This window comes from Cherax quadricarinatus, chromosome 52 (assembly GCF_038502225.1).
Source record: "Cherax quadricarinatus isolate ZL_2023a chromosome 52, ASM3850222v1, whole genome shotgun sequence".
Lineage (NCBI taxonomy): Eukaryota > Metazoa > Arthropoda > Malacostraca > Decapoda > Parastacidae > Cherax > Cherax quadricarinatus.
In genome coordinates this window covers 1,670,829-1,807,259 of record NC_091343.1, presented here as the reverse complement: position 1 = coordinate 1,807,259, position 136,431 = coordinate 1,670,829, and the positions used below count along the sequence as shown (strand labels likewise).

Here is a 136,431-nt window from a genome sequence, read left to right as displayed (position 1 = left end):
CTGTCTTGCCAGAAGGGTGCTTTACACTACAGTTTTTAAACTGCAACATTAACACCCCTCCTTCAGAGTGCAGGCACTTGTATATATATATATATATATATATATATATATATATATATATACAAGTTTGTGTGTATGTGTGTAAGTGCTCTAAGTAGTTCGCTATGTCTCAAGACTCGACTAGACTTAACCAGTGACTGACTAAAAGTCCTCACATAAATTAACTTCTTGACCAACCTGGCAATCAGAACAGCTTGCTTGAACAATAAAACAACTGATAAGCCGAACAGCAATATAACAAGCAACAGCGACACAGCATCAGGAATAAAGAGATAATATAACGACACTAAGTAGGGACCATCTGCAGATCCTCCACAAAAGTCACAAAACTCCCATACTACTGAATCTAAGTTCAGCATTAAAAAATCCCCGACTATGACAATACACATATACCAGTACAAATTAGGTCAGAAGCTACAGCTCAGAACCTGAGTTTCTCAGAGTGTCTGTGTGACACACAACCTCAGTACAACGTTGAAAATCACTAAGTCTAGGCAATGTTCTGTGAACAAAGTTCCACAGAACCTGCGATGTAGTCCAGCTGGGCTTGTGAGGTCTCGGGGGAAACCTAATTTAACCAATTATATGGTCACACCTTGCCTTGGCAAACGTCTGTAGCCACGCCCACGTCTGAGGTCTTTTGTTCTTGACGCCTCAGACCTAGGCGTCAGGTCGTACACGTGGTTGTGGAGGGTGCTTGGACCACGATATAAGCCCAAGGAACAGCTGAGCAGGGAGATTCGAGGGGAGCGGCTGCTGGGATGCAGAGCTCCTGAGCAGGGAGATTCGAGCAGCGCTGCTGCTGGGGTGCAGGGCTCGGGAGAAGGCTGCTGAAGTCTCTGGAGGAGACTGTTGGAGGCATTGGGCAGAGTACTGGCTTGGCACAGTACTCGTGCTGTGTAGGTCTTGGGACCTGTGGCTTAGTTCCTGTAGTGAACTGTTCTCTGTGCTATATTGTAAGTTACATTCATTTTGGTCAAGTTGATTGTGTTCCCTGTCTCACTGCTTATGAGTACCACCCCATTTGTCTAACCACAATAATGTTCTCCTGTTCCCAAATATATTATTGTACAAGGACTTAATAATAAACTGTGTTTGAGTAGAATAGTAATATTCACTGTCCCTGTCTTTTTTTCCATTTATTTATGTTTAGTTAAAGTAGTGAGAGGGTGAGTAGTGTAGTGTGGCGGGTAGAGTAATGAGAGGTGAAGGTGTAGTCACCAGTGACCTGTCATTACCTACCTACCTCCGCTAATCATCTCACTCCTAACACCGCGCCAGCCTCTCCCCTGCCTACATAATCCCTTACTCCCATATTCCCCACTTATATCCTATTCAATCATTACCCCCCTACATGACATGTAGGGGGGTAATGATTGAATAGGATATAAGTGGGGAATATGGGAGTAAGGGATTATGTAGGCAGGGGAGAGGCTGGCGCGGTGTTAGGAGTGAGATGATTAGCGGAGGTAGGTAGGTAATGACAGGTCACTGGTGACTACACCTTCACCTCTCATTACTCTACCCGCCACACTACACTACTCACCCTCTCACTACTTTAACTAAACATAAATAAATGGAAAAAAAGACAGGGACAGTGAATATTACTATTCTACTCAAACACAGTTTATTATTAAGTCCTTGTACAATAATATATTTGGGAACAGGAGAACATTATTGTGGTTAGACAAATGGGGTGGTACTCATAAGCAGTGAGACAGGGAACACAATCAACTTGACCAAAATGAATGTAACTTACAATATAGCACAGAGGACAGTTCACTACAGGAACTAAGCCACAGGTCCCAAGACCTACACAGCACGAGTACTGCGCCAAGCCAGTACTCTGCCCAATGCCTCCAACAGTCTCCTCCAGAGACTTCAGCAGCCTTCTCCCGAGCCCTGCACCCCAGCAGCAGCGCTGCTCGAATCTCCCTGCTCAGGAGCTCTGCATCCCAGCAGCCGCTCCCCTCGAATCTCCCTGCTCAGCTGTTCCTTGGGCTTATATCGTGGTCCAAGCACCCTCCACAACCACGTGTACGACCTGACGCCTAGGTCTGAGGCGTCAAGAACAAAAGACCTCAGACGTGGGCGTGGCTACAGACGTTTGCCAAGGCAAGGTGTGACCATATAATTGGTTAAATTAGGTCTCCCCCGAGACCTCACAAGCCCAGCTGGACTACATCACAAACCAACAACAAGAAAGCGACAGAGACGATCTTCCAACAAGGGCCCACAAGAGGGAGGAGTGTTGGGCGTCTTGCCAGGAGAACGTCCAACCGACAAGAGAGTGAGCAGCCCAGACTGACTACTCCAGGCGAGGTATGAACACCCCCCCTTTGATCACGTGACTCCATGCTGCTGCTGCCCAGCAACACCGAGAAGCCAGCAATATATTTACGATTTAGCTAATATCGCAAATATAAGCAATATAAAATTATAAGAACAGGTAATATACATTATATACATTGTGACCCATTCAGGGGTCGCAATACAGGAGTATTATGGAAACACGTTCCTAATGTTTACCATCCCCGGACCTGAGTGTGAGAGCTGAGTACGCTAGCGATCCAGCTACGAGACTTGTATTCTTCAGAAAAGAAATAAATTTATTATTATTATTACTATTATTATTATTATTATTATTATTATTATTATTATTATTATTATTATTATTATTATTATTATTATTATTATTATTATTATTTGTGGTTTCCTTCCTGGGCAGTGACAGTCTTCCAATGTGTGTGTGCAGCGATTAGTGGAAGGAGGAAAGAGCCTCTACCATTCTTAACGCTGAATGACCCACACTGGTTTAACCCTTCATGTAAAACAATAATAATTTGGGTGTTTGTGTGAGCAGCGGGGTTCCCTAGCCACCCCAGGGTTCCAGTCACGACTTACACCGCACCTGAAACACCAGGAGGACTGGCTGGGAGAATGTTGGGAAAATCCCTCCCGTATTAGAGGGTTATCCCTGGAACTTCCCTATGTGATAGAGTGGGGGGGGGGCGGGGGTGTTCCAGGCGGCCTCCAGCTGCTGAGACTGTAGTAAACAGTCCTTGAGCTGAGGAACTGGCGCTTCCCACCCCTTCCTCGGCTCAAACCTGGTAGTCTACTATTACTAAGTCACGGCTTCACCATGATATAAAAACTTGCAGCACCTCAGAGGAAGACTACCTAGCTACAGCACCTCAGAGGAAGACCACCTAGCTACAGCACCTCAGAGGAAGACCACCTAGCTACAGCACCTCAGAGGAAGACCACCTAGCTACAGCACCTCAGAGGAAGACCACCTAGCTGCAGCACCTCAGAGGAAGACCACCTAGCTACAGCACCTCAGAGGAAGACCACCTAGCTACAGCACCTCAGAGGAAGACCACCTAGCTGCAGCACCTCAGAGGAAGACCACCTAGCTACAGCACCTCAGAGGAAGAGCACCTAGCTACAGCACCTCAGAGGAAGACCACCTAGCTACAGCACCTCAGAGGAAGACCACCTAACTACAGCACCTCAGAGGAAGAGCACCTAACCACAGCACCTCAGAGGAAGACCACCTAGCTTCAGCACCTCAGAGGAAAACCACCTAGCTACAGCACCTCAGAGGAAGGCCACCTAGCTTCAGCACCTCAGAGGAAGAGCACCTAGCTACAGCACCTCAGAGGAAGACCACCTAGCTACAGCACCTCAGAGGAAGAGCACCTAGCTACAGCACCTCAGAGGAAGACCACCTAGCTACAGCACTTCAGAGGAAGACCACCTAGCTACAGCACCTCAGAGGAAGACCACCTAGCTACAGCACCTCAGAGGAAGACCACCTAGCTACAGCACCTCAGAGGAAGACCACCTAGCTACAGCACCTCAGAGGAAGACCACCTAGCTGCAGCACCTCAGAGGAAGACCACTAGCTACAGCACCTCAGAGGAAGACCACCTAGCTTCAACACCTCAGAGGAAGACCACCTAGCTACAGCACCTCAGAGGAAGACCACCTAGCTTCAGCACCTCAGAGGAAGACCACCTAGCTACAGCACCTCAGAGGAAGAGCACCTAGCTACAGCACCTCAGAGGAAGACTACCTAGCTTCAGCACCTCAGAGGAAGACCAGCTAGCTACAGCACCTCAGAGGAAGAGCACCTAGCCACAGCACCTCAGAGGAAGACCACCTAGCTTCAGCACCTCAGAGGAAGACCACCTAGCTACAGCACCTCAGAGGAAGACCACCTAGCTACAGCACCTCAGAGGAAGACCACCTAGCTGCAGCACCTCAGAGGAAGACCACCTAGCTACAGCACCTCAGAGGAAGACCACCTAGCTACAGCACCTCAGAGGAAGACCACCTAGCTGCAGCACCTCAGAGGAAGACCACCTAGCTACAGCACCTCAGAGGAAGACCACCTAGCTACCGCACCTCAGAGGAAGACCACCTAGCTACAGCACCTCAGAGGAAGACCACCTAACTACAGCACCTCAGAGGAAGAGCACCTAACCACAGCACCTCAGAGGAAGACCACCTAGCTTCAGCACCTCAGAGGAAAACCACCTAGCTACAGCACCTCAGAGGAAGGCCACCTAGCTTCAGCACCTCAGAGGAAGAGCACCTAGCTACAGCACCTCAGAGGAAGACCACCTAGCTACAGCACCTCAGAGGAAGAGCACCTAGCTACAGCACCTCAGAGGAAGACCACCTAGCTACAGCACCTCAGAGGAAGACCACCTAGCTACAGCACCTCAGAGGAAGACCACCTAGCTACAGCACCTCAGAGGAAGACCACCTAGCTACAGCACCTCAGAGGAAGACCACCTAGCTGCAGCACCTCAGAGGAAGACCACTAGCTACAGCACCTCAGAGGAAGACCACCTAGCTTCAACACCTCAGAGGAAGACCACCTAGCTACAGCACCTCAGAGGAAGACCACCTAGCTTCAGCACCTCAGAGGAAGACCACCTAGCTACAGCACCTCAGAGGAAGAGCACCTAGCTACAGCACCTCAGAGGAAGACTACCTAGCTTCAGCACCTCAGAGGAAGACCACCTAGCTACAGCACCTCAGAGGAAGAGCACCTAGCCACAGCACCTCAGAGGAAGACCACCTAGCTTCAGCACCTCAGAGGAAGACCACCTAGCTACAGCACCTCAGAGGAAGGCCACCTAGCTTCAGCACCTCAGAGGAAGAGCACCTAGCTACAGCACCTCAGAGGAAGACCACCTAGCTACAGCACCTCAGAGGAAGAGCACCTAGCTACAGCACCTCAGAGGAAGACCACCTAGCTACAGCACCTCAGAGGAAGACCACCTAGCTTCAGCACCTCAGAGGAAGACCACCTAGCTACAGCACCTCAGAGGAAGGCCACCTAGCTTCAGCACCTCAGAGGAAGAGCACCTAGCTACAGCACCTCAGAGGAAGACCACCTAGCTACAGCACCTCAGAGGAAGAGCACCTAGCTACAGCACCTCAGAGGAAGACCACCTAGCTACAGCACCTCAGAGGAAGACCACCTAGCTACAGCACCTCAGAGGAAGACCACCTAGCTTCAGCACCTCAGAGGAAGACCACCTAGCTTCAGCACCTCAGAGGAAGAGCACCTAGCTACAGCACCTCAGAGGAAGACCACCTAGCTACAGCACCTCAGAGGAAGAGCACCTAGCTACAGCACCTCAGAGGAAGACCACCTAGCTACAGCACCTCAGAGGAAGACCACCTAGCTACAGCACCTCAGAGGAAGACCACCTAGCTTCAGCACCTCAGAGGAAGACCACCTAGCTACAGCACCTCAGAGGAAGACCACCTAGCTACAGCACCTCAGAGGAAGACCACCTAGCTACAGCACCTCAGAGGAAGAGCACCTAGCTACAGCACCTCAGAGGAAGACCACCTAACTACAGCACCTCAGAGGAAGGCCACCTAGCTTCAGCACCTCAGAGGAAGAGCACCTAGCTACAGCACCTCAGAGGAAGACCACCTAGCTACAGCACCTCAGAGGAAGAGCACCTAGCTACAGCACCTCAGAGGAAGACCACCTAGCTACAGCACCTCAGAGGAAGACCACCTAGCTTCAGCACCTCAGAGGACCTAGCTACAGCACCTAGCTTCAGCACCTCAGAGGAAGAGCACCTAGCTACAGCACCTCAGAGGAAGACCACCTAGCTACAGCACCTCAGAGGAAGACCACCTAGCTTCAGCACCTCAGAGGAAGACCACCTACCTACAGCACCTCAGAGGAAGACCACCTAGCTACAGCACCTCAGATGAAGGCCACCTAGCTACAGTGAATGTCTTTACATTTCCTAATCTTTCTCAGTTGTAAGTAATTTTACTTTAACTCAGAATCAAGACACAAGTTATGCATGAATTTCTTTCATTTTCACATCATATATCATTCAAGTTTTCACTGCGATCAGCAACTCCTCTCTGTCGCCCGACTCTGTGATGTAGGTGTCAGCCAGCATCGACACACAAGTATAGTCCCATGCTAAGAGCCTGCCATTCCTCCAAGGATAGATGGTGATCCCATTGGGGTGGTTTGCTGGGTTGAGGGTATTGTTGTCTGCTAGTGATCGGGGTTCTCTCTCTTGACTGGGCACCCAGGCTTCCTTTTATGATGTCGTTGACTTCATTGTGTCTTGCATGCCAGCCCTTGGTTTTGGAACAGATAAGACCATGTAGACCATATTGGTCAGCTTGCACATCGCCTCAAATACACGTATATTCTGTGTGAATTGGTGCAGCAAAGTGGAGAGCCAATGCAATACGGAGGGTCGTAGGGTCGAGGAGTTTTCCCATTGCCGAAATAGGAACTGTTTGGAGGAAGTCCCCTGAGTGATGTCCACTCACGGCTTGTAGGCGGGCAATCTCTCTGTCTGATTTTACCTCCCTAAGCATGATGGCAAGCACCTTTTCTGCAATGGGGCCATCCCAACGTAACTGTTTGTAGGCCAGTGGTGCACTAGGTTTTGGTGCTGGAGCAGCAAAATTCTCCATTTCAGTGATGGCACTGGCATAGTCAGGGTCCTGTATTCCTGCTGAGTTTCTGAGGTTGTCTGGAATAATTTGTTTTATTTACTCGTTTGATACTATGGAAGAGGATAGGAAAGCTGGTAGGGCAATCTGGGAGGATCTGCGTACTCCCAGCCCCCCAAGCCTGACTGGAAGTGAGGCTTGCAACCACTGTCCATCTTCAAAGAAAACATTCAATACACTCTCTAGCATGGTCTTAAGGAGGGAGCCATATTCCTTGAGTTTCGGACTGCCGAAGGCTGGGAAGCATCTCAGGAAGTAGGTAAGTTTTGGGATTGATAGTCACCGGGTGAGTAGGTAGAAGGCATCATGTGTATTGATGTCTTTCATCCTGCCTTCCATCGTCCTGAGGTCTGAGATTTTCTTTTCTACGATCAGATCAATGGCATTGTGCCCAAGAGGAGCACCAAGGAGAGTGTTGTTAGCTGGACTGATGGCTCGTGCTCCTAGTATAACAACATTAATATTCTGGATCATCTGTCGATTGCTAGAAACTATTTCACATTTGGTAGGGTTTAAAGATAGGCCCAGGCTCTCTCAATTGTCTTTAATTTTTCTGATGTCCTCTAGGAGAGATTCTGTAGTGCCAGCTAGAGTACCATCATCCAAGAACCAGATATTGAGCTCACTGAGGAACGCTTCTGTGACTTCCTTGATGACCAGACAGAATAGGAAGGGGGCAAGAGGGTCCTTCTATTCCACACCCTCACACGAGTCAATTTCATGGTCTCCAAACAGTAGTTTAGAAGCCACACTATAACACGATTCTATGAAGGGATAGAAACTGCTTGGAGAGCAGCATCCCTTCTAAGTTGAAAGCGTTGGCAAAGTCCGTCTCCCACCAAGGCACCAAGGCAGGGTGTCCTTAAAAAGAAAAACTTTTATCATCATTCACTCCGTCACTGTCTTGCCAGAGGCGTGCTTACACTAGAATTATAAAACTACAACATTAACACCCTTCCTTCAGAGTGCAGGCACTGTGCTTCCTATCTCCAGGACTCAAGTGTGTCCTGCCGGTTTCCCTAAATCCCTTTGTAAATATTACATTGCTCACACTGCAACAGCACGTCAAGTCCTAAAAACCAATTGTCTCCATTCGCTCCTATCAAACACACTCACGCATGCTTGCTGGAAGTCCAAGCTCCTTTCACACGAAACCTCCTTTATCCCCTCCCTCCAACCTTCCCTAGGCCGACCTCTAACCCGCTTTTCCTCCACTACAGATTTATACACTCTCGAAGTCATTCTATTTCCTTCCACCCTCTCTATGTGTCCAAACCACCTCAACAACCCCTCCTCAGCCTTCTGGATAATAATTTTGGTAATCCAGCACCTCCTCCTAATTTCCAAACTACGAATTCTCTGCATTATATTCACACCACACATTGCCCTCAGACACGACATCTCCACTGTTGCAACATTAACCACCCATATAAGAGCATTGGTATAACTATACTCTCATACATTCTCCTCTTTGCTTCCATGGACAAAGTTCTTTGTCTCCACAGACTCCTCAGTGCACCATTCACCTTTTTCCCTTCATCAATTCTATGATTCACCTCATGTTTCATAGATCCATCTGCTGACACGTCCACTCTTAAATATCTGAATATATTCCCCTCCTCCATACTCTCTCCCTCCAATCTGATATCCAATCTTTTGTCACCTAATTTTTTTGTTATCCTCATCACCTTACTCTTTCGTATATTTACTTTTAATTTACTTCTTTTACATACCCTACCATCTTCACTTCAGAATCTCCCAAAAGCACAGCATCATCAGCAAAGAGCAACTGTGACAACTCCCACTTTGTGTCAGGTTCTTTACATTTTAACCCCACACTTCTTGCCAACACCCGAGCATTCACTTCTCTTACAACCCCATCTATAAATATATTAAACAACCACGGTGACATCACACATCCTTGTCTAAGGCCTACTTTTACTGGGAAATAATCTCCCTCTCTCCTACATCCTCTAACCTGAATCTCACTCTCTTCGTAAAAACTCTTCACTGCTTTCAGTAACCAACCTCCTAATAGAGGACAGTGCAGCAGACAAGTGAAGTAGCAGCAGTAACACACACAGCAAGAGGCATTCTTGAGCTTCCCCAGGGCTTGGGCTTTGGCTCAAAGCTGGGGTGTGACTCTAAAAGGATCTTGTAGTGCTTGCTACCTTTGCACCTCCTAACATCGTCCGCTGCTGTGTAGCTGCCATACCCTTCGAACCCAGTGTAGGCGGGGTTTGTGGCAGCCCAAGGTGCCTATCTTCCACCTCCTAGCATTGTGGGGGCGGAGAATGGGGTTAGGCCGAGGGACAGCTCTTCCCAGAAGACGAGAAGGTACTTGTGCCTCTTCCCGTGGCAGACATTAATCTGGGACACTCCCACGAAAGGGAGCCAAGGCCGGTCCACCTCTTGGAAAAGTCCCGGGCCGGGCGATTATGCCGGCAAATCTGCTACCTATTACCTACCTTCTTCCTATTCCATACATTTGCAACATCTGCCACATTGCCCTCCTATCCACCCTGTCATATGCCTTTTCCAAATCCATAAATACCACAAAAATCTTTTTACCCTTGTCTAAATACTGTTCACTTATATGTTTCACTGTAAACACTTGGTCTACACACCCCCTACCTTTCCTAAAGCCTCCTTGGTCATCTGCTATCCTACTCTCCGTCTTACTCTTAATTCTTTCAATAATAACTCAACCATACACTTTACCAGGTATACTCAACAGACTTATTCCCCTATAATTTTTGCACTCTCTTTTGTCCCCTTTGTCTTTATACAAAGGAACAGCATATGTGCAGAGAAGTAGCTTATATACCGTAGGCAGGTGAGGTGCAGCAGACGTAGGTGGTGTCACATTTGTTCAATGTGGAAGTAGGTCGTGCCCAAGGGTTAGGCAAGCGAAGAATTCCCATATGCTGTATTCTATTGATGGACTGACCACATCGACTCAAGGTTGAGGGACTGATTACCTCATTCTTCTCCTGTTCTTCACGATTCTCCTTTGTATGGACTGATGAAGCCACTGTGTGGCGAAACGTTTCCTCAATAAAGATACCCAAGAGTTGCACATGTGTCTAATTTATCAACGTGTCGGTTCTCTGAACCATTCATCTACAAACCAAAAATATTAATTCAGTCAATTTGACTCTGCTTGTGAGAAACTTTTGATTCTCCCTTTACTCTGTAGTTTCTTCGTATATTAGAAGGTTGCAGCCTGGAGCAACAGTGTACTACGTATAATGTGAAGGAAAGACTCATTATTACAGCAGTTTGTACAATACTAAAGTCTCTGCCAAGAAGATTGAGGAAGTGAGAGAAACCTAGGTAAGTGAAACCTTAAACTTAATCACATTACTTATAACGTTGTCATGAAAGTGAAGTTGACTATTTAAAAGATAAGCAAGATGATGCAAAGAAAAAAATTACTGCGAGAAGTAACATCTGTACGCCGATAATATAATAACGATAATAATAATAATAATAATAAAAATAATAATAATAATAATAATAATAATAATAATAATAATAATAATAATAATAATAATAATAATAATAATAATAATAATAATAATAATAATAATAATCTATCTTTCTACAGGTACATGATACAACTTATACTGACCAAGAGGACATCGTCTATGTTGCTATATTTCTCCAAGTTAGTGAAGTTGAGCAGAAATGATTGGAGACAAATAAAAATAAATCGTTGTTTCATGTTAGCATCTGCCACCAGGTGGCTCTGGTGGCCTGGTGGTTAACGCTCTCGCTTCACACGGTGAGGGCCTGGGTTCGATTCCCAGCCAGAGTAGAAACATTGGACGTGTTTCTTTCCACCTGTTGTCTATGTTCCCCATCAGTAAAATGGGTACCTGGGTGTTAGTCGACTGGTGTGGGTCGCATCCTGGGACACTGACCTAAGGAGGCCTGGTCACAGACCGGGCCGCGGGGGCGTTGACCCCCGGAACTCTATCCAGGTAAACTCCAGGTGGAGACTTCTACTTTCCAGGATCTTCTTCTAGAAATTTGTTATTCCTACACGTTAGGAATTAGAATCATACTTTCATCCAGCATATGCCAGAGAGATAAAGCCTTCATTGAAAGAAGAATTACAAGATCTCATCTTAGTTTACCTAACATGAGATCTTTGGACCAGTCCCAAGATGATGTCATACCTTGGGGCAACAATTTACTTTACAAACAAGAACTGGAAACTGACGTCAAGACATCAGGATTCTTGCTGGAAGCTAATCTGTAACATATAATAATGTGCTTCTCTTGCCTCGTCTTCCTCTCTGTCTCTCATTCTCTATGTGTATATATATGTATATATATATATATATATATATATATATATATATATGTCGTGCCGAATAGGCAGAACTTGCGATCTTGGCTTAAATAGCAACGTTCATCTTGCCATATAGGACAAGTGAAAATTTGTGTATACAGTAATTTCGCCAAAATCATTCTGAACCTAACGAAAAAATTATATATCACTGTGTTTGTTTAGTATTAAATTACTGTAAACAAATCTAAAATATATTTAGCTGGGTTAGACCACAATAAATTGCTCTTGTTATAATAAGGTTAGGTAAGTTTTTTAAGATTCTTTTGGTGCAAAATTAAAAATTCTTACATTAACATTATTGAAAAAAATATATCTTTAAACGTATAAAAGAAAATTTCTGAAAAGACTTAATTTTAAATGAGTTCTTGCTAACTGACCAGTTTTACATATTCGGCACGACATATATATATATATATATATATATATATATATATATATATATATATATATATATATATATATATATATATATATATTTATATTTATATATATATATATATATATATATATATATATATATATATATATATATATATATATATATATATATATATATATATATATATATATATATATATATATATATATATATATATATATATATATATATATATATATATATATATATATATATATATATATATATATATATATATATATATATATATATATATATATATATATATATATATATATATATATATATATATATATATATATATATATATAGAGTGAGGAAGATGTGAGGGTGCAGGCACGTGAGGTTGTGATTAGAATGAAAGGGGGTAAAGCAAATGGGATTGACGGAGCGGATCTAGTTTTTATTTGGTTGCACTTTTATCTAATAAATGCACGAAAGAGGGGAAGGTACCTAGGGATTGGGACTGTATCTCCCACCACTACACCTCCTTGAGAGTGCAGACTCTGTACTTCCCACCATCACCTGTCCTTGAGAGTGCAGACTCTGTACTTCCCACCACCACCCCTCCTTCCGAGTGCAGGCATTATACCTCTCAGTACCACCCCTCCCTAATTAATCTGATGGATTATATGAGAATTGAAATGTCGATAGGGAACCTCATAGGAATGGTAACCTTAGACTTGCATAAAGCCTTCGATACTGTGAGTCGTTCCGGCACTGGTTCCATAGACTGGTTTAAGTTCTATCTTAGCAATAGAAAACAAATTGTCAAAATCAACAAAACAGAATCACAACCCCTGCCGATAGTATGTGGAGTTCCCCAAGGTAGTATTCTGAGTCCATTATTATTCCTATGTTATGCAAATGACATACCCATCCGTGTCAAGTGCAAATTCCTACTGTATGCGGATGACAGTGCTCTGTTAGTGTCAGGTAAAGATCCACAAGATATAGCTAATGCAATAACACTAGAACTGGAGTCTTGCAGCAAATGGTTAGTAGACAAGAAACTATGTTACACCTCGGGAAAACGGAAGCCATACTCTTTGGCAAGAATCAAAAATTGAAAAGGATAAATAATTTTAATGTCCGGTGTAATGGGGAACCCATCACTTCAGTTTCCTCAGTAAAATATCTGGGAATCCTCTTTGATCCATGCATATCAGGAGAACTGATCGGGAACAGTGTAGTAGGAAAGTGATTGCTAGACTGAAGTTCCTCTAAAGACAAGCACAGTGTCTCGCGGACCTTATGTCTAGCCCTTATACATTGTCATATGTGTCATATGGACTACGCTTGCTCTTCATGGTATTCTGCCTTGACAAAAAAGCTGAAAGATAAACTGCAAATCACACAAAACAAAATGGTAAGATTCATCCAGGACCTGGGTCCAAGACAACATGTAGGCCAGGATGAATTACAACAATTGGCTATGTTGAATATTGAAGACAGAGTAAAACAACTGAAGTTAAATCAAGTTTATAAAATTACTCACAAACATTGTCCAGAATATCTTGCTGCTAATTTTGTCAAGGTTGGGAACCAGAACAATCGTAGTACTAGGGGGAGAGAGCACAACTTTGTAGTACCCACAGTCAGTGGCCAAGCTTCAAACACCTTTTATTGTACAGCAATAAAGGAATGGAACAGACTACCTGCACATATCAAAGTCAGTCATAGCATGAACCAGTTCAAGAAGACTGCCAAAAATTACCTAATGAATGTAGCGACAGAAAGGGAGGAGAATGATTTTTTATTTTTTTAGCTAACACACATGTAAATATAAATAACTCTTTTTACCTTATTCCTAGTATATATCCTTTATAGAATAATAATAAGATATCTCCTACATTGTATAATAATAAGGTATTAAAAGGACCCCAGTTGAAATAAGTCACTCTGACTTTTTTGGGGTTATCCTTGGATTTCTACACATATGCTGCTATGTTTGATAATCTATGTAACTGTATTTGGGTATACCTGAATAAACTTACTCGAGCGCATGTGGCGTCGTAAGTTTTTTCAGGTATACACAAATACAGTTACATAGATTATCATACATAGCAGCATATGTGTAGAGAACCTAGGTTTGGTAGACGCCTATATGCTGCAGCAGTTATTAGTTAGTTGTGAGAGTCAGATGTGCCTGGTGTTGTACTCACACTAAGATCCTTTTCCTTGTGTGAGGTTTGTAGTCTCTGGCCCCTTAGACTGTACTCCACCTGCGGTCAATTTTGCCCTTCCCAAATGTTCATGACTTTGCACTTGGTGGGGTTGAACTCCAGGAGCCAGTTTCTGGCTCAGGCCTGCAGCCTGTCCTGATTCCTTTGTAGTTCTGCCTGGTCCTCGTCTGACTGAATTCTTCTCATCAACTTCACATCATCTGCAAACAGGGACACTTCTGAGTCTATTCCTTCTGTCATGTCGTTCACATATACCAGAAACAGCTCCGGTCCTAGGACTGACCCCTGTGGAAACCCGCTCGTCACAGGCGCCCACTCTGACACCTCGTCAGAGTGGGTGCCTGATCCATTGTAGTGCCTTCCCTGTTATCCCTGCCTGGTCCTTAGAACTCCAGTAGGTTTGTGACACAGGATTTCCCATCCCTGATTCCGTGCTGGTTGTCGTTGATAGGCTTATTCCTTTCTAGGTACCCCACCACTATTTTCCTGATAATCTTATCCATGACTTTGCATACTATACATGTCAGTGACACTGGTCTGTAGTTTAATGCTTCGTGTCCGTCTCCTTTTTTAAAAATTGGGACTACATTTGTTGTCTTCCATGCCTCAGGCAGACGCCCTGTTTCGATAAATGTGTTGAAGATTGTTGTTAGTAGCACACATAACGCCTCTGTTCCCTCTCCCAGGCCAACTGGAGAGATGTTTCGCCTTGAGGTATCTAGCTCGCTTAGCTACCTCTTCACTTCTTCGGTTGCATGTATTGTGTCCAACACTTGATGGTGTACCCCGCCTCTCTGTCTTCTGGAGTCCCTTCTGTCTCCTCCGTGAACACTTCTTTGAATCTCACGTTGAGCTCCTCACACACTTTGCGATCGTTTCTTGTGATCTCTCATCCTTCCTTCCTCAGCTTGATTATATGGTCCTAGATTGTTGTTTTCCTCCTGATGTGGCTGTACAACAGCTTCGGGTCGGATCTGACTTTCGCTGTTAAGTCATTTTCGTATTGTCGTTGGGCCTATCTTCTTACCTGTGCATATTCATTTCTGGTTCTACGACTGCTCTAGTTATTCTCCTGGGTCCCTTGCCTTCTATACTTCTTCCATTCTCTAGCACACTTGACTTTGGCCTCTCTGCACCTCTGAGTGAACCATGGGATCATCCTGGCCGTCTCGTTATTTCTGTTACCCTTGGGTACAAACCTCTACTCAGCATCTTTGCATATTGTTATCACATACTCCATTATTTCATTTACTGACTTCCCTGCCAGTTCTCTGTTCCACTGAACCTCATGCAGGAAATTCTTCCTGCCTGTGTAGTCCCCTCTGTTGTAGTTTGGATTCATTCGTCCTGCCCTTCCTGCTTCCCTCTCCACATGTAACTCTACTATGTATTCCAAACTCAGAATCACGTGTTCACTGGCCCCGAGGACCAATGTGTGTATGTGTGTGTGTGTTATATTATTGCAAAATAATTTCCATAGGATTATTTTTTTTGTCTTTGCAGATACATAGGTGTATAAACTTATACGAGAGTAAACTATGAGGAGCAGTGATGACGAGGAGAGTCATTCATGGTGGCACTGATGACGAGGTGAGTCATTCATAGTGGCACTGATGACGAGGTGAGTCATTCATGGTGGCACTGATGACATGACTCGCAACAGTGATCTCTGACACCTTCACTTCCTCTTACTCCTCTCAAGGGCGATGCCTTCATGTCAGTGAGGGGCTCATGATCCAGTGAAGTGGACGTATCCTTCCCTTCCCTTTCATGGATCGAACCTGAGTGCCTCCCATTATCCAAACGCTAAATAACCCCAACGGGTTTAACGTTTCTCCCTGATTAATACATCATTTTACTGGAAGAAATCTATTGGGCAACACCGGTGTTTTACCAGTTGCTTTGTTACAATATATTATTATTGTGTTACAGCAAGTTTATAGTGTTACAGAACATCTATTGTGTTAGTGCATCATTATAATGTTACAGTGTATCTATTACACTACAATGTATCTTTATTGTATTATAATGTATCTCTATATACACAGCCCAAAATTAATTCAGATCTTGCAATAAGAACCACAATTTAGAAGCTAAACTGACGAGACTTTCTCTTGTTATCTTGATCATAACAAACTTTGTCTTCATTAAATTAAAACAAAAATTAAAATGCTATTTTTTTCATATTTCTTCAGTATACCTGGAGAGGGTTTCGGGGGTCAACGCCCCCGCGGCCTGGTCTGTGAGCAGGCCTCATGGTGGATCAGGGTAAGATCAACTAGGCTGTTATTGTTGGCCGCATTCAACCCGACTGACCAGCCCGGCTGGTCAGTCCTATATTCTCTTTTATTCTTACATTTAAAATTGTCAAGCTGGAACAGACACAGTCCAGAATTTAATACAAAAATTACTTCCAATTAAAATACACCAGCGTTTAGGGTTTCAAGTCGATCAGCAGAGGCATTCTCTAGTTATTACATGGAAAACAATATATTTAACGAAACTGCAAATTAAAATTTACACAGCTCAAAATGAAGGCCAAGCTTTCTTTTATTAATGCCCACCAATGGGGAAAGTTTGAAGCCGATCAGAAGAGGTATTCTCCAGTAATTGATCTGATTCCAACAACGTCAGTGTTTTTAAAAATTTCGGTAAATTTCAGATTCTTGTCTCACTCAAAACCACATTGTCTATGAACCCAACTTGTAATAAATAACTGTCAATGAATAAACAAAAAGATTGACTACTGGTTGGATTATTATTATTATAATCAAAAAGAAGCGCTAAGCCACAAGGACTATACAGACTACTGGTTGGAACCGTGGTAGAGCGTCCCACTGCAATTTACAGACCTCGGTTTGAGTCCCTCGTTCATCTTTCTGTTTATTCATTGACAGTTGTTTATTACATCTTAATTTGAGTTCATATGTACAAATGTATGGAACAAAGCCTACTACTGTCTACCTTGATCATCAGTGTTATGTGTTAGGCACATCATTAGTAATCAAGTGCGATTTAACAAAATAAAATCACACCTCATGATGGTAAGATTGGTGTCACGTGCCGGAGTCTCCAGACGACCAAGTCACACACAGATATCACGGGCCTTCACCAGGTGTCACGTACCAACATCTCCAGACGACCAAGTAACACACACATTACGGGCCTTCACCAGGTGTCACGTACCAACATCTCCAGACGACCAAGTCACACACACATTACGGGCCTTCACCAGGTGTCACGTACCAACATCTCCAGACGACCAAGTAACACACACATTACGGGCCTTCACCAGGTGTCACGTACCAACATCTCCAGACGACCAAGTCACACACACATTACGGGCCTTCACCAGGTGTCACGTACCAACATCTCCAGACGACCAAGTCACACACACATATTACGGGCCTTCACCAGCAGACTCGCGAGTCTCTCCAACTCAGATGCTGTGAGATCCACAACCTTTAATAACCAGCATCATTCACGCTCACATGACTGACATACTTTGGTTTCTTCAAAATCATATCAACATTTTTGAGATCATAAATAATGCAATACAGGAGTGTACGATATAGATGTTGTGATGTAGTTCAGCTGGGCTTGTGAGGTCTCTAGGGAGACCTAATTATATGATCACACCTTGCCTGGCAAATCGGTATTAGCCACGCCTTTTTGGCTTAAGTCTCAGCTCCTTTGTTCGTCACTGGCGTCAGATCTCGGCGTCAGGTCGTAACACGTGGTGCACACCCCATTGTGGAGGGTGCTTGGACCACCATATAAGCCCAATGCACATCATGATCGAGGGACTTCGAGTAGAGCTGCTGCTGTGTGCAGAGCTCTGAGCAGGAGATTCGAGAGGAGCTGCTGCTGGAGTGCAGGGCTCCGGAGAAGGCTGCTGAAGTCTCTGGAGGAGACTGTTGGAGACATTGGGCAGAGTACTGGCTTGGAGCAGTACTCGTGCTGTGCAGGTCTTGGGACCTGTGACTTAGTTCCTGTGGTGAACTGTCCTCTGAACTATATTGTAAGTTATATTCATTTTCGTCAAGTTGATTGTGTTCTCTGTCTCACTGCTTATATGTACCATCCCATTTATCAAAACCCCAATAATGTTCTCCTGTTCCCAAATATATTATTGTACAAGGACTTAATAATAAACTGTGTTTGAGTAGAACAGTAATATTCACTGTCTCCGTTATTTACTCGTTCATTATTTTATTTCAAGTAGTGAGAGTGTGAGTAGTGTGGTGGGTAGAGTAACGAGAGGTGGTGATGTAGACCTCACATTACCTACCTCCGCTAATCATCTCTCCTACCACCTCCCCTGCCTATCCCCTGCTTACAAAACCCCTTACTCCCATATTCCCCAATTATCCTTTACGTTCCATTACCCTCCCCCCCCTACATGACAATGTAGGTGAAGCTAAACCGATTTAGTCGTTTTCCTGCAACGAGAATCCAGAGATATTAACGAGAAATTAACTTCCTTCTACACATTGGCCTCAAAGAAAAGTCGTTTGGTTTGTGGGATTCACCTTGCATATTCGTGAAGAAACCACACACTGGAGTGAATTTGTTCCCTGACTACAGAAAATTAAGTAAAGTTACCATTCTGATGCATAGACACTGTTTCACATGACTATGACACTGTTACTCAGGGCAAAGTATGTCTCTAAGCTGGACTTGTTGAAAGGTTACTATCAAGACCTCTTAAGTGATAGAGGGAAAGATATGTCAGCTTTCATTATTCCAAGTGGATATTATTAATATAGTTACCCACTGTTGTATGTACAGTGAGCCTACCAAGAGAGCCACCCTATTGCACTCATCATACACTCAGTATGTACTCATCATGCACTCAGTATGCACTCACCATGCACTCAGTATGTACTCATCATGTAACAGGTGGTGTTCTTGGCAGGTGCAGAAATTCCAGTTCTGTATTAGCATTCGTCCCGTGTTTGATGCACGTCTTACAAAGCAGCTTTACTGCATGTTATATTAGTCAGTCAGAAGAACGGTCAGACATTTCCTTCTAGGTACAACGCATTTTTGACGTTTCAGAGGAAGTGTTAGCAGCTTAAGTGGGAAAGTTCATCAGGTACAACTGCACAATCTGCACAATGTGTATATTACCTTGCGTAAGCCAAACTAGTCAACAAAATGACTTACTTCCACTGGGGTCCTTGGACTGTCTGACAATTAAATACAATAAAAGTCAGTAATAACTATTAACATTAATGAATTAAATGCCTGAAAATGAATTTCAGTAAAAATAAAAAACTTAAGTAAATCAAATACCCGAAAATGAAATATAAATGGATCAGAAAGGGAAAAAAATCTGTTGAATTTAACATGCACACGAATGTTAACTATACAAGAAATTACTTTTCTTCCTCTCTGTAGCTTCATTCACTAGGTACTTTTTAACTTTCCAAGCTGATTTATACTAAGACTGATCTTCACACTCAGACAACTAGTCTCATTTCTTCATTGCTGTGTAATAGAAAGTGTTCCAAAACTGGCCACCTGCTGTGGGTACCACAAAACTGTGTTTGCTTCCCCTAGTACCAAGTCTGGGGCAACATAGTCTGAATACTGATCGTCAGCAATTTTGTAAACCTGATTTAGCTTCAACTGTTTTATCCTATATGTGTGAGGTTAATTATCTCAAGCTGAAGCCACTTGAGAAAACTGATTGAACTTCATGGGACTCATTTTAAATTGAAACCTAACAATTCCCCAGGCCTTGATGAACTGTACGCAAGGGTTCTACAGGAATGTAAAGAGGAGCTTAACATACCTCTGGCTAATCTTTTCAATATATCACTACAGACTGGCATGGTGCCAGGTAAGTGGAAAATGGCAAATGTGATACCTGTTTTCAAAGCTTCGAACTATAGACCAATAAGCCTAACCTCCATAGTGGGAAAATTTATGGAATCAATAATTGCCTAGGCAGTTCCTAGCCACCTTGAAAAGCACAAATTAATCAACGAATCTCAGCATGGTTTTACAAAGGGGCGTTCCTGCCTTACGAATTTATTAACTTTTTTCACTGAGGTATTTGAGGAGGTTGATCATGGTAATGAATATGATATTGTGTATATGGACTTCAGTAAGGCTTTTGACAGGGTCCCACATCAGAGACTATTGAGGAAAATTAAGGCACATGGAATAGGAGGAGAAATTTTTTCCTGGATAGAGGCATGGTTGACAAATAGGCAGCAGAGAGTTTGTATAAATGGGGAGAAATCAGAGTGGGGAAGCGTCACGAGCGGTGTTCCACAGGGGTCAGTGTTGGGCCCCCTGTTGTTCACAATCTACATAAACGACATTGATGAGGGCATAAAGAGCGACATAAGCAAGTTTGCCGATGACACCAAAATAGGCCGTCGAATTCATCTGACGAGGACATTAGAGCACTCCAGGAAAATTTGAATAGACTGATAGAGTGGTCGGAGAAGTGGCAGATGCAGTTTAATATAGACAAATGCAAAGTTGTAGATGAATGGTTCAGAGAACCGACATGTTGTTGAATTAGACACATGTGCAACTCTTGGGTATCTTTATTGAGGAAACATTTCGCCATACAGTGGCTTCATCAGTCCATACAAAGGAGAAACTTGAAGAACAGGAGAAGAATGAGGTAATCAGTCCCTCAGCCTTGAGTCGATGTGGTCAGTCCATCAATCTTGAATAGATTGATTGATGGACTGACCACATCGACTCAAGGCTGAGGGACTGATTACCTCATTCTCCTTCTGTTCTTCATGTTTCTCCTTTGTATGGACTGATGAAGCCACTGTGTGGCGAAATGTTTCCTCAATAAAGATACCCAAGAGTTGCACATGTGTCTAATTCAACAAATGCAAAGTTCTAAATGTTGGACAGGAAAATAACTGTGCCACATATAAACTAAATAATGTAGATCTTAATATTACGGATTGTGAAAAAGATTTAGCAGTTCTGGTTAGCAGTAATCTGAAACCAAGACAACAGTGCATAAGTGTTCGCAATGAAACTAACGGAATCCTTGGCTTCATATCAAGAAGCATAAATAATAGGAGTCCTCAGGTTGTTCTTCAACTCTATATATCTTTGGTTAGACCTCATTTAGATTATGCTGCACAGTTTTTGTCACCGTATTACAGAATGGATATAAATGCTCTGGAAAACATACAAAGGAGGATGACAAAGTTGATCCCATGTATCAGAAATCTTCCCTATGAGTAGACTAAGGGCCCTGAATCTGCACTCTCTAGAAAGGCGTAGAATTAGGGGGGATAAGACTGAGGTGTATAAATGAAAGACAGGAATAAATAAAGGGGATGTAAATAACGTGCTGAAAATATCTAGCCTAGACAGGACTCGTAGCAATGGTTTTAAGTTGGAAAAATTCAGATTCAGGAAGGATATAGGAAAGTACTAGTTTGGTAATAGAGTTGTGGATGAGTGGAACAAACTCCCGAGTACAGTTATTGAGGCTAAAACGTTGTGTAGTTCTAAAAATAGGTTAGATAAATGCATGAGTGGGTGTTGGTGGGTGTGAAGTGGACCCGATTAGCTTGTGCTACTAGGTCAGTTGCCGTGCTCCTTCCTTAAGTGAATGTGACCTGACCTGACTAGGTTGGGGCATTGGCTTAAGCCGGTAGGAGACTTGGACCTGCCTCGTATGGACCAGTAGGCCTGCTGCAGTGTCCATTCTTTCTTATGTTCTCAACAATATTTGGATTGATTTGCTTGTTATATATTAGTATACACGAGTGATAAATTTGTTATCACATAAAACAATAGACCTGCTATGTCACTCTACTATATAAGTCACTTACTGAACAATTTGGTCAGACACTGCGACATCATGGGATCTTGGTACAAAGACTTCAACGCTTGCCCAACCTTTGGACGACGACCTACTTACACTAGTGGCAGGTCCCACTGTGATCCCGCCTCCTCCTGCTTCAACTCATCTCACCGCAGTATATAAGCCACCTCTCTGGCCCTATGCTGCACTTCCTACAAGAGTGATGGACTGAACACATCGATTCCAGGTTGAGGGACTGATTACCTCAAACTTATACTCTCCTTACCCACTTCTACTTTTTGTTGGACTGATGAAGCCACTGTGTGTCTCAATTCTCCAATTTGGTGAAAGTTTTTTCTCTCGTATCACGTTTAATAATCTACTGCAGCTCTTCCATTTCACTGTTATAAAGACGGTCAAATGAGACGCTGATGAAGGTGCCGACAACAGTAAAAATCTGCAGCGTTCAGTGTCTGTTTTCTCTTGAAACGGCAGAACTTTTTATCGCCTTAATTAATCTTATATTTATATATTTTTTCGTTGTGATATGTTATTAATCTTATATTTTTTTTCGTTGTGGTATGTTATATCTGATTACTGTTTTCGACTGACCACAACCTAAATTATTCTAACCTAATCGAGAAATTTTCTGCAGTATATAAGTAATCCACATAGATGGTCATTGGAGTTAAAATGATGGGTTGGTTACTGACCGTATGTTGTGCTCTAGCTCAAGTCCCTCTCTCAGCTGGAACCTGCTTTTACGAATTGCTTAAATTCATATTTATTTCTTATTTGTATGACCTTTAATGAGTCTAACTACTTATTAACCAAATTCAAATATATATATATTTTTTACTTTGTCACTTGAGAATAAAATGTATTTTTGAAAAGCAGTTCCCTCGTTCTTTCTGAAAAAAATTACCGAATCTTTAATAAAGTCTTTGATGATCATCTAATTATTAGTTAATTTGTCACCAGTCTGAGACTATGAATATAATTTTTAAGCTCTTAAAGAGAACTGGAGCCGCCATCACCACGTATGTTTATGTTACGTCACCATTGTACTGGGTCAACCTGTATCATACATGATTACTTCCTGTTATACGGCTTAGTTCATCACATATGCAATCATCATATAAGATTAATGGGGAATTATGGAATTGGAGACACCCTCAGGCTCTCTCTATCATATATAATTACTTTAAATTCCTCAGCTGCTGAAGAAAAAGATTTTATTTGGGTTATTATTAATAGTCCGAAATATTATTAATCCAGAGTATTAATAATCTAAAGTAATAATAATCTAGAGTATTAATGATCCAGATTATTAAGGCTCCAGAGTATTAATAATTCAGAATGTTAATAATCCAGAGTATTAATAATCCAAAGAATTAGTAACCCGAACAAAATAAGTCAGGGTTATATTATTCTCACTGTGGTCCTTTAATCTTCTGCCCCAGGATACCACCCAAAACAGTCGGCTAACATCCAGGTACCTGATGGAAATAAATGGTATAAAATACCGACACAATGGAAATATAAACACATATGCAGTATAATGTGATCCTTTATTGACTACCTTTCGCCCACAGTGGGCTTTTTCAAGTCACAAACAGATCTGTTTGTGACTTGAAAAAGCCCACTGTGTGGGCGAAACGTAGTCAATAAAGGATCACATTATACTGCATATGTGTTTATATTTCCATCCAGGTACCTACTTACTGCTACTTGAACAAGGGTAGCACATGTAAGGAAACATACCCAACATTTTAACCAGTGCCGGAGAGCAAATCCCTGTCCCTCAGTGTGTGTCAAGGACGCTAACAACTGATCCATGATCATCCACGAACCCAGCAGTTTCTTGCTGTCTAAACACACATGGAAGTCAGGATGATATCGCAGCATTCCTGAGCGTCACTAAGTTTCCCAGGACTTCCCTGAATTTCCATGAGTTTCCCTGGGATTCCCTGATCTTCCTTGTTTCATTATTGTCTTTCCCAGTGAGTCTAGATCAATGTCAGGCGCTTTATAAATTTTGAGATGCACACGTTGCGTAAGTCAGGGGGTAGTGTACAATTACTCAAGTACCATTTTTATCTCCCCACGGGCGGACAGGGTATCGAGCCTGCAACACACCTTTTGCAGATTAGCCCCTCAGGGGTTGTCTCTGCCCTCTGGAGTTCTAGGTCTCCTTAGAAATATAATTTTCTTCCACTGGTCATTTCAGTCCTCTCTCTCAGGATGCAATCTACCGAGGGAGTTATTTACTGCTGGAGGAACAGAGTCCGAAGCTGCAAGAAAACTTGTCTGTACGTCTTGCCGCCTTACCTCAGACTAGCAGAGTCCATCTCTGCTGGCACAGTTCCTGGTGACCGGTGTCACTGTAACCATGATGGCCACTGCTGCAGTGACCGGTGTCAGTGTAACCATGATGGTCACTGCTGCAGTGACTGGTGTCAGTGTAACCATGATGGTCACTGCTGCAGTGACTGGTGTCAGTATAACCATGATGGTCACTGCTGCAGTGACTGGTGTCAGTGTAGCCATCATGATGATCACTGCTGCAGTGACTGGTGTCAGTGTAGCCATCATGATGGTCACAGCTGCAGTGACTGGTGTCAGTGTAGCCATGATGGTCACTGCTGCAGTGACTGGTGTCAGTGTAACCATGATGGTCACTGCTGCAGTGACTGGTGTCAGTGTAACCATGATGGTCACTGCTGCAGTGACTGGTGTCAGTGTAACCATGATGGTCACTGCTGCAGTGACTGGTGTCAGTGTAACCATGATGGTCACTGCTGCAGTGACTGGTGTCAGTGTAACCATGATGGTCACTGCTGCAGTGACTGGTGTCAGTGTAACCATGATGGTCACTGCTGCAGTGACTGGTGTCAGTGTAACCATGATGGTCACTGCTGCAGTGACTGGTGTCAGTGTAACCATGATGGTCACTGCTGCAGTGACTGGTGTCAGTGTAACCATGATGGTCACTGCTGCAGTGACTGGTGTCAGTGTAACCATGATGGTCACTGCTGCAGTGACTGGTGTCAGTGTAACCATGATGGTCACTGCTGCAGTGACTGTTGTCAGTATAACCATGATGGCCACTGCTGCAGTGACTGGTGTCAGTGTAACCATGATGGCCACTGCTGCAGTGACTGGTGTCAGTGTAACCATGATGGTCACTGCTTCAGTGACTGTTGTCAGTGTAACCATGATGGTCACTGCTGCAGTGACTGTTGTCAGTATAACCATGATGGCCACTGCTGCAGTGACTGGTGTCAGTGTAACCATGATGGTCACTGCTGCAGTGACAGGTGTCAGTGTAACTATGATGGTCACTGCTGCAGTGACTGGTGTCAGTGTAACCATGATGGTCACTGCTGCAGTGACTGGTGTTATTTCTGTTCTGCTGAACAACGGTTTAGTGCCGATGGAGGTAGCGTAGGTAGCAATGATACGGCCGTGGACTAGTTTGGCTTTAATTGGGTAGGAGTGAGTACACAACGGGCAGTGTGAGGGAGTGACCGCAAGCCAGTCCGTGGAGGGGGAGCACTTGTGTCTGTCAAGTCGGTCGGCCTAGGAGTGAGGGAGAGGCATGGGCCGGCAGGCTGGCGTGCCTACCTAGAGGCCTGGCTACAGAGGGCAGCACCTGAGTGGCGCGAAATATGAACTAAGCTGGCAGACAGCATGGGCTGTCTGTGCAGACAGTACAGGCTGTCTACACTGGTGTCAGTGTAACCATGATGGTCACTGCTGCAGTGACTGGTGTCAGTGTAACCATGATGGTCACTGCTGCAGTGACTGGTGTCAGCGTAACCATGATGGTCACTGCTGCAGTGACTGTCAGTATAACCATGATGGTCAATACTGCAGTGACTGGTGTCAGTGTGACTATCATGGTCACTGCTGCAGTGACTGGTGTCAGTGTAAAATTCATGAAGATCACTGCTGCAGTGAGTGGTATCAGTGTAACCACCTTGATCACTGCTGCAGCGACTGGTGTCAGTGTAACCATCACGATGATCACTGCTGCATTGACTGGTTTCAGTGTAGCCATCATAATGGTCACTGCTGCAGTGACTGGTGTCAGTGTAACCATCATGATGGTCACTGCTGTAGTAACTGGTGTCAATGTAATAATCATGATGGTCACTGCTGCAGTGACTGGTGTCAATGTAATAATCATGATGGTCACTGCTGCAGTGACTGGTGTCAGTGTGACCATCATGGTCACTGCTGCAGTGACTGGTATCAGTGTAGCCATCATGATGATCACTGCTGCAGTGACTGGTGTCAATGTAACCATCATGATGATCACTGCTGCAGTGACTGGTGTCAGTGTAGCCATCATGATGGTCACTGCTGCAGTGACTGGTGTCAGTGTAGCCATCATGATGATCACTGCTGCAGTGAGTGGTGTCAGTGTAGCCATCATGATGATCACTGCTGCAGTGACTGGTGTCAGTGTAGCCATCATGATGGTCACTGCTGCAGTGACTGGTGTCAGTGTAACCATCATGATGATCACTGCTGCAGTGAGTGGTGTCAGTGTAACCATCAGGATGATCACTGCTGCAGTGAGTGGTGTCAGTGTAACCATCATGATGATCACTGCTGCAGTGAGTGGTGTCAGTGTAACCATCATGATGATCACTGCTGCAGTGACTGGTGTAAGTGTAGCCATCATGATGGTCACTGCTGCAGTGACTGGTGTAAGTGTAACCATCATAATGGTCACTGCTGCAGTGACTGGTGTCAGTGTGACCATCATGGTCACTGCTGCAGTGACTGATGTCAGTGTAAAATTCATGATGTCCGCTGATGCAGTGACTGCTGTCAGTGTAGCCATCAAGAAGGTCACTGCTGCAGTGACTGGTGTCACTGTAACCATCATGATGGTCACTGCTGCAGTGACTGGTGTCAGTGTAACCATCATGGTCACTGCTACAGTGGTGTCAGTGTAGCCATCATGATGTCACTGCTGCAGTGACTGGTGCCAGTGTAGCCATCATGATGGTCACTGCTGCAGTGACTGGTGTCAGTGTAGTCATCATGATGGTCACTGCTGCAGTGACTGGTGTGTCTAAGCTCCCACAAGAATATCCACTAAAACTGTGTTCGTTTAATGACTGAGACACATGCAACACTTGGCCCACACGACAGGCTCCTTCAAGCCAACAGAAAGTTGATTATAATACTGGAGACAGTGGAAGTGGAGGGGCAGGTTTTGGGTGTTCAATCCCTGTGTACTGGCAGATACTCGCTTCCTTAGCCTTGACTAAAGGTGGTCACTCTTTAAACCATGGTAAGGTACTAACCACCATCAATCAAGACTAAGGTACTAACCACTATCAATCAAGACTGAGGTACTAACCACCATCAACCAAGACTATGGTACTAACCACCGTCAATCAAGATTAAGGTACTAACCAGCATCAATCAAAACTAAGGTACTAGCCACAATCAATCAAGGCTAAGGTACTAACCACCATCAATCAAGACTAAGGTACTAACCACCATCAATCAAGGTTAAAGTACTATTTTTATTTATTTTATTAACACATCAGCCGTCTCCCACTATTACAACCCAGGATTCCAAATGGCCTGTTACCCCGGGTGTAATGGGAGCAAATAAACACAGTAGAAAAAGTTTAGACTTATATTATCCTTCACCAATTTAGAACAGCAATATGTACACTATGTACAGTGATAAGTATAGTGCACTCCACGGTAAGCAAAGCAGAAATAGAAGCCACAAGATAGCAGACCGTGCTTCAACCAGCTCTAGAATGGGAATGACAAGGGCAGACAGGAGAGCGGTACCCACATAACCTCTGCGATTGCCAAAACCATCTTCTTATTGGCTAGAACCTGGTCACTAGTTGAACGACGGGGCCCCATCATCAACTCTTAGCAACCTGGTTCGCTGGTTGGGGGAGATAGCCTGTAAATGAGGGTGTGTACATGCGCCGAATAAAGGTTACGTACTCTTTGCATGCCACACCCCCACCCCGAGAAGGCTCAGGATTAGGCTGCCACCTCCCAGTGGTAACCGTGCCGCCATGGCACAAAATAATGGGACCGCCTTTCCTCTCCACCATCCAACTCTTAGATAGAGCTCAGCTTTTCTCGTGACCAAAAGCCAAACCCTAAACTTAGAGTGAGACAGCAGTCAGACAGGCTAGCATAGGTCCAAGATACAGGCGGACGGTAGCCCGCATCCCCTCACTAAAAAAAAAACCCCACACCAGGGGATAAAAAAAAAAGAGCATGAAAAGGGGTTACCACAAATAACATCCTAACCTAAATAAAATATTATACTCTAGATAAAGAGTCTGCCAACATATTTTCTTTGCCGGCAATATATTTAATGGACATATTATATGGCTGCAGCCTTAGCGTCCAGCGCATAAGCCTTGTGTTGTGGTTCTTCATGGCTTGGAGATATACTAGAGGATTGTGATCACTGTAGACTGTGACCACCTGCGATGTCTGGCCCACATAAACATCGAAATGCTCCAAAGCCAGTACCAGCGCGAGGGCTTCTTTTTCAATGGTAGAATAAGCCCTCTGATGTGGCTGGAACTTGGCTGAAAAGTATGCTACAGGCTGCAACTCTTTGTTCCCGATTTGTAATAGTACTGCCCCAACCCCAGACTCACAAGCATCAACCTGTAATGAAAAAGGTTTGGAGAAGTCTGGAGACAAGAGAATGGGTGCAGTACACAATAATCTTTTTGCTTTATTAAAAGCAGTGTTACAGTCTGAGGTCCAATTAAAGGGAACTTTTTGACTGGTAAGAGAGGTAAGAGGGGCTACAATATCCGAGAAATTCTTACAGAATCTTCTGTAAAATCCTATCATGCCTAGGAAACGTTGAAGAGATTTCCTATCATGAGGAACTGGATAATCTTTAATAGAAAGAACTTTAGCAAGTTTAGGTGCAACTTTACCACTACCTACTTCATGGCCTAGAAAAGTGACAGTGGCCTGGCCAAAGGAAGATTTAGATAAATTAACTGTTAAATGGGAACTCTTAAAGGTCTCAAAAAGAGCCTTAAGTCTAAGTAGGTGTTGATCCCAAGTATCAGACACCACAACAATATCATCTAGGTACGCTGCCGTGCCTTCAAGTCCTTTAATAGCCTGATGGATAAGTTTCTGGAATGAAGAGGGGGAATTTTTCATTCCGAAGGGGGTAACTGTGTATTGATAATGACCTCCTGGAATTACGAAGGCAGAGATTTCCTTCGCCTTATCTGTCAAAGGTACCTGATAGTAGCCTTCAAGGAGATCTAATTTGGACACAAAAGTAGCCTTACCCACAAAGTCAATTACGTCATCCAGACGAGGAAGAGGGTAAGCATCTGTAATTGTGACCTCGTTCACTTTACGGTAGTCTGTACACATACGAAACCCTCCATCAGCCTTCTTCACAAGGATGCACGGTGAAGCCCATGGACTAGATGACTCCTCCACTAAACCATGCTTTAACAAAAATTCTACTTCCTGCTGAAGCAGCCTTTGCTTTTCAGGATTAGCTCTGTAGGGGGAGAGTTTAATTGGTTTAGAGTTTCCCACATCTACATCATGGTAACCTAACTTACATTTTTTCGGCACATCCGAAAAAATATTAGGATATGACTGTAGAAGCTCAGTTAAATTTGTTGCTTGCATTTCAGATAATCCCTCCATTAAAGGGCTAGGATCCTTGAGGAGGACAGAATTTGAAAGTTTAATATTAATTTCAGAGATAGAGTGCAAAGAGTCAGAGTCGTCCTCAGAGGTAGAGGACAGAGTCATTACTGGGACTTTATCTGGTGTATGGAAGTATTTTAATTGATTAATGTGGTAAGTTTTAGTTTTTGAGGTCTTATCAATGGGAGCTACCACATAATTTACATCAGATAATCTACTTACAATCTGCATAGGTCCCGTAAATCTAACTTTCAAGGTGTGGCCAGGTATAGGTTCCTGCACCAACACCTTGTCTCCTGGATGGAAGGAGCGGAATTGTGCACTTCTGTCATACCTCTGTTTCATCTTACTTTGAGCTGTCTTTAGGTTAGCCTTGGCTAACTGACGTGCCACCTGCAACCTTGAAGACGGATTGTAGAGTGTTGAGCTAACGTCTTCTCCCATCCATCCTTCTTTGAGCACTTGAAGAGGACCTCGTACATTGTGCCCAAAGATCAACTCAAACGGACTATACCCTGTAGACTCTTGCACCGTCTCTCGTACTGAGAACAGCAACAAAGGAAGTGATTCATCCCAGTCTGTAGGAAAGTGCATGCAAAAAGTTCTCATCATTGTTTTTAACGTCTGATGGAATCTTTCCAAGGCGCCTTGGGACTGAGGATGATAGGCAGTGGATAAGTTGTGGATTATCCCTAACCTAGTTAATACTTCCCTAAATGCTTTGGCAGTGAAGTTAGTACCTTTATCACTTTGAATAGTTTTAGGAATGCCAAAACAAGAAATGAATTTTGTTAAAGCTTTGAGAATAGCTTTAGTATTAATACTACGCATGGGAATTGCTTCAGGATATCTGGTTACTTTATCCATAATCGTAAATAAATACTGATTTCCAGACTTTGACCTAGGTAGTGGACCTACACAATCTATAATTAAATCTGCAAAAGGTTCTCCATCAGCAGGTATAGGTTGGAGAGGTGCAGGTTTAATGGAATGTCCAGGTTTTCCAACTTGCTGACATTCTCGGCAACACCTAATATGATTCTTCACATCTTTCTTTAATTTTGGCCAATAAAATTCTTTTGCCATTCAATACAAGGTTTTTGTAATTCCTAAGTGACCTCCTAATGACGTATTATGAGCTATATTTAATATTTGAGGTCTATACTTTGTTGGAACCACTAACCTGTCATACAATTGCCGGCCCTCTATCTCCTTACCAGTCTCAGTGCAGATCAAATAATCGTTTTTAACTTCATACTTGACCGGATGACCCAAAGAGGATTTACCCATGGCTGCCTCAAAAGCGAATTTTAAAGAAGGGTCCTTTCGTTGTTCCTCCCGGAAGGACAGTCCCTCGGGCATGGAAACAGACATCTGGCAATCCTGCAACCTGGGAATAGGAAGGCTTGATCGGGGTCTGTTCACTTGATTTAAGAGGCTCCGGCCGGTGTGCCTCATAAAACAACGTGGCTATTCCGAGATCGGAGTCGTCCAAGGATAGGTCAACATTCCCTCCAGACAACCCTTGGGATGTTGCCCGAGTTATGGCCAACACCGGAGAAGAATTAATCATTATAGGTTCAGGACACGAACTAACAGTAGTAATGTTATTACCCAGTAATAACATTGCATCTTTCATGGGGAATCCTTTTGAGACACATACAGTCAAGTACCCAGTGTAATATTTGCACTGTACATAAATTTTATGCAAAGGAACAGAATATATAGCTCCTCCAAATGCTTCCAATAAAACAGAGGAATTCAAAGAAGTATTCTCTGAAAGGGGTAATATTCCCTCTCTTACAAGTGAGCAATATGCTCCAGTATCTCTAAAGGTCTTTACTTTAGTTGTTTCTGAGTTTTCCTGAAGGGAAATAAGACTCTGCAATAATAAGGGGCCATACCTTTTTCTACTTCTCTAGGGGACATGCTACTAGGGATATTAGAGATTTTCCCAATGGGTTGGGGTTTATGGGGGAAGTTGGGACTGATGTGACCTACTTTATTGCACCTGAAGCAGACGACAGGCTTGCCCTTTACTCCCTGTTGACGTTGCAAATGGTGTCGTTCTGGCTGGTGTCTCTCTGGATACTGTTGTCGAGATGCACCATGAGTAGTTTGCCTCTCCGCAGGTGGACCATATGTTGAGAAGCGTGGCTCACCAGGTGACTTGGTTGGCTGACGTAGACGTTCTCCCTCCGGCTGGCACTTCATTCTCCAAGGTTGACGATCTCTGCTCATGCCAGGCTGTTGAAAAGAGAGACGGGACCGCTCGGACAAGGAGCGGTTAGTTTCGAAGGTATCAGCCAACCTGGCTGCCTCCAATGCAGTGGTTAAGTCACGATCCTGCAGAAAGACTCGAACCTCTTGTCCCACAGACTCCAGCAGGTTATCAATCAGAATAAGCTGCACCAGCTCCTCAAAGGTAGAGACACCACTTGCTTTATACCAGCTGGTAAAGGCTTTGGTTTGCTGTCTCACAAAGCCGACTAGGGATTGACCAAGCTGTCGTCTGCCCAATTTAAAACTCTTGCGGTATTTGGCTGGGATACACATATATGCTCCCAACACTGTGGTCTTCACTACTTGATAATCGGAAAATTCAACGTCATTTAATACTGACGTGAATTCTTGTGCCTTACCCAATAATGCTGTATGAACCAACGATGCCCAATGCTGTTCCGGCCACCTCAAGGCTCGAGCCTGATTTTCGAAGCTTTCGAAAAATTGCTCTGGTTCGGCCTCATTGAAGCGGGGAACAAACTGTACTGCTTTCTGTAAACTAAAATTATTTACAGAATGCGAAAACTGCCTCCTTTCTCTTTCCCTATCAAATTCTTCCCTTGCGAATGCTCTCTGTTCCCTAGTTTGCTCAAGATTGATTTTTGCCAGCTCAAGTGCCAACGACGCTGATTCACCCTGAGACAACCCAGCTGCACTATACTGACCATTTTGTTCCGTAGGTGTATCATCTTCCTCCTGCGAGAACATAGTAGTTTTTGCCCTAGCTCCCGTAGAGGGAGGAGTCTGATGTGCCATCTCTTCTTCTATAAGTTTGTCAGCAATCAGTGAACGCAGTTGCGCAGCTGTGAGAGTGCGTTTGTATGTAATGCCAATGGAACGAGCAATTTGCCAACAACGCTGTAGGGACAATTTAGGTAGGTTATGCAAAGTATATACCGACACCAGACGTCTGACTCGTCTAGGTGGCATAAGTTATTCGCTATGCACAGTACGATTGCAGAATACCCCAACGTAACACGTTAATTTGCAGAACACGCTTAGCTATGCACAGTACGATTGCAGAATACGCATACAAGCAAAGCTGACTGCAAAATTCTCCACACCGAACAGGCTAGTAACAACTGACACGCAAAATTTGTAAAGCAATGCCAGACAGCAAGCTGCACAATGTTCCTGCTACGAGCTTCACCATAAGCTCAACCGTTTCTCTAAGTCCAGCTCAACTCTCGGACAGGCTACCCATATTACAACCCAGGATTCCAAATGGCCTGTTACCCCGGGTGTAATGGGATTAGATTTAGATTTTGCCACCGAAGTGGCTAGTTTATTGTGCACCCCATATCCATCCTGTGGACGGTAGCGCGAGAGCATATGGATACACAAAAGGCCTAGGAACTAGGCCCCAAAGGGTTAACAGGAATACATATGGATTTATATCTACATATCTATAGTTCACTTATCTGTTACAAGCAAATTTAGGAAATTTGCTTAGTATATCTGGTATCTTATTTTCATTAATAAGATATCTTGACATGTCACATAGGTTATTATACTGTCTGTCTCTGTATTCCTCAATAAGTGGACAATTAAGCACATAGTGTTCAAGAGAGTGACCATATGCCTGATCACATAATTTACATTTAGTTTGATCATCATCTGTGTGTCTCCCAAACTGCCAGAAGTACTTGTAACCAAGCCTAAGCCTGGCCACTACAACATCAGTCAGTCTGTTCACATTGCAAGTTGCTCCATAAACATACTTATCTACGTTCATGTTATCATAGTGGGTTATAGATCTACTCAGGCTTCTAACTGCATTCCTATAACAATCATTTTCATTATTTACTTCTCTCCTAATATTATTCCTAATGCTAGACACAGTTATACCAAAGTTATATTCTACATTCTCCTTCTCGATACTCTTCTTGGCTAACATATCAACTTTATCATGAAGGAGTAATCCAATGTGTGATGGGATCCATAGCAATTGTACATTAATTCCTTTGTCCCTAATTTTTGAGTATCTGTACCTGGCTTCCCCAATGAGCATGTTGTTGGAGTCATTATATGAGCCAAGAGCCTTCAATGATGACATAGAATCAGTAATGATGATAGAGTCAAGCTCAGTGTCATAGGTTAGCTTTAGCGCCATTAGGATTGCAAACAATTCAGTTTGCAGTGTAGACACCCAGTTGTTAATTCTTATGCCTAACTCAACAAATTTATTATCGTTCTTAACTAGGGAGGTGGCAACAAGAGCAGATGCAGCCCTGCCAGAAGACTCCTGTTTAGATCCATCAGTGTATATAACTTGTGATAACTTGTTACTACCAGCTAGGTGAGAAATTTCTTCTTGAGCAGTTGCTCTAACAAGAGATTTAAGGAAGGGATTACTAGCAATGAGCTTCTTGGGAGGAACTTGTAGGTATGTGATATTAAATGAACACATCTTCCATGGAGGGGTGAAATGCTCTTGTTGCCTACAGTGATACAGTTCATGCAGGTTATAAAACTTAATGCAATTGCACGTTTTCACAATCCATTTAGATCTGTGTGTATTTACCTCTAGACACTTGGTAAGATTCACTGTGACAGTGTCTGGTTCGTTTCTCAACATTCTAATACCGAGTACAGTGTTAATTTCAACAATCCTATCACTGATACTAGAAATACCAAGCTCCTTCCTCATGTTAAGAACTTTTGTAGATCTGGGACAGCCAAGAATAATCCTGAGAGCTTCATTTTGCATTAACTCCAAGGGTCGGAGAGAACTTTCTCTAGCTAATATCAACATGGGAGCAGCATAATCAATTAAGGACCTAACATAGGCTATGTACATCATTCTCACGATTCTCACATTTGCACCATAGTTGGGATTGTAGTCAGCAACAGCTTTGAGAGCATTTAGCCTAGCTTTACATTTCTTGTTTAGTTGTGGTATAGTGGATTTGTTAAAGGGTACATCTACACCAAGATATCTGTAAGTTTTAACGTAGCTAATGATTTCACCCTGCAAATAGATGGGTGGGGGATGTCGTTTGCTTGTGTAATGGGAGCAAATAAACACAGTAGAAAAAGTTTAGACTTATATTATCCTTCACCAATTTATAACAGCAATATGTACACTATGTACAGTGATAAGTATAGTGCACTCCACGGTAAGCAAAGCAGAAATAGAAGCCACAAGATAGCAGACCGTGCTTCAACCAGCTCTAGAATGGGAATGACAAGGGCAGACAGGAGAGCGGTACCCACATAACCTCTGCGATTGAAAAAACCATCTTCTTATTGGCTAGAACCTGGTCACTAGTTGAACGACGGGGCCCCATCATCAACTCTTAGCAACCTGGTTCGCTGGTTGGGGGAGATAGCCTGTAAATGAAGGTGTGTACATGCGCCGAATAAAGGTTACGTACTCTTTGCATGCCACACCCACCAAGGCAGAGTGGCCCAAAAAAGAAAAACTTTCATCATCATTCATTCCATCACTGTCTTGCCAGAGGAATGCTTACACTACAGATATAGATCTGCAGCATTAACACCCTTCCTTCAGAGCGCCGGCACTGTACTTTTCATCTCCAGGATTCAAGTCCAACCTGCCGGTTTCCCTGAATCACTTCATAAATGTTACCTTGCTTACACTCCAACAGCACGTCAAGTCCTAAAAACTATTTGTCCCTATTTGCTCCTATCTAACACGTTCACGTATGCTTGCTGGAAGTCCAAGCCCCTTGCACACTAAACCTCCTTTATCCTCTCCCTCCAACCTTTCCTAGGCCGGCCCCTACCCCGCCTTCCCTCCACTACAAATTTATACACTCGAGGTCATTCTATTTCGTTCCATCCTCTCCACATGTCCAGAAAATCTCAATATTCCCTCCTAGTAAAAGTTTTGGTAATCTCACACCTCCTAATCTCCAAACTTAGGATTCTCTGTATTATATTCACACCACACATTGCCCTCAGACATGACATATCCACTGCCTCCAGCCTTCTCCTTGTTGCAACATTCACCACCCATCCTGCATACCCATACAAGAGCATTGGTATAAATATGCTCTCATACATTCCTCTCTGCTTTCCTGGATAAAGTTCTTTTTCCTCTTGTCAATTCTATGAATCACATCATCTTTCATAGACCCATCTGCTGACACGTCCACTCCCAAATATCTGAAGGGAGTGATTTTCGTGTGGAAGTTTGGTACTAATCCCTCTAGGATTTCCCTGCGTTCCAGGGAATACAGATCAAGGGCCTTCAACCGTTCCTAGTAATTTAGGTGCCTTATCATACTTGTGTGCCATGAAAGTTCTTTGTATACTCTCCAGGTCAGTAATTTCGCCAGCCTTGAAGGGGGTAGTTAGCATACAGCAATATTCCAGCCTAGAGAGCACAAGCGATTTGAAGAGAATCATGGGCTTGGCGTCCTTATTATTGAAAGTTCAATGAAATTTCTCTTCATTGAACTCCACATTGTTTTGAGTGGACCATTCGAAGATTTGGTTGATATCCGCTTGGAGTCTCGCAGTCTCTTCGATGGAGGTCACTGTCATGGCAAACCGGGAGCTATGGCTTACATATCAGTCTATGTCAGATATGAGGATGAGGAATAGAATGGGAGCGAGTACTGTGCCTTGTGGAACAGAGCTTTTCACCGTAGCTGCCGCAGACTTTATTCTGTTTACTATTATTCTTTGTGTTCTGTTTATCAGGAAGTTATAGATCCATCTACCAACTTTTTTTGTTTTTCCTTTATCACGCATTTTGTGCGCTATTTCTCCATGGTCACACTTATCGAAAGCTTTTGCAAAGTCTATGTATTTTACATCTGTATTCAGTTTATCCTCTACAGCATCCAGGACCTTGTCATAGTGATCCAGTAGCTGGGACAGGCAGGAGCGACCTGCTCTAAACCCGTGTTTCCCTGGGTTGTGTAACTGATGAGTATCTAGGTGGATAGCGATCTTGCTTCTTAGAACCCTTTGAATGGTTTTTATGATATGGGATGTTAGTGCTATCGGTCTGTAGTTCTTTGCAAATGCTTTACTGCCACCTTTGTAGAGTGGGGCTATGTCTGTTGATTTTAGTGAGTGTAGGATGACCCCTGTGTTCTTGCTCCGTCTCCCTAGAATGCTGGATTCACGTGGCAGGGGCGTCTTGCAAGTCTTGATGAACACGGAGTACTAACCCCTGGGGCAGAGTGCATGGGCATGTCATTTATTGCCTATTCAAAGTCTTGTGGTGTTAGGATAATATCCGAGATTTTTGAAATGACCAAATTTTGGGCTCGTTCATAGAGATTCATTTAGATTGTCGACCCTTAGTCTGGGCAGCGGCTCGCTGGACACTGAGTCATACTGAGACTTGAGTATCTCACTCATTTCTTGTATGTCATCTGTGTATGTCCCATCTCGCCTAAGCAGGTGCCCAATACTGGATTTTTTTTTTAAGGAGATACATTCAGAACAATTTACTAACTTTGCTTCTCAAGTTTCCCACGAAGGGTTATCACATTTTGGTATTTTCTTTACTTTGTTAGCTGTTTATTTTCCCCAGTCTCAAGGTAATATTGGGAGGGTGCGCCAGACCTTGAGGACGACGATGAAATCCAACTGCGAAAAAATACCCAAAAGCTTGAGACGAGGGGAATACCTTCCTCACCCGTTGCAACACTAAAGAGTAAATAGGAAGCACTGTGTTTCAGCTACTTCGAGTTCATCCATGACCACTCTGTTCTTGTCACAGTGCCAGTACCTCATAAAGCCTGGCTGGGTGAAGTGGCTCTACCGCTACAGCAGTTATTATGGAACCATTTGCTATCATTCACGTCCTGGTAGCACAGAACCTGAGGCACAGAGCAGCAGATGGAACCATGATATTTAAGCTCAGAATCTCAATATTAGCTCTGCTTTTGAATTTCTAAAAAAATGAAATAGATAATCGCTCTTCAAGAGTTGTAAGGAAAAAACCCAGATGTAGAGACAATTTTATTTATACACTATTAAACAACTGTTGTTAATTGTGCAACGTAGTTACAAAAAAAGTTTGTATTCCCAGTGTTCACTCCAAGACCTTACATGATCATTCTGTAGTGAGTGTTGAGTGACTCAGTAATCCAGCAAGTGTACGATGATCACCGACTTTGTAGGGAAAATTTGCGGTTTTGGCTACAAAGCAACAATTGTTTTGATAAATAAGACTTGTATAAAATGTTTGCTACACAAATTCCACAAAAGGTCTGAACATCACGAAATTAATGGTTTTTATTGATATTAAGTAAAATTATATAAATTTAGGAAGCCTAACATGAAGACTGACGAGAATGGTTGGTGGACGAGGCTGCATCCCAGGGTAGTCAGACGCCAGTAGTCACTGCCAGGGTAGTCAGACGCCAGTAGTCACTGCCAGGGTAGTCAGACGCCAGTAGTCACTGCCAAGGTAGTCAGACCGCCAGTAGTCACTGGCAGGGTAGTCAGACGCCAGTAGTCACTGCCAGGGTAGTCAGACGCCAGTAGTCACTGCCAGGGTAGTCAGACGCCAGTAGTCACTGCCAGGGTAGTCAGACGATAGTAGTCACTGCCAGGGTAATCAGACGGTAGTAGTCACTGCCAGGGTAGTCAGACGCTGGTAGTCACTGCCAAGGTAGTCAGACGCCAGTAGTCACTCCCAGAGTAGTCAGACGCCTGTAGTCACTGCCAGGGTAGTCAGACGCCAGTAGTCACTGCCAGGGTAGTCAGACGCTAGTAGTCACTGCCAGGGTAATCAGACGGTAGTAGTCACTGCCAGGGTAGTCAGACGCTGGTAGTCACTGCCAGGGTAATCAGACGTTAGTAGTCACTGCCAGGGTAGTCAGACGCTAGTAGTCACTGCCAGGGTAGTCAGACGCTAGTAGTCACTGCCAGGGTAGTCAGACGCTAGTAGTCACTGCCAGGGTAATCAGACGGTAGTAGTCACTGCCAGGGTATTCAGACGCTGGTAGTCACTGCCAAGGTAGTCAGACGCCAGTAGTCACTGCCAGGGTCGTCACCGCGTTTTAGTCTCTACAAGAGAAAAGTTATGTATATATTATATTTCACTCTCACATTGGTAAAAAAACAGAAGTGAAATTGCCAACACAAGATATTTTGACAACCTCTTCCATGTAGTTAATGTTAGTAATGTTTTTCACGTCTTTCCATACAAACTGCTATTTCACACTACAGCCAAACAAAACTTAGGGCAAGGTAAGTATCTTACCTTACATGTTGACGGATGAAGTTAGCAAAGGCAGGAACACTGACATAGACACCTGGCACCTCACTACTAGCACAGCCGATACCCCAGGCTACCAGACCTACTACTGTCCAGCCTCCACCTTCAGGCCTACACACCAGTGGAGCACCTCCGTCACCCTACAACATCCACACATTAAATAACATTATTAACTAATACAAGAATGATTCAGCATTAAAATAATTCATAAATATTAAATAGCATCATAATACAGCCTTAAGCTATGATGAACTGTGCGAGATGGAAACACCGAGATTATTACATCTAGAAATATTAAAAATTAAAAACTATAAAATAGAAATTAACAATCCACGTGGCAAGAATATTTTATAACATGTTGCTATATGTTGCTATATCATGTTGCTATAACATATGTTGCTATAACATGTCGCTATGACATATGTTGCTATAACATGTTGCTGTAACATATCTTGCTATAATATGTTGCTATAATGTGTGTTGCTATAACATATGTTGCTATAGCATATGTTGCTATAATATGTTGCTATAACTTATGTTATAGAAACATGTTATAGCAACATATGTTATAGCAGCATTTGTTATAGCAACATATGTTATAGCAACATATGTTATAGCAACATATGTTATAGCAACATGTTATAGCAACATAACATATGTTGCTATAACACTGAAACAGGCTGCCTCTATCCAGTCTATATTTGTCTAACCTATTTTTATGTTACCCAAGTAATAACTTTTATATCCTTTTACTCATGTACGAGTTAATTGCTCTACCATATTGTATTACTACTACAACTTATGTGACTACTACTACTACTACTACTACTACTACTACTACCACTAGTATTGCATCTCACTCTGAGCCTATATATACCCTCTGTCCATGTACTGTTTGTAACAGCTTGATAAAGCTCCTTGAGAGCGAAACGTTGCCACAATAAAATGTCACATTAGTTACAATTGTGTCCTTTTACTTTACATATAACATACGTTGCTATAACATGTTGTTATATCAGATGTTGCTATAACACGTGTTGCTATAACACGTGTTGCTATAACACCTGTTGCTATAACACCTGTTGCTATAACACCTGTTGCTATAACACGTGTTGCTATAACACCTGTTGCTATAACACCTGTTGCTATAACACCTGTTGCTATAACACCTGTTGCTATAACACCTGTTGCTATAACACCTGTTGCTATAACACCTGTTGCTATAACACCTGTTGCTATAACACCTGTTGCTATAACATCTGCTGCTATAACATCCGCTGCTATAACATCTGCTGCTATAACATCCGCTGCTATAACATCCGCTGCTATAACATCTGCTGCTATAACATCTGCTGCTATAACATCCGCTGCTATAACATCCGCTGCTATAACATCTGCTGCTATAACATCCGCTGCTATAACATCTGCTGCTATAACATCCGCTGCTATAACATCCGCTGCTATAACATCTGCTGCTATAACATCCGCTGCTATAACATCCGCTGCTATAACATCCGCTGCTATAACATCCGCTGCTATAACATCCGCTGCTATAACATCCGCTGCTATAACATCCGCTGCTATAACATCTGCTGCTATAACATCCGCTGCTATAACATCTGCTGCTATAACAACATCCGCTGCTATAACATCTGCTGCTATAACATCCGCTGCTATAACATCCGCTGCTATAACATCCGCTGCTATAACATCTGCTGCTATAACATCCGCTGCTATAACATCCGCTGCTATAACATCCGCTGCTATAACAGTTGTAACATGTTACTAGCTGTGATCAGCACGAGCACAGTGAAACAGGATGGAACATGTTATAGTGATGAGAATATATCATATAAACAAATAAAACACTTTAACATGAAAATGGAATCAGTCGACTCAATAAAAACAAAATAAAAAAAAAAGAATAATTGAACAGCGAGTTGTGAAAAAAACATAAAAATCTTGGATCATTTATATTACCTTCCTAACCAGCGACTCAGGTGAGCCATGCGGGTATAGCGCTTCTTTTTAATGTAAAACAAATCACAGAAGCCGGAAATGAATGTAATGAAAAAAAAAATAGAAAATATCACAGGAAACTGAGAAGGTCCAAGTGTAGGAACATAACACAGGAGAAAATTTCTAAATTAAATGGGAAAATGTGGAAGATATTGAATGAGAAGTTGCGGAGTGTTGTGACACTAGCAGGGACTCTCAGCAACTTAGGTTGGTAGGGTTAGGTAGGTAAGGTTCGTCAGGAAACAGGACCAAGTGTTTCCTGACGAGGGTCTTAGTCATTTGACCAGCAACTGGAGCTTTTGGTCATCTGACCGAAGCCTTGCTCTGGATTACCCTTCCACCCCTTTAAAAATCATGGTCATACTTATAACTAATAGGTACTACTGTCACCAACATTTAGTAACCATTGGAACTGCGAGCCACTGAAAAAAAAATATAGAATTAAAAATTACTGGTGAATACTGACCCCAAAAAAAGCAGCAGGACTAGACAATATATCACCTTGGGCTTACAAATAATGTGTACACATATAAGCTGATAATTTAAAAGAAATATTTGGAATTTCGTTACTTAAATGTAAACTGGCGGAAGAAATTAGAAATATAGACTAAATTGTAAAAACAGGATTGTAAATAACTCGCAGGTGGGAATCGAAAGCTAATATTCCGGTGGTTAGTTTTACGACTGGCTTGTCAAGGGTTCGAATCTCAGCCGTTCACTGAAGTGAACCCATGTTTAAAACCTTGTGAGAGACGACTAACCAGCCAAGCACCCTGTATGAGTACAACTAGTTGAGTACAACTGAGTGCAACTGAGTTCTACTACGTGAGTGAGAGTACAACCACGTGAGTGAAACTGAGTACAATTACATGAGTGAGACTGAGTACATGTACGTAAGTGTAACTGAGTACAAGTAGGCAAGTGCAAATAGGGATAATAGACGAGAATTAAATGAGTACAACTAAACGATTATACCTTATAAGTGCAAATAAGTACAATCACACGAGTCCAACTGAATACAAAGTGAATACAACTAGGTAAATACAATTGCGAGAACGCAAATAGGTGAGTATAACCGGGTGAGTAGAACTACTTAAGTACAATTTGTTGAGTACAGAGACAGTACATCTAGGTGAGTAGAAATGTTGAGTACAAATGAGTACAAGTACTAAGCTAGTGACACTAAGTGCAAATATGTACATTTGAGTACAACTTTGTATAGTTTAATACAGTTAAGCGAGTACAACAGAGAGAGTACAACTTAGTATAACTTTGTGTAACTAAATGAGTATAACTTAGTGAAAATAGAGAACAACTAAGAAATAAATGAGTACAACTAAGTATAATTAAGCGAGAACTGAGTACAAATACAATTACGAATAACAAAAAGGCACAATACCGTGACTGGAACTATACACAAATAACCCGCACTTAGAGAGGAACTTACGACGACGTTTCGGTCTGAGTCGACCCGAAACGTCGTCGTAAGCTCCTCTTTTCTATCTGCGGGTTATTTGTGTACAATTAAGAACTGAGTACAAATACAATTAAGAGCTGAGTACAAATACAATTAAGAGCTGAGTACAAATACAATTAAGAGCCGAGTACAAATACAATTAAGAGCTGAGTACAAATACAATTAAGAGCTGAGTACAAATACAATTAAGAGCTGAGTACAAATACAATTAAGAGCTGAGTACAAATACAATTAAGAGCTGAGTACAAATACAATTAAGAGCTGAGTACAAATACAATTAAGAGCTGAGTACAAATACAATTAAGTAAGAACCGAGTACAACTTTGTACAACTGAGAAAAATTAATTCGAGGTCAAATTTCATATCGTAGAAAATTTCCTGACGTTAATTTGGGTCTGGGAATAATAGCTATTATTGTTGTAAATACCGAGGACGGTCGGTGTTACTGCGGTGTTACAGGAATACCGAGGAAGGTCGGTGTTACTGCGGTGTTACAGGAATACCGAGGAAGGTCGGTGTTACTGCGGTGTTACAGGAATACCGAGGAAGGTCGGTGTTACTGCGGTGTTACAGGAATACCGAGGAAGGTCGGTGTTACTGCGGTGTAACAGGAATACCGAGGACGGTCGGTGTTACTGCGGTGTTACAGGAATACCGAGGAAGGTCGGTGTTACTGCGGCGTTACAGGAATACCGAGGAAGGTCGGTGTTACTGTGGTGTTACAGGAATACCGAGGAAGGTCGGTGTTACTGTGGTGTTACAGGAATACCGAGGACGGTCGGTGTTACTGTGGTGTTACAGGAATACCGAGGACGGTCGGTGTTACTGTGGTGTTACAGGAATACCGAGGAAGGTCGGTGTTACTGTGGTGTTACAGGAATACCGAGGACGGTCGGTGTTACGTGTGGTGTTACAGGAATACCAAGGACGGTCGGTGTTACGTGCGGTGTTACAGGAATACCGAGGACGGTCGGTGTTACGTGCAGTGTTACAGGAATACCGAGGACGGTCGGTGTTACGTGTGGTGTTACAGGAATACCGAGGACGGTCGGTGTTACGTGCGGTGTTACAGGAATACCGAGGACGGTCGGTGTTACGTGTGGTGTTACAGGAATACCGAGGACGGTCGGTGTTACGTGTGGTGTTACAGGAATACCGAGGACGGTCGGTGTTACGTGCAGTGTTACAGGAATACCGAGGACGGTCGGTGTTACGTGTGGTGTTACAGGAATACCGAGGACGGTCGGTGTTACGTGCGGTGTTACAGGAATACCGAGGACGGTCGGTGTTACGTGTGGTGTTACAGGAATACCGAGGACGGTCGGTGTTACGTGTGGTGTTACAGGAATACCGAGGACGGTCGGTGTAACGTGCAGTGTTACAGGAATACCGAGGACGGTCGGTGTTACGTGCGGTGTTACAGGAATACCGAGGACGGTCGGTGTTACGTGTGGTGTTACAGGAATACCGAGGACGGTCGGTGTTACGTGCGGTGTTACAGGAATACCGAGGACGGTCGGTGTAACGTGCAGTGTTACAGGAATACCGAGGACGGTCGGTGTTACGTGCGGTGTTACAGGAATACCGAGGACGGTCGGTGTTACGTGCAGTGTTACAGGAAGACTACAGCATTATTTACGGTCAATGTAACACTTGTACTTGTATCTGGATAAATATTATGACTTGTAATTTAATTTCGTGTGACAATCCAGCGTCAATATTTCTTTGTTTGCACAATAAAGTGGATTACATCACAAGTAATTGAATCAGTTAGGTTATAAGATGTACCTGGTATATGTTTAAGGGCCTTATTAAAATTTTATATCATATTCAGGAAGTGTATTTTGACAATAATTTCGACAATAGCTTCAAATTTTGGGTCCACTGATTTGCACGGAGCGTTGACTGAAGTTGAGTCAAACGTGTGAAAGTTCACAGACAGTTTTATGATTATATGTTAGAGTTCTTCAGGATCTATTTTACCTCAGGGTTATTATTTGTAGAGAGTGTTCCGGGTAGGAAGCATCCAGGTCAGTGTGTGTGGTTACTCTGTACATCTACGAGGTTCAATTCTTTGAATGTTGAGGTGGGGAGGCTGCTGTCTGGAATACTGAGGTGGGGAGGCTGCTGTCTGGAATACTGAGGTGGGGAGGCTGCTGTCTGGAACACCGAGGTGGGGAGGCTGCTGTCTGGAACACCGAGGTGGGGAGGCTGCTGTCTGGAACACCGAGGTGGGGAGGCTGCTGTCTGGAACACCGAGGTGGGGAGGCTGCTGTCTGGAACACCGAGGTGGGGAGGCTGCTGTCTGGAACACCGAGGTGGGAGGCTGCTGTCTGGAATACTGAGGTGGGGAGGCTGCTGTCTGGAACACCGAGGTGGGGAGGCTGCTGTCTGGAACACCGAGGTGGGGAGGCTGCTGTCTGGAACACCGAGGTGGGGAGGCTGCTGTCTGGAACACCGAGGTGGGGAGGCTGCTGTCTGGAACACCGAGGTGGGGAGGCTGCTGTCTGGAACACCGAGGTGGGAGGCTGCTGGGAACACCGAGCGGGAGCTGCTGTCTGAACACCGAGGTGGGGAGGCTGCTGTCTGGAACCGAGGTGGGGAGGCTGCTGTCTGGAACACCGAGGTGGGGAGGCTGCTGTCTGGAACACCGAGGTGGGGAGGCTGCTGTCTGGAACACCGAGGTGGGGAGGCTGCTGTCTGGAACACCGAGGTGGGGAGGCTGCTGTCTGGAACACCGAGGTGGGGAGGCTGCTGTCTGGAACACCGAGGTGGGGAGGCTGCTGTCTGGAACACCGAGGTGGGGAGGCTGCTGTCTGGAACACCGAGGTGGGGAGGCTGCTGTCTGGAACACCGAGGTGGGGAGGCTGCTGTCTGGAACACCGAGGTGGGGAGGCTGCTGTCTGGAACACCGAGGTGGGGAGGCTGCTGTCTGGAACACCGAGGTGGGGAGGCTGCTGTCTGGAACACCGAGGTGGGGAGGCTGCTGTCTGGAACACCGAGGTGGGGAGGCTGCTGTCTGGAACACCGAGGTGGGGAGGCTGCTGTCTGGAACACCGAGGTGGGGAGGCTGCTGTCTGGAACACCGAGGTGGGGAGGCTGCTGTCTGGAACACCGAGGTGGGGAGGCTGCTGTCTGGAACACCGAGGTGGGGAGGCTGCTGTCTGGAACACCGAGGTGGGGAGGCTGCTGTCTGGAACACCGAGGTGGGGAGGCTGCTGTCTGGAACACCGAGGTGGGGAGGCTGCTGTCTGGAACACCGAGGTGGGGAGGCTGCTGTCTGGAACACCGAGGTGGGGAGGCTGCTGTCTGGAACACCGAGGTGGGGAGGCTGCTGTCTGGAACACCGAGGTGGGGAGGCTGCTGTCTGGAACACCGAGGTGGGGAGGCTGCTGTCACCGAGGTGGGGAGGCTGCTGTCTGGAACACCGAGGTGGGGAGGCTGCTGTCTGGAACACCGAGGTGGGGAGGCTGCTGTCTGGAACACCGAGGTGGGGAGGCTGCTGTCTGGAACACCGAGGTGGGGAGGCTGCTGTCTGGAACACCGAGGTGGGGAGGCTGCTGTCTGGAACACCGAGGTGGGGAGGCTGCTGTCTGGAACACCGAGGTGGGGAGGCTGCTGTCTGGAACACCGAGGTGGGGAGGCTGCTGTCTGGAACACCGAGGTGGGGAGGCTGCTGTCTGGAACACCGAGGTGGGGAGGCTGCTGTCTGGAACACCGAGTGGGGGAGGCTGCTGTCTGGAACACCGAGGTGGGGAGGCTGCTGTCTGGAACACCGAGGTGGGGAGGCTGCTGTCTGGAACACCGAGGTGGGGAGGCTGCTGTCTGGAACACCGAGGTGGGGAGGCTGCTGTCTGGAACACCGAGGTGGGGAGGCTGCTGTCTGGAACACCGAGGTGGGGAGGCTGCTGTCTGGAACACCGAGGTGGGGAGGCTGCTGTCTGGAACACCGAGGTGGGGAGGCTGCTGTCTGGAACACCGAGGCTGGGGAGGCTGCTGTCTGGAACACCGAGGTGGGGAGGCTGCTGTCTGGAACACCGAGGTGGGGAGGCTGCTGTCTGGAACACCGAGGTGGGGAGGCTGCTGTCTGGAACACCGAGGTGGGGGAGGCTGCTGTCTGGAACACCGAGGTGGGGAGGCTGCTGTCTGGAACACCGAGGTGGGGAGGCTGCTGTCTGGAACACCGAGGTGGGGAGGCTGCTGTCTGGAACACCGAGGTGGGGAGGCTGCTGTCTGGAACACCGAGGTGGGGAGGCTGCTGTCTGGAACACCGAGGTGGGGAGGCTGCTGTCTGGAACACCGAGGTGGGGAGGCTGCTGTCTGGAACACCGAGGTGGGGAGGCTGCTGTCTGGAACACCGAGGTGGGAGGCTGCGGTCTGGAACACCGAGGTGGGGAGGCTGCTGTCTGGAACACCGAGGTGGGGAGGCTGCTGTCTGGAACACCGAGGTGGGGAGGCTGCTGTCTGGAACACCGAGGTGGGGAGGCTGCTGTCTGGAACACCGAGGTGGGGAGGCTGCTGTCTGGAACACCGAGGTGGGGAGGCTGCTGTCTGGAACACCGAGGTGGGGAGGCTGCTGTCTGGAACACCGAGGTGGGGAGGCTGCTGTCTGGAACACCGAGGTGGGGAGGCTGCTGTCTGGAACACCGAGGTGGGGAGGCTGCTGTCTGGAACACCGAGGTGGGAGGCGGCCGACTGGAACACCGCGGTGGGGAGGCTGCTGTCTGGAACACCGAGGTGGGGAGGCTGCTGTCTGGAACACCGAGGTGGGGAGGCTGCTGTCTGGAACACCGAGGTGGGGAGGCTGCTGTCTGGAACACCGAGGTGGGGAGGCTGCTGTCTGGAACACCGAGGTGGGGAGGCTGCTGTCTGGAACACCGAGGTGGGGAGGCTGCTGTCTGGAACACCGAGGTGGGAGGCTGCTGTCTGGAACACCGAGGTGGGGAGGCTGCTGTCTGGAACACCGAGGTGGGGAGGCTGCTGTCTGGGGTGGCTGCTGTCTGGAACACCGAGGTGGGGAGGCTGCTGTCTGGAACACCGAGGTGGGGAGGCTGCTGTCTGGAACACCGAGGTGGGGAGGCTGCTGTCTGGAACACCGAGGTGGGGAGGCTGCTGTCTGGAACACCGAGGTGGGGAGGCTGCTGTCTGGAACACCGAGGTGGGAGGCTGCTGTCTGACACCGAGGTGGGGAGGCTGTCTGGAACACCGAGGTGGGGAGGCTGCTGTCTGGAACACCGAGGTGGGGAGGCTGCTGTCTGGAACACCGAGGTGGGGAGGCTGCTGTCTGGAACACCGAGGTGGGGAGGCTGCTGTCTGGAACACCGAGGTGGGGAGCTGCTGTCTGGAACACCGAGGTGGGGAGGCTGCTGTCTGGAACACCGAGGTGGGGAGGCTGCTGTCTGGAACACCGAGGTGGGGAGGCTGCTGTCTGGAACACCGAGGTGGGGAGGCTGCTGTCTGGAACACCGAGGTGGGGAGGCTGCTGTCTGGAACACCGAGGTGGGGAGGCTGCTGTCTGGAACACCGAGGTGGGGAGGCTGCTGTCTGGAACACCGAGGTGGGGAGGCTGCTGTCTGGAACACCGAGGTGGGGAGGCTGCTGTCTGGAACACCGAGGTGGGGAGCTGTCTGCTGTCTGGAACACCGAGGTGGGGAGGCTGCTGTCTGGAACACCGAGGTGGGGGAGGCTGCTGTCTGGAACACCGAGGTGGGGAGGCTGCTGTCTGGAACACCGAGGTGGGGAGGCTGCTGTCTGGAACACCGAGGTGGGGAGGCTGCTGTCTGGAACACCGAGGTGGGGCTGCTGTCTGGAACACCGAGGTGGGGGAGGCTGCTGTCTGGAACACCGAGGTGGGGAGGCTGCTGTCTGGAACACCTGCTGCTTCTGGAACACCGAGGTGGGGAGGGCTGCTGTCTGGAACACCGAGGTGGGGAGGCTGCTGTCTGGAACACCGAGGTGGGGAGGCTGCTGTCTGGAACACCGAGGTGGGGAGGCTGCTGTCTGGAACACCGAGGTGGGGAGGCTGCTGTCTGGAACACCGAGGTGGGGAGGCTGCTGTCTGGAACACCGAGGTGGGGAGGCTGCTGTCTGGAACACCGAGGTGGGGAGGCTGCTGTCTGGAACACCGAGGTGGGGAGGCTGCTGTCTGGAACACCGAGGTGGGGAGGCTGCTGTCTGGAACACCGAGGTGGGGAGGCTGCTGTCTGGCCCACCGAGGTGGGGAGGCTGCTGTCTGGAACACCGAGGTGGGGAGGCTGCTGTCTGGAACACCGAGGTGGGGAGGCTGCTGTCTGGAACACCGAGGTGGGGAGGCTGCTGTCTGGAACACCGAGGTGGGGAGGCTGCTGTCTGGAACACCGAGGTGGGGAGGCTGCTGTCTGGAACACCGAGGTGGGGAGGCTGCTGTCTGGAACACCGAGGTGGGGAGGCTGCTGTCTGGAACACCGAGGTGGGGAGGCTGCTGTCTGGAACACCGAGGTGGGGAGGCTGCTGTCTGGAACACCGAGGTGGGGAGGCTGCTGTCTGGAACACCGAGGTGGGGAGGCTGCTGTCTGGAACACCGAGGTGGGGAGGCTGCTGTCTGTCTGGAACACCGAGGTGGGGAGGCTGCTGTCTGGAACACCGAGGTGGGGAGGCTGCTGTCTGGAACACCGAGGTGGGGAGGCTGCTGTCTGGAACACCGAGGTGGGGAGGCTGCTGTCTGGAACACCGAGGTGGGGAGGCTGCTGTCTGGAACACCGAGGTGGGGAGGCTGCTGTCTGGAACACCGAGGTGGGGAGGCTGCTGTCTGGGGAACACCGAGGTGGGGAGGCTGCTGTCTGGAACACCGAGGTGGGGAGGCTGCTGTCTGGAACACCGAGGTGTCTGGGAGGCTGCTGTCTGGAACACCGAGGTGGGGAGGCTGCTGTCTGGAACACCGAGGTGGGGAGGCTGCTGTCTGGAACACCGAGGTGGGGAGGCTGCTGTCTGGAACACCGAGGTGTCTGGGAGGTGGGGGCTGCTGTCTGGAACACCGAGGTGGGGAGGCTGCTGTCTGTCTGGAACACCGAGGTGGGGAGGCTGCTGTCTGGAACACCGAGGTGGGGAGGCTGCTGTCTGGAACACCGAGGTGGGGAGGCTGCTGTCTGGAACACCGAGGTGGGGAGGCTGCTGTCTGGAACACCGAGGTGGGGAGGCTGCTGTCTGGAACACCGAGGTGGGGAGGCTGCTGTCTGGAACACCGAGGTGGGGAGGCTGCTGTCTGGAACACCGAGGTGGGGAGGCTGCTGTCTGGAACACCGAGGTGGGGAGGCTGCTGTCTGGAACACCGAGGTGGGGAGGCTGCTGTCTGGAACACCGAGGTGGGGAGGCTGCTGTCTGGAACACCGAGGTGGGGAGGCTGCTGTCTGGAACACCGAGGTGGGGAGGCTGCTGTCTGGAACACCGAGGTGGGGAGGCTGCTGTCTGGAACACCGAGGTGGGGAGGCTGCTGTCTGGAACACCGAGGTGGGGAGGCTGCTGTCTGGAACACCGAGGTGGGGAGGCTGCTGTCTGGAACACCGAGGTGGGGAGGCTGCTGTCTGGAACACCGAGGTGGGGAGGCTGCTGTCTGGAACACCGAGGTGGGGAGGCTGCTGTCTGGAACACCGAGGTGGGGAGGCTGCTGTCTGGAACACCGAGGTGGGGAGGCTGCTGTCTGGAACACCGAGGTGGGGAGGCTGCTGTCTGGAACACCGAGGTGGGGAGGCTGCTGTCTGGAACACCGAGGTGGGGAGGCTGCTGTCTGGAACACCGAGGTGGGGAGGCTGCTGTCTGGAACACCGAGGTGGGGAGGCTGCTGTCTGGAACACCGAGGTGGGGAGGCTGCTGTCTGGAACACCGAGGTGGGGAGGCTGCTGTCTGGAACACCGAGCCGAGGGGGAGGCTGCTGTCTGGAACACCGAGGTGGGGAGGCTGCTGTCTGGAACACCGAGGTGGGGAGGCTGCTGTCTGGAACACCGAGGTGGGGAGGCTGCTGTCTGGAACACCGAGGTGGGGAGGCTGCTGTCTGGAACACCGAGGTGGGGAGAGGCTGCTGTCTGGAACACCGAGGTGGGGAGGCTGCTGTCTGGAACTGCTGTCGAACAGAGTGGGGAGGCTGCTGTCTGGAACACCGAGGTGGGGAGGCTGCTGTCTGGAACACCGAGGTGGGGAGGCTGCTGTCTGGAACACCGAGGTGTGGGGAGGCTGCTGTCTGGAACACCGAGGTGGGGAGGCTGCTGCTGCTGTCTGGAACACCGAGGTGGGGAGGCTGCTGTCTGGAACACCGAGGTGGGGAGGCTGCTGTCTGGAACACCGAGTGGGGAGGCTGCTGTCTGAACACCGAGGTGGGGAGGCTGCTGTCTGGAACACCGAGGTGGGGAGGCTGCTGTCTGGAACACCGAGGTCGCGAGGCTGCTGTCTGGAACACCGAGGTGGGGAGGTGGGAGGCTGCTGTCTGGAACACCGAGGTGGGGAGGCTGCTGTCTGGAACACCGAGGTGGGGAGGCTGCTGTCTGGAACACCGAGGTGGGGAGGCTGCTGTCTGAACACCGAGGTGGGGAGGCTGCTGTCTGGAACACCGAGGTGGGGAGGCTGCTGTCTGGAACACCGAGGTGGGGAGGCTGCTGTCTGGAACACCGAGGTGGGGAGGCTGCTGTCTGGAACACCGAGGGGGGGAGGCTGCTGTCTGGAACACCGAGGTGGAACACCGAGGGGAGGCTGCTGTCTGGAACACCGAGGTGGGGAGGCTGCTGTCTGGAACACCGAGGTGGGGAGGCTGCTGTCTGGAACACCGAGGTGGGGAGGCTGCTGTCTGGAACACCGAGGTGGGGAGGCTGCTGTCTGGCTGCTGCTCTGTCTGAACACCGAGGTGGGGAGGCTGCTGTCTGGAACACCGAGGTGGGGAGGCTGCTGTCTGGAACACCGAGGTGGGGAGGCTGCTGTCTGGAACACCGAGGTGGGGAGGCTGCTGTCTGGAACACCGAGGTGGGGAGGCTGCTGTCTGGAACACCGAGGTGGGGAGGCTGCTGTCTGGAACACCGAGGTGGGGAGGCTGCTGTCTGGAACACCGAGGTGGGGAGGCTGCTGTCTGGAACACCGAGGTGGGGAGGCTGCTGTCTGGAACACCGAGGTGGGGAGGCTGCTGTCTGGAACACCGAGGTGGGGAGGCTGCTGTCTGGAACACCGAGGTGGGGAGGCTGCTGTCTGGAACACCGAGGTGGGGAGGCTGCTGTCTGGAACACCGAGGTGGAACACCGAGGTGGGAGGCTGCTGTCTGGAACACCGAGGTGTCTGGGAGGCTGCTGTCTGGAACACCGAGGTGGGGAGGCTGCTGTCTGGAACACCGAGGTGGGGAGGCTGCTGTCTGGAACACCGAGGTGGGGAGGCTGCTGTCTGGAACACCGAGGTGGGGAGGCTGCTGTCTGGAACACCGAGGGGGGGAGGGCTGCTGTCTGGAACACCGAGGTGGGGAGGCTGCTGTCTGGAACACCGAGGTGGGGAGGCTGCTGTCTGGAACACCGAGGTGGAACACCGAGGGGGAGGCTGCTGTCTGGAACACCGAGGTGGGGAGGCTGGTCTGCTGTCTGGAACACCGAGGTGGGGAGGCTGCTGTCTGGAACACCGAGGTGGGGAGGCTGCTGTCTGGAACACCGAGGTGGGGAGGCTGCTGTCTGGAACACCGAGGTGGGGAGGCTGCTGTCTGGAACACCGAGGTGGGGAGGCTGCTGTCTGGAACACCGAGGTGGGGAGGCTGCTGTCTGGAACACCGAGGTGGGGAGGCTGCTGTCTGGAACACCGAGGTGGGGAGGCTGCTGTCTGGAACACCGAGGTGGGGAGGCTGCTGTCTGGAACACCGAGGTGGGGAGGCTGCTGTCTGGAACACCGAGGTGGGGAGGCTGCTGTCTGGAACACCGAGGTGGGGAGGCTGCTGTCTGGAACACCGAGGTGGGGAGGCTGCTGTCTGGAACACCGAGGTGGGGAGGCTGCTGTCTGGAACACCGAGGTGGGAGGCTGCTGTCTGGAACACCGAGGTGGGGAGGCTGCTGTCTGGAACACCGAGGTGGGGAGGCTGCTGTCTGGAACACCGAGGTGGGGAGGCTGCTGTCTGGAACACCGAGGTGGGGAGGCTGCTGTCACACCGAGGTGGGGAGGCTGCTGTCTGGAACACCGAGGTGGGGAGGCTGCTGTCTGGAACACCGAGGTGGGGAGGCTGCTGTCTGGAACACCGAGGTGGGGAGGCTGCTGTCTGGAACACCGAGGTGGGGAGGCTGCTGTCTGGAACACCGAGGTGGGGAGGCTGCTGTCTGGAACACCGAGGTGGGAGGCTGCTGTCTGGAACACCGAGGTGGGGAGGCTGCTGTCTGGAACACCGAGGTGGGGAGGCTGCTGTCTGGAACACCGAGGTGGGGAGGCTGCTGTCTGGAACACCGAGGTGGGGAGGCTGCTGTCTGGAACACCGAGGTGGGGAGGCTGCTGTCTGGAACACCGAGGTGGGGAGGCTGCTGTCTGGAACACCGAGGTGGGGAGGCTGCTGTCTGGAACACCGAGGTGGGGAGGCTGCTGTCTGGAACACCGAGGTGGGGAGGCTGCTGTCTGGAACACCGAGGTGGGAGGCTGCTGTCTGGAACACCGAGGTGGGGAGGCCGCTGTCTGGAACACCGAGGGTGGGAGGCTGCTGTCTGGAACACCGAGGTGGGAGGCTGCTGTCTGGAACACCGAGGTGGGGAGGCTGCTGTCTGGAACACCGAGGTGGGGAGGCTGCTGTCTGGAACACCGAGGTGGGGAGGCTGCTGTCTGGAACACCGAGGTGGGGAGGCTGCTGTCTGGAACACCGAGGTGGGGAGGCTGCTGTCTGGAACACCGAGGTGGGGAGGCTGCTGTCTGGAACACCGAGGTGGGGAGGCTGCTGTCTGGAACACCGAGGTGGGGAGGCTGCTGTCTGGAACACCGAGGTGGGGAGGCTGCTGTCTGGAACACCGAGGTGGGGAGGCTGCTGTCTGGAACACCGAGGTGGGGAGGCTGCTGTCTGGAACACCGAGGTGGGGAGGCTGCTGTCTGGAACACCGAGGTGGGGAGGCTGCTGTCTGGAACACCGAGGTGGGGAGGCTGCTGTCTGGAATACCGAGGTGGGGAGGCTGCTGTCTGGAATACCGAGGTGGGGAGGCTGCTCTGGAACACCGAGGTGGGGAGGCTGCTGTCTGGAACACCGAGGTGGGGAGGCTGCTGTCTGGAATACCGAGGTGGGGAGGCTGCTGTCTGGAATACCGAGGTGGGGAGGCTGCTGTCTGGAATACCGAGGTGGGAGGCTGCTGTCTGGAATACCGAGGTGGGGAGGCTGCTGTCTGGAATACCGAGGTGGGGAGGCTGCTGTCTGGAATACCGAGGTGGGGAGGCTGCTGTCTGGAATACCGAGGTGGGGAGGCTGCTGTCTGGAATACCGAGGTGGGGAGGCTGCTGTCTGGAATACCGAGGTGGGGAGGCTGCTGTCTGGAATACCGAGGTGGGGAGGCTGCTGTCTGGAATACCGAGGTGGGGAGCTGCTGTCTGGAATACCGAGGTGGGGAGGCTGCTGTCTGGAATACCGAGGTGGGGAGGCTGCTGTCTGGAATACCGAGGTGGGGAGGCTGCTGTCTGGAATACCGAGGTGGGGAGGCTGCTGTCTGGAATACCGAGGTGGGAGGCTGCTGTCTGAATACCGAGGTGAGCGGCTGAATACCGAGGTGGGGAGGCTGCTGTCTGGAATACCGAGGTGGGGAGGCTGCTGTCTGGAATACCGAGGTGGGGAGGCTGCTGTCTGGAATACCGAGGTGGGGAGGCTGCTGTCTGGAATACCGAGGTGGGGAGGCTGCTGTCTGGAATACCGAGGTGGGGAGGCTGCTGTCTGGAACACCGAGGTGGGGAGGCTGGCTGCTGGGGAGGCTGTCTGGAATACCGAGGTGGGGAGGCTGCTGTCTGGAATACCGAGGTGGGGAGGCTGCTGTCTGGAATACCGAGGTGGGGAGGCTGCTGTCTGGAATACCGAGGTGGGGAGGCTGCTGTCTGGAATACCGAGGTGGGGAGGCTGCTGTCTGGAATACCGAGGTGGGGAGGCTGCTGTCTGGAATACCGAGGTGGGGAGGCTGCTGTCTGGAATACCGAGGTTGGGAGGCTGCTGTCTGGAATACCGAGGTGGGGAGGCTGCTGTCTGGAATACCGAGGTGGGGAGGCTGCTGTCTGGAATACCGAGGTGGGGAGGCTGCTGTCTGGAATACCGAGGTGGGGAGGCTGCTGTCTGGAATACCGAGGTGGGGAGGCTGCTGAATACGAGGTGGGGAGGCTGCGTCTGGAATACCGAGGTGGGGAGGTGCTGTCTGGAATACCGAGGTGGGAGGCTCCGTCTGGAATACTGAGGTGGGGAGGCTGCTGTCTGGAATACCTGAGGTGGGGAGGCTGTCTGGAATACCGAGGTGGGGAGGCTGTGTCTGGAATACCGAGGTGGGGAGGCTCTGTCTGGAATACCGAGGTGGGGGAGGCTGCTGTCTGAATACCGAGGTGGGGAGCTGTCTGAATACCGAGGTGGGGAGGCTGCTGTCTGGAATACCTGAGGTGGGGAGGCGTGTCTGGAATACCGAGGTGGGGAGGCGCTGTCTGGAATACTGAGGTGGGGAGGCGTGTGCTGGAATCACGAGGTGGGGAGGCTGCTGTCTGAATACCGAGGTGGGGAGGCTGCGTCTGAATACCGAGGTGGCTGTCTGGAATACCGAGGTGGGGAGGCTGCTGTCTGGAATACTGAGGTGGGGAGGCTGCTGTCTGGAATACCGAGGGGAGGCTGCAAGGTCTGGAATACCGAGGTGGGGAGGCTGTCTGGAATACCGAGGTGGGGAGGCTGGAGTCTGGAATACCGAGGTGGGGAGGCTGTGTCTGGAATACCGAGGTGGGGAGGCTGTCTGAATACTGAGGTGGGGAGGCTGCTTCTGGAATACTGAGGTGGGGAGGCTGCGTCTGAATACGAGGTGGGGAGGCTGTCTGGAATACTGAGGTGGGGAGGCTGCTGTCTGGAATACCTGAGGTGGGGAGGCCTGTCTGGAATACGAGGTGGGGAGGCTGTTGTCTGAATACCGAGGTGGGGAGGCTGTGTCTGGAATACCTGAGGTGGGGAGGCTGTCTGGAATACCGAGGTGGGGAGGCGTCCGGAATACCGAGGTGGGGAGGCTGCTGTCTGGAATACCGAGGTGGGGAGGCTGCTGTCTGGAATACCGAGGTGGGGAGGCTTGCTGTCTGAATACCGAGGTGGGGAGGCTGCTGTCTGGAATACCGCCCAGGTGGGGAGGTGCTGTCTGGAATACCGAGGTGGGGAGGCTGCTGTCTGGAATACCGAGGTGGGGAGGTTGTGTCTGAATACTGAGGTGGGGAGGCTGCTGTCTGGGAACACCGAGGTGGGGAGGCTGCTGGGTCTGAATACCGAGGTGGGGAGGCTGCTGTCTGAATACCGAGGTGGGGAGGCTGCTGTCTGGAATACTGAGGTGGGGAGGCTGCTGTCTGGAATACCGAGGTGGGGAGGTGCTGTCTGGAATACTGAGGTGGGGAGGCTGCCATCTGGAATACCGAGGTGGGGAGGCGGCTGTCTGGAATACTGAGGTGGGGAGGCTGCTCTGAATACTGAGGTGGGGAGGCTGCTGTCTGGAATACTGAGGTGGGGAGGCTGCTGTCTGGAATACCGAGGTGGGGAGGCTGTCTGAATACCTGAGGTGGGGAGGTCTGAATACGAGGTGGGGGAGGCTGTGTCTGAATACCGAGGTGGGGGAGGTGCTGTCTGGAATACCGAGGTGGGGAGGCTGCTGTCTGGAATACTGAGGTGGGGAGGCTGTGTCTGGAATACCGAGGTGGGGAGGCTGCTGTCTGAATACTGAGTGGGGAGGCTGCTGTCTGGAATACCGGAGGTGGGGAGCTGTCTGGAATACCGAGGTGGGGAGGATGCTGTCTGGAATACCGAGGTGGGGAGGATGCTGTCTGGAATACTGAGGTGGGGAGGCTGTGTCTGGAATACGAGGGGAGGCTGCTGTCTGGAATACCGAGGTGGGGAGGCTGCTGTCTGGAATACCGAGGTGGGGAGGCTGCTGTCTGGAATACCGAGGTGGGGAGGCTGCTGTCTGGAATACCGAGGTGGGGAGGCTGCTGTCTCAAATAAAATTAAGTGATTGTTCTGATGAAAGATTATTTTGTGGGTATGATTACTTTTAGTTCATTTAATATTTTTGATTCCCATATACAAGTACTGTGAGGTAAGAATACTTAACTTGGCAGTGCTGATCAAGTAATGTTTTTGGTGAATGTATTCCAGTTATAAAAGGAATATGCAAGGTGTTACAAACTTTCTTAGATATCTTCTGGATGTTTCATTGAAAATTAATATTAGTTCGTCTTATCACTATCCAAACCAATCTTGTTTCTAGTTCAACACTGATTTTTTTTTTTTTGACGTCGGTTTGATCCGGAGTTCAGGTGACGAAAATAATGGCATTCGTGAATACAACAGGTTAAAGTTGAGATGTGTTTGATAGGTCAGTCTGGGCTGACGTAGGGCTTTATGTAGGAGATCACCGCCTCCTTGTTCTGTAATTTTTTTTAAAATGGGTTGAATGTTTTGGTCGGCTGCATTAAACTTTTTCCTTAGATCAGTAAAAATGCCTATTGAATATTCTTTATTGTCTAGGCATACGTATATTGAATCAAACGTTCAACTTATTACATCATTTGTTACACAAATAACCCGCACATAGAAGAGAGGAGCTTACGACGACGTTGCGGTCCGACTTGAACCATTTACAAAGTCACACTAACCAGAAGTGGAGCAGGACGGGTATAGATATATAGATATATGTCGTGCCGAATAGGCAGAACTTGCGATCTTGGCTTAAATAGCAACACTCATTTTGCCATATAGGACAAGTGAAAATTTGTGTATGCAATAATTTAGCCAAAATCATTCCGAACCTAACGAAAAAAATATATTTCACTGTGTTTGTTTAGTATTAAATTATTGTAAACAAATCTAAAATATATTTAGTTGGGTTAGGCTAAAATAAATTACTCTTGTTATAATAAGGTTAGGTAAGTTTTCTAAGATTCTTTTGGTGCAAAATTAAAATTTTTTACATTAACATTAATGAAAAAAATATATCTTTAAACGTATAAGAGAATATTTCAGAACGGACTTAATTTTAAATGAGTTCTTGCTACTTGACCAGTTTTACATATTCGGCACGACACACACACACACACATATATACACATTTTTTTTTCTCCCTCTTCCCCTTTCCTCTTTCCTTTTTTCTCCTCTGGGTTGTCTTTCTTCTGTCTCGTGTTTCTGTTCCTTCATTATTTATTTCATTACTTCCCCTCCCCCCACCTCTGTGTTCTTGCTCTCCCTCTGTGGGCACCTAGCTCCCTTGTAGTGCTCCCCTTTCTTTGTATTTGACTGGCTCCTCCTCCTTAATTCCCCACTACTACCACTACTACCACTACCACTGCTACTACTTCTACTACCACTACCACTTCTACTACTACTACTACTACTACTACCACTGCTACTACCACTACTTCTACTATTACCACTTCTACTACTACTACTACTACTACTACCACTACCTCTTCCTGCCTATATAATCCCGTCCTGCTCCACTTCTGGTTAGTGTGATTTTGTAAATGGTCCATGTCGGACCGAAACGTCGTCGTCTATGTGCGGGTTATTTGTGTATCGTTCCAGTCACGGTATTGTGCCCTTTTTTTTACATCATTTGTTCATTGTGTTTTGTTATGAATTTATACATTCCCTTGTCTATTATATTTAAAGTTTTATTTCAGCAGCAACAGTAAGCTAGAACTGTACCTACAGTTGTTCATTGATTCCCTGGGAGTGTTGTCTCTGGCAGACTGGTGCAGTCCTACCTTGGTTAACACCCACCTAACTTCCTCTGACAGACTGGTGCAGTCCTACCTTGGTTAACACCCACCTAACTTCCTCTGGCAGACTGGTGCAGTCCTACCTTGGTTAACACCCACCTAACTTCCTCTGGCAGACTGGTGCAGTCCTACCTTGGTTAACACCCACCTAACTTCCTCTGACAGACTGGTGCAGTCCTACCTTGGTTAACACCCACCTAACTTCCTCTGACAGACTGGTGCAGTCCTACCTTGGTTAACACCCACCTAACTTCCTCTGGCAGACTGGTGCAGTCCTACCTTGGTTAACACCCACCTAACTTCCTCTGGCAGACTGGTGCAGTCCTACCTTGGTTAACACCCACCTAACTTCTTCTGGCAGACTGGTGCAGTCCTACATTGGTTAACACCCACCTAACTTCTTCTGGCAGACTGGTGCAGTCCTACCTTGGTTAACACCCACCTAACTTCTTCTGGCAGACTGGTGCAGTCCTACCTTGGTTAACACCCACCTAACTTCCTCTGGCAGACTGGTGCAGTCCAACCTTGGTTAACACCCACCTAACTTCTTCTGGCAGACTGGTGCAGTCCAACCTTGGTTAACACCCACCTAACTTCTTCTGGCAGACTGGTGCAGTCCTACCTTGGTTAACACCCACCTAACTTCCTCCGTCTGCTAATAACTTGTTCATTTTCCGCTATAATTATGAGTTATTATGAGTTGTTATGAGTTATGAGATGTGTTATTACGAGTTATGTGTTATTATGAGTTATGAATTATGTTATTATGAGTTATTATGAGTTAAGTGTTATGAGTTATTACGAGTTATTACGAGTTATTACGAGTAATGAGATATGAGTTATTATGAATTATGAGTTATTATGAGTTATTTAGTCTCTGTTGTGATGTGTTTATTTAGGGAGCAATGTTTATTGTACAAACATTTGGACACGTAAGTTAATGTCTGGATCGTTGACAACTTCGCTCTGACAATTCAATGTTTCCGATTTCTACAATAAATAAATTAATAAATAAATAATCTTAATTCATACAAGGACACGTACGAGGTATACAAGTACACGTACGAGGTATACAGAGCATAGCTGACATCATTGACATACTACATATACCACTCAAGGGAGGTTCCTTGACACTGGTGAGGGGCTCTTGATCTGGGGATTTGGATCTGTGCTCCAGTACCCTGAACTGAGCCTGAATACCTTCCATTCCCCCCACATGCGCTGTATAATCTTACGGGTTTAGCGCTCCCCATGATTATAATAATACTAATAATAGTGATAATAATTACTATATAGAAAGGCCGTTGTTATGCTGAGCATTTCGGGTAAATTAGGTTAATTTTGTCCAGGATTCAACCCACACCAGTAGACTTACACCCAAGTACCTATTTTACTGCTAGGTGACTATGGACAACAAGTGTGTTAAGGAAACACGTCCTAGTGTTTCCACCCGTGGCGGGAATCGAACCCCGGACCTCAGTGTGTGGGCTCAGTACGCTAGCAGTCGAACTAAAATAATTTGCTGATGTTTTGTCATTAAGTCTGAATGTAATTTTGTTTCTGGCGGCAATTTTAAGATAATGATGATTAGGAATGTGTGATTATCAGTGTGATTATCAGTGTGATTATCAGTGTGATTATCAGTGTGATTATCAGTGTGATTATCAGTGTGATTATCAGTGTGATTATCAGTGTGATTATCAGTGTGATTATCAGTGTGATTATCAGTGTGATTATCAGTGTGATTATCAGTGTGATTATCAGTGTGACTTTGTAAATTGTCCAAGTCGGACCGAAACGTCGTCATAATCTCCTCTCTTCTATGTGCGGGTTATTTGTGTATCGTTCCAGTCACGGTATTGTGCCCTTTTTTGTTTTTTTGTTATTATCAATTTTTCTTTAAATCTTTTAATTTTTCTCTGGGTAATAATTACTGTTTTTAAGGTTGTAATATATCTGTGCAGATATGATCTACTGTTGAGCCAGAGGTGTCAGTTATTTACAAAGGTGTGGTTATTAATAGTAATAAAAATTACATATGTTTAGGAATTTAATTACCTATGGACATTAATTAAAATTTTAAGACTCTCACCACAGCTTGCGGTGTTGGTATGGGGTGATAGACTGCTCCTAGTGTGTTGGTATGGGGTGATAGACTGCTCCTAGTGTGTTGGTATGGGGTGATATACTGCTCCTAGTGTGTTGGTATGGGGTGATAGACTGCTCCTAGTGTGTTGGTATGGGGTGATAGACTGCTCCTAGTGTGTTGGTATGGGGTGATATACTGCTCCTAGTGTGTTGGTATGGGGTGATAGACTGCTCCTAGTGTGTTGGTATGGGGTGATAGACTGCTCCTAGTGTGTTGGTATGGGGTGATATACTGCTCCTAGTGTGTTGGTATGGGGTGATAGACTGCTCCTAGTGTGTTGGTATGGGGTGATAGACTGCTCCTAGTGTGTTGGTATGGGGTGATATACTGCTCCTAGTGTTTTGGTATGGGGTGATATACTGCTCCTAGTGTGTTGGTATGGGGTGATAGACTGCTCCTAGTGTTGGTATGGGGTGATAGACTGCTCCTAGTGTTGGTATGGGGTGATAGACTGCTCCTAGTGTTTTGGTATGGGGGTGATAGACTGCTCCTAGTGTGTTGGTATGGGGTGATAGACTGCTCCTAGTGTGTTGGTATGGGGTGATAGACTGCTCCTAGTGTGTTGGTATGGGGTGATAGACTGCTCCTAGTGTGTTGGTATGGGGTGATAGACTGCTCCTAGTGTGTTGGTATGGGGTGATAGACTGCTCCTAGTGTGTTGGTATGGGGTGATAGACTGCTCCTAGTGTGTTGGTATGGGGTGATAGACTGCTCCTAGTGTGTTGGTATGGGGTGATAGACTGCTCCTAGTGTGTTGGTATGGGGTGATAGACTGCTCCTAGTGTGATCGAGGTCTGTGTGTTTGAGTGTTACTTCTGCAAATATAAATATTATCCAAAGTCATTATATCAATGGTGTAGCAAAGGGCATTTCCACCTTCCTTTTAGTCAGAACTTTAGATACGTACAAAGATATTCCCAAGTTGTATATGTCTATTGCATCACTTTCAGTTAATTATAACCGTAATTTCTGATGGAGTAGAGTGGTAAGCCAGTGTAAGGTCTTAGATAACCGAAAACTCCAGTGGCTGGTCATTGTATGACTACGACCCGCGTCAGGAAACACTTGCACTGTTTCCTGGCAAATCTTACCTAACCTAACCTGTCACGTTTAAACGTGTTAGTGTTTAGTGTTTATTGGCTGTAGTACTGTACTGGCGTCATCGTAATGTTTACTGTAGGATCTGACATTGTAATTGAATGCTGAAGTATTGTAATACTGTTTTATGAAGCAAAACTAGTAATTATGAAGTAAAGAGATCTTTTACAATATATGGAATAACTGCAGGACAAGAGTGTGAGGGGAAAAATAACATTAATACTGTTTTTCAGCTTTGTTTTCCGGACTCTGAAGATTCCTAGCAATTTTAAGGCACTATTATGTAGGCCCCGAGTGAGTGACGTAGCGCCATCTGTTGTGTAAATCTGCAGTTGCATACGTCTTCTGGATATTCTGGCACTGTGTCACTTCCTGGTAATATAATTATCTACCTGGTGTTTATCTCGAGGGAGGGCGAGCACTGGCACCTGCAACGTTGCTATTATAAACTAGCAATGAACGTGTAAATTCATTTTATTTTAGTTTTAACCCTCAGCGACTGAAGTCTTGTAATCACTTGTTTTACCCGCCATAGCTGTGGCTTGCTCAGCTAGCAGAGGACTATTATATACTGGAGATGACATAAGACTGATAAATTATCTTAGGGGAAGTCTCTGATAAATGTGAAAACAATTACCACATCTACTTTCCTTTCTTGAGACTCACTACTGACATCTGTCTACTGGACTGTGCTGCCATCGTTCACTTACGTGAAGACATCAGCTACCCTCGAGTTTCTTCACTATATGGAGGATCACAGTCCCATGAACTGAGTCACACTGGGAAAACGTCTGCTGTTGTCCCCCGGGGAAAGCAAGTCCTAGTTTTTTCCCACCTTTACATCCTTCAGTTTTTTTTTGTGTTTGTATGTTTTATTTTACTTGTGTTTTTATTTTACTTTTCTTTCACCTAATTTTTATTGCATTTTAGTTATTATTATTTTCCATTATAGTAATTTTCACGAGTCTTTCCCTGACAAGTGTAATGTAAACGAGAGGAGCTCAGCCAGAACATCTTAATACTGCGAGGCGAGTACTCACCTAGTTGTACTCACCTAGTTGTACTCACCTAGTTGTACTCACCTAGTTGTACTCACCTAGTTGTACTCACCTAGTTGTACTCACCTAGTTGTACTCACCTAGTTGTACTCACCTAGTTGAGGTTGCGGGGGTCGAGTCCGAGCTCCTGGCCCCGCCTCTTCACTGATCGCTACTAAGTCACTCTCCCTGAGCCGTGAGCTTTATCATACCTCTGCTTAAAGCTATGTATGGATCCTGCCTCCACTACATCGCTTCCCAAACTATTCCACTTACTGACTATTCTGTGGCTGAAGAAATACTTCCTAACATCCCTGTGATTCATCTGTGTCTTCAGCTTCCAACTGTGTCCCCTTGTTACTGTGTCCAATCTCTGGAACATCCTGTCTTTGTCCACCTTGTCAATTCCTCTCAGTATTTTGTATGTCGTTATCATGTCCCCCCTATCTCTCCTGTCCTCCAGTGTCGTCAGGTTGATTTCCTTAGCCTCTCCTCGTAGGACATACCTCTTACCTCTGGGACTAGTCTTGTTGCAAACCTTTGCACTTTCTCTAGTTTCTTTACGTGCTTGGCTAGGTGTGGGTTCCAAACTGGTGTCGCATACTCCAATATGGGCCTAACGTACACGGTGTACAGGGGCCTGAATGACTCCTTATTAAGATGTCGGAATGCTGTTCTGAGGTTTGCCAGGCGCCCATATGCTGCAGCAGTTATTTGGTTGATGTGCGCTTCAGGAGATGTGCCTGGTGTTATACTCACCCCAAGATCTTTTTCCTTGAGTGAGGTTTGTAGTCTCTGGCCCCCTAGACTGTACTCCGTATGTGGTCTTCTTTGCCCTTCCCCAATCTTCATGACTTTGCACTTGGTGGGATTGAACTCCAGGAGCCAATTGCTGGACCAGGTGTGCAGCCTGTCCAGATCCCTTTGTAGTTCTGCCTGGTCTTCGATCGAGTGAATTCTTCTCATCAACTTCACGTCATCTGTAAACAGGGACACCTCAGAGTCTATTCCTTCCGTCATGTCGTTCACAAATACCAGAAACAGCACTGGTCCTAGGACTGACCCCTGTGGGACCCCGCTGGTCACAGGTGCCCTCTCTGACACCTCGCCACGTACCATTACTCGCTGCTGTCTTCCTGAAAAGTATTCCCTGATCCATTGTAGTGCCTTTCCTGTTATCCCTGCTTGGTCCTCCAGTTTTTGCACCAATCTCTTGTGTGGAACTGTGTCAAACGCCTTCTTGCAGTCCAAGAATATGCAATCACCCACCCCTCTCTCTCTTGTCTTACTGCTGTCACCATGTCATAGAACTCCAGTAGGTTTGTGACACAGGATTTCCCGTCCCTGAAACCATGTTGGCTGCTGTTGACGAGATCGTTCCTTTCTAGGTGTTCCACCACTCTTCTCCTGATAATCTTCTCCATGATTTTGCATACTACACATGTCAGTGACACTGGTCTGTAGTTTAGTGCTTCATGTCTGTCTCCTTTTTTAAAGATTGGGACTACATTTGCTGTCTTCCATGCCTCAGGCAATCTCCCTGTTTCGATAGATGTATTGAATATTGTTGTTAGGGGTACACATAGCGCCTCTGCTCCCTCTCTCAATACCCAAGGAGAGATGTTATCTGGCCCCATTGCCTTTGAGGTATCTAGCTCACTCAGAAGCCTCTTCACTTCTTCCTCGGTTGTGTGTACTGTGTCCAGCACATGGTGGTGTGCCCCCACCTCTCCGTCTTTCTGGAGCCCCTTCTGTCTCCTCTGTGAACACTTCTTTGAATCTCTTGTTGAGTTCCTCACATACTTCACGGTCATTTCCTGTTGTCTCTCCTCCTTCCTTCCTTAGCCTGATTCCCTGGTCCTTGACTGTTGTTTTCCTCCTGATGTGGCTGTACAACAGTTTCGGGTCAGATTTGGCTTTTGCTGCTATGTCATTTTCATATTGTCTTTGGGCCTCCCTTCTTATCTGTGCATATTCGTTTCTGGCTCTACGACTGTTCTCCTTATTCTCCTGGGTCCTTTGCCTTCTATATTTCTTCCATTCCCTAGCACACTTGGTTTTTTGCCTCCTTGCATCTTTGGGTGAACCATGGGCTCATCCTGGCTTTTTCATTATTCCTGTTTCCCTTGGTGTATGTGTGTGTGTGTGTGTGTGTGTGTGTGTGTGTGTATTTGTGTGTGTATGTGTGTGTGTGTATGTGTATGTGTGTGTGTATGTGTGTGTGTATGTGTGTGTGTGTATATGTGTGTGTGTGTGTGTGTGTGTGTGTGTACGTGTGTGTATGTGCGTGTATGTGTGTGTATGTATGTATGTGTGTGTATGTATGTATGTGTGTGTGTATGTATGTATGTATGTATGTGTGTGTGTATGTGTGTGTGTGTGTGTGTATGTATGTGTGTGTGTGTATGTATGTGTATATGTGTGTGTGTGTATGTGTATGTGTGTATGTGTGTATGTGTATGTGTGTGTATATGTGTGTGTGTATGTATGTATGTATGTATGTATGTGTGTGTGCGTGTGTGTGAGCGCGTACGCTTTCTCTGTCTTTATCATGTTTGTGATGCAGTGGTAGTAACAGCTGCCGGTTCTGTCTTACCTTCTTGCTTGCTGGGATGACTTACTCCTAGCCTCATGGACCAGTAACTCTTATCTTATTCATAAAATTATGCATGGATCCTGTTTCCAGCATTTTGTCCGGGTCATTCCTCTGACAATCCTCAGATTGAAAAAATACTTCCTGACATTTCTATGACTCATCATTATTTATCTGTCATTGCATTCTTCTTCTCGAATAATCTTTGCCTATCCACCCTATCAAGTCCTCTTATTATCTTTTATTTCGTTATATCTTCTTTACTCTTCTGTCTTCTGTTATCAAGTTTAGTTCCTACAGTCTCTTCTTATATTTCATTTCCCATTATTTTTGGAACTAGTCTCGTTGCATAACTGCACTTGTACAGTTTCTTAAAATGTTTTACCAGGTAAGAGCTTTTTCTCGTGGCGTGCACTCTCGTGGCGTGCACTCTCGTGGCGTGCACTCAGAGCCACACCACTTTTGTGGTGTGGCTGAGATTCCTTAAAGCTAGTTTTAGGTTTGTTAAACTAATATTCACTGTTCGTTGATTTGTGTCTCTGGTGATATGACTGGTACTACGCTAACTCACAAGTCTTTCTCGTTCAGTGAGATTTCAGCCTCTGTTTCCCGAGTCTAGACTTAGACTCCATTCTTACAACTTCCAGTTTTCATATCCTTGCATTTGTTGGTGATGAATTTCAGTAATCACTAAGCTTATAGTTTCTCCAAATTCATGTGAAGCTTGCTAGCCTGCATCAGCTTTAATATTCACTGATTTTACATCTGCAAACAGGGATAAGCTTTCACATTCTGACATGTTAGACAATCACTCTTGTTTTCTTATCGTGGTTCAGACAGTGCTTCTGTTTCCTCTCACATACTCCATGGTAACTGTCAGGTCCCATTGTCTTTGATATGTCCAGCTTACTTAAAAAAAAAATTCACTGCTACCCCTGTTGTGTGTATTGTGTCCGCCATCCACCATTTTAGCTCATTTGTTCAACCTTCTCCCCCTCCCCACTCCATTTAATACACATGCTTGTCTTTTCTCGTGAGTTCTCTTCCAACCCTTCTGCATTTTATTTCCTGGTATATTTTATTTGTTGCTTTGTTTCTCATCTCAACCTTGCATTGTTGTTTCTGGCTCTTGCACTTTTATTTTTCCATTCTCTTGTGCTTTTGTTTGCTCCCTTCTTTGCATCATTGGCTGAGCCACAGTTGACTTTACTTCCAGTTCTCTTCTTGCACTGCAATATATTCAGAATTTCGTGTAATATAATCTTATTCCTCCCATTCCCTTCCTGTTATTCCTCCTTCAATGACTTCGATAAGGTATTCAAAATTCATCCAGAACCTCTTACATTGATTTTCACTTTTATCTTATGGAAAATATTTGACCGAATCTTGCTGGCTCATCTCCTCTCTTTTATTGTGTCCTTCACACGCTCACACAAAATTTGCCATTACCGTCTTTGTTATTCATGACCTCCACGTACATAGTGCCCACCTGGGTCACAATTCTCCCAAAATTAGGTAAGAAAATAAAAGCTGTTATCACGCCAGGTTATAAAAACCAGCATCATTAAAAAAAAACCACTTCTGTCAATGGTGAAATGTTTTCCTAATACTTCCTTGAGACACTTCGGTAATAATAAAAACCAAGACGATGGCGAGAACGTTGAAGCCGCAGGCAGAAAGAGAGAGTTGATTTTGGGGATAAAATGAGACAGAGGAGCTTACCGTGCAGGCGTCCTTCCCGGCAATGCCTCCAGCACACACAAATGACCTTCTGTCCAGAAGGAAGTCTTGTCCGAGACGAGTGTTCCTGAGGCGGTGCTGGCACACGATGGAATCCACCATGGGAACGTCTACCTCCTTCAGGATGTGTTGGAACTGAGCAGTGCTATCGAAGGCGTCCTTCCCGTACCCGGTCACCCAGCAACTGTGCACAAGATAAAGGCAGTCAGTCAAATATTAAATGTTATAGATGCAAGTTAAGCATTATTATTATTATTATCGCATTTTAATTCTTAGTGCATATTTTTTAAATGTTACATGTGCTACCCTATGGTATCTTTGGGTACTGTTGTGTGGGTATCCTGTATTATCGTAAGGGGTGGAAAATAATCATTACATCCTGTTATGTGATCCTTAATTTCTTACACACTTCATGACCCTTTTGGGTTTAGTGCTTCATTTTATAATTATTATTAATTTCTTACAAATTGGAGCGGCCTGGCCACAGACCGGTCCGCGGGGGCGTTGACCCCCGTAACCCTCTCCAGGTATACTCCAGGTAAATTATCAACAATAACATGAGCGAGCACTTACTGGTTGTCTCCATCGAAGATCTGGTCCTGCTGTGGGAGGCAGACTGTACCGATGTGAGGATACTGTCTGGTGTTGACGGGGTTCCTCAGCCGCAGTAAACCCACATCATTCTGCAGTGTGTCGCTCTTAAATTGTGGGTGAATGATCACATTACTGACAGGTATATCCACATGTCTGAGTGTTGGGTGATCCTGAGCGGTAGTTACATCGTAATCTCCCAGCCGCACCTTCAGGTTCCTGAGAGGAGAGCAAAAATGTGGATTATGGACATCCTCCACACAGTCTGCAGGTCACATGTGGCACACTAGGATGTTCAGTACTGCTGTCAGTTCTCAATATTTGCCATTTCTATTTATTCACTTTTATTTGTTTTCGAATTCTCTACAATTTTATAAGGTGGATTTTTTATACTTTCTACGAGCTAGGAGACAAGGGCAGCAATGGAGTTGAAATAAAATATTTGAAAGTGTCAAAGTTGCGTCTATATAATGTAAATTAGAGTTAATTAAAGATTTGAAGCCAATCAGATTACACATTCTAACTACACGTATGAAAAACAATATTGACAAATTGGCGTACGTAAATATATCTCAGATATATCATCGTTTATTTTCAAGCTGACCAGAAAACGACATCGTTCACTTGCTGAACCAAACCATATTAATGAAAGTGACAGCTTAAAACATACAAACATTAAAATCAATCAGCATTGGTGAACATTCAGTGCAGAGTGTGCATCATCACCAACAAGTGGTGAACATTCAGTGTAGAGTGTGCATCATCACCAACCAATGGTGAACATTCAGTGCAGAGTATAATCACCAACCAATGGTGAACATTCAGTGCAGAGTGAGCAGCATCACCAACCAATGGTGAACATTCAGTGCAGAGTGTGCATCATCACCAACCAATGGTGAACATCCAGTGCAAAGTGTGCAACATCACCAACCAATGGTGAACATTCAGTGCAGAGTGAGCAGCATCACCAACCAATGGTGAACATTCAGTGCAGAGTGTGCAACATCACCAACCAATGGTGAACATTCAGTGCAAAGTGTGCATCATCACCAACCAATGGTTAACAGTCAGTGAATAGTGTGCATCATCACCAACTAATGGTGAACATTCAGTGCAGAGTGTGCATCATCACCAACCAATGGTGAAAATTCAGTGAAGAGTGTGCATCATCACCAAGCACTCAGTACAGAGAGAGCATCATCATCAAGCATTCAGTACAGAGAGTGCGTCATCACCAAGCACTCAGTACAGAGAGAGCATCATCATCAAGCATTCAGTACAGAGAGCATCATCACCAAGCACTCAGTACAGAGAGAGCATCATCACCAAGCATTCAGTACAGAGAGTGCGTCATCACCAAGCACTCAGTACAGAGAGAGCATCATCATCAAGCATTCAGTACAGAGAGAGCATCATCACCAAGCATTCAGTACAGAGAGCATCATCACCAAGCACTCAGTACAGAGAGAGCATCATCACCAAGCATTCAGTACAGAGAGTGCGTCATCACCAAGCATTCAGTACAGAGAAAGCATCATCACCAAGCATTCAGTACAGAGAGAGCATCATCACCAAGCATTCAGTACAGAGAGTGCGTCATCACCAAGCATTCAGTACAGAGAGTGCGTCATCACCAAGCATTCAGTACAAAGAGTGCGTCATCACCAAGCATTCAGTACAGAGAGTGCGTCATCACCAAGCATTCAGTACAGAGAGTGTGTCATCACCAAGCATTCAGTACAGAGAGTGCATCATCACCAAGCATTCAGTACAGAGAGTGCGTCATCACCAAGCATTCAGTACAGAGGGTGCGTCATCACCAAGCATTCAGTACAGAGAGCGTCATCACCAAGCATTCAGTACAGAGTGTGTCATCACCAAGCATTCAGTACAGAGAGTGTGTCATCACCAAGCATTCAGTACAGAGAGAGCATCATCACCAAGCATTCAGTACAGAGAGAGCATCATCACCAAGCATTCAGTACAGAGAGAGCATCATCACCAAGCATTCAGTACAGAGAGAGCATCATCACCAAGCATTCAGTACAGAGAGAGCATCATCACCAAGCATTCAGTACAGAGAGCACGTCATCACCAAGCATTCAGTACAGAGAGAGCATCACCAAGCATTCAGTACAGAGAAAGCGTCATCACCAAGCATTCAGTACAGAGAGCATCATCACCAAGCATTCAGTACAGAGAGAGCGTCATCACTAAGCATTCAGTACAGAGAGTGCGTCATCAATAAGCATTCAGTACAGAGAGTGCGTCATCAATAAGCATTCAGTACAGAGAGTGCGTCATCACCAAGCATTCAGTACAGAGAGTGCGTCATCAATAAGCATTCAGCACAGAGAGCGTCATCACCAAGCATTCAGTACAGAGAGCGTCATCACCAAGCATTCAGTACAGAGCGTCATCACCAAGCATTCAGTACAGAGAGTGCGTCATCACCAAGCATTCAGTACAGAGCGTCATCACCAAGCATTCAGTACAGAGTGCGTCATCACCAAGCATTCAGTACAGAGGGTGCGTCATCACCAAGCATTCAGTACAGAGAGCGTCATCACCAAGCATTCAGTACAGAAAGTGCGTCATCACCAAGCATTCAGTACAGAGAGTGCGTCATCACCAAGCATTCAGTACAGAGAGTGCGTCATCACCAAGCATTCAGTACAGAGAGCACGTCATCACCAAGCATTCAGTACAGAGAGTGTCATCACCAAGCATTCAGTAGAGAGAGTGCGTCATCACCAAGCATTCAGTACAGAGAGCGTCATCACCAAACGTTCAGTACAGAGAGCGTCATCACCAAGCATTCAGTACAGAGAGTGCGTCATCACCCAGCATTCAGTACAGAGTGCGTCATCACCCAGCATTCAGAACAGAGAGTGTGTCATCACCAAGCATTCAGTAGAGAGAGTGCGTCATCACCAAGCATTCAGTACAGAGAGCGTCATCACCAAACGTTCAGTACAGAGAGCGTCATCACCAAGCATTCAGTACAGAGAGTGCGTCATCACCCAGCATTCAGTACAGAAAGCACGTCATCACCAAGCATTCAGTACAGAAACCACGTCATCACCAAGCATTCAGTACAGAGAGTGCGTCACCACCAAGCATTCAGTACAGAGTGCGTCACCACCAAGCATTCAGTACAGAGTGCGTCACCACCAAGCATTCAGTACAGAGTGCGTCATCACCAAGCATTCAGTACAGAGTGCATCATCACCCAGCATCAGTGCAGAGAGTTCGTCATCACCCAGCATCAGTACAGAGAGTGCGTCATCACCCAGCATCAGTACAGAGAGTGCGTCATCACCCAGCATCAGTACAGAGAGTGCGTCATCACCCAGCATCAGTACAGAGAGTGCGTCATCACCCAGCATCAGTACAGAGTGCGTCATCACCAAGCATCAGTACAGAGAGTGCGTCATCACCAAGCATCAGTACAGAGAGTGCGTCATCACCAATCATCAGTACAGAGAGTGCATCATCACCAAGCATTCAGTACAGAGAGAGCATCATCATCAAGCATTCAGTACAGAGCATCATCACCAAGCATTCAGTAGAGATAGTGCGTCATCACCAAGCATTCAGTACAGAGAGAGCATCATCACTAAGCATTCAGTACAGAGAGAGCATCATCACCAAGCATTCAGTACAGAGTACGTCATCACCAAGCATTCAGTACAGAGAGCACGTCATCACCAAGCATTCAGTACAGAGAGCGTCATCACCAAGCATTCAGTACAGAGAGTGCGTCATCACCAAGCATTCAGTACAAAGAGTGCGTCATCACCAAGCATTCAGTACAGAGAGCGCGTCATCACCAAGCATTCAGTACAGAGAGCGTCATCACCAAGCATTCAGTACAGAGAGTGCGTCATCACCAAGCATTCAGTACAGAGGGTGCGTCATCACCAAGCATTCAGTACAGAGGGTGCGTCATCACCAAGCATTCAGTACAGAGAGTGCATCATCACCAAGCATTCAGTACAGAGAGCGTCATCACCAAGCATTCAGTACAGAGAGAGCATCATCACCAAACATTCAGTACAGAGAGTGCGTCATCACCAAGCATTCAGTACAGAGAGCACGTCATCACCAAGCATTCTGTACAGAGAGAGCATCATCACCAAGCATTCAGTACAGAGTGCACGTCGTCACCAAGCATTCAGTACAGAGAGAGCATCATCACCAAGCATTCAGTACAGAGAGAGCATCATCACCAAGCATTCAGAACAGAGAGAGCGTCATCACTAAGCATTCAGTACAGAGAGTGCGTCATCACCAAGCATTCAGTACAGAGAGAGCGTCATCACCAAGCATTCAGTACAGAGAGCGTCATCACTAAGCATTCAGTACAGAGAGTGCGTCATCACCAAGCATTCAGTACAGAGAGTGTGTCATCACCAAGCATTCAGTACAGAGAGCGTCATCACCAAGCATTCAGTACAGAGTGCGTCATCACCAAGCATTCAGTACAGAGGGTGCGTCATCACCAAGCATTCAGTACAGAGAGCGTCATCACCAAGCATTCAGTACAGAGTGCGTCATCACCAAGCATTCAGTACAGAAAGTGCGTCATCACCAAGCATTCAGTACAGAGAGTGTGTCATCACCAAGCATTCAGTACAGAGCGCGTCATCACCAAGCATTCAGTAGAGAGTGCGTCATCACCAAGCATTCAGTACAGAGGGTGCGTCATCACCAAGCATTCAGTACAGAGAGCGTCATCACCAAGCATTCAGTACAGAGAGTGCGTCATCACCAAGCATTCAGTACAGAAAGTGCGTCATCACCAAGCATTCAGTACAGAGAGTGCATCATCACCAAGCATTCAGTACAGAGGGTGCGTCATCACCAAGCATTCAGTACAGAGTGCGTCATCACCAAGCATTCAGTACAGAGAGTGCATCATCACCAAGCATTCAGTACAGAGAGTGTGTCATCACCAAGCATTCAGTACAGAGAGCGTCATCACCAAGCATTCAGTACAGAGTGTGTCATCACCAAACATTCAGTACAGAGAGTGTGTCATCACCAAGCATTCAGTACAGAGAGTGTGTCATCACCAAGCATTCAGTACAGAGGGTGCGTCATCACCAAACATTCAGTACAGAGAGCGTCATCACCAAGCATTCAGTACAGAGAGTGCGTCATCACCCAGCATTCAGTACAGAGAGTGCGTCATCACCAAGCATTCAGTACAGAAAGCACGTCATCACCAAGCATTCAGTACAGAAAGCACGTCATCACCAAGCATTCAGTACAGAGTGTGTCATCACCAAGCATTCAGTACAGAGAGTGCGTCATCACCAAGCATTCAGTACAGAGAGTGCGTCATCACCAAGCATTCAGTACAGAGAGTGCGTCATCACCAAGCATTCAGTAAAGAGAGTGCGTCATCACCCAGCATCAGTACAGAGAGTGCGTCATCACCCAGCATCAGTACAGAGAGTGCGTCATCACCCAGCATCAGTACAGAGAGTGCGTCATCACCCAGCATCAGTACAGAGAGTGCGTCATCACCAAGCATCAGTACAGAGAGCGCATCATCACCAAGCATCAGTACAGAGACCGCGTCATCACCAAGCATCAGTACAGAGAGTGCGTCATCACCCAGCATCAGTACAGAGAGTGCGTCATCACCAAGCATCAGTACAGAGAGTGCATCATCACCAAGCATCAGTACAGAGAGTGCGTCATCACCAAGCATCAGTACAGAGAGTGCGTCATCACCAAGCATCAGTACAGAGTGCGTCATCACCAAGCATTCAGTACAGAGAGTGCGTCATCACCAAGCCTTCAGTACAGAGAGTGCGTCATCACCCAGCATCAGTACAGAGAGTGCGTCATCACCCAGCATCAGTACAGAGAGTGCGTCATCACCAAGCATCAGTACAGAGAGTGCGCCATCACCAAGCATCAGTACAGAGAGTGCGCCATCACCAAGCATCAGTACAGAGAGTGCGTCATCACCAAGCATCAGTACAGAGAGTGCGTCATCACCAAGCATCAGTACAGAGAGTGCGTCATCACCCAGCATCAGTACATTATTATTATAATCAAAAAGAAGCGCTAAGCCACAAGGGCTATACAGCGCTGCAGGGTAGGGAAGGAAGCAAGGGAATTGGATGGCAGAAGAGAGGGGGGATGATCAGCAGGTTACAGAAAACAGCGGGGCAGGGGATAGTACGGGGGTAGAGGGTAGCAAGAGATACAAGTAGAAAGGGCTGAAAGTATCAGAATTTGTGAAGTAAGTCAGTCGTTGTCAAAAAGTCAATGAGAGAGTCCGGATGAAAGGTGGGTCCATCAGCGAGAAGGGAAGGTAAAGAGAGAGCAGCGGGGCGAAGACGACGACAGAGGTAAATTCTGCGTGCTCGTTGATAAAGTGGGCAGTCCAACAGAATGTGGCTGACTGATAATGGAGCTTGGCAATTCTCACAGAGAGGAGCAAGACGCCTCTCCATGAGATATCCATGAGTAAGACGAGTATGGCCAATGCGAAGACGGGAGAGAGTAGTCTCCCAACCTCAACACTGGTGATAAGAAGACGGCCAGTAACCTATACTCGGTTTAATAGACTGAAGTTTGTTGCCGAGCATAGTAGACCAACGTTGTTGCCAACGGGTGTGAAGGTGGGAAGATATTACAGCAAAATAGTCCGTATATGGAATACCTCTATAAGAAACTGGTAGGTCATGTACTGCTGACCGCGCAGCAGTGTCTGCCTGTTCATTGCCCTGTACGTCAACATGACCAGGGACCCAACAAAAAACAATATCTTTATGCTTAGTAAAGATGCGGCGTAGCCAAAGTTGGATACGGAGGACTAAGGGGTGAGGTGTATCAAATTTTTTTATAGCCTGTAAAGCACTAAGGGAGTCTGAGAAAACCACAAATGATGACACAGGCATAGATGCAATACGGATAAGTGCTGTAAGGATGGCATATAATTCAGCAGTAAAAATACTAGCTGAAGATAGTAAATGCCCTTGTACGACGCTGTCCGGAAACACTGCTGCGAATCCTACGCCGTCAGAAGACTTAGAGCCATCTGTGTACACAGCAATGGCATGAGAATGAGAGTGAAAGTGGTCAAGAAAAAGAGAGCGGGAAGCGACCGTAGACAGTTGGGCTTTCGAGCAAGGGAGGGAGAAAGAACAGACTCGAACAGCTGGAACTTCCCAGGGGGGTAGGGAAAAGTGAGATGCTACATGTACATAGAAAGGTGGTAGTTGAAGAGAAGACAAGAGCGAATGAAGGCGAAGAGAGAAGGGACGGAGTAAGCAGGGGCGGCGAACAAATAAAGAATGTCTACTAATATCAGTGACCATTCTATAAATGGAAGGATTGCGGAGATCATGAGAGCGTACATAGTAGCGCAGGCAATGGGCATCACGGCGATCGGATAAGGATGGAACGTTCGCTTCTGCATAGAGGCTTTCAACAGGGGAAGAGCGAAAAGCACCAAGGCATAAACGTAATCCTTGGTGATGAATGGGGTTAAGGCTAGAGAGAGTAGCAGGAGATGCTGCTGAATAGATCTGGTCACCATAATCAAGTTTCGATAAAATAAGGGTGGAATGTAGGTGAAGGAGGGTTCGACGATCAGCTCCCCACGAAAGATGAGCAAGGGTTTTAAGAAGGTTCAGCCGGCTGTGACAAGTTGCCTTCAGAGAGGTAATGTGAGGTTTCCAGGATAACCTACGATCAAAGAGGAGGCCCAGAAACTTGACTGTATCACGTTCAGGGATACGTGAGCCATAGAGGTACAAAGGATGATCAGAGATGACAGAGCGTCTAGTGAAAGTGATTTGGTGGGTTTTAGTGCTGGAAAATTTAAACCCATGTGTGGTGGCCCAATTGGAAACACGGTCGACTGCATGCTGGAGAGAAACTGTAAGGAGGTGACAGTCAGCGCCTGCACAGGCAATAGCGAAGTCATCAACATAGAGTGATGACCAAATATTTGATGGAAGACTAGAGGCCAAATCATTAATAGCAAGGAGAAAAAGTGTTGTGCTCAGAACACATCCCTGGGGGACACCTTCAGCTTGGACAAAGTCCGGGGAGAGCACATTATTAACCCGAACACGGAAATGCCTGTCAGTTAAAAAGTTCTTAAGGAAGGATGGTAGATTGCCTCGAAGGCCTAAGGAGTGGGCTTGGGCTAAAATATTATACCTCCAAGTTGTGTCATATGCCTTCTCAAGGTCAAAAAATATGGCGATAACTGAGTGGTTATTCGCAAAGGCATTACGAACATACGTATCCAAGCGCAGTAAGGGGTCTATGGTAGAACGTCCCTTACGAAAGCCATATTGACGAGTGGAGAGACTGTTGTGTGTCTCTAAATACCACACTAAACGTCTATTTACTAGACGTTCCATTACTTTGCAAACTGCACTGGTAAGAGCAATGGGACGATAGTGGGAGGTTTCATGTCCCGTAGTGCCTGGTTTGCGGAAAGGGAGAACAATGGCGGATTTCCACAGCTGTGGAAGAACTCCTTGTGACCAAATAAGATTGTAAAGGCGCAATAGGACTGCAAGGGCTGACTGATGTAAATGTTGTAGCATACGAATATGAACGTCGTCGGGCCCAGCTGCCGATGATCGACAAGCTGAGAGTGTTGCCTCCAGTTCTTGAAGTGTAAAAGGCACATTATACTGTTCTTCTCTGAGAGAAGAAAAGTCCAAGGGTGCTAACTCTCTGGCAGACTTTGAGGAAAGAAATGAGGGGCATAGATGGAGTCCCTGAGAAATACGGACCAGATGATTGCCAATTTCATTGGCAACATCTAGTGGGTTTGCTATATCAACACCGGCAACCCGCAGAACAGGAGCCGGGTCAGGAGAATATTTACCACTCAGTTTTCGTACTTTTTTCCAGACTGCACTCATAGAGGAAGCAGAGGTGATGGTGGAGACATAATCTCGCCAGCAAGTGCGTTTAGCGTCACGGATGACACGGCGAGCGATCGCACGCTTCTGTTTAAAATCAAGGAGTCGCTCTGTGGTTCTATTGTACCGGTACCTGCCCCATGCAGCGCGTTTCAAACGTACTGCACGAGCACAAGCAGGAGACCACCAAGGCACGCATTTCTGAGAATGCCTGCCCGAAGTTTGGGGTATAGAATGAGAAGCTGCGGTGAAAACGGAGGACGAGAAGAGGTGTAAAAGCTCATCGATGGAGGACGAAGAAGGAACCTCTTTAAAAACAGTCAGGTGTGAGTAAAGGTTCCAATTTGCCCGATTAAATTGCCAGCGTGGGGTGCGAAGAGGTGGCGAATATGAAGGGGAAGTAAGAATGATTGGGAAATGATCACTGTCATGTAAGTCCGGGAGAACAGACCAAGTAAAGTCTAATGCGGCGGAGGAAGAGCAAACTGAGAGATCGATGCAAGAGAGAGTGAGTCCGAGGATCAAAATGGGTGTGAGTACCTGTATTTAAAACATGGAGGGGGTGGGTGGCAAGAAAAGCCTCTAACTGAATTCCACGGGAATCACAGTGAGACCCTCCCCAGAGGAAATGGTGGGCATTAAAATCACCAAGTAACAGAATCGGTGGCGGTAATGACGAAACAAGGAAGGCAAAATCCGGAATAGATAATGCCCGAGAAGGAGAGAGATATAAAGAACAGAGCGTATACCACCTATGTAAGTGGATACGGGCTGCTGTGTAATGCAGCGAAGTATGAATAAATAGCTGATGGTACGGAATATCAGTGCAGAGAAGAAGGGCACTTTCATTAAAGGTCCCATCAGGAAAAGGATCTGAAGAATACAATAAATTATAGCCTGAGATGTGAGAAATAACAGCAGAGTGTAATTTTGGTTCCTGTAAGCAAACACCAACAGGGGCAAACTGGGAGAGTAACATCTGAAGCTCACCCCGATTACCCCTGAGGCCGCGTATATTCCACTGTAAAAAGGCCATGATTGGCAATGATAAAGATACTTGAAATCCGCAGGTAAGGGTTCCTACGGACTAGAAGGGTTAGAAAAGTCCACATGCGGAGGCAGTGGAAAATGTTCAAGCAGCGAAGGAACGGTGCGCTGTGAAGAAAGGAGTTGTGCAGATGGAGCAGAGGAGAGAGAAAGAGCGGAAGGTGGATCAGTGTCCATTGATGGTTTGGTCTCTGCAATATATTCAGAGATTGCTTCAAGTGTTTCGGAATTCAGAGATGTCGTATGGGAGACAATATTGGGAATGGTAGGGGGAGGATGAGTAAAGATTGGAACTGTATTGGACTGTACCAAGGTAGGGGGGGGGGCGAAAGGGTGGAGGGAACTGGAGAAGCATGGCAGGGGACAGAAGAGACAGGAACCTGGGAGGTGGCAGAAGAGGAAGAAACTTGGGAGGGAACAGGGGAGGAAGGTACATTACGAGGAGGAGGGTGAACCTCTGCACTTGTAACTGAGCCAGTGAGAGGGGAAGAACTAGGGACAGAGACAGGGAGGGTAAAATGAGGAGGTGGAAGATGGGTAGGAGGTGTTACCGGACCTTTTTTAGACTTTTGAGAAGTAGAGGGACGATTGGGAAGAGGTGTCGTACGAGGTCTCGTCGATACTGAGGCTTGTAAGAGAGAACTCGAAGAAGCGAGATTAGACTGAGGCGTTGAAGTAGGGACGTCTGAGCCGAGGACAGCAAAAGGATTAGATACAGGAGTGATTATGGGAGAGGTAACCACAGAGGTGGGTGTAGAAGATGGGATACCAGAAGTGGGGGGACGTTTTGAAACACGGGAATAAGAAACACGTGGGAGTCTCCCTTGGAGGCGGAGATGAGAAACTGCCATGGCATAAGGGAGACCTTCTGTCTCTTTGAGGTAACGGATTTCCCGCTCGTTTAAATAGACCTGACAACGGCGAGAGTACGAAGGGTGAGCCTCATGACAGTTAAGGCAAGAGGGAGATCGATTGCAAGACGTATTAGAATGGTCATCGGCACCACAGACTGGGCATTCGGCGATAGATCTGCAATATTTCGCTGGATGGCCAAATCGCCAGCAATTTCTACACTGTTGTGGTGTAGGGATCACCTTTCGAACTTGTAACCGATGTCCTGCTATATAAACGGAGGATGGGAGTTCTCGGCTGTCAAAAGTTAAACTAGCCACATTGCTAGGGTATCGTCTCCGCCCACGGGCAGGAAGAACGTAAGTGTCTACCTTGAGGATTGGGAGATCTTGGAGTTCCAGCTGTTCTAGAATGTCGGTGCCACATGTCTGGAAATTTTGTTGAACTATGGTATGGGGCAGAATAACGGTACCACTACAAGAATTGAGGGAATGATGTTTTTCAAGGGTGACAGGAACAGTATCTATATGGGAAAGACGAGAGAGCTCACGAGCCTGGGTAGCATTCTGTACGGTAATGATGCGCGTACCGCTCTTAAGAGCATGAAAAGAAATATCTTTACCAACATGGCGTAGGAGTGCCTTGCCAATACTATGGTCAGAAAGATAGGCAGTAGAGGAAGTTGGTCGTAAAGTGAAGAATTTAGTCCACTGTTCAGTCTGAAACTGAGCGTGGAAAGGTAGTGAAGGACGTGTCGATCGTTTCTGAGAAGAACGGGAAGGTGAAGGTGGAGAAGTATCATCAGCAGGTAATTGTCGTTGACGTTTAGGTGTGGGACCAGAGTTGGTCCGACGTGGAACGGGTCGGCGATTTGAAAATTGCCGCACCGTAGAGGGAGAGGCCGGAAGCATAGTCAGAGGAGAGCGAAGGTCTGATAAATCGAAGGAGTCAGTCGAGGCCTCAGTACCTGAAGCGGGTGAGGAAACAGCACCGGCAATAGGTACAGAGGCATGAGGAATGTCTGAAGAGTGGTCCAAAGACGAGGCGGGGTCAGAACGGGGTGCGGTATCAAGAAGGGGCCCGGGGGTACCAGGTTCATGGACTAGGGCTGCCATGGTTAGGTTACTTCTTTCTTTTTGTTTTTAAGAAAAAAAAAGAAAGAAAAGAAAATAAAAATAAAAAAAAGAAAAAAAAAAGGGGGGACCGGGGAGGGATAGTTCCTAGGAGGAATGAAAGGGCCAGAAATCTCCCTCCGCGCCCAAGAGGACTCGACACCGCTAGTAGCGCAGATGCAGCATGGAACCCGTGCCATACCCTACCCTTCATGCCAGTAAACCAGCAATCTGGGATAGCAACCTCACATCTGCCGAGCTACCTCGGTGGACAAAAGAGAGGGCGGCCGGATATCCGCCACAAAGCATACCTCCTTCAGCCACCACCCCCGGAATCCGAAAGGTGGCTTCCAGAGATACACCCGTCGCCCAAAAGACACCCAAAGCTACTCCGGGATACCGGAGAGGGATCGGGACATCCCTAGGCAATCCAGATTCCACGGCAAACTACGCCACCGCCAAGAAACCTCAATGGAATGGGATGGACCCCGGTGTCCTTTCCCCTACCTAGGAACTAGCGCGCCTGTGGGAGAAATCACGAAGGCTAAAAAGAGGAAGGGCAAAAGGGAGGGGTGAGGAGGAGGAGGAGGAATGGAAAAAGGGGAGGATGGGGAGGATGGGATAGGGGAGGGGAGAATGGGGGGTAATTAGGTTCGGTCTGAGGAAGAAGACCGACAGGTCTAATTCCTCAGACCAAGAGCCTCTTCACCACGCCAAGGAGCCCCCCTTGAAGAGGAGCATCAGTACAGAGAGTGCGTCATCACCAAGCATTCAGTACAGAGAGCACGGCATCACCAAGCATTCAGTACAGAGAGCACGGCATCACCAAGCATTCAATAGAGAGCGTCATCACCAAGCATCAGTACAGAAAGCGTCACCACCAAGCATTCAGTACAGAGAGCACGTCATCACCAAACATCAGTAGAGAGACCACATCATCACCAAACATCAGTAGAGAGACATCACCAAGCATCAGGAAAGAGCGCATCATCCCCAAGCATCAGTAGAGAGACATCATCACCAAGCATCAGTACAGAGAGTGCGTCATCACCAAGCATCAGTACAGAGAGTGCGTCATCACCAAGCATCAGTACAGAGAGTGCGTCATCACCAAGCATCAGTACAGAGAGTGCGTCATCACCAAGCATCAGTACAGAGAGTGCGTCATCACCAAGCATCAGTACAGAGAGTGCGTCATCACCAAGCATCAGTACAGAGAGTGCGTCATTACCAAGCATCAGTACAGAGTGCGTCATCACCAAGCATCAGTACAGAGTGCGTCATCACCAAGCATCAGTACAGAGAGTGCGTCATTACCCAGCATCAGTACAGAGTGCGTCATCACCAAGCATCAGTACAGAGTGCGTCATCACCAAGCATCAGTACAGAGAGTGCGTCATCACCAAGCATCAGTACAGAGAGTGCGTCATCACCCAGCACAAGTGACAATATTTATTACACGGTACCAACCAACTCCGGATTTTTTAACTGTTTTAAAATAATAAAAACAGTGCCTGTACAAAGTTTTTATTAGTAGTAGCAGGCTGTTTATAATATACATTTCCTATAATATATATTCATATGAGCCATACTCATAGTGCCTCAGAGTAAAGCTTTTTAATAATAAAGTTACAAAATCAGCACCTACACACACTAACAATAATTCTATCTTCTGAGTAAGATAAACCACTAAAGAAAGTTTGAACCCAATCAGAAAAGGCCTTTTCAAATTATGTCAATGAAACTCACGAATGGTATATGTGACCTTGAGCAGAGGTCGCCGTCACATGCCGAGAGTCGCAGGAACCATGGCCCTAGTTACACTACACCAGCCTTGTGTATTTGAAGGTGTCTGGATGAGTTTTCAAGTTATAAATGAAAGCTTTGTGGGTAGAATAAAATAAAAAATAAAAAAAAATCAAGCAAACATTGAAGAGTAACCCTCTCGGAGATGAAAAAAAAAAAACATTCTGTAAACTGTTTTTATGTTCATAGCTACAGATACACCAGTAGAGGTCACACAACATCTTAAGAATGTGAGATCACCATGCTAGGCGTCGTTCTAGTGGTACACTCTGTAATCATCATTTAACATGTAAACCACACAACAACCAAATTCTGTAAATTAAACATTGTAATCTTTATAGAGAATAAACTTTGAATTTGAACTCCTCGGGTCAAGAGACCCGTCACCAGCCTCTGTATGTTGTTTGAAAAGTGTGTGGTTGCGCAGCTTTACGTTTGTCAAGATGGCCCCGTCACTCACCCAAGATCGATACTCCCCTCCTGCAACACTTGAAGATTTCCTCATCACCTCATCACCAGGTAAGCGTCATGGAAAATAAGAAAACATCCTTTGTGATGGAATAAGACAGGAAAACCATCCTGTCAAGTCATAGACTAGGGTAGTCATACCTTGCGTCGTTCCTAATTCAGTTGAAAAGTACAAAACAACGTTAATGAGCTTGAGTTGCCTTGTGTTCAATGGAATATATTTCCCTTATCTTTGAACGCTACCTTCCTGTCCCTCTACCCACGCGAAAGGAATAGTACAGCGTGTGGTGTAAGTTTATACAAGTTAAAAGCAAAGACTATAACCTGTAGCTCAACACTCTCAAAAAGGTGCAAGAGCTGTAGCTCAACACTCTCAAGACAGACAATGAAAATCTTTTTGAAGTAACACAGCAACAACTATCACAGCACCAAGACACAGTACACTGTACTGGAATTACCAGAGCACCAAGACACAGTACACTGTACTGGAATTGCCACAGCACCAAGACACAGTACACTGTACTGGAATTACCAGAGCACCAAGACACAGTACACTGTACTGGAATTACCAGAACACCAAGACACAGTACACTGTACTGGAATTACCAGAGCACCAAGACACAGTACACTGTACTGGAATTGCCACAGCACCAAGACACAGTACACTGTACTGGAATTGCCACAGCACCAAGACACAGTACACTGTACTGGAATTACCAGAGCACCAAGACACAGTACACTGTACTGGAATTACCAGAGCACCAAGACACAGTACACTGTACTGGAATTGCCACAGCACCAAGACACAGTACACTGTACTGGAATTGCCACAGCACCAAGACACAGTACACTGTACTGGAATTACCAGAGCACCAAGACACAGTACACTGTACTGGAATTACCAGAGCACCAAGACAGTACACTGTACTGGAATTGCCACAGCACCAAGACACAGTACACTGTACTGGAATTGCCACAGCACCAAGACACAGTACACTGTACTGGAATTACCAGAGCACCAAGACACAGTACACTGTACTGGAATTACCAGAGCACCAAGACACAGTACACTGTACTGGAATTACCAGAGCACCAAGACACAGTACACTGTACTGGAATTGCCACAGCACCAAGACACAGTACACTGTACTGGAATTGCCACAGCACCAAGACACAGTACACTGTACTGGAATTACCAGAGCACCAAGACACAGTACACTGTACTGGAATTACCAGAGCACCAAGACACAGTACACTGTACTGGAATTACCACAGCACCAAGACACAGTACTGGAATTGCCACAGCACCAAGACAAAGTACACTGTACTGGAATTACCAGAGCACCAAGACACAGTACACTGTACGGGAATTACCACAACACCAAGACACAGTACACTGTACGGGAATTACCACAACACCAAGACACAGTACACTGTACTGGAATTACCACAACACCAAGACACAGTACACTGTACGGGAATTACCACAGCACCAAGACACAGTACACTGTACTGGAATTACCAGAGCACCAAGACACAGTACACTGTACTGGAATTACCAGAGCACCAAGACACAGTACTGGAATTGCCACAGCACCAAGACACAGTACACTGTACTGGAATTGCCACAGCACCAAGACACAGTACACTGTACTGGAATTACCAGAGCACCAAGACACAGTACACTGTACTGGAATTACCAGAGCACCAAGACACAGTACACTGTACTGGAATTACCACAGCACCAAGACACAGTACACTGTACGGGAATTACCACAACACCAAGACACAGTACACTGTACGGGAATTACCACAACACCAAGACACAGTACACTGTACTGGAATTACCACAGCACCAAGACACAGTACACTGTGCTGGAGTTACCTCAACACCAAGACACAGTACACTGTACTGGCATACCACAGCACCAAGACACAGTACACTGCTGGAGTTACCACAGCACCAAGACACAGTTCACTGTACTGGCATTACGACAGCACCAAGACAGTACACTGTGCTGGAAATATCTCAGCACCAAGACACAGTACACTGTGCTGGAAATATCTCAGCACCAAGACACAGTACACTGTGCTGGAAATATCTCAGCACCAAGACACAGTACACTGTACTGGAAATATCTCAGCACCAAGACACAGTACACTGTACTGGAAATATCTCAGCACCAAGACACAGTACACTGTACTGGAAATATCTCAGCACCAAGACACAGTACACTGTGCTGGAAATATCTCAGCACCAAGACACAGTACACTGTGCTGGAAATATCTCAGCACCAAGACACAGTACACTGTACTGGAAATATCTCAGCACCAAGACACAGTACACTGTACTGGAAATATCTCAGCACCAAGACACAGTACACTGTACTGGAAATATCTCAGCACCAAGACACAGTACACTGTGCTGGAAATATCTCATCACCAAGACAGTACTGGACTCGAGGTTTCACAGGCTAACACACCTTGAGTCACGTTAGGGTGGAACTGTGTAAATTCTTATGAAATTATTAGATTAGAGTTGGTATACAGCTCCTCAGCCTCTTAATGGTATGGAGCTTCAACCAACATATATCTTAATGGTATGGTGCTTCAACCAACATGTATCTTGATGGTATGGTGCTTCAACCAACATGTATCTTGATGGTATGGAGCCTCAACCAACATGTATCTTGATGGTATGGTGCTTCAACCAACATGTATCTTGATGGTATGGAGCTTCAACCAACATGTATCTTGATGGTATGGAGCTTCAACCAACATGTATCTTGATGGTATGGAGCTTCAACCAACATGTATCTTGATGGTATGGTGCTTCAACCAACATGTATCTTGATGGTATGGAGCCTCAACCAACATGTATCTTGATGGTATGGTGCTTCAACCAACATGTATCTTGATGGTATGGTGCTTCAACCAACATGTATCTTGATGGTATGGAACTTCAACCAACATGTATCTTGATGGTATGGAGCTTCAACCAACATGTATCTTGATGGTATGGAGCTTCAACCAACATGTATCTTGATGGTATGGAGCTTCAACCAACATGTATCTTGATGGTATGGAGCCTCAACCAACATGTATCTTGATGGTATGGAGCTTCAACCAACATGTATCTTGATGGTATGGAGCCTCAACCAACATGTATCTTGATGGTATGGAGCTTCAACCAACATGTATCTTAATGGTATGGTGCTTCAACCAACATATATCTTAATGGTATGGTGCTTCAACCAACATGTATCTTGATGGTATGGAGCCTCAACCAACATGTATCTTGATGGTATGGAGCTTCAACCAACATGTATCTTGATGGTATGGTGCTTCAACCAACATGTATCTTGATGGTATGGTGCTTCAACCAACATGTATCTTGATGTTATGGAGCTTCAACCAACATGTATCTTGATGGTATAGTGCTTCAACCAACATGTATCTTGATGGTATGGAGCTTCAACCAACATGTATCTTGATGGTATGGAGCTTCAACCAACATGTATCTTGATGGTATTGAGCCTCAACCAACATGTATCTTGATGGTATGGAGCTTCAACCAACATGTATCTTGATGGTATGGAGCCTCAACCAACATGTATCTTGATGGTATGGAGCTTCAACCAACATGTATCTTGATGGTATGGAGCCTCAACCAACATGTATCTTGATGGTATGGAGCCTCAACCAACATATATCTTAATGGTATGGTGCCTCAACCAACATGTATCTTGATGGTATGGAGCCTCAACCAACATGTATCTTGATGGTATGGAGCCTCAACCAACATGTATCTTGATGGTATGGAGCTTCAACCAACATGTATCTTGATGGTATGGAGCTTCAACCAACATGTATCTTGATGGTATGGAGCTTCAACCAACATGTATCTTGATGGTATGGAGCTTCAACCAACATGTATCTTGATGGTATGGAGCTTCAACCAACATGTATCTTTATGGTATGGAGCTTCAACCAACATGTATCTTGATGGTATGGAGCTTCAACCAACATGTATCTTGATGGTATGGAGCTTCAACCAACATGTATCTTGATGGTATGGAGCTTCAACCAACATGTATCTTGATGGTATGGAACTTCAACCAACATGTATCTTGATGGTATGGAGCTTCAACCAACATGTATCTTGATGGTATGGAGCTTCAACCAACATGTATCTTGATGGTATGGAGCTTCAACCAACATGTATCTTGATGGTATGGTGCTTCAACCAACATGTATCTTGAGAGGACTAAAGTAGAGAGGCTGAGGTTGTGGTATTATAAAGTACATTATTAACTACATAAGGAAGAATGCAAAAGAAAAAAACGGTATTTTTTTTATAAGCCAACAGAAAACGTAAACAGAGAAGACAGAACAAGAATACATCTCATAAACATTCACCTTCTTTTATCACCAGCGCTTTTTTTTTTCGTTCTTTGAGCTATGGTAATTTTTTCTTAGGAAGGATTGGTTGTCTTTGTAAGAGAAAAACCTTACCTCTCGTTAGCAACCTTGTGAGCAGCTGTGAGTACCCAGTTCTCACTGATGAGAGCGCCACCGCCCTTGTAGTTGTCATCCAAGTCTAACACCACAGCCATCCACGGGTACTCTCCGAAGTCAGCCTGCAGGCAGGTGTTGTTTACTTTACTAGGTTTAAAGCCTATCTACTGTATGATGTTACTTTAATTCCAGTTTTAGAGACACAGCCTCTCCACGTATACAACCTGGTGGACTGGTTGAACTTATATCTTTGATCATGAATAAGACATGTTTGCAACACCTGGGTATCTTTATTACCAAGTGTCTCATTCTCTCTTCACCTTGTTGGTATTGTATACCAGTAATTGTATAATAACAATAACAATAATAATAATAATAACAATAATAATAATTATATACCTCCCATGTGCTTCCTCTTGTGACCCCCGTGAGCAGTAGCTCAACACAGACGCCTGGGTTATCTCTCACCGCTTGGGTTATCTCTCACCGCTTGGGTTATCTCTCACCGCCTGGGTTATCTCTCACTGACCAGAGGTCGGCGAACATTTTTTTGGGTATTACCCCAAAACTAATTTTATATTATTTTATTTTGTCGCAGTTCTGAGTCAGGAGGAAATTCAGATGCAAGTTTGTTATAGGTAGAGTGTTGGTGATGCTGTAAATTACTGGCTTGAAGGTTGCTGATGTTGTATAACAGATAAGACACAGTCTTATCATCCTTAACAGTAAAAGCAAAATCATTCTTCCATTGTTGGTAAAACACACTAGTTTATTGTTTGTATTTCCGTCTTATACTCTTCTGTTGTTCGATCATTTTAAACAACGGTTTTCTAACTGTAACTAAAATCAATCTTAAGTATTTATTAATCAGAAAAGTACTTATGTACCGCTAGCACCGCAAGCGTAACTTGTGCGTACTGCATAAAGAGTGATGGTGCAGTCCAGTTACATCATCTGTACTTGTTCAGAACATGTTTTGATTACGATTAGCGAGTTTAACCAGCAGTTTGGACACAGTGCATATGGATGCTTAAAAAGATAATGTGATCTACCCGTGTATATATATATATATATATATATATATATATATATATATATATATATATATATATATCTATATCGTGCCGAATAGGCAGAACTTGCGATCTTGGCTTAAATAGCATCGCTCATCTTGCCATATAGGACAAGTGAAAATTTGTGTATGGAATAATTTCGCCGAAATCATTCTGAACCTAACGAAAAAAATATATTTGATTGTATTTGTTTAATACTAAATTATTGTAAAAGTATTTAAAATATATTTAGTTGGGTTAGGCTAAAATAAATTGTTCTTGTTATAATAAGGTTAGGTAAGTTTAAGATTCTTTTGGTGCAAAATTAAAAATTTTTAAATTAACATTAATGAAAAAAATATATCTTTAAACATACAAGAGAAAATTTCAGAAAGGACTATTTTAAATGAGTTCTTGCTAACTGACCAGTTTTACATATTCGGCACTTATATATATATATATAATATATATATATAATATATATATATAATATATATATATAATATATATATATATATATATATATATATATATATATATATATATAATATATATATATGTCTCGGGAGTCGCACAGAGTAGCTTCAGGAGCTGCATGCTGGTCGCAAGCCGCAGTTTGATCACAGTTGTGACATAGTCAATGTACCGTATTTAAGTTTAACAGGATGACAAGAGTGGTGTTCTTACCTCAGCAAAGTTGGGCACCCTGCCGGGTATAGGATGAGGATTCTGGATACCGCAAGCACCGGAGTTAATCTGCACTGGATTGGGAATCACCGGGTTGGGTCTTCCTACCTGGCCTGGTCCTGAAGGAACGCTGCCATCAGGGCAACACAGTTTCTGGCCTGGGCAAGCTCCCGCTGAAGGCTGTAGACATGAAATTAAATTGACAACATCTACTATATTAAAGCATACATCGAGGGTCAGTGTTCCTGGGCAGTGCCACTCATCGTATGGTGGTGCTATTTAGGCAGCCGGTCAAAGCTGAACTGCATTACAAAAAATATATTCTAGCCAATTCTCTTAAGTATTAATATATTTCTCTATATATACAAGGTATATGAGATATTTGTTGCAATAAATCTAAGCTAACATTGCATAAGTAATGTAATAATGTTAGTTCAATACTACACAACTTACCTCTGGTATCTCTAAATTAACTTTTAACATCAGTTAAGTATATTAAGTGTTGTAATGACTAAGTTCAGAGTTAATGCGCCACAGAACTTATACTCTGCTGTTCAGTAAACAATCATTGTGATATAACCAAGACTGCAAGCTCTTCCTAATAAATACAACAGTTGGTAACATGCAGTACAGTTCAGAGCAACAAGTTCCCTGAACAGTACTGTCAAGTTCATTCTTGGCTAATGTTACTTTGTAAATACACCAAAATCTGTATATTTTTGTAAAATGCTAGAAACTTTATGCATCACTTATCTTCTTCATCAATGTTGATATTGCAACTATCCTTGCAAATCGTACGAACATTTCTTACACAAATTCCTTGATTGATGTTAATTACGTGTGGCTAAGCTAGAGTGTCGTCTGTCGTTAGAAAATTACCAATTATAACATACCATAACACTGATAAATAAAAGAATTACGTAAATGAAATGCGAAGTTTTATAGTATGAAGGGAAAACAAGTACCCACCGAGGGTCCTTGAAACAAGTACCCACCGAGGGCTCTAGAAACAAGGACCCACCGAGGGTCCTTGAAACAAGGACCCACCGAGGGTCCTTGAAACAAGGACCCACCGAGGGTCCTTGAAACAAGTACCCACCGAGGGCTCTAGAAACAAGGACCCACCGAGGGTCCTTGAAACAAGGACCCACCGAGGGTCCTTGAAACAAGGACCCACCGAGGGTCCTTGAAACAAGTACCCACCGAGGGCTCTAGAAACAAGGACCCACCGAGGGCTCTAGAAACAAGTACCCACCGAGGGCTCTAGAAACAAGGACCCACCGAGGGCTCTAGAAACAAGGACCCACCGAGGGTCCTTGAAACAAGGACCCACCGAGGGCTCTAGAAACAAGGACCCACCGAGGGCTCTAGAAACAAGGACCCACCGAGGGTCCTTGAAACAAGGACCCACCGAGGGCTCTAGAAACAAGGACCCACCGAGGGCTCTAGAAACAAGTACCCACCGAGGGCTCTAGAAACAAGGACCCACCGAGGGCTCTAGAAACAAGGACCCACCGAGGGCTCTAGAAACAAGGACCCACCGAGGGCTCTAGAAACAAGGACCCACCGAGGGCTCTAGAAACAAGGACCCACCGAGGGCTCTAGAAACAAGGACCCACCGAGGGCTCTAGAAACAAGGACCCACCGAGGGCTCTAGAAACAAGGACCCACCGAGGGCTCTAGAAACAAGGACCCACCGAGGGCTCTAGAAACAAGGACCCACCGAGGGCTCTAGAAACAAGGACCCACCGAGGGCTCTAGAAACAAGGACCCACCGAGGGCTCTAGAAACAAGTACCCACCGAGGGCTCTAGAAACAAAGACCCACCGAGGGCTCTAGAAACAAGGACCCACCGAGGGCTCTAGAAACACGGTCAGCTAATTACTGTTTATGGCTGGTGAAGGGTCACTCATTCGATCGTCTTAGCATCAGTGAAATAGTGAGTGTTGTTAAGAGGAGAAGGTGGATATGAAGTGTACTTTCCAACAATTTGTTACATTCTAACATAGTACCAGAGAGTGCGAGTCCTCGTCTCCACAACTACTTATATATACACAAGTAATCAAAATTCTTCCCAGCAGGTTGGGCAACTTGACTGTAAAGTTGCCAGATTCATCATTTTTGACATTCAGAGTGTCATTTAGAATTTGAGGAAGAGTTTCCTCGTAATCTATTACAATGCTCTGGGAAACTGTTAATCATTTAATTTGTGCCGCTTCAGTTGCTATTTCTGACCTCATTCACTGTCATGTTAGCCTATATATTATATTACTTTCTTTTTCTTTGATTTTTTTATATCAAATCGTGAATTTTTGAAGATTATTTAAAAACTTAATGTTTTTTTTAAGTAACTCAGATCCAGCACAACTCTTCCAGGTTTCAGCGGTGAATATCAAGTTGATATCTCCATCAAATATACTCTTATCTGTGATATAACTCTTATCTGTGATATAACTCTTATCTGTGATATAACTCTTATCTGTGATATAACTCTTATCTGTGATATAACTCGAAGTTTAAGTGAAATCACCTCGATACAAATAGGCTCAAGCCTATTTGTATCGTTCTACTGTGATGATAATTATTTGTCTAGAAACTATCAGGCTGTTGTGGGTAGCAGACAGATGAACAGACTTTAAACGTTGAGTGTGACCAGTTCTGTGTTATGTAAAATTCCTATTGTTCTTACATTGTAAAATGTTATATATATATATATATATATATATATATATATATATATATATATATATATATATATTAGGGTAGACACACATTGCATTGATATAATACTAATAAAAAAATACTCCCTTACCAAGTTGACAATGCGAACGTCGATTTTGCCTGCTCCGAAATTTCCTCCTCCTGTCTGTGGTGGTCGTGTTGTTGTTGGTGGACTGATGGGAAAAGCTCCCACCTCAGGACACACCTGGTTCCTGGGCAGACAAACACAACCCACTATGGAATCAACTCCTGTTGGTGTACCTGGGAAAGTGCTGACGTTAGTACACCATCACTTAATATTGACTAACTTTTCTTATAGTAAACACATGTGCAAAACAATCACAGACAGGCGATCTTAACAATGCAAGACAAGCCACGGGGGGGAAGGGGGGAATCTTTAGCTCAATTACTTTCACACTTTTCAGTGCGTCATCAGGAGCTATGCAATGTTACAAGGGCAGCAACAGGAGAAACAAGGTACGTTTTTCAGAGTATGGTACAGTCATATCGGCTGGTGCCACCGCGCTACCATACTCTAAAAACTTATCTTATTTCTCCAGTTGCTGCCCTTTCAGCATTGCACAGCTCCTAATGACGCTCTCAGATGTGTGAAAGTACTTGAGTTAAAGATTTCTACCCCCATCCCCTCCGTGGCTTGTCTCGAAAGAGACAAGAACCTACGAACCTTGGGACAAGATATGCAGTGCTATAACCACCCACCCAGCCACACTAGTCAATACCTTGGAGCCCAGCGAACACTAGACGTTTTGATCCAAGGCAGCCAGCCTTCAGTCAGGTGGCATTAGCTACTGCAGGGGATGAGATGAAATAGCTAATGTCACCTGTCTGAAGGCTAGCTGCCTTGGATGAAAACTTCTAGCGTTCGCTGGGTGCCAAAGTATTGTCCCAAGGTTCGTAGGCTCAAGTCTTTCGACCAGAGATTAGTTTATATATATATATATATATATATATATAAGTAAAACTGGTCAGTTAGTTACAACTCATTTAAAATTAAGTCATTTCTAAAAAAAATTCTTATACGTTTAGAGATATATTTTTTCATTTATGTAAATGTAAAAATTAATTTTGTACCAAAAGAATCTTAGATAACTTACCTAACCTTATTATAACAAGCGCAATTTAATGTAGCCTAATTTAACTAAATACATTTTAGATAAGTTTACAATAATTTAATAATAAACAAACACAATGAAATATTTTTTCGTTGGGTTCAGAATAATGTTTTGCGAAATTATTACACGCACATTTTCACTTGCCTTATTCAGCAAAAAGAGCGCTGCTATTTAAGCCAATATCACAACTTTTACCTATTTAGGACGACAAATATATATTTGTACAAATGTACAAAGTGGCGATACTGCTGGAGACGAAACAAAAAGGAATGATGCTTCAGTGAATATTGTTGACACATTACCAGCAAAACCTGATGGAAGAGCTGATGTCCATACAGGGACGGTAGGTAATAATACGATCTTTATTTTAGCATCATACATATTTGTACGAAGGAGTGTAACAATTTGGTGAACACGACAGAAGCACCTGTATATGCAGAGCATTTCTGGTAAACTTAAGACTAACTTGAGATTAATAAGGCAATATTAGTGCTGTATTTTTATATGTGGTCATTAGGTGACCATATTTAAAATTACTGTGTCAACACATGAGAAGCTGTTTTATACATGACTGGTGGTAACTTATAGTTCTTCTGTCTTGTTCTTCATTAGGGTTTGTTCGGACTAGAAATAGAGTGTTTGGGCCGTTACCAGTGAGGAAGTTACCAGTGAGGTGGGTACCAGTGAGGTGGGTACCAGTGAGGTAGTTACCAGTGAGGTGGTTACCAGTGAGGTGGTTACCAGTGAGGTGGGTACCAGTGAGGTGGGTACCAGTGAGGTGGGTACCAGTGAGGTGGGTACCAGTGAGGTGGGTACCAGTGAGGTAGTTACCAGTGAGGTGGGTACCAGTGAGGTAGTTACCAGTGAGGTGGGTACCAGTGAGGTGGGTACCAGTGAGGTGGGTACCAGTGAGGTAGTTACCAGTGAGGTAGTTACCAGTGAGGTAGTTACCAGTGAGGTAGTTACCAGTGAGGTAGTTACCAGTGAGGTGGGTACCAGTGAGGTAGTTACCAGTGAGGTAGTCTTTTGGCTGAGTGCTTGAGTGGGGGACTTTGTTTGCTAGTTTTGTTCCTACGGTAGAGAAGAAGACATTAAGTGTGTTGGCAGTGTCTTCTGGCTGGAGGAGAGGTTCTTCTGATATCGTTTAAGCTGCACACAATATTCTACATACAAGGGGCTTTTGGCATGTACACCCAACTACTATAATTCCTTGTACAACTATGTATCATGTCCAAATAATTATTATTATTAATTATTATTATTATTCGTTAATCAATCTGTTTCGAGACAGCTCTTCAGATGCTAGAATTTCAGAAAGGGTTTTCCAGGTCTTTTCATATTACCTTTTATGTCATAAAATCTGTTTTCGTAATACAGTTTTTTAGACCTTATTAATTTAGTAAGTATTGACGAGTAACATTTTGTCAGTTCCTTCGTAATTAGACCCATTCTGTACTGTTTTTCATATAGATGTTTTTTATCAATAGAATTAAGGATTGTGTTTTTTTTTTTTTTGGTAAAAAAAGTATGAATACATTTATCAATATCGAGGTAGACTGATACCTCACTCTGTCAGTCACTGTTACTTAATGCTGAAATGAAGTTTTTAACTGATGACTCGTCATGTAGTCAGAAAGTGATCTTACTTGTGTCCTGGGCAATTTATATAAGTTGGTTACGACAAAGGTTGGTTAGTGGTCAGTGGTGTTATCTGTGATTATGTCTGCTTTTAGTGCGGATATTGTGTTGTCCAGATGTGGTGAAGAAATGTGGAACTTGACTCGGAGAGTCAAGCATCAAGTGCTCATAGTGGTTGTGAATTCAATTATTTGTGAGTGGTGATGGAGGAGGTTAAAGTTGAAGTTACCTGTGAGTATCAGGTGTTTATTCATCTTTATGTCTCTTATCATGTTCTTAAAGTTTTCACAAAAAACGTAAATATTGGAGTAAGGTACTCTGATGATTGTTCCTTCTGTTAAAGGTTAAGGTTTTTGGATTTAAATTTAGCAAATGTATATTCACCATATTCATCATTTGTGCATCGGAGTAGTGGAGAAACAAAAACAATGCACCAGTAGGGAACGTAGCCACAAAAAAAAAAAAAACTAGCAAACAAAATTCCAATCTACGCAAATTCTATGCCTTGGGTATCTGGAGACATGGTATACCTGGTAAAACAGGTGGGACATGCATCTTTCACCATCCCCAAAATTGCCGCATCCGCATGACAACAGGAAGGTGCAACTCCCCTTCCTGCAACTTTAATATATATATATATATAATCTCGTGCCGAATATGTAAAACTGGTCAATTAGCAAGAACTCATTCAAAATTAAGTCCTTTCTAAAATTTTCTCTTATACGTTTAAAGATATATTTTTTTCATTAATGTTAATGTAAAATTTTTTAATTTTGCTCCAAAAGAATCTTAGAAAACTTACCTAACCTTATTATAAAAATAACAATTTTAGCCTAACCCAACTAAATATATTTTAGATTTGTTTACAATAATTTAATACTAAAACAATGAAATATATTTTTTTTTCGTTAGGTTCAGAATGATTTTGGCGAAATTATTGCATACACAAATTTTCACTTGTCCTATATGGCAAGATGAGCGATGCTATTTAAGCCAAGATCTCAAGTTCTGCCTATTCGGCACGATATATATATATATATATATATATATATATATATATATATATATATATATATATATATATATATATATATATATATATATATATATATATATATATATATAATATATATATATATATATATATATACACAAGAAATTCGCAAGAGCAGGCGAAACACACACAAACACTGATCTCTGGCTGAAGGAGACTCGAACCTACTAGGGAGGGTGACCCAAAAAGAAAGAAAATCCCCAAAAAGAAAATACTTCCATCTTCATTCAACACTTTCACCTCACTCGCACATAATCACTGTTTTTGCAGAGGTACCCAGAATACAACAGTTTAGAAGTATATACATATAAAAATACACAATATATCTCTCCAAACTGCCAAAATCCCAAACCCCTCCTCAAGAGTGCAGGCATTGTACTTCATTTCCAGGACTCAAGTCCGGTTATATAAAATAACCGGTTTCCCTGAATCCCTTCACTAAATATTACCCTGCTCACACTCCAACAGATCGTCAGGTCCCAAGTATCATTCGTCTCCATTCACTCCTAACACGCTCATGCACGCTTGCTGGAAGTCCAAGCCCCTCGCCCACAAAACCTCCTTTACCCCCTCTTTCCAACCCTTTCGAGGACGACCCCTACCCCTCTTTCCTTCCCCTATAGATTTATATGCTTTCCATGTCATTCTACTTTGATCCATTCTCTCTAAATGACCAAACCACCTCAACAACCCCTCTTCTGCCCTCTGACTAATGCTTTTATTAACTCCACACCTTCTAATTTCCACACTCCGAATTTTCTGCATAATATTTACACCACACATTGCCCTTAGACAGGACATCTCCACTGCCTCCAACCGTCTCCTCGCTGCTGCATTTACCACCCAAGCTTCACATCCATATAAGAGTGTTGGTACTACTATACTTTCATACATTCCCTTCTTTGCCACCATAGATAACGTTTTTTGACTCCACATATACCTCAACGCACCACTCACCTTTTTTCCCTCATCAATTCTATGATTAACCTCATCCTTCATAAATCCATCCGCCGACACGTCAACTCCCAAGTATCTGAAAAATTCACTTCTTCCATACTCCTCCCCAATTTGATATCCAATTTTTCTTTATCTAAATCATAATATATATATATATATATATATATATATATATATATATATATATATATAATATATATATATGTACATATACATTGTCTCTACGTCCACAGCAGGGCTCAAACCTGCTAACTCTATTAACGGGTTCGAGTCCTGTTGTGGACGTCGAGACAATGTGTGTAAATATTAAGCATATATGCAGTAAGATCACAGTAAACAGGTGACATCACAATATGCAGAAAAACGCTGAAAAAATAGTGAAATTTCAAGCGCTTTCGTGACTTCTCACATTATGAAGGAAATGAACTGCATAATTCCTTGATAATGTGAGAAGTCACGAAATCGCTTGTAATTTCGTAATTTTTTCACAGTTGTTGTTCGTCTATATGATTTAAATATAATACACTAACTGATGTCTTGCCAAACCAGAAGAAAGCAACGAAAGAAGTGAGCGCATACGTTCACCAGTTGTACAAGAAAAACTGACTTACCTTGAGGGTTGCCTAGTACAGGAGGGAGACCCAGCTCTGGGCCGACAAGGCCGAGCCTGGTGGCAGCATTACGCTGGGCCTCCACAGCCGCGGCCACACACACACATATACACCACCACAATCTGTAAGCAGAATGACAAATAACTCGCTACTCCAATTATGTATTGGAATCTATTGAATATGTTAAATAAGTGGGCGGTGAAGTATATAATTGTTATTTGAGTTTTGTACCACCTCGGCAGCTTGCTCCACCAAGATGGGGGCAAAGAAATAAACATTTACCATAATTCATTCAATAGCTGTCTGGCTAGAAGCGCATGGGTACCACAGTTCAATCGACAATCCAGATCACATTATAATAATCGTATTAATAATAATAAATAATAATAATAATAATAATTGTACTGCTGTTGTGATTTACATTTCGCGCTCATGTTTATCGCGTAACTGTGATAAACCACCTCACTTACTGGGAATGCTTGACGTGCCTAAATCTGTACTCCCTAGAATGCAGGAGGGAGAGATACATGATTATATACACCTGGAAAATCCTAGAGGGACTAGTACCAAACTTGCACACGAAAAATCACTCCCTGTGAAAGCAATAGACTCGGCAGACGGTGCAACATCCCCCCCAATGAAAAACAGGGGTGTCACTAGCACGATAAGAGACAACACAATAAGTGTCAGGGGCCCAAGACTGTTCAACTGCCTCCCAGCATACATCAGGAGGATTACCAATAGACCCCTGGCTGTCTTCATGCAAGCACTGGACATTCACCTACAGTCAGTACCTGACCAGCCGGGCTATGGTTCGTATGTTGGACTATGTGCGGCCAGCAGTAACAGCCTGGTTGATCAGGCTCTGATCCACCAGGAGGACTGGTCACAGACCGGGCCTCGGGGGCGTTGATCCCCGGAACTCTGTCCAGGTATATTCCAAGTAGACAGGTGCTGCCACCTGTCAGGGCACAGGCCTACCTAGAGTTCACTCCACGAGTCAGTAAGTTTATTCAGGTATACACAAATACAGTTACATAGATTATGATACATAGCAGCATATATGTACAGAACCAAGAATAAACCAAACAAGCCAAAGTGACTTATTTCCATTGGGGTCCTACCTATTCTTTTCTATTGCACCAGACAGACTACCCAGACTACCAGGCCAGAGCGTGGCAAGGCCAGGCACAGAACACTGCCCGCACAGTAACCCAATAAAACTAAGGCATGCCTCTGAAGAAATATTACTCACCCCACCCGAGCAATACCCTTCATGTATCTAGTGACAATGGTGACCACGAATCAACACCATTGTATAATAATAATGATAATAATAACTAATAAAAATAATAATATTAGTAATCTTTATTTCTATATATGATAATCTACGTAACTGTATTTGTGTTAACCTGAATACTTACTTACTAACTATCGCAACAACACCACAGAAGCTATATTACTAAAATAAGATGGACAATAATACGTTTTTCCTATTGTTTTGATGCTGGATTTAAAAAAAAAAAAAACGGATTTTCATACAAATGAGGCCAGATGAGGAGGGTTAGAGGAGATTTGGAGCCTATCCAAGGAAGAAAATATCGAATTCCTCAGATCAAGAGCCCTTTCTCCGTGGCAGGGAATAACTCCCTGTAATAGTAGCTATGAAGCTACAGTACAACAAGTTCATAATGATCAACTTTCCTTCTGTATAGGAACTCAAGTTCGCAAAAAGTAATTCAGTTCCAAGAGGCCAAATACCCTGGATCAAGAGCACCTTTGCTGCAGCAAGTGTTCCTCAGAGAGCCAGTGATCATATATTATTTTATATTTTAGAAAGCTTTTAGAGATAATCTTTTAAAAGAGTTTACGGAGCGAGAAAATAAAATCAATATTAAAATTTATTACCAATGTTGATGACCAGAGGAACTGGACCTTTCCTCCCCTGTTGATGACCAGAGGAACTGGACCTTTCCTCCCCTGTTGATGACCAGAGGAACTGGACCTTTCCTCCCCTGTTGATGACCAGAGGAACTGGACCTTTCCTCCCCTGTTGATGACCAGAGGAACTGGACCTTTCCTCCCCTGTTGATGACCAGAGGAACTGGACCTTTCCTCCCCTGTTGATGACCAGAGGAACTGGACCTTTCCTCCCCTGTTCATGACCAGAGGAACTGGACCTTTCCTCCCCTGTTCATGACCAGAGGAACTGGACCTTTCCTCCCCTGTTCATGACCAGAGGAACTGGACCTTTCCTCCCCTTCCATAGAACAAATCTAAATAAATCCACTTCTATTTGACCTCACAAATGGGAAAATTTCCTCTTGTGAAATTCAGCTGCCAAACACAAGGACAAGTTGTTTCAAACTGGAAAATTTAAATACATTACTCACGAAATCTTAACACGATTGCAAATAAACCAGGGTACGGATGGGGTTAGAACCCATGGTGAATGAGTGGTAGAACTCCAGGCCAGCGCGTAAACCACTGCACCAGCTGGCTACATGCGCTCAAACCCGACCCGTTCCCTGGTTTGAATAAATGGTTTAAAAAAAAACCCAAGTTGATAAATGCTATACTTTGGGTATCTTTATTTCCAAAATGTTTCGCCAGCCAGTGGCTTCTTCAGTCCACTTGAGAAAAGAACGATGGAAGACGAAGAGAAGTTTGAGGTAATCAGTCCCTCAACCTGGAGTGGATGTGTTCAGTGCATCAACGCGTCACCTGTTTGAAGAATATATGCTCAACTAAGCGAAGATGCTGCAGGGACTGATTGCCTCAAAGTCCTCCTCATCTTCCACCTTTCTCTGAATTGGACTGAAGAAGTCACTGGCTGGCGAAAAAGTTTAAAGAATAAAGATACCCAAATGTTGCACAAGTGTCTCATTCATCAAACTGTATTATATCAGTCATTGCATGATGTGAGAAAGTCATCTTGTACTGCATAACCCCAGCCCCTGTCAGTGCACCGAAAGAAAGTGCAGAATGTGGCATAAGTTTCGTATACAGTTAAATATTAGTCTTGAAGACTGAAAGGCAATCAGGAAATGTGTTCACAGTCTTCGCAGACTTTCCACCCTCAACGTGGACACTCCTTAGACGACACCAGTCAACAACATCAAGTCTGCTGCCTCCAGTGGATAACACTAAGCTGCCACTGGGAACACTGAAGGAGGCCTAAGCTGCCACTAGGAACACTGAAGAAGGCCTACTGGCAAACTTGTGATGTAGTCCAGCTGGGCTTGTGAGGTCTCTGGAGAGACCTAATTTAACCAATTATATGGTCACACCTTGCCTTGGCAAACGTCTGTAGCCACGCCCACGTCTGAGGTCTTTTGTTCTTGACGCCTCAGACCTAGGCCTCAGGTTGTACACGTGGTTGTGGAGGGTGCTTGGACCACCATAAAAGCCCAAGGAAGAGCTGAGTAGGGAGATTCGAGCAGAGCTCTGGCCTGTGAGCAGAGCTGAGCTGGAGAGTCTTGGGAGGAGAGACTGTTGGAGACTTTGGGCAGAGTACTGGCTTGGAGCAGTACTCGTGCTGTGTAGGTCTTGGGACCTGTGGCTTAGTTCCTGTAGTGAACTGTCCTCTGTACTATATTGTAAGTTATATTCATTTTGGTCAAGTTGATTGTGTTCCCTGTCTCACTGCTTATGTGTACCACCCCATTTATCTAAACCACAATAATGTTCTGTTCCCAAATATATTATGGTACAAAGACGTAATAATAAACTGTGTTTGAGTAGAATAATAATATTCACTGTCCCCGTTATTTGCTATTCCTATTTCTTATATTTTATTATGTTTATATATGAGTGAAGAGTGGGCGAGGTATATGTTAGTGAGTATTGTAGAGTTAATGAGTGTCGTGGTGGTCACCACTGACCTGTCATTACCTACCTACCTCCGCTAATCATCTCACTCCTACCACCTCGCCTGTCTCTCCCCTCCCTACATAATCCCTTACTCCCATATTCCCCTTATATCCTATTCAATCATTACCCCCCTACATGACAAACTCGTCTAACATTTTACTGATAACTCGATATTACTTCTAACGTTGCCACACATTTTTCTTATGGTCACCTGATCTAGTTCTCTGTATTAGGACTGAAGGAGTGTTGCAACCCCTGAATGGGTTACAATGATTATTATGTATATATATAATGTATATTATCTTTTCATATAATTTTATATTGCTTATATTTGCGATAATAGCTAAATCGCAAATGTATTGCCTTATATTGTTATTTGACGTAGCTTATGTTGTTAGGATGTACATAATATTTGCTCAGTTAGTCTTGATTGTCAAACTACTGTAATTATCGCTTGTCGCTCGTTATACTGTCGGCTTCTGAGCTGTGCTGTCCACGGAGCTATCACGTGATCGAGGGGGGGGTGTCCTCACCTCTTGTGAAGTATTCAGTCTGCTCTAGACTCGCTTGGTGGTTGGACAGATTGTTTGTCTGATTATTCTTGTTAGTTCTGTAGAACTCTGTTCACAGAACATTGTATAGACTGATTTTCGACGTTGTACTGAGGTTGTGTGTCGCTTAGACACTCTGAACATCTCAGGTCCTTAGCGATAGCTTCTGACCTAATTTTGTACTGGTTCCTGTGTATTGTCACAGTCGGGTGTTTCCTATGCTGAACTTAGACTCAGTAGTAAGGGAGTTTTGTAACTTTTGTGGAGGATCTGCTGATGGTCCCTACTTAGTGTCGTTATATTATCTCCCAGTTCCTGATTCTGTGTCGCAGTCGCATATTGCATTGCTATTGGGCTTAGCATTCTTTGTTGTTCAAGCAGACTGTTCGGGTTGCCAGTCGGTCAAGAAGTTAGTTTGAGGACTTTGTCAGTCACTTGTTTAAGTCTTATTCGAGTCTTTAGACATAGCTAACTACTTAAGAGCACTTACACACATACACACTTGTACATATTTGTAATATCTTATTAAATGTTAATGTACCTGACGGTACTTAAGAATTATAAATGTGATATGTGCTTTCAGCACAATAATATTGAACTCGAGAGATTGATTTTATTTTGATTGCTGTGATTTAATTTACTTTGATAATATACCTCTAGACTTAATAAATTTATTAAATTTTAATTTCTCTAGTTAATAGCCTACCAGTTGTAATCCTAAAGCGCTATTGAACCATACTGAATTTTAATGGATAATTGGACAAGGATACTGACTACTTGTTACGAAAACCCAGTAACAGGCTGGATGCTAGAAGGGCAGTCCTTTCTAGTATTCACTGGAGATCTCTAAGCTTTTAGAATCGCGTTTTTTGTAACAAGGAGCCACTCGTGGCGAAACATTTCATCAAATATGAGGATGTTGCCAGTAATACCCACCAAGAGCTAGGGGCTTGCTAGCACCAACATCACTGTAGCCACCGTGGCTGCAGCCATCAAAGGCATCACTATGAAATGAAGTCCTACACCTTTTTCTTCTCTGGCAATCGTCTTCATCAACCCCCTATTCACACTGCTCCAGGAAATATTTAGGGAAGACAAACAGAAGTCTCTCCGCCTGAGTGAACATCGAGGAGCTTGCAACAGACAATTTAAGCAACGCCTATGTCCAGGACAACATGGGTTTAGAGCAGGTCGCTCCTGCCTCTCGCAACTGCTAGACTACTATGACATGGTCTTGGATGCACTAGCAGAATGCAATAGTATACACAGACTGCAAAGTCCTTCGACAAGTGCAATCGTAGTGCGTGCTAAATGAATAATTTAGTACGCAGATGCATCTTCAACTTTCTAAGCAATAGAACTCAAAGAGTAATGGTAAACAGAGTTAAGTCGGAGGCTGGCACAGGAAAAGCTCTGTTCGCCCTCATCCCGTTCCTCATCCTCATATCAGACAGATAGAGATGTAAACCATAGCATCGTGTCTTTTGCAGAAGATACTAGAATGTGCGTGAGTGTCATCCATTGAGGACACAGTAAATCTCCAGTAAGATGTAAACAAAGTTTCCAATGGGCCATGAAAAATAATATGATGTTCAGTGAGGACAAATTTCAGTTAATCAGTTGCCGAACCCTTGGGGAAATAAAAGCTAGAACGAAGTATACTACAAACTCTAATGACAACAGAGCGAAAAAGTAATGTGAAGAAGTTAGTGTCAGAATCTCACATTCAAGGATCACAACAGTGTTACCGTCACATCTGCCAGGAAAATGATAAGATGGGTAATGAAAACAGGCGAGTTAAAGCAACATCTTGGGATCTTGACACAGGGAGTTCTCCAGCTCTTGCCTAACTTACAGGCATGACCTACTGACACCAGTGTATTTTTGCACTAGTGACTGCCTCCTGATGCTTCAACTCGCCTCTATACAGTATATAAACCACTTCTATACACAGGCTGTATTTTTCTCAAGATTGATGGACTGAACACATTGACTCCAGACTGAGGGACTGATTACCTCAAACTCCTCCTCATCTTCCACTGATTTTTTCTATAATGGGCTAAAGAAACCACTGGCTGGCGAAAGGTTTCCATAATAAAGATTCCCAAATGTTGCACGTGTTTCATTCTTCAACACAACGATATCTTGATACAGAGGACATATTCCACAATTTCATCGCTACTAGTTATGAGTTAGAAAGGTTGGATTCCAGAGGCACCTGCTTAGCACGAGCCAATAGTACTCCATCGTCCTCATGCTTCTAGTACTGGACCCAGTCTCCTGTAACGTCTTCGAAATCGCCTATACATCACCTTCGACAGTATTTAGACTTCATTCTCATGCTGAAGCTGCATGTTGTTCCAGATCATGGAGCCGAGCTCTTTTCCAGGCTGAAAGACTGACCACCTCAACTATTTCTCCGAGGTTGATGGACTGATTACAACACGTGTGCCTTGCCACTTATCCTGCTACCTAAAATCCATTTTCTGTATTTGACTGAAGCCTACCGCATAGGCCAAAAGTTTTAGCAATAAAGATACCCAACTGTTTCACATGTCTTACCCTTCAATTTGGAGCTGCATAGCATGGGCCAGCAGGCCTGCTGCAGTGCTCCTTTATTCTTATGTTCTTATTCTTGACCCTTGAATGTTAGAAGTGATCAAGGTGAGATGACCGAACCATTTTTAATAAAGACATGTTTGTTAATATGTCGTTATCCAGACAAATTTATACCAGACATTTCCCGGCTACATTGTAACTGCACCTGTCACATTCCGTTTTCAGATTATTCAGTAATAATAATAATCAGTTCATCTACTCGATTTAGTTTTACAATCACTACAAATATATTTTATAACTGTTAATCCTGGGTCTGTAAGGTTGGTGTCATAGAGACGAGTTTTTTAAAGTAACAGTAAGACCCACGACGTACCTCATCACAGTATATGAGTGGAAGACGTGATGGCAACACAACAACCACCCGTCCTGGAGACACACTGACCTCCATCCTGAGCTCACCTCCTTTATATACCCGCCGGTGACTGCCATTTTATATCTAGTTGGTTAATTGGACTTCCAACTGATCGACTACTCAAAGAGTCATTGAGGGAACATTGTCACCTGTTAACCACCAGTCATTTATACTTTAATCCCTAAAACAGGGATCACAGTAAATTCTCAACACACACATACAAACACTTATCCATATGTAATCTGTTCATTACCAGTTAGAAATATTTTAATTCCAAACAAGGATTAGAGAATATTCTTAGCATATATGCAACGACACATATATATCTTTAAACGTATAAGAGGAAATTTTAGAAAGGACTTAATTTTAAATAAGTTCTTGCCAATTAACCAGTTTTATTAATTCGGCAAGATTATACATATATGTCGGACCATTTAAGCCGAATCTTCCAGTTTGGCCTATTTGGCAAGGGTTCACTTTGCCGAATAAGCCGAATGAAAATTTATTTTTGCCATAATTCAAAGGAAATCGATCTGAGTATTACGAGAAAATATATCGCTGATTTAATACCAAATGAATTAAATTAACCTATGATACATAACAGAAGTTTATTGAAATAAATTACGTTTGTTGAAGGGATGTTAGGTCAGGTTTTTTCGTTAGTTTTGCTACTAAAATATAAATCTTTATATCACTGGTAATGAAAAATAATTACCTACAAACCTGTAAAAAAAATTTGGAAAAGTTTAAATTTTAAAGGAGTTCGGCCTATTAGGCAAGTTCAGCCTATGTATATATGCCTGTGTTCCCCTGGTAAGATCATACATTGTCTTTATATATGAAGATGGTTGCTTGGCTGGTTGATTGGTTGATTGGCAAGTTGGTTGGTTGGTTCTTTGGTTGGTTGACTGGTTGGTTGATTGGTTGGATGGATGGTTGGTTGATTGGTTGGTTGGTTGGTCGGTTATTTGGTTGTTTGGTTGGTTGGTTATCTGGTTGGTTGGTTGGTTGGTTGATTGGCTGGTGGGTTGGTTTGTTGATTGATTGGTTGGTTGATTGGTTGGTTAGCTAGTTGGGCGGTTGCTTGTTTGGTTGGTTGGCTGGTTGGCTGTTTGGTTGGTTGGTTGGCTAGTTGATTGGTTGTTTGGTTGTTGGCTAATTGGTTGGTTGTTTGACTAGTTGGTTGGTTGCTTGGTTGGCTGGTTAGTTGGTTGGTTGGTTGGTTCGTTTGTTCGTTGTTTCGTTGGCTGTTGGTTGGCTGGTTAGTTGATTGGTTGGTTGATTGGCTGGTTCGTTGGTTGGCTGGTTAATTGGTTGGTTGGTTGGCTGGTTAATTGGTTGGTTGGTTGGGTGGTTGGTTGGCTGGTTAGTTGGTTAGTTGGTTAGCTGGTTAGTTGGTTGATTGGCTGGTTGGTTGATTGGTTGGTTGGTTGGCTGGTTAATTGGTTGGTTGGTTAGCTGGTTGGCTGGCTGGTTGTTTGGTTGGTCAGTTGAAATTAAAGTGTGTTGACTAGAGGAGGGTAATTAAGGCTGTATTTGACCAGTTCACTACAAGTCAAGAATATTTTCTTTCCTGAAATAAGTGTTCAGGAAAACTTTCATTCTATATACTAGAGTGAGAGACACACACCTGGAAGACACACACCTGGAAGACACACCTGGCAGACACACACCTGGAAGACACACACCTGGAAGGCACACACCTGGAAGACACACCTGGAAGACTCACTCATTTACCCCTATCTCACCTATGGAATTTGTGCATGGGGCTCAACAACAATAAACCATGTTGATAAATTAGACACATGTGCAACTCTTGGGTATCTTTAATGAGGAAACGTTTCGCCACACAGTGACTTCATCAGTCCATACAAAGGAGAATCTTGAAGAACAGGAGGAGAATGAGGTAATCAGTCCCTCAACCTTGAGTCGATGTGGTCAGTCCATCAATCTTGAATAGAATACGGCATACGTGCTGAGAAGGAGCTTATAAACCGTTGGCAGGAGAGGTGCAGCAGTCATAGGTCGTGTAACATTTGTTCAATGTTGAAGTAGGTCGTGCCCAAGAATTAGGCAAGCGAAGAATTCCCAAGTATTGCCGTATTCTATTCAAGATTGATGGACTGACCACATCGACTCAAGGTTGAGGGACTGATTACCTCATTCTCCTCCTGTTCTTCAAGATTCTCCTTTGTATGGACTGATGAAGCCACTGTGTGGCGAAACGTTTCCTCAATAAAGATACTCAAGAGTTGCACATGTGTCTAATTTATCAACATGTCGGTTCTCTGAACCATTCATCTACAAACAATAAACCATCTCAGACCACTAATAACTCAGCGAAAGGCTGCAGTCAGAACGATAACAAATTCCCATTCAATACAGCATAGTCCACCAATATTTAAAAGTCTAAACTTACTCTCCATAGAGAACATCCATACCTATTATTGTGTCTACTATATATATAGAACACTACTCTAAAATATAAACCCTCCACTCAAACTTCTCCTTACCAACCTTAACAGGACACACGACCATAACACAAAACACAGATCACTCTTTGATGTTCCCAGTGTCCATCTCACACTATGTAAAAACTCTATGCACATAAAGGGCCCAAAAAATTGGAATTCATTACCAGTGAATACCAAAGGAACCCTGTCTGTACATCAATTCAAGACTCTTCTTAAAAGCCACCTACTCACCCAAACTAATTACTCCGTACTTAACCTTACCAACAAAGCTACCAAATCGCTCTCCACTGCCTCAAATTATAATTGCTCACTGTGTTACTCCCCTAGACTCAGAACCCCAAAAGTAAATGCCCAGAGTACAATAAATTATCATATTTTAACGCAAATATTTTAATGGAAATGTTGAATTACATATATTTGACATAAGTATAACCTACTGTATAATTAGTGCATACTGATCAAACTATGTTTTGTACGTGTAGTGTTAAGTAATCAGTAATCTGTTAAATTTAGACTGCCCATAATGCCAAGGCATGATAGTGGCTCTCTTTACACCACAAATCATTGTAAACCCTCACTGTGAACTACCTATGTACATATACTTCCTACAATATGTCAACCACATTGTAAACTTGAATCTGAATGGATCAACTGCAATTTCACGGGTGCGTGGGCTTCCAAGATGGAAGTGTTTGTCTAACAAAAGAAAGTACATTGGTTTGATCCTCAAGAAAGGCGAACCACGGGTAAGTCCCTTTGGCGAAAGCAGCACAAAAGCAGTGTAATACATTCTACTATATTTCTGTCTCTTTTATAATTGCATCAAAATTTTGTACCATTTCCCTGAGGCGAGTCTCCTTACTGTTGGTGGCAGTAGACACCGAGGAGCTGGTCAGCTGTAGCGGTGATATCCTGGGGAAGCCCTGAACCACATCATCGGAAGTAAGATACACTTCTTATCTTTCTTGATTTATTCTGAACTATTAAAATGACGATAGTCCTCCTACGTCACTAGCTCTCCTAGGTTATGCTGGGTTGCTATCCATCCAGGATTATCCTGGGATATTAACCCTCCAGGGCCACTAATCTTAAGTAAGTCTTCTCCAGAAGAACCTCCGTTGGTGTCGAAGTGGAAATTGATGTAAGTTACTCACCTCCGTACTGTCACACACCTCCGTGCTGTCGCACACCTCCGTGAAGAGGCTTCTGAGTGAGCTAGATACCTCAAAGGCAATGGGGCAGGATAACATCTCTCCATGGGTCCTGAGAGAGGGAGCAGAGGCACTATGTGTATCCCTAACAACAATATTCAATGCATCTATCGAAACAGGGAGATTGCCTGAGGCATGGAAGACAGCAAATGTAGTCCCAATCTTTAAAAAAGGAGACAGACATGAAGCACTAAACTACAGACCAGTGTCACTGACATGTATAGTATGCAAAGTCATGGAGAAGATTATCAGGAGAAGAGTGGTGGAACACCTAGAAAGGAATGATCTCATCAGCAGCAGCCAACTTGGTTTCAGGGACGGGAAATCCTGTGTCACAAACCCACTGGAGTTCTATGACATGGTGACAGCAGTAAGACAAGAGAGAGAGGGGTGAGTGGATTGCATTTTCTTGGACTGAAAGAAGGCGTTTGACACAGCTCCACACAAGAGATTAGTGCAAAAACTGGAGGACCAAGCAGGGATAACAGGGAAGGCACTACAATGGATCAGGGAATACTTGTCAGGAAGACAGCAGCGAGTCATGGTACGTGGCGAGGTGTCAGAGTGGGCACCTGTGACCAGCGGGGTCCCACAGGGGTCAGTCCTAGGACCAGTGCTGTTTCTGGTATTTGTGAACGACATGACGGAAGGAATAGACTCCGAGGTGTCCCTGTTTGCAGATGACGTGAAGTTGATGAGAAGAATTCATTCGATCGAAGACCAGGCAGAACTACAAAGGTATCTGGACAGGCTGCAGACCTGGTCCAACAATTGGCTCCTGGAGTTCAATCCCACCAAGTCCAAAGTCATGAAGATTGGGGAAGGGCAAAGAAAACCGCAGATGGAGTACAGTCTAGGGGGGCCAGAGACTACAAACCTCGCTCAAGGAAAAAGATCTTGGGGTGAGTATAACACCAGGCACATCTCCTGAAGCGCACATCAACCAAATAACTGCTGCAGCATATGGGCGCCTAGCAAACCTCAGAACAGCATTCCGACATCTTAGTAAGGAATCGTTCAGGACCCTGTACACCGTGTACGTTAGGCCCATATTGGAGTATGCGGCACCAGTTTGGAACCCACACCTAGCCAAGCATGTAAAGAAACTAGAGAAAGTGCTAAGGTTAGCAACAAGACTAGTCCCAGAGCTAAGAGGTATGTCCTACGAGGAGAGGTTAAGGGAAGTCAACCTGACGACACTGGAGGACAGGAGAGATAGGGGGGACATGATAACGACTTACAAAATACTGAGAGGAATTGACAAGGTGGACAAAGACAGGATGTTCCAGAGATTGGACACAGTAACAAGGGGACACAGTTGGAAGTTGAAGACGCAGATGAATCAGAGGGATGTTAGGAAGTATTTCTTCAGCCACAGAGTAGTCAGGAGGTGGAATAGTTTGGGAAGCGATGTAGTGGAGGCAGGATCCATACATAGCTCTAAGCAGTATGCCCTTTTTTCTAACAGTATGCACTGTTTCTAACAGTATGCACTGTTTCTAACAGTATGCACTGTTTCTAACAGTATGCACTGTTTCTAACAGTATGCACTGTTACTAACAACAATGAACTAGTGTTAGTTATATATGAGGTGGGAATCGTTCCCTCACTCTGTCGTGAGAAAGGGAGTGTAAATGTATGTTCGATAACTATGTGTATGTTGGTGTATAGTGGTGTAAAGTGTAAGGCAGATGTCGTGCTTCTTGAAGAATCCAAAGTTACAGGAAGTGGTTAGTAGTTCTCAGTGAGGCAGGGGGTAGTTATGTTGTGCAGCCCCATCCTCAGGTACTAACTATTGTTGTTGAACAATTTGAGTGTCTTACTGTCGCCTGATACATGTATAGTAGCACAAGGAGTGCTAAAATGTAGCTCTTCAGATACGACCGAAATAGTTTTCCTGCCTTATATTTTTAGTGCTACGCTCATAAGTATTATGGCAGTTATAGCGGAGATGCATGTCAGTCAGCACCCTGGCTGCCCATACGACACGTCGGGCATATACACTTAGTCAATGATCGCTTTACTAGTTATACCCTTCTAGTATTGGGTATGCCCTATGCAGCCAGAACAGCCTGAATGCTTCGTGGCGAGGCTTTAACAAGGTTCAGGAAATTTTCCTTAGAGACTCTGGCCCTTATTAACATAATATCACTCAGGTGCCGCAAATTTGTCAGCTACACATTCATATTGCTAAAATCCTGTTCCACCACATTCCAAAGGTCTATGCAAATTTCGAGTTTTTCATCTGAATGTCGCAGCAGAAACCGCGATTCGTTGGACCAGGTGACGTTTCTCAAATCTTCACTTGTCCAATTCTGGTGAGCCTGTACCCACTGTAGCTTTAGTTACCTGATCTTAACTGACAGTAGTGGAACCCTGTGTGGTCTCCTGTTATGGCCAATCCATTTCAAGGTTCGACGTGCTGTGTGTTCAGAGATGCTCGTCTGCATACCTCTGTTGTAACTCATGGTTATTTGGGCTATCGTCTTCCTGTCAGCCTGAACCTGTCAGTCCATTCTCCTCTAACGTTTATCACTGATAAGGTCTTTTCGCCCACTGAACTGCTGCCCCAATGGATGTTTTGCTTTTCACACCTTTCTCTGTAAATGCCACAAACTGTTGTGGGTGAAAATCCCAGATCAACAGTTTCTGAGATACTCAAACCACTGCGTCTGGTATCAACAATCATTCCAAGGTTGAAGTCACTTAAATCATATTTTATCCCCATTTTGATGTTCGGTCTGAACAAGAACAACTGAACCTCCTGACCATATCTACATGCTATTAGGCACTGAGGTGATGCCACGTGATTGGCTTATTAGATATTTGTATTAATAACGAGCGGGTGTACAGGTGTACCTAATAAAGTGGCCTCACTCAGAACGTTTTAGTCAGATGATATTTATAGATGGGGTTGTAAAAGAAGTAAATGTTAGGGTGTTGGGGAGAGGTGTGGGATTAAATTATGGGGAATCAATACAAAATGGGAGTTGACACAGATACTTTTTGCTGATGATACTGTGTTTATGGGAGATTCTAAAGAAAAGTTGTAAAGGATAGTGGACGAGTTTGGGAGTGTGTGCAAAGGCAGAAAGTTGACAGTGAACATAGATAAGAGTAAGGTGATGTGGGTATCAAATGATTTAGATAAAGAAAAAATGGATATCACACTGGAGAGAAGGAGTATGGAAGAAGTGAATGTTTTCAGATATTTGGGAGTTGATGTGTCAGCGGATGGGTTTATGAAGGATGAGGTTAATCATAGAATTGATGAGGGAAAAAAGGTGAGTGGTGCGTTGAGGTATATGTGGAGACAAGAAACGTTATCTATGGAGGCAAAGAAGGGAATGTATGAAAGTATAGTAGTACCAACACTCTTATATGGGTGTGAAGCTTGGGTTGTAAAGGCTGCAGCGAGGAGGCCTTAGATGTCATCTCTAAGGGCAATGTGTGGTGTAAATATTATGCAGAAAATTCGGAGTGTGGAAATTAGGAGATGTTGATTTAATAAAAGTATTAGTCAGAGGGCTGAAGAGGGGTTGTTGAGGTGGTTTGGTCATTTAGAGAGAATGGATCAAAGTAGAATGACATGGAGAGCGTATAAATCTGTAGGGGAAGGAAGGCGGGGTAGGGGTCGTCCTCGAAAAGGTTGGAGGGATGGGGTAAAGGAGGTTTTTGTGGGCGAGGGGCTTGGACTTCCAGCAAGGGCGCATGAGCATGTTAAATAGGAATGAATGGATACGAATTGTTTTTGGGACCTGACGAGCTGTTAGAGTGTGAGCAGAGTAATATTTATTGAAGGGATTCAGGGAAACCAGTTATTTTAATATAGCCAGACTTGAGTCCTGGAAATGGGAAGCACAATGCCTGAACTTTAAAGGAGGGGTTTAGGATATTGGCAGTTTGGAGGGATATGTTGTGTACCTTTATATATACTTGTAAACTGTTGTATTCTGGGCGCCTCTGCAAAAACAGTGATTATGTATGAGTGAGGTGAAAGTGTTGAATGATGATGAAAGTATTTTCTTTTTGGGGATTTTCTTTCTTTTTGGGTCACAATGCCTCGGTGAGAGACTCCCGACTTGTTAAAAAAAAAAATAATAATAATATATATATACATATATATATATATATATATATATATATATATATATATATATATATATATATATATATTTGTGTTTGTGTGTGTGTGTGTGTGTGTGTGTGTGTGTGTGTGTGTGTGTGTGTGTGTGTGTGTGTGTGTGTGTGTGTGTGTGTTCAAACCATGGGGTGAAGCACACTTAGGCAGAAGAAAGGAAAGTGTTAAGTGTGGATGTCTGTGTGGAGTATCACAACTAGGAAAGTTGTGTTAAAAAGAATGTTTCAAGAAAATCGCCGTCTTATTCAAACATTCCTTATACACATCTTTCCTAGTATGAATGTTAGTCGTGGCTTTGTCTGTAGACGCCTTCCTTTCTCATTACATTGTTAAATGTTCCAAACCATGTTCCTAGCCATGCTAGGTGTTCTAGTGGTACACTCTGTAATTATTATTTTACTACATGTAAACCACACAACAACCAAATTCTGTAAACTCAGCATTGTAATCCTTATAGAGAATGAACTTTGAATTTGACGTGACTTGACATGATCCTTTCTTCTCCTCCTCCTCTACCTACCTCTTTTCCTTTCATATTTTTTTTCCTTTTTTCTGTGTTTTCCTTTCTTCTGCCTAAGTGCGTTCTGTCCCTTACTTCCCCCCCCCCCCCGCTGGTGTGTTTTTAGCCCTACCCTTGTGGGTCATTAGCTCTCCTGCGGCGCTCCTTTTTCTTGTCCTTAGACTTACCCTCCTTCTAATACTTCCTCTACAACAACTCCATTACTAATACTATTGCTACTATCACTACAGTTGCCACCCGTCACCCTTCACTCTCGTTTCTACCTCTTGTATCAGTAAAACTACTCTCCCTACTTTCTACTACTTCTACTACTACTTCTTCCACTACCGCCACTACTATTGCTTCTTATTCTTCCTTTCCCTTTCCCTTCCTTGTTCCTGTGCTGGTTCCCTCACTTTTTTGCAGTAATATGACTTCGTAAATGGTCCAAGTCGGACCGAGACATCGTCGTAACTCCTCTCTTCTGTGTGCGGGTCATTTATCTGTTGTTCAGCAGTAAGTTTCTACTTCCCTTAAAGCCATATAATCTATGAACTCAGATTAAGTCGTAATCAACGACTGTCACTGAATAAAGAGAAAGAGAGACGGGAGGCTCGAACTGAGGTCCCGAGATTAACAAGTCCAACGTCCAACACCACATCAATTACCACCTTCCAACAATTTAAGTCACCCAAAACCAACACTCTCCACTTCTGTCACCACTACTTACAATCACCAACACTATCAACAGCTACAACACTATCATCACCAACCACCAGAACCACCACTACCAACCACCACCACCACTACCACAACCACCACTACAACCAACCACCACCACTGCCACAACCACCACCATCATCACCACCCATCACCATCACCATCCACCACTACCATCACCACCCACTACTATCACCACCCACCGCCATCACTACCCACCACAGTCACCATCACCCACCACCACCACAACCCACCACCGTCACCATCACCTACCACCATCACCACCCACCACAATCACCACCCACCACCGTCACCAACACCCACCACCATCGCTACCCACAACCGTCACCATCACCTACCACCATCACCACCCACAACCATCACCACTCACCACCGTCACCACCACCAACCACCATCACCACCAAACACCACCATCACCACCCACCACCACCCACCACCATCACCACCCACCATCATTATCACCCACCACCGTTACCACCACCCACCATCATCACCACCAACCACCATCACCACCCACCACCATCACCACCCACCACCATTATCACCCACCACCGTCACCACCACCCACCACCATCACCACCCACCACAATCATCACCCACCACCGTCACCACCCACCCACCAGCATCACAACCCACCACCATCACCACCCACTACCACCACCCCCCCCACCACCACCACCCACCACCATCCCCACCCACCACCACCATTACCACCTACCTCCATCATCACACCACCATCACCACCCACCACCACCCACCAACATCACCACCCACCACCATCACCACCCACCACCACCACCACCCACTACCACCACCCACCACCCACCACCACCACCCACCACCACCACCACCCACCACCACCACCCACCACCACCACCACCCACCACCACCATCACCACCCACCACCCACCACCACCACCACCACCCTCAAACACCATCACCACCCACCACCATCACCACCTACCACCATCACCACCCACCACCATCACCACCCACCACCATCACCACCACCCACCACTATCGCCACCCACCACCATCACCACCCACCACCACCATCACCGCCCACCAACACCACCAACAACCACCATCACCGCCCACCACCATCACCACCCCCCACCATCACCATCCACCACCACCATCACCACCCACCACCATCACCACCCACCACCACCATCACCACCCACCACCACCACCACCCACCACCATCACCACCCACCACCCTCATCACCCACCACCGTCACCACCCACCAACCATCTGCCACCACCACCACCCACCACCATCACCATCCACCACCACAACCCACCACCTTCACCACCCACCACCACCACCCGCCACCATCACCACTCACCACCATGACCACCCACCTCCATGACCACCCACCACCATTATCACCCACCACCATCAACACCAACCACCATCACCACCGACCACCACCACACACCACCATCACCACCCACCACCACTACCGCCACCCACCACTACCACCACCCACAACCACCATCACCACCCACCACCATCACCACACGACACCATCACCATTCACCACCATCACCACCCACCACCATTATCACCAACCACCGTTACCACCACCACCACCATCGTCACCCACAACTATCACCACCCACCAACATTATCCCCCACCTCCGTCACCAACAACCACCACCATCACCACCCACCACCATCACCACCCACCACATTCATCACCCACCACCTTCATCACCCACCACCGTCACCACCCACCCACCACCCTCACTACCCACCACCATCACCACCCACCACCATCACCACCCACCACCACCACCCACCACCACCATCACCACCCACCTCCATCTCCCACCACCATCACCACCCACGACCATCACCTCCCACCACCATCACCACCCACCACCACCACCATCACCCACCACCAACACCACCCACCACCACCATCACCACCCACCTCCAACACCCACCACCACCACCACCTACCACCATCACCTCCCACTACCATCACCAACCACCACCACCCACCACCAACACCACCCACCACCACCATCATCACCCACCACCGCCACCACCCACCACCTTCACCACCCACCACCATCACCACCCACCACCATCACCACCTACCACCATCACTACCTACAACCATCACCACCCACCACCATCACCACCCACCACCAACACCACCCACCACCATTAACACCCACCATCATCACCACCCACCATCACCGCCACCCACCACCATCACTACCCACTACCATCATCACCCACCACCATCACCACCCACCACCGTCACCATCATCATCAATCACCGCTATCACCACCCACCACCATCACCACCCACCATCACCACCACCCACCACCATCACCACCCACCACCATCACCACCATCATCACCCACCGGTATACACCACCCACCACCATCACCACCCACCACCATGACCCATCACCGTCACCATCACTCATCACCATCACCACCCACCACTATCATCACTCACCACCATCACCACCCACCACCATGACCATCACCCACCACCATCACCACCACCCATCACTATCACCACCCACCACCATCACCACCCACCACCATCACCACCCACCACCGTCACCACCACCAACCACCATCACCACCCATCACCATCACCGCCCACAGTCATCACCACCTACCACTACCACCACCCACCACCGTCACTACGTCCCACCACCATCACCACCCACCACCATCACCACCCATCACCATCACCACCACCCATCACTATCAGCACGCATCACCATCACCCCCACTACCATCATCACGCACCATCGTCACCATCACCCACCACCATCACCACCCACAACTATCACCACCCACCACCCTCACCACCACCCACCACCATCACCACCACCCACCACCATCACCACCCACCACCATCACCACCACCCACCACTATCACCACCCACCACCGTAACCACTACCCATCACCATCACCACCCACAACCATCACCACCACCCACCACCATCACCACCCACCACTATCACCACCCACCACCATCACCACCACCCACCACTATCACCACCCACCACCATCACCACCCCCCACCAACATCACCACTCACCACCATCAACACCACCCACCACCATCTCCACCCACCACCATCACCACCACCCACCACTATCACCACCCACCACCGCCACCACCACCCACCACCATCACCACCCACCACCAGCACCACTCACCACCATCACCACCACCCACCAACATCACTGTCAGCATAGTTGCTGATCCCTGTGTTATATAGCATAGCATATTAGTATCATCCATGTGCTTTAGATAGGAGATCCCTTGTAGGCCTGTGACTTTGTGTGACGTCACAGGATGCACATGTGTAGGCTCATACCTCTGCCCCGCTCACACTCGGCGGCAGACCATCCAGACTAGAACACGGCAAGGCTGGGCTCCATCCCTCATCATCACAGTCTGACAATATAGTTACCATCCAACAAGTGTGTCTACCTTCAACCTACGATATCTCCATTTAAGAACCCTTTCCATCACCATCTCCACCCACCACTATCACCACCACTCACCACTATCACCACCCACCACCATCACCATCACCCAACACCACTATCACCACCCATCACCATCACCACCACTCATCACCATCACCACCCACCACCATCACCACCATCCACCACTATCACCACCCACCACCGTCACCACCACCCATCACCATCACCACTAACCACTATCACCACTCAACACTGTCACCACCACCATCACCATCACAACCCACCACTATCACCACCCACCACTATCACCACCCACCACCGTCACCACCACCCATCACCATCACCACCCACCACTATCACCACCCACCACTGTCACCACCATCCATCACCATCACCACCCACCACTATCACCACCCAACACCGTCACCACCACCGATCACCATCACCACCCACCACTATCACCACCCAACACCGTCACCACCACCCATCACCATCACCGCCCACCACTATCACCACCCAACATCGTCACCACCACCCACCACTATCACCACCCAACACCGTCACCACCAACCATCACCATCACCACCCACCACTATCACAACCCAACACCGTCACCACCACCCATCACCATCACCACCCACCACTATCACCACCCACCACCGTCACCACCACCCACCACTATCACCACACATCACCGTCACCACCACCCACCACTATCACCACTCATCACCGTCACCACCACCCACTATCACCACTCATCACCGTCACCACCACCCACCACTAGCACCACTCATCACCGTCACCACCACCCATCACCATCACCACCCACCACTATCACCACCCACCACCGTCACCACCACCCATCACCATCGCCACCAAGCATCACCATCACCACCCATCACCATCACCACCCACCACTATCACCACCCATCACAATCACCACCCACCACTATCTCCACCCAACACCGTCACCACCACCCATCACCATCACCACCCACCACTATCACCACCCATCACCTTCACCACACACCACTATCACCACCCAACACCGTCACCACCACCCACCACTATCACCACCCATCACCATCACCACCCACCACTATCACCACCCACCACCGTCACCACCACATATCACCATCGCCACCAAGCATCACCATCACCACCCATCACCATCACCACCCACCACTATCACCACCCAACACCGTCACCACCACCCATCACCATCACCACCCACCACTATCACCACCCATCACCTTCACCACCCACCACTATCACCACCCAACACCGTCACCACCACCCACCACTATCACCACCCAACACCGTCACCACCACCCATCACCATCACCACCCATCACCATCACCACCCATCACCGTCACCACTACCCATCACCGTCACCACCACCCACCACTATCACCACCCACCACAGTCACCACCACCATCACCATCACCACCCACCACTATCACCACCCAACACCGTCACCACCACCCATCACGATCATCACCCAACACTATCACCACCCATCACCGTCACCATCACCCATCACCATCACCACCCACCATTATCACCACCCATCACCATCACCACCCACCACTATCTCCACCCAACACCGTCACCACCACCTATCACCATCACCACCCACCACTATCACCACCCACCACCGTCACCACCACCCATCACCATCGCCACCAAGCATCACCATCACCACCCATCACCACCCACCACTATCACCACCCAACACCGTCACCACCACCCATCACCATCACCACCCACCACTATCACCACCCATCACCTTCACCACCCACCACTATCACCACCCAACACCGTCACCACCACCCACCACTATCACCACCCAACACCGTCACCACCACCCATCATCACCACCCATCACCATCACCACCCATCACCGTCACCACTACCCATCACCGTCACCACCACCCACCACTATCACCACCCACCACTGTCACCACCACCATCACCATCACCACCCACCACTATCACCACCCAACACCGTCACCACCACCCATCACGATCATCACCCAACACTATCACCACCCAACAGCGTCACCATCACCCATCACCACCCACCACTATCACCACCGAACATCGTCACCGCCACCCAGTGGTGACAGCGGAGTCAGCGGCATTGTGAGCCTCTTCAGGGTGGAGGGGATCGGTCGACACCAGTCAACATCATCCGTCGTCATCCAACGCACCTGCTAGCCTAAAGAGTTATCTGCTACTCCCAGCGTCTTGACGGGACCTGAGATAGATCTTCGTCCTGGATTTTTCCCACAAAATCTGGACATAGGCGTCACGGTGTCATCTCCAGCCTTAGCAGTCACGTGTTCACCTCATCACCCTCTCTACAGCCCTTCAACACTCTCCAGCACCATTCTCCTGCCTCCTACAGCGTCCCTACGCCCTTCTCAGCTACAAGAAGTAGAGGTGAGGTCGTTTAGGGTGTTGGCTTCGTGTGGCTCCACGAGTGACCACGAGGCAGCTCTGGGGTTGGTTTATACCCTAATCAGCGTGTAAACACACCAGCCCTCTATACAGCCTTATCTGCTATGCAAAGACGTCCTTCTCGCCGTCCATGTGTGTTGTGTTCTTCCCAGTTTCCTCCAAGAAGTTCTACCTGGCTTAGCCACATGGGAACCCAGTTGGCTTAGCCCCTAAGCCAGCAAAGTTCAGCGTCTACAGCAGCTCGTGACTCATCATAGTGTCTACAACTACTCAGCGCCTACGTATCTCCAGCCAGTGCAGTTTTTTTTTTGTGTTGCCCAGTTTAAATTTTTTTTTCCCTTTCCCTTGTTGTTTTATTCCCAGTTCATCACCAGTTCTGTTTTCCCCAGTGATTTGTTACAGTAAAACTTACTCGTCCCAGTTCAAAGTTTCACTTAAGCTTGTTTTTAGCACGTTCGAGTAGTGCAGTAAATGTTTTGTTCTCCGTGTGCTGAAGCCGCAGTCAGTCAGCGCGCACAAACACACAAGCCTGTGTAACCCAACACTAGTTATCAATAAAGTAAGAAGCCTCCGAAGAAGTATATCATTAACACCGCACTACAGCCTACCAAAATAAACACCGTTATAAATGGTGACAGCGGTACTTGCAGCAGTTGTGTTTGCCTGGAGAGAGAGGAAGAGGTATGAAGTCACACTTCATCACCCTACACAAGAAGCATCCGTCTCTCAACGAGTTATCCTGATGTCGTGTCTGCACGTTTGAGCATCCAGACACAGGTACAAGCAGGATCCAGCCGAAATTTGCCGAATTTCTTCGAGAATTGTGAGTGGCGTCCCAGCGTCTCACGCTACAGTATCCCACCGCTGCCACCACTGTTATTGCTGTTCTTGCTGCTGAACAGCGGTTTAGTGCCGATGAAGGTAGCGTAGGTAGCAATGATACGGCCGTGGACTAGATTGGCTTTAATCGGGTAGGAGTGAGTACACAACGGGCAGTGTGAGGAAGTGACCGCAAGCCAGTCCGTGGAGGGGGAGTACTTGTGTACGTCAAGTCGTCAAGTCGGTCGAGGCGGGAGTGAGAGAGGGTGGACTGTGCGTCCCACCGACCTAGGTAGGCCTACAGAGGGCAGCACTGAATGCCGCGAAATATGAACTAGTCAGAGCAGACGGCTAGGCTGTGTGCTCTGACTAGTTCATATTTCGCGGCATTCAGTGCTGCCCTCTGTAGGCCTACCTAGGTCGGTGGGACGCACAGTCCACCCTCTCTCACTCCCGCCTCGACCGACTTGACGTACACAAGTACTCCCCCTCCACGGACTGGCTTGCGGTCACTTCCTCACACTGCCCGTTGTGTACTCACTCCTACCCGATTAAAGCCAATCTAGTCCACGGCCGTATCATTGCTACCTACGCTACCTTCATCGGCACTAAACCGCTGTTCAGCAGCAAGAACAGCAATAACACCACTATCACCACCCAACACCGTCATCACCACCCATCACCATCACCACCCACCACTATCATCACCCAACACCGTCACCACCACCCATCACCATCACCACCCACCACTATCACCACCCACCACCGTCACCACCACCCACCACTATCACCACACATCACCGTCACCACCACCCACCACTATCACCACACATCACCGTCACCACCACCCACCACTATCACCACTCATCACCGTCACCACCACCCACTATCACCACTCATCACCGTCACCACCACCCACCACTAGCACCACTCATCACCGTCACCACCACCCATCACCATCACCACCCACCACTATCACCAGCCACCACCGTCACCACCACCCATCACCATCGCCACCAAGCATCACCATCACCACCCATCACCATCACCACCCACCACTATCACCACCCATCACCATCACCACCCACCACTATCACCACCCAACACCGTCACCACCACCCATCACCATCACCACTCACCACTATCACCACCCATCACCTTCACCACCCACCACTATCACCACCCAACACCGTCACCACCACCCAGCACTATCACCACCCATCACCATCACCACCCACCACTATCACCACCCACCACCGTCACCACCACCCACAACTATCACCACCCAACACCGTCACCACCACCCATCACCACCCATCACCGTCACCACCACCCACCACTATCACCACCCAACACCGTCACCACCACCCATCACCATCACCACCCATCACCATCACCACCCATCACCGTCACCACTACCCATCACCGTCACCACCACCCACCACTATCACTACCCACCACCGTCACCACCACCATCACCACCCACCACTATCACCACCCAACACCGTCACCACCACCCATCACCATCATCACCCAACACTATCACCACCCAACACCGTCACCACCACCCATCACCATCACCACCCACCACTATCACCACCAAACACCGTCACCACCACCATCACCATCACCACCCACCACCATCACCACCACTCACCACTATGACCACCCACCACCATCACCATCACCACCCACCACTATCACCACCCATTACCGTCACCACCACCATCATTATCACCACCCACCACTATCACCACCGAACACCGTCACCACCACCATCACCATCACCACCCACCACGATCACCACCACTCACCACTATCACCACCCACCACCATCACTATCACCACCCACCACTATCACCACCCATCACCATCACCACCACCCATCACCACCAACCACCACTATCACCACCCACCACTATCACCACCGCTCACCGTCACCACCACCATCACCACCACCCATCACCATCACCACCCACCACTATCACCACCCAGCACCATCACCACCCATCACCATCACCACCCATCACCGTCACCACCACCCACCACTATCAACACCCACCACCGTCACCAGCACCCACCACTGTCACCACCACCTATCACCATCACCACCCACCACTATCACCACCCAACACCGTCACCACCACCCACCACTATCACCACCCACCACCGTCACCACCACCCATCACCATCACCACCACCCATCACCATCACCACCCATCACCATCATCACCACCCATCACCATCACCACCACCCACCACTATCACCACCCACCACCGTCACAACCACCCATCACCATCACCACCACCCATCACCACCCACCACCGTCACCACCACCCATCACCGTCACCACCACCCATCACCATCACCACCACCCATCACCACCACCACCCATCACCATCACCACCACCCATCACCATCACCACCACCCACCACTATCACCACCCACCACCGTCACCACCACCCAACACCGTCACCACCACCCATCACCATCACCACCCACCACTATCACCACCGAACACCGTCACCACCACCATCACCATCACCACCCACCACGATCACCACCACTCACCACTATCACCACCCACCACCATCACTATCACCACCCACCACTATCACCACCCATCACCATCACCACCACCCATCACCACCAACCACCACTATCACCACCCACCACTATCACCACCGCTCACCGTCACCACCACCATCACCACCACCCATCACCATCACCACCCACCACTATCACCACCCAGCACCATCACCACCCATCACCATCACCACCCAACACCGTCACCACCACCCACCACTATCAACACCCACCACCGTCACCAGCACCCACCACCGTCACCACCACCTATCACCATCACCACCCACCACTATCACCACCCAACACCGTCACCACCACCCACCACTATCACCACCCACCACCGTCACCACCACCCATCACCATCACCACCACCCATCACCATCACCACCCATCACCATCATCACCACCCATCACCATCACCACCACCCACCACTATCACCACCCACCACCGTCACAACCACCCATCACCATCACCACCACCCATCACCACCCACCACCGTCACCACCACCCATCACCGTCACCACCACCCATCACCATCACCACCACCCATCACCACCACCACCCATCACCATCACCACCACCCATCACCATCACCACCACCCACCACTATCACCACCCACCACCGTCACCACCACCCATCACCATCACCACCACCCATCACCATCACCACCCACCACCGTCACCACCACCCATCACCATCACCACCACCCATCACCATCATCACCACCCATCACCATCACCACCACCCATCACCATCACCACCACCCATCACCATCACCACCCTCCACCGTCACCACCACCCATCACCATCACCACCACCCATCACCATCACCACCAACCACCGTCACCACCACTCATCACCATCACCACCCACCACCGTCACCACCACCCACCACTATCACCACCCACCACCGTCACCACCACCCACCACTATCACCACCCACCACCGTCACCACCACCCACCACTATCACCACCACTCACCACTATCACCACCCACCACCACCACCATCACCACCCATCACCCTCCAACAGCTTCATCAAGTTTTCCTTGAACCACACATAGTCTCTCCTCAGAAGAAACCTGTGTTGAAAATTACCAGAAAGTTGAGGTAAAACAAGTTCTGGGAAGCAGGTGGGAGAGAATGTCAGTTCTGAGAACTTGATTCTTGCTGAATGAGATCCTCACTCACCCTCTTTATTCTCTCTTCACTCCCCTCCTTTCCTGTCACCCCCACCTTTCTTTCAACAATGACCTTCTGCTGCTCCATCTCCTCCTGGCAAACTACGCGAGGCTCCAGCTACGGTTACCTGGAGTATACCTGGAGAGGCTTTAGGGGGTCAACGCCCCCGAGTAAACTAAGAGATAACACAATAATTTTCAAGGGCCCAAGACTGTTCAACTGCCTCCCAGCATACATAAGGGGGATTACCAATAGACCCCTGGCTGTCTTTAAGAAGGCGCTGGACAGTCATCTACAGTCAATACCTGACCAGCCGGGCTTTGGTTCGTACGTCAGTTTGCGTGCAGCCAGCAGTAATAGCATGGTTGATCAGACCCTAATCTACCATGAGGCCTGTCTCAGACTGGGCCGGGGGGTTGTTGACCCCAGAAACCCTCTCCAGGTACACTCCAGGTATGTATTGTTACATGAAATGTACGTGAATCTTTATGAAGTTATTGAAGATGATCTGTGCTGTTCAAGACTCGTCTTCAGTGTTTGTAGCTACAGGATCAAAGTTGTCTTCTTGATTCAATATATTTAGTACTGTTACAAAAAACGCGATTCTAAAAGCTTAGAGATCTCCAGTGAATACTAGAAAGGACTGCCCTTCTAGCATCCAGCCTGTTACTGGGTTTTCGTAACAATTAGTCAGTATCCTGGTCCAATTATCCATTAGAATTCAATAAGAATTATTAGTGCTTCAGGATTACAACTGGTAGGCTACTAACTAGAGAAATTAAAATTTAATAAATTTATTAATTAAGTTGTCTAGGCGTATATCAAATTAAATTAAATTAAATTAATCACAGTAATCAAAATAATATTAATCACTTCTCTCGTGTACAGTAGTATTGTGCTGAAAGCACATATCACATATTTATGTCTTAAGTACCGTCTGGTACATTAACAAGTAATAAGATATTACAAATATGTACAAGTAAGTTTGTGTGTATGTGTAAGTGCTCTAAGTAGTTCGCTGTGTCTCACGACTCGACTAGACTTAAACAAGTGACTGACAAAGTCCTCACATAAACTAACTTCTTGACCAACTGGCAATCAGAACAGTCTGCTTGAACAACAAAAAGAATGCTAAGCCCAATAGCAATATAACAAGCAACTGCGACACAGGATCAGGAACAAGGAGATAATATAACGACACTAAATAGGGACCATCTGCAGATCCTCCACAAAAGTCACAAAACTCCCATACTACTGAATCTAAGTTCAGCATAAGAAAATCCCCGACTGTGACAGTACGCAGAAACCAGTACAAGTTAGGTCAGAAGCTACAGCTCAGGACCTGAGTTGCTCAGTGTCTATGTGACACACAAGCTCATTACAACGTCGAAAATCACTAAGTCTATACAATGTTCTGTGAACAGAGTCTCACAGAACCTACAACAATAATGAGACAGAGACGATCTTCCAACAAGGGCCAATAAGGAAGAGTTAGGCACTTGTCAGGAATACGTCCAACCACCAAGAGAGTCTAGACCAGACTGAATACTTCAGGCAAGATGAGAACACCACCCCGTCGATCACGTGATAGCTTCATGGACAGTCGCTGCCCAGCAACACAGAAGCCGGCAGGGAAACGAGAAATGAGCGATAATTACAGTAGTTAGACAATCAAGACTTGAACTATGAGCACATAATAATATGTTACATCCTACCTAACGAAAGTAACTAAGTCAAATAATAATATAAAGCAATATATTTACGATTTAGCTATTATCGCAAATATAAGCAATATAAATTTATATGAAAATGTAATATACATTATATACATATACATAATATACATCATATACATTGTAACCCATTCAGGGGTTGCAACAAGTACTACTAGCTAGGGAAGTAGAGATATTCTTTTTCTTATGATTCATTTCTTCCTGTGGTGGCTGCAGTTACTACTTCATTGTATGAACTACTTCATTGTCATTCCACTCAGGAAAGGCACAGGATTCAAACCAGCGGCAAGCAAGTCGTGAAGGAAGCAGATCAGTGCATTAACAAGTGTAGTCTGCTGGCCTGAGAAGATTCCTTCAACCAGAAATGGACGAGAACCCGAGCATCTTAAATAATAACCAAATTTTTTTTACCTTCTTGGAAGTGTCAGATAACTGACCAAAAAAACAGAGCCAAATCAAGCATGAGAAACATACTTTTTTTAAATACAAAATGTCTTCCAAATGCTGTCTAGTGAATTTGAAAAAGCGAAATTTTATGTATTATGTCGGACAGGGGAGATCGTGGTGTCTATATATACATTTATAGACATAAAAATCAGTGCAATAAGTTATGAATAGTTTTAGAGGAACTGTAAAAAAGATATATATATTAACATTTACACATACATTTACACTGCATCGTCGCCAGTGATTTGTTTCGTAGGTGGATTATTTTCACACTGCTGTAAGGCAGACACTTCTTACTGTACACAGTTCTTGCCGCTCTTGCAGGAGTAACGAACTAACACCGGGTCTTGAGATGCTCATGCCGCTCTTGCAGAAGTAACGAACTAACACCGGGTCTTAAGAAGTTCTTGCCGCTCTTGCAGGAGTAACGAACTAACACCGGGTCTTGAGAAGTTCTTGCCGCTCTTGCAGGAGTAACGAACTATCACCGAGTCTTGAGAAATTCTTGCTGCTCTTGCAGAAATAACGAACTAACACCGGGTCTTGAGAAGTTCTCGCTGCTCTTACAACGAGAATGGACTGACTGGTGTCAATCAGGGAGACTGACACCAGTTTAGTTTAATATCTTTATTATGCACCCCATACCCATCCTGTGGGCGGTAGTCAAAATATTACAAAGGTACATAATGGGTCCAGGGACTGGACCCCAAAGTTATGATAGCTGAACTAGTTACAAAGGTAATGAACTCCTGGTAGATCTGGTCACAATCATGGCAAGTTACGAAGGTAATGAATCAGCCTCACATGGTTACAGTCATGAATAAATTACAAAGTAATGAACCACTGACATGTCCACACCTGGTCACAATTGTAATGAGTTATAAATACAAATATTAAGTGGGTCATACACCCACACTAGCGCGCACGCACACACACACACACACACACACGCACACACACACACACACACACACACACACACACACACACACACACACACACACACACACACACACACACACACACACACCCATCTCTCTCCCTCTCCTCTCTCTTCCACTCCCTCTCTCTCTCTCTCTCTCTCTCTCTCTCTCTCTCTCTCTCTCTCTCTCTCTCTCTCTTTCTCCCCCTTTCTCTCATCCTCTCTCTCTTCCTCTATCTCTTCCTCTCTCTCTTCCTCTCACCCTTTCTCTCTTCCTCTCTCTCTCCCTCTCCCTCTTTCTCTTCCTCTCTTACTCTCTCTCTTCCTCTTCTTTTACTCTCTCTCTCTTCCCTTGTCACTCCCCCCTCTCTCTTACCTTTTCCCTCTCTCTCTCACTTTCTCCCCCTTTTTCCCTTCTTTTCCCCTCCTTCTAGGCTCCCCTTCTCTCTCTCCCTATCTCTCACTCTCTCCCCCTTTTTCTTTTTCTCTTTCTCTCTCTCTTTCACTAAAAAAAAAAAAAATCGGTTGGGACTCGCAGGAATCAGGGATCAGATGACAATGGTACTGGTAGGGAGGAATGGATGGAGGAACAGTGGAAATGGATAGAACAAGAATGGGAGAGAAAATTAGGAGAGCTTTCTGAAAAAATGGAGAAAGAGCTCTCTGTGAAATGGGAAAAGAGGTTGGAGAAGGAGACGAAGAATTGGGAGGCACAAGTCGAAACTGCAGTAGCCAGGGTAAAGGTCCTAGAATTTGAGGTTAACAGGCTGAAGCAAGTCTCAGGGGCAGTGACCAGAGAAGACACACCATACGAAGATGAGAGGCTGAACAGGAAGGAAGGAGATATGAATTATGCTAAGGTCATATCAGCCTGCAAAGAAGGGCCAGGGAATGGAAGGAAAGAGCAGATGGGTGCAGATGGAGAGGGAGATAGGTCGAATGCTGAGGCACAACCATGCTACCAAGAGCCACTGGAAAAAATCAAGGGAGAAAATGACCACATACAGACAGGAACCAGAGTCACAGAGGGAGAGGCAATGGGAAAAGGAAAGGGCAAAATCAGTGATTATCCATGGGCTTCGGGAGAGAGAGGAAAGGACACACACTGAAAGACGGCAGGAAGAAAGAAAGGAGATTAAGAAAAATCATCACGGAAATACGGGGAGAAGACATGGATGAGATTGTAAATTTTCAGAGAATAGGGGGGTACTTGAAGGGGAGAAACCGACCGATCAAGCTGATTCTCAGGACAGAAACAGTGCAGAACAGGATCCTCCAAGAGAAACCATGGTTGAAAAGCTCGGAAGAGTACAAGAAGGTGTTCCTAGACAGAGACAGAACACAAACAGAGAGACAGCAGCTGAGGGAGAGGACAAAAAAGTGAAAGGAGCTAGGAAAGGAGACAAGGATGGAACCAGCAGAGGTCAGTCTGAGCAGAACAGAGCAGCAAGGGCAAGCACACACACAACTATCCTCAGAACCCCACAACCTATCACACCATCCCAACACACAATACAATCCATACCCACAGCTTCCACCCAACCCCCAACCATAGAATCCCACAGTATGCTACCAGGTCTCCCACCCCCACAGGCCCCCCAAACTACAGTGTTGGAAAGGAAACTGAAGGTATGGTACACAAACGCTGATGGAATAACAAACAAGTGGGAGGAGTGGCACGAAAGAGTCAAAGAGGCATCACCAGACATCATAGCGATCACAGAAACCAAGCTAACAGGTATGATAACAGATGCCATCTTTCCAGCGGGATACCAGATCCTGAGAAAAGACAGAAGGAACAGGGGGGGGGGTGGAGGAGTGGCATTGCTGATCAAACACCAATGGAATTTTGATGAGCTGGAGAGAGGAGACAGCGGAGAAGAAAGTGATTACATAGCAGGAACTCTTCACTCTGGTGGTCCCAAGGTGATAATTGCAGTGATGTATAACCCACCACAGTACAGCAGGAGGTCAAGGCAAGAGTATGACGAGAGCAATAGAGCGATGGTTGACACACTGGCTGCAGTGGCGAAAAGAGCTCATGCATGCAGGCCAAAGCTCCTGATCATGGGCGACTTTAACCACAAGGAGATCGAATGGGAGAACTTGGAGCCACATGGGGGCCAAGATACATGGAGGGCTAAGATGATGGAGTTGGTACTGGAAAACTTCATGTGCCAACACGTAAGGGACACTACAAGAGAGAGAGGAGAGGATGAACCAGCAAGGCTGGACTTAGTATTCACCTTGAGTAGTGCAGATATTGAGGACATCACATATGAAAGACCCCTTGGGGCCAGCTATCATGTGGTTTTGAGCTTCGAATACACAGCAGAGCTACAAGTGGAGGGGGAAGCAGGAAGGCCAGGACAAATGAAACCAAACTACAGGAAAGGGGGCTACACATGAATGAGGAACTTCCTGAATGAGGTTCAGTGGGACAGAGATCTGGCAGGGAAGCCAGTTAATGAGATGATGGAATATGTAGCAACAATGTGCAAGGAGGCTGAGGAGAGGTTTGTACCCAAGGGTAACAGGAATAATGGAAAAGCCAGGATGTGCCCATGGTTCACCCAAAGATGCAAGGAGGCAAAAACCAAGTGTGCTAGGGAATGGAAGAAATATAGAAGGCAAAGGACCCAGGAGAATAAGGAGAGCAGTCGTAGAGCCAGAAACGAATATGCACAGATAAGAAGGGAGGCCCAACGTCAATATGAAAACGACATAGCAGCAAAAGCCAAATCTGACTCAAAGCTGTTATACAGCCACATCAGGAAGAAAACAACCGTCAAGGACCAGGTAATCAGGCTAAGGAAGGAAGGAGGAGAGACAACAAGAAATGACCGTGAAGTATGTGAGGAACTCAACAAGAGATTCAAAGAAGTGTTCACAGAGGAGACAGAAGGGGCTCCAGAAAGACGGAGAGGTGGGGTACACCAGCATGTGCTGGACACAGTACACACAACCGAGGAAGAAGTGAAGAGGCTTCTGAGTGAGCTAGATACCTCAAAGGCAATGGGGCCAGATAACATCTCTCCATGGGTCCTGAGAGAGCGAGCAGAGGCGTTATGTGTACCCCTAACAACAATATTCAATACATCTATCGAAACAGGGAGATTGCCTGAGGCATGGAAGACAGCAAATGTGATCCCAATCTTTAAAAAAGGAGATAGACATGAAGCATTAAACTACAGACCAGTGTCACTGACATGTATAGCATGCAAAATCATGAAAAAGATTGTCAGGAGAAGAATGGTGGAACATCTAGAAAGGAATGATCTCATCAGCAGCAGCCAACATGGTTTCAGGGACGGGAAATCCTGTGTCACAAACCTACTGGAGTTCTATGAAATGGTGACAGCAGTAAGACAAGAGAGAGAGGGGTGGGTGGATTGCATTTTCTTGGACTGCAAGAAGGCGTTTGACACAGTACCACACAAGAGATTAGTGCTAAAACTGGAGGACCAAGCAGGGATAACAGGGAAGGCACTGCAATGGATCAGGGAATACTTGTCAGGAAGACAGCAGCGAGTCATGGTACGTGGCGAGGTGTCAGAGTGGGCACCTGTGACCAGCGGGGTCCCACAGGGGTCAGTCCTAGGACCAGTGCTGTTTCTGGTATTTGTGAACGACATGACGGAAGGAATAAACTCCGAGGTGTCCCTGTTTGCAGATGACGTGAAGTTGATGAGAAGAGTTCATTCGATCGAAGACCAGGCAGAAATACACAGGGATCTGGACAGGCTGCAGACCTGGTCCAGCAACTGGCTCCTTGAGTTCAATCCCACCAAGTGCAAAGTCATGAGGATTGGGGAAGGGCAAAGAAGACCGCAGATGGAGTACAGTCTAGGGGGCCAGAGACTACAAACATCACTCAAGGAAAAAGATCTTGGGGTGAGTATAACACCAGGCACATCTCCTGAAGCACACATCAACCAAATAACTGCCGCAGCATATGGGCGCCTGGCAAACCTCAGAACAGCATTCCGACATCTTAATAAGGAATCGTTCAGGACCCTGTACACCGTGTACGTTAGGCCCATATTGGAGTATGCGGCACCAGTTTGGAACCCACACCTAGCCAAGCATGTAAATAAACTAGAGAAAGTGCAAAGGTTTGCAACAAGACTAGTCCCAGAGTTAAGAGGTATGTCCTATGAGGAGAGGTTAAGGGAAATCAACCTGACGACACTGGAGGACAGGAGAGATAGGGGGGACATGATAACGACTTACAAAATACTGAGAGGAATTGACAAGGTGGACAAAGACAGGATGTTCCAGAGACTGGACACAACAACACGGGGACACAGTTGGAAGCTGAAGACACAGATGAATCACAGGGATGTTAGGAAGTATTTCTTCAGCCACAGAGTAGTCAGGAAGTGGAATAGTTTGGGAAGCGATGTAGTGGAGGCAGGATCCATACATAGCTTTAAGCAGAGGTACGATAAAGCTCATGGTTCAGGGAGAGTGACCTAGTAGCGACCAGTGAAGAGGCGGGGCCAGGAGCTTGGACTCGACCCCTACAACCTCAACTAGGTGAGTACAACTAGGTGAGTACACCCACACACACACCCGCAAACACACACACACGCACACATGAGGAGAGGTTAAGGGAAATCAACCTGACGACACTGGAGGACAGGAGAGATAGGGGACACATGATAACGACTTACAAAATACTGAGAGGAATTGACAAGGTGGACAAAGACAGGATGTTCCAGAGATTGGACACAGTAACAAGGGGACACAGTTGGAAGCTGAAGACACAGATGAATCACAGGGATGTTAGGAAGTATTTCTTCAGCCACAGAGTAGTCAGGAAGTGGAATGGTTTGGGAAGCGATGTAGTGGAGGCAGGATCCATACATAGCTTTAAGCAGAGGTACGATAAAGCTCTTGGTTCAGGGAGAGTGACCTAGTAGCGACCAGTGAAGAGGCGGGGCCAGGAGCTTGCACTCGACCCCTGCAACCTCAACTAGGTGAGTACAACTAGGTGAGTACACACACACACACACACACTCACACACACACACACACACACACACAGGACAGGTCAGGTATCCCGTGCAGACGTGGGGGCACAAGGCTCCGAGAACCTTAGTGTTTTAAGGCATGCTGTTATATCTCGGAGATTGGTTATCCTTTGATATTTAACTATTGTAAGAGAATATGATCATCACTTAATATTATAGCGTGAAAGTCCCCGTTTATAGCTAAAATAGTGACTTTCGGCGTTATATTATTATCTGTAAATATATAAAAAATACCATGGTATTATCCCTATTTTATTATTATTATTATTATTATTATTATTGTTAGGTAGGATTATTATGTATATAGAGCGTAAGTCTCGGAACCATCCGGTGAATTGTTCAATTGTTTATGTCCGGCTGACTGACGTTTGGGTCAGGTGATCCAACCTGACGACGGGTCAACAGACTGGCAGGTAGTCAGTCCGCTCCCTGCTCTAGCCTTGACAACTGATCGTATATTGGTTCTCTCTTAGGGTGTACAGTTTGAATGGGTTTGAGAATTAGTCTTCAGAGCTGACTCAGTTTGTTCCTCATTGCTCTGAAAGATTGTTTTGATATTTATATTCTTGGTCAGTTCAGTGATCCATAGAGATACGTCTTCTCAGACAAACTCTTGCTTTCTACTTCCTTTACGGCCGGATTCAAAGGTCTTGTTGAATCTTGTACATTTTGTAGTTTGAGTTTACACAGTCTTGTTAAGACAAAGACGTGAATGTTAGTGAAGACTTAATTACAGGAAGAATAATTAATCTTCCTTATTAATGTGATACTTCCATGATTTTGAACTAAATATGTATATTGTAAATTTATTGTACAAAGTATTAAGATATAATATTAGGTACAGAGAAAAGATAAAGTATTGTATTTAAATATTTTAATAAATTTGAATATTATTATTCTATGGAGTTTCCCAGTTGAAATTATTTCCCCTAGACTCTAAAATACCTTTAACTAACTCTGATCCAAAATCTTGTTGCATAAGAAGAAAATAGTAACAGACCACATTCTGAAGTTCTTTATAAAATTTCTTATTCGCAACACATGCAACAACTGCTAGCAGTAATCAGTGGTAGTGACAACGTCAGTGAACAATCCTACGAGTGATAACCAAAGTTATTAGTTAAAACAAGTCGAGAGGAAGCCTGGAATCAGTAATATTTCAAAGTGACAAACCGTTGTGGGTCTACTAGGCGCTGTTGCCACACAGATTCAAATATACAAAGATCAAAGCGAGTGTGGAAGCGGGAGTTCAAGAATTACCAGCGTTTGGTTAACAAGTGTAATGTGGGGCACCATACAGTGAGAGGGAAAAAGGTAAAAAAAAAAAGAGAAAAGAAAAATAAAATATACAACAAGGGAAGGTGGCAGTCGTTGGCTTGCTGAGGCAGTGACGTCACAACAAGTTGTGTGCCATTATACATATAAAGTGAAGTGTATATAAGTGTATACTATCATAAGTGAAAAGTGATATCGTGTGATGAACGCGGGATGTATGAGCATATGTGGTATATGGTTATAAACATCACGGGTGAAGGATCTCCAAAATAGTGAAAGAAGGCCTAAGTACGACGACTGTCATCAGCATCTGGCAACTTGTCACTGCACCGTGCAGAGCAAGTACTCACTCACCTATTGTGACTCGACTCAAGAAATCGTAATGACACGATTGCAAATAAACCATACCCCAGGCCGGGATTGAACCCGCGGTCATAGAGTCTCAAAACTCCAGCCCGTCGCGTTAGCCACTAGACCAGCTAGCCACAATAAGATTCATCCAACTAGGTATATTTCTACACCATAGGAAAGTTAGCACAGGCACCTCTGTGACCACAAATGCAAGTTTTTACAGATGAATCTCCAGCTAGCGTGGCCGTGACGAACTCTAGCTCACGGCCATGCTAGCTGGAGATTCGTCTGTAAAAACTTGCATTTGTGGTCACAGAGGTGCCTGTGCTAACTTTCCTATGGTGTAGAAATATACCTAGTTGGATGAATCTTATTGTGGCTAGCTGTTCTAGTGGCTAACGCGACGGGCTGGAGTTTTGAGACTCTATGACCGCGGGTTCAATCCCGGCCGGGGGTATGGTTCACCTATTGTGGTTTGCATGTTGCATCCTGGCGTCTGGCCTTGCATCACTGTTAGATACTGGTCACTCACTCCTGCAAGCTATTACCAGAATTAGTGTAGAAATAGCATAGTTAAAGTGAAGATAGTGTTGAGGAGAGTGTGAGGACAGCAGACTAGCGAGGGGTAACGTAGGGGTAAGGCAGTGTTTCTACAGGTAGTTATTAGTAGTAAGAATACTTAGGAAGCTAGGAAGTCCTCTCTCAATGTGAACAAGGTATAGGATAATAACCAGCAATAATTGATACTTAAATCCAGAAAGGGCAATAAGTGGAGAGAGTAACATTACTTGGAAAGATAGCTGAGACTAAATTTGAGCCTACACGACAGAGAGGTATAACAGATCTTTCAACCACACCACCCACCCCCCACTAACCATCCCTCCCTCACACACACACGCACACACACACAAGGGCAGATACTCATAGAAGCTTTAGACCCTAGTAGCAAGTTCCGCTTTTTATAACCCAGATTTACTGGTATGTATTAGCAGTATCTCCCCCTCACACCTCCCCCACACACACGAACACACACATATACACACACATACACACATACACACATACACACACACACACCTGCACTAGGACAATATGGTAACTAGGCGAATACACACACACACACACACACGCGCGCGCGCGCGAACACACACACACACACACACACACACGTGCACACACACACATACTCAAGCACATATACACTTGACACAAACACGTACCCCCCTCCCCTAACCACCTCTCCCCATTCCCTAACCACCTCACCTTAGCCACCTACCCCTCCCCCAAACCATCTAACCCCTCCCCCATACCATCTAACCCCCTCCCCCCTCCAATAACCACCCTCCCCCTCCCCTATAACCATCCATCCCCTCAAGCATGTACTCCCCCCTCCCCTAGACCCATCCATCCCCTCAAGCATGTACTCCCCCTCCCCTAACCCCCTCTCCCCCTTCCCTACCCACCTCACCCTAGCCACCTGCCCCTCCCCCAAACCATCTAACCCCTCCCCCAAACCATCTAACCCCCTCCCACAACTACCTCTCCCCCTCCAATAACCATCCACCCCCTCCCCAAAACCATCCATCCCCTCTCCCCCTAACCACACCTCCACCTTTTGTGGAGCAATGGGGAACCTAGAACTAGGATGAGAACAAGGGGCTCGAAGGACGAATCTGGGGGGGGAGGACCGGGAAGCAGAGCTCCAAAAAAGGGAGGAAGACTGGGGAAGGAGACTAGAAGAGCTGGCAAGGAAGATGGAAGAGAGGTTAGAAGCAGAATGCAGAAGGTGGAAGCAACATGCCACAACAGCAGAAAACAAGATAAAGAGATTAGAAGAGGAGCTGAGACATCTGAAACAGCATAGAGACAAAGATATTACAGAAGTAGCATCGGCAATGGCTACATCAGACACAGACAACGGGTCTGAAGGGAGCATGGAAACTAAACTGTATGCAGAGGTCCTGTCAAACCCACATGGGGCCAAAACAATGACAGGGAGCACACTAGGACAAAATGTGAGGTTGGAAGACATTGAAGAAACTAGGACATGTGCAGGGACCTTACCAGACACCTGTGGCAGGCCAGGAACAGGTGAGCAGGAAGGAGAAACCAAGGAGCATAGGGGCCATAGCTAGGGAAGGGACTGAAGGAACACTCCACAGGAAGGAACTAAAACACATCAGAGGATGCAATGGGAGTCACATTGGGAGGTGGAAAGGGAGAGATCAGTGTTTGTCTATGGGCTAGACGAAGCTAAAGGGGAAACTTATGAGGAAAGAAAGCAGGAGGAGAAAAAAGCGATTGAAGGTATCATGAAGGTGATAGGCGAGGGGGAAATGACCCTGGTGGCAAATTTTCGGAGAATCGGGTGGTTCACAAAGAAAAGGAATCGGCCTCTCAAAGTAATTTTCAAGGCAGAATCAACCCGAACCATGATCCTGCAGGAGAAAGCACGGCTGAGAGGCAGGCAGGAGTTCATGAGTGTGTACCTCGATCGAGACAGAGCACAGGAGGAAAGGAAGACGATGAAAGAGAGAGTTCAAAAACGAAAGGAGAAATGGGAGGAAATGAAAAAGGAGAGCAGAATAACCCAGGAACAAGTGGAAGGACAAGCACACCCCCCAGAAACGCCTGCAGAAGGACCCCAGCCACGACACCCCCAAGGCAACTGAACAATCCAAACCAACCATCACACACCGATCCCTCTGTTCCCACCCCCGCACCACAGTTACAGTATTAGAACAGAAGTTGAAGGTTTGGTACACAAATACAGATGGATTAATGAATAAACATGAGGAATGGCAAGAAAGAATCAATGAGAAGTCCCCAGACATCATAGCAGTTACAGAAACAAAACTCGAGGGGACAATAACAGATGCAATCTTCCCACCAGGATACCAGATCATGAGGAAAGATAGAAGGGGCAGAGGGGGAGGTGGGGATGCTCTGCTAGTAAAAAAACAGATGGAAATTCGAGAAAATGGAAGGCATAGATGAGATGGGAGAAAGAGACTACATAGTAGGTACACTTCAGTCTGGGGAACACAAGGTGGTCATTGCAGTGATGTATAATCCACCACAGAACTGCAGGAGGCCAAGAGAGGAATATGAAGAGAGCAACAGAGCAATGGTGGACACACTTGCTGAGGTGGCAAGAAGAGCTCACTCCAGCAGAGCAAAGTTGCTGGTTATGGGGGATTTCAACCAGAGGGAGATTGACTGGGAAAACCTGGAGCCACATGGGGGTCCCGAAACATGGAGAGCCAAGATGATGGACGTGGTGCTGGAAAACCTCATGCACCAACATATTAAGGACACTACCAGAGCGAGAGGGGAGGATGAACCAGCAAGATTGGACCTTGTGTTCACCCTGGGCAGTTCAGACATTGAGGACATCACGTTTGAGAGTCCCCTAGGAG

The 136,431-nt window shown here is 46.0% G+C and overlaps 1 protein-coding gene across 1 annotated transcript; it reads right to left on the bottom strand.

Moving 5' to 3' along the window:
* Positions 1–37,765: 37,765 nt before the first annotated feature.
* On the bottom strand, positions 37,766–103,688 carry LOC128696795 (phenoloxidase-activating factor 2-like). The gene is made up of 9 exons (XM_070096007.1): positions 103,613–103,688; positions 96,257–96,378; positions 90,955–91,124; positions 88,143–88,322; positions 86,401–86,525; positions 67,671–67,907; positions 67,080–67,281; positions 39,028–39,182; positions 37,766–38,831 (listed from the first exon to the last, which is right to left on the bottom strand). The coding sequence occupies exons 1-9, from the start codon at positions 103,615–103,617 to the stop codon at positions 38,825–38,827; spliced, it is 1,203 nt and encodes a 400-aa protein (XP_069952108.1). The 5' UTR covers positions 103,618–103,688; the 3' UTR covers positions 37,766–38,824.
* Between the last annotated feature and the right edge of the window lie 32,743 nt (positions 103,689–136,431).

Coding starts and splice junctions, on each gene's coding strand:
- LOC128696795 (XM_070096007.1), bottom strand. Junction 91,125..96,256: donor TGTACTAGGCAACCCTCAAG/GTAAGTCAGTTT, acceptor GCACTTTCCCAG/GTACACCAACAGGAGTTGAT. Junction 39,183..67,079: donor CCGGGAAGGACGCCTGCACG/GTAAGCTCCTCT, acceptor TGGATGTTGTAG/GGTGACGGAGGTGCTCCACT.